We start from the raw sequence: 144,179 nt of genomic DNA, 5'->3' as shown, positions 1-144,179 counted from the left end.
TAAGAAATATGTACAAAATTAATATGTTGATGGTATGGAGAATGAAACTTAAGGTAAATAAAATACAGATGTGTACATTGTACTAGACAAAATAAAATGTACATAAAACAAACATTGTACATAAACGAACAAAGAGAGATAGTTCTTGAAATAATTCAGATGCAGTAATTTCCACAAGAAAATCAATTTTAATGAAATCCTGAGAATGCCAGGATTGTTCCTTTGTATTCAATCAACAAGAAATATGTTGAATTTTCAAGTAAAAGATGCAATAATTGGGACCACGATACGAGTAAAAATGTGTATTTCTATAATTTAGACTTCATTTGAACCACGTAAGTTTATTAAGATTTCTAGTTTAAGTATTTACATATTAAATTATGTCTGAAATCTGTCTATATTTATTTCTGATTTATTCTTCAGTTTACACCAAACATGCTTTCATTCAGATTTTTATTCCTTATTTTTTTTTTAATCAGCTTTCATGTTTTTCATGTGACGTCATTACAATACGGTGTGATAGACATAATGACAAACAAAAGAAGATTTCGCATAGTCCTTTGAAAGCAAAGACGCCTTAATCTTATTGTTCTTTACTATTTTCCGAGCGTTTTCATTGATATCTAGTTGTTCGATATCTCTTTCAGTACAGTTTCTAAGTTTTCTTTTGACTAAACTGGTCTGAAAGTTTGACTCTGCTGAAATTAGATAGCTAGGTGGAATATAATGAAATATTATTTTCTTAAAATTAATAGAAGGATTTTTGATATTTCAAACTGACAATAGAGAAAAATTGAATTATTTTTTCGGTGGGTAAGATATTTATAGTTTCAAAATTGTGTTAAAAATATATATGAAACTTCTTAATAATCTGTCTATAATCATGATGGTAAAAAAACGGAATACACCAATATATTGCCCTTTTAGTTCTCCACGGTTACACCCGCGTCCCGACGAAACAACTTCCCGCACCCGAGTAATAGGAAGCCTATGTATTTTTAGGCACTAAACTATCTGTGTAAAAAAATTGTACTTAACCATTACATAAAATGTAAGCACACACACAAAAATAATGAATTTCTTCCCAGCACTACATTGTATTATGTAAAAACTTTGGCACATAAACGTGAATGGCTAAGCCCCTACTAACGCAAAGTGCACCTGTTTTGCGAGACTCAGTAAAGTGTAAAACTCTTCAGCTGTAGTACTCAGTCTGAAACCTGTGATCCGCGCCTGAAAACTTTTGGCGGATCTCACGCTAGAACATATTTACTTACTATCTGTTATAAACAAATTGAAAATATGCCTTAGTCTGTAAAGTAGTAAGACATGAATTATTGAGAGGAAATACAGTATCATCATCCTCCAAGCCTTTTCCCAACTATATTGAGGTGGGCTTCGATATTAATGAGAAGAAATAGAGTAAAAGCTACATAACTTATCAGACAAGAATCGTAATCCTTAATTCAATGTTTTAAGTATCTGTGTATGAAGTAAATAGGATGAATCGAAAGCATTACAGGTATACAGTGTCTATATATTATCCTTAGATAAAATGTGAACAGTTCAGGGCTCATAGCAAACAGTTGATTATCCAAAAAAAAAACTGGCTATTTTGGATTTATTTGTGTACCGTTATTTCATTTTAAGTTTTTGCCATTTTTGTAGCTAGAAGATCTAATGCAGAAACCACTACAAAATTACAACAAAAAAACATGCAACTCCGACTCCGAGTACAAGGTTACTCACAGCGGTACATACGCGTACAAAATGCGGAATCCAATGCAGGCATCCAATAATGTGATTGATATGAATCACGAGCTACGATGCGATATTAAACAAATCCCCTTGAGTTTATCGTACGGACCATGGAGTAAGAAAACATGAGAGGAGATGCCATAATGCAGGTAGGTCAGACGCCTCCTTTTAGTAGTTAGTAGGGTAGTCAGAAGCCAGTAAGTCTGACACCAGTCTAAACAAGGGGTATCGCGTTGCCCGGGTAACTGGGCTGAGGGGGTCAGATAGGGCAGTCGCTCCTTGTAAAGCACTGGTACTCAGCTATATCCGGTTAGACTGGAAGCCGACCCCAACATAGTGGGGAAAAAGGCTCGGAGGAAGAGAGCCAGACGCCTTCTTCTAGGTCAAGTTCGCACGGTGGGTATGACCAAAACGATCAGTTACGAGTGAACTAGCGAGGCTTTCGGGTTCTTTGGGACATCTGTCAATGTTTTTTAGCATTACATAAAATTGACGGGTCCAAAGAAGGCGTGTAATTGCGAAAACAGTAACGTTCCTCGTCCCCCGCACACCAGCATTTTGGCGCGCTATTTTCTTAGACGATTTTCCGTTATGACACCTCCACTAGTTATTTTGTTCTCTATCGTACGGACGTATTGGAAAATATATTTCACTTGTTGCGCGACTGTGCGAACGATGAGAGCATAAAATTATGTTAATGCTGACTTGTGCTGTGTGCTGCTTAAAAGTGTAGGATGTTGTTTATGTTTCATTTGGTTTTTGGCCAATTGTGGTTAAGCGGTTTTGAAAATCACTGCAATTTTGGTATGTGGAGTACTTGATTTATTGTCGCGGTTCCACATTTTTAAATGTGAAAGCAAAGCGTAATAAATAAGTTTGCAGTGTCTTATTTTCTTCATTTACATTGAAAATTATTAAAAGTAACATCAGAATCTTCTAGGCTGACACAGATAGCGGTTTAGCCCCAAGATAAGCTATACTAGCTGGTTATATTCGAACACAAATTAAAAACTACATTTACATATTCAGTGATATCACACCCAGACCAGTGACTACTGTCAACAAACATGCTCATTACACAAAATTATAAATGTTGACGACGAATCCGGTACCCCCAGTTCGGCAGACCAGGATTGAGTCAACAAGCATTCGACTTATAATCTGTCCATACCTCGGAAAATTGGTCCGGGGACGCTGTCAATAAGAGCTATTGTTTGTGCTTTCTGAAATATGATCCTGTTTCCTTGTTCCGATGGTGGGATGGAGTATCGGATTATGTTGGTAGCCATGGCAACTTTGGTTGCTAGAATTACATTTTGCATTTTTTGAACAGGCATAAAAAACCTGGAATATATATTGTAATTAAGAAGGATTGTTATATATATCCTTGATGATTTCTCAGAAATATGAGATGATTTCTCAGGTTTGAGAACCTCACATAATAAGGCAAGTCTTAGACTTAACGTGGACTTTACATAAGGATTATTTTGGCAAGCACGAACTTGGAGATGTAACAGAAGATGTCTTTTTGTTAAGTCAATGATGATGAATTAAGTCATGTAAAAGATCCAAATCAGCTTCTTAAACTTAGAGAATCCCTTACATCAATAAAAACGAGAACAGAAAAACTATTTCCAATCCCAACTGAAGCTATAGCAGTCACTTTAAAAACAAAAGGCTTGTTGAAAATATTCATCGGTCGGCAGGCACGTTGAGCCACTCATGCCCTGCTCGCCGATCGCGAGCGTGATCCGACTGACAACTGACATTGTTCTGTGGGTGCAGTAGAACAAATCTGATCAGGCTTTTTTTTCTTGGGAGGGAGAAATTGGTGCATTTGTGTATAATGGATTGAATTTATTAAAGTTGTAAAGATGAAGATGTGAATCGAGCTCAAGTCGCATATATTTTTACTTGTGACGTCAACTTTAACTTTCTTAATGCAACGTCGTCTTCGTCATCGTATGGTGCATCAGGTACACCTACAAATGTGTAAAAGGATGTTTTATACATTTTTTGCACAACATTAAATGACAATATCAGAGGCATAAAAAAACTGGAATACAATGTCTACTAATTAGGATTCTTTAATCATAAGACTCTTCAAGTCTGATGAAGAAACAGAGAAAATTATTACCGATGTTCTAACAATTGGATTGGATTATCTTCTACACATTCTGCTGGATTTAGTGTAGGTTTGTCCTACACTTAACCTATCCTCCTATCCTACCTATCCTACAGACTTGATCTACTGTAACAACACTGCACTGTTCCAATAGACCCAGTTTCCACGGCTCTCACAACTTGATGACGACCTTCTGTCCTCATCATACATTATTACTGTTACGTTTTATTTGTATTCTGACATTCTGTCACTAGGCTCTGACGATGTTCAGGGGAAATTGTTAGAACAAGCTTTTCCTTGTTCGGTAGGTTTTAGGTCAGTTTTTTTGGGCATAAACATTGTAGATTAAAAAGAAGTTGGCATAATGTTTGATTTGTAAAATGATATGAAATATGTGTAGGTTTAGCTCGCGGCTATGTAACATGTAATGTAATAGGCCCTACAGTGTTCTGAGAAAATGTATTTTACTACTGATCAATATATTTTCGAAAAGTTTTACATGCTAGCCCTAACATTAAAAAACTGTTATGTTTCTACAACTTCCTAAACATGTAATAGTTTTCCTAACTACATAACTGCAAAAACGATAACTACGTTTAAAACCCTGCTATTCAATACATAGAATTTTCGATACAAGGTAACAGCCCAGCCAAACCAAACAATTCAACAAATTCTATCAATACTGCTAACTCGATCAGCCTCACACTAGCTCCCACAGCCCACAACTTACCACTAATTTAATAAAACAAACCGAAACATAATTACTGCAACCGCTCCAACCATACCCCTCAAACAAAGCATTCATTGTTGTTTCCTTCGATAAAATAAGTCATATGTCAAAATGTCGAACACACACGGAACATGGAGGAAGGAAAGATAGCGGAGATGCTATAAGGAAGGTAAGTCAGGCGCCTTCTTGTAGGTCAAGCAACGTACGGTAGGGGTTGATGCTTGATTAATTGGTGATATCATTTTGAAAATAATAGGCGAGTTCCATAAAAGGCGTGAAAGGGGAACGTTCTCGCCCCAACACCCGCATTTTGGCGCGATAATTTCTTAGGTTACGTTATGACATCTCCGATAGTCACTTCATTCTCCATGACACGGACCCATGTTACGATTCTGTCAATAACATATTCGATTGTACAATGCATTTATTGTCTGAAACGGCCTTATGGCTTCATTGTTCTGCAGTATTAAGGTCAATAGGTCTTTTCGATTTGCCTACCGATTTTTTATCGAATAATTTTCGGGTTGTTGGATACGGGTTATAGGGGTGTATCGACGAATTTATTATTGTGAGGACAGCTTAATTTTCGTCTGTTTTGTTTTAAAATCATGTGCGATAGAAATATAGTACAGTAAATTACTGTTAGATAAGGTTTCACGGTGTTATAGTTGTGTAATTCTCAAACAAAATATTGGCATCTATATTTAAAAAAAAAAAAAAAACAGAAAAATAAAATAAATAGTAAAAGTAATATTTAATTTAGCTTTGTGAGATAGGTAATGACATAAAAAAACCTTTGTGGTTATTTAGATATCCATTCTATTTAAAACCCAACCAGCGTTACCCAGAAACGGTTTGTTATTTACGGTCTAAACATCAGTAAATCCGGTATTTTCGTGCAAGAATATCATACCAAAACTATATTTTACGATGTTTTTTTATGAGTAAATAAAAATGGCACCTGTGAACGCTTCTGTTTCAAATCTTTGTTTGTTACGATAATGTCTGCGATTTACTTCCAGGTTGATGTCGTGATATTTTTACATTTTACGATTTACGAGGAATAGGTTAGAAGAAAATCAAGAAAAATATGATACAGGACAATCCTTCCTGAAAATGTTTACAATCTGCAGGATTTAAAATACTACAAAATACTGTTTTAATATAGTATAAAAAGGAAGACGCTCTTTTCTAAGCGAAATATTTACACGGGTTTTCCTACCGCAACAGTAATTAAAAAACCTTTCTGTCTACTTTTCTTATCAATAAACTTATTTTATTATTTATTTTAAGCTATTCAAGGCAGATCAAATTATTAAATAAATTGTACAAAAATAATGACATTAAAATTGCCAAAAACAAAACCGACAATACTTCAAAGCTGGCCTCATAATTTAAGCCCACAATTTTATTGCCCAGTGGTTAAAATTATGGGCATATTTTTCAAAATTGACACACGTCATGGTAGGTACATTATCAGAGATAAAATTTATCAGTATCGGTGGGTAATGTCCACTCTCATGAAAACCGGTTTCCCGGGAGACCGATACCGTGAATGATTTCGGTAGATAAAACCGTAGGTAATCAGGACGGTTGGTCCGATTGCCGATTGCGGAATGAGACCACGAGACCACACCGGTCGTAATTGTGCGTCTGAAATTACAATAGGAGTGCGCGATTAAAAATGTATTGTGTTTGATTTAGTTGTTTTATAAAATACTCTAATAAGCATTCTTCACACATGTACATTTAAAAAAATCGATTATTCCTTGAAAATCTGCTTAAAGTTCACGTCAAATAAAGATACCTTCTTGACATCCACAGAAACTACATGATGCGTTTTTTTTTATTAAAAATATTTCCTAAATATTTGTGGCTCACCAGGTTAAGATGCAACATGATGGGTTTTAGTAACTACGAGTCTGACACCCACAGCGGGAGGGTTCATTTGATAATTTCTTATAAAAAAGGTACCAAAGCACCAAAAACATATAACTATCTACTAACTAACCTAACCTAACCTAACTACATTCTAATACGGCCTATCTATACATATAATAAAGAGCATAATACCCACGTGTTCGTTTGATATGTCGGAGCTTAGTATGGCCGTATAAAACGTGGCGCCGGGTGGCGTGACACGCTTCGTTAGTACTTCTTTCTCTATGGCTCGTGTTAACTCTGTGGTACATAGTGCTTTGTTTAGTGGCCAACTATTGGATGAACAAAAAACTTGGCGAAAAAAATATCTATATACTAATATAATAAACAGGAAAATAATGTTTGTTTTTTTTTTGTACTCTAAAGGCTCCAAAACTACTGAATTGATTTTTAAAATTATTTTATTCTTAGAATGCTAGACCCAAAAGTGACATCAGCTTTATTTTGCCGGGTGCGGTAAGAAGTTCTCGATTCACTTGTGAAACTGTGGAAAACAGCTAATGTTATACAAAAAAGAATACCTCATGATTGAGAAAAGATAAAGGAAAACATTTTGAAGAAATGTGGACTTTTTATAGTCTGAAATCGCCAATCCGCATTGAGCAAACCTAGTGATTAGCAGTAATTCCTTGTCCACATGAGAAGAGACCCGTGTTCTGCAGTCGAAGATAAAATTAGCTAGTTTTAATGATTTATCGCCGGGAATCCGCTTCGCACAGAAAAGTTATTTGAGGTACCTAACCTGTTGACCAAACTTAACTTCAGTGTGTCACAAAAATATATACTTCACTACGAACCATGTAAAAGATATTTGGCTTGGTATTCATTATGTCGCTCAGACACTTTTTTGTCCGAGAAATAAATCCACTAGCTTCATATTTCTTACAACTGGAGACAGAGAGTTTTTTGGCTCAAAATGGTCATATCCGCTTAAAATAAAGTTGTTCTTTGAAGAAAATTCTAGAATTGTGAAAGTATTTTTGTCATAAGGTTGATGAATCATAAAATGTGACATTTGCAGTGTGTTAGTGTGAGCTCACACAAAGGGCAACCTATATTTGCTGTAGTTGTTATTTACAGAAACCTAGAGCACTCTGTTAAAGTGATATACATAATATAAGCTAGATTCATGAAGTGACCTTTTTATAAAATATAAAACATTTAGTGAAGAACATTGAGATTACCGTTATATAAAACATATACGCAAGGCAATCCTACGTTTTCAATCATTGTCAAGTATGAGACAAATCATTTAGTGGTTTTTTGTAATGTTTTATTTGTAACGAACTCATGAAATAATTGATTTGAGACTCACTCAAAAGACTCATTTTTTCCAATTTATTTACATAGAAATAACAACAGAAAAGATAGCAATCTTTGGTCAACGATAATGGAATAAAATTCAATCAGAGAAGCTTTGACTTGTTATAAAAACTTCAAATACCGCAGCTTAGTAATGTAATTGGAAGGAGACAAAAAGGAAAATTCTGGAACAAATTCATAAAATACGTCCCCTAGAGATAGAGCCATGAGCCACGAACCACGAGCCACTTAATTAATTCGTAGTAAATATTGAGACTTCTACATCGTGAATCTGTATTTGCGGACCGGACTTAGATACAGTGTAAATAATGGTGGAATAAATCTTTTAAGAGAATTTTTAGCTGTTTTACATTATGATAATATATTATGATATTATGATTTTCGTTCCATCCAGCTACAGAGGGGGATATAAAGCGTTCAATTTTGTCAATTTCCTCAAAAGCAGTAGGAGATGATGGGCTTCATCTTCGAATGCTTCTTCCTATCCTTGCTGTACTAATTCCGGTGATTTTACATCTTGTCAACTTCTCCTTATTTACCAGTTCCTTTCCTTCAGCATGGAAAAAAGCCCATGTATTGCCTTTGCCCAAGGTACCCAATCCCTCCTCCGTTGCCCAGTTCCGTCCAATATCCATACTTCCAATCCTCTCCAAAGTCCTTGAGAGTGTTGTCAATAATCAACTGTCTCACTTTCTTTCCTCTAACAGCCTGCTGAGTCCATACCAGTCTGGTTTTCGTCCGGGCCATAGCACAGTCTCCGCTCTGGTGAAAATCACAGATGACATTCGCCTAGCCATGGAGCACCGGCGCTTAACTGTATTGGTATTACTGGATTTCAGTAGTGCTTTTAACTCAGTTGATTTTGATATCCTCCTAGGTATCCTCTCTTCTCTTAATATATCTCCGTCTGTAATTGCGTGGTTTAGTTCCTATCTTCGAGGTCGCTCGCAGTCGGTTCGCTCTGACGAGGGTTCCTCTGAGTGGTGTGATCTTGCTGCGGGTGTTCCTCAGGGCGGCGTTCTCTCTCCTCTACTTTTCTCAGTTTTTATTAACGCTATCACAAAGTCACTTACTTCACATTACCATCTCTATGCAGACGATTTGCAGCTTTATCAACATTGTAACCTTGAGGAGCTTCCTAGGACAATTGATGCCATCAATAATGATCTTGACACCATAAGTCAGTGGGCTAAGAGCTTTGGACTTTTAGTCAACCCCTCTAAATCTCAAGCTATCATTGTTGGTGGCAGATATTTTCTAAATAGGTTGCAATCTCCTCCGCCACTCTTGTACGATAATGTCATTATAAATTATTCTTCGCACGTCAAAAACCTGGGTGTGCTAATGGATTGTAACTTGTCTTGGGGTAAACACATTGCGGAAGTAAGCAGGAGAGTATTTTGCACGTTTCAGTCTCTTAAACGGCTCCAAAAGTTCCTGCCTTTTTCAACCAAAATTACTCTCGCTCAGTCGCTTCTTCTTCCACTACTAGATTATGCTGATGTCTGTTTCCTTGATGCGACTGAGGAACTTCTAGACAAGCTCGAACGTCTGCAGAATCTGTGCATCCGCTTCATTTTCGGACTCAGGAAGTACGACCACGTGTCGGAATTTCGAAGTCAGTTGAAGTGGTTGCCTATTCGGCGGCGTCGAGATGCTCACATTCTTTCCTTTCTCTTCTCTCTTCTCTATAATCCCCTCTCACCAAGATATCTTCGGGAACGTTTTGAGTTTCTTGTCCCGAGAGGCAAACCTTGTCGCACTTCCTCATCTCTCCTTCTTCGTGTCCCTTCCCACACTACGAGCCGCTATGATGGATCGTTCACTGTTCGTGCTGTGGGACTGTGGAATTCCCTTCCACACTCGATACGCGAAAGCCCATCGTTGGGTGTATTCAAGAGACGAGTAAAGGAATACTATTTATCGACATGAATGATATATATATTGATATATATGTATATGATTCGTATGTATATATATAATATATATTTTTTTGTTTGGTTATTAATGTTTGTTGTGCACTTTTTTTGAATCTACCCTACCACTATCGAATCTCTCTATGGCTTTAAGGTTGGCTGTAAGAGAACCCAATTCTGGGTTAAGCTCGCCATTGTACATAAACTGTCTGTATTCTTTTTATGTATTTATTGTTAAGTGTGCAATAAAGAATAATATGTTGTCGGTCTCACGGGGTCTCATAAAACACAAGCAGTTTCCCTTGGTTTCAGACGCGTCCCGTGGAAACTACTTCCTATACTTGGATTTAATACACCCTAAGTCCCTCGAGGATAGTAGACCTTCCTAGTAGTGAAAAAAAAAATCTAATCAATTCAATAGCTTAGGAGTCTTTAGGCAAACAAAAAAAAAACATAAAAAATCAACGTAATGTTATGTGTTGGTTGGTTTTATTTTTATAGTAATAGCTAGTTTTACACTATACAGGGAACTGATATCAGCTACGCAATATTAGCAGATTCACGCGGCATAGCAGTCACTCAGTGATGCGGACATCGCTATCGCCATTGTTGCGTTTCAAATATCCGCGGAACCTATTGACGTATTTTAGTAGTGGGTTGACAAACTTGCTGCAATGTGTCGGCTTTTGTTTGGGTAGCTAATTCATTAGTGATATCGCTCGCTTCGGGTCACTAGACCGGTAAAAAAATTACATTAAAAAACCGCACGGAAAAACTATTTTAAAAATCCGCCTATGTGAAAAGGTTGTTAGTATTGCTTTTATTTATAGAGTTTAGTGTCTCGTTGTTAATACTGGTATGTAAATAGTAAACAAATATATTTAAATAGATAGTACATTGATCAGAATACTGCAAAACAACAGTAAAGGATAATATAATAAAAAGCTTTTAATATAAGTGTAGCATTTTTTGCTTGGTCAAAAAATATAACGCTATACAGATCATGAAAAACCGGGGACGAAACACAGAAACGTTTTGACTCAAACACATTACAGGCAGTTGTGAGGATGTGGTCATATTTAGCTAACAACCAGAACAAACACAACGGTATTATCTAAATAAAGTGGAACATTTTTTTATATAATTTATGGTGCTGCAACACAGTTAAACAGACGTTAGACACGTGTTTAAAAATTAAAAATGATATGATTTTTAAACACATGCTAAACGTCTTTTTAACTTTTTACTGATCATACCATTTGTGTCTATATATTTTTGCACATCAAAATGAATATAGAAAGTAAAAGTGAACAAATCAAATGCAAGAACACCGACTAACACACCACAACAAAATAGAGTATCCCCTATATTGTGCGTACACTTGAAGCCACAAAAAGAAGGCTCCGTTATGATTTATTTCAGACTGTTGCCTGATACGTACCATCACTGTACACTGTAAGATTTATAAGGAAGCCCGACGTTGAGGAAAAAATATGTACAATCCGAGGAAAATTGCTTACACGGAGTAATTTTGTCTCAGAATCTAGAGATTGGGAAAAAAATTGTGTATGAATGTTTGCTTGCTTTCTTTTAAATGTTTTGACTGTCACTCTGATTGACAGCAATTGAATATTTTGAATGCAGCCATTGAATAAGTATGAATTAATTTTTGAATATTTATTTTGTGTTTTCAGTTAAACATGTTTATTCAAAAATGCCTGTTTATTTGTTATTCAGAAGCGTGAAATTGTGTAAAGTAGCCCAAATATTTTTTATTTAAATTCAATACTGAATTGGATCGTGTATTTTACGGTAAATGATATGCAATAATAATCCAGTTTGTTATTTGAAACTGGTTATAGTGACGGTTTTAAAACTATATCAAACAGCTGTGGGATTAAAAATCATTTATATACTATAAATGTTTCAATAATAGTTTTAACGTTAACAAACTGTCGTTTTTTGTTGAAACATGAAAAGATTTAACAAATAATATTTACATTTATTTGAGAAAAAAATAAAATAAGAAGATACTATTGTTTTCTGTTTCAAACTACAAACCGTACCTAGTTATTTCAGCTTATTGATGTTATTAATGTAACAGTAAGTAACTCTGTTTTCTGTCTGTCCGGCTCTACTGAACAAATTTAAATAAAAGGTATACAGGTAGTGTAAAGACTGAAAAAAACAGAATAATAATCATTCAAATAAAGGTTTAATACAGAAAGATTTTAAAAAATCAATAATCATATTTTTCCAATTAAAACATTCTTCACATTCATATTGGCGTTCCCTCTCATTACAATGTAGTATACAATGACAATGACGTTATTCATGGATAACAATTTTAATGATACTTATCTATCACATGATTGAGTGGCGGTGTAGTATTGCAGTATTTTCGATCATAAGCCAGAAATGAGGTTTTAACCAAACAAATACCACCATTTGGTGGGTTAAGCCACGTTTGGTGCGGTCAGTCCATCTTGTCATAACGAGAAGACACGATATACTTACCTTTGACAGTCGTTACGGGTAGTCAGGAGCACAAGTCTGATAACCAGTCGTACCGTGGTGTACCTAATAAGTTGCCCAAGTCACTAGTTTGAGGAAGTCGGATAGGCAGTCGCTCCTTGTAAAACACTGGTACTCAGCTGCGTCAAGTTTGACTAGAAGCCGACCCCGACATAATTGGGAAAAGGGCTATGCAGATGATGATTATATTGAAGTTCCCTCTCATTCAATGGTATACAGTGACAATCACGTTATACATAGGCTACAATTTTAATGATACCCATCCATTACATGATGGAGTGGCGGTGTAGTGTTGCTGTATTTTCGCTCATAAGCGGCAGCAATTGGTTGGTTAAAACCTCGTTTTTGACAAACTGTGGAAATTTTGTTAGTGTGATTATTTTGGGTTATGTAGTTATTGACATTGTGGAGATGTGAGAGGTTGTTACCTGACTTTAAAAGAAGGAAATTCTTAGGTTTTTAGGTATTTTTTTTTTTCTTTTTCATTACTTTCCTTTCTTACTGCTAATAATTATTATCGGCTTTGCTAGTTCCTATAATGATTTATGTAGTAGTAGCCTTGATAATAAATTCAAGGAAACAACTCTGTTATAATTAACATAATTGAAGAAGTACTCCAAAAATATAATAAGATATCAAAAGATTCTTAAAAGTTTGAATCAAAGAAATCCTTAAACAAATAACGATGACTTTTTAATACTTTACAAAAGTCGCGAAAATAAAACATTTGCTTCAGAATTAATCCCATAGCAAAAGCTAAACTCTCAACTGAACTCTCAACTGAACTTCAATACTGAGTCAATAAAAAAACATAAATTCTAAAACGTAAAGGTAGAATTTTAGTCACAAAGGGCTTTCCAAATAGTTTATAAGTGCCCAACACTAGCAGCAATTCGATAGTCGATAGTCGATAAAATTGAGCTATCCACACTAGAGACTTCAATAAAAATAGAACAAAAAAATACTGGGTTTTCGCTTTATTAGATTTTCAGTATTTCATTTCGGCACATTGTTTTTTTATTGGCACAAGCTGTGATATGCGTTGGTACGTTATTTATTCTGAAAGGCGATACAAATTCTGTCAACAGCTTTGATTACATTTTACGGGTAGTGTACACTTGGTAAAGTCATTTTGAAGGATCTCATTTTGTTAGGGAATCAGCGATGATTCAATAAAGTTGATAGTAAATAAGACTTGTCGCGAAAAATATTTTTTCTTTCTTGTACTGATAGATAATAATCTAAATCACGTTATGGAATAAAATTTGTTATGTGCTTTAAAAAAAAAGAAAACTCAAAGTAAATAGTAGAGCCCTACTTATTTAGTACCTACACTGGCATAATCAACATTTGTTATTACAATTGTCCTAAAAAAAATATGTAAAAAAATTATTATGTACCACACAAATTCTACATCCTTTTATATAATTTTCTAGTTATTGCTTCCAATACCTAATAAGTTTATGGTACTTAGCCAATACTTATGTCCAGTACCCAAGTTACCCGACCACGTGTAACCTATACAAGAAGAAAACCGAAAACAAAATGGAGTTATATAGTCTGTTTTCTAGAACATTAACGTTTTGGAACCTGTGGCTCAAGTCAAAGTCAAATAACTGTATTTAATGTAGGCCTTTACAAGCACTTATTCTAGTTGCCCATTCCAAAAGTAAGCTAAATAACGGCCGCCCCATCGACCTATCATAAGGTTAAACAACGGTTGGCTCGGTTGGCCCGTGGACGTGCGAGGTGATGATGTTGTCATGAGTTCCTCAGTGTGTCGAATGACAAGTTAAATTGAGACGCAAAAGAAGTCAACTATGGAAAAGTCTAGGCGGATGATGAAACTTTTTTTCATAATCACGCTATCTAAAATGTAAGTAACTCCTTCACACCAAAACTATTGGGTGGATTTTGATAAAACTTTGCAATAATATTGCTTGAAAAGTACTAACATTATATACTGGGAAGTGTGTGTGTTTATTACTTCTTCACGCGCATACGATTTTACAGAGTAAACTTATTTTATAATAATAACGGTACAAAGTGTTTGGTCGAAGTTTCCCCACTAATGTTTCTTATGAAGTTAGCTACTTTGTTGTTTTAATTGTGTGTTTATTGTACCAATGCACCAAGTTTATGTTTTCTTATCGCAATTTGTCTAAGTTTTTGTTTTATCGTATTTAAAGTTACAACTAAATGGAAAGTATATTGGTTAACTGGGCGGTATGTTGCTATGACGGTTTAAAGAAGCTAATATTTTTTTAATTATTATATATTCCAGATTTTACGAAATATCCTTAGCTATTCAAAACCAAAAATCTCAGTGGCGTGCACTTGGAGAGGCCTATGTCCAGCAGTGGACTGCGATATGCTGATGATGATGATGATTCAAAACCTGCTTTCCTTTTCCACTCATCTTTATCTCTTATGTTCATAAACGGGTCCATCTTTGGTCTAGCTTTCTCTTGTCTTCAGAGTTTTGGTCTTCTCAAAGAAGTTTGGCTTGATCTCTCTCGCATCTCTATCGGGATGCAAAGAGGCTTAAGGAATTTTCTATATATATAAATATTTGACCTGCAACCCAATTAATTATTAATTAGGATGACACTATGTACAAAAGTCATCATAAAACAAATCAGGTAAGAGCTTATTAATTTACTTAAAAACAATTTCACGACTTTCATTCAACACAATATTTATGATGAATATTCTGTACGAAGCCATCGTCCTTTTATTTATTACTTCGATATTTATTCAAGTGCGCAAAGAGAGGAATGAAAAATTTGATTAATGATGTTCCATCGTAATACTTACTTTGGACTCTCGTATCGTTTGAAAAATGTACTCGTTATTCCCTGAAAACTGTATCAAGTGTCTTTATTTATGAAAGTAAGAGATAATTAATATTGATGCCATTAAAGTTCGTAATTTATTATTATTTATGAATTGTTGTTATAGAAATTAATGATAGACTTTTTGGATAGAAGTTTTATTTTGTAAGAATTTTAGTTATGACTTTGTGTATTGAATGTTACCTAAATGTTAAATTAACTCGGTCTGTCTGTCCAACTCTTTGCCTAAACTACTAAATCGTTTAAAATAATGATATACTATTGGAGACCAATTTCTATTTTGTAGATGTTTTTAGAGACTTGCGTTTTTAAGATTTCTTTTTACCACGATCTATGGACGAAGCTCACTTTAGGACTTTGTGTACCTAGTATCTCTGACTGTCCGACTTTTAAGCCAAAACTACTGAACCGATTGTAGTGAAAACTCGGATGGAACTACGGGGAGGTAGTTGACCATTTATTTTATACAAATAAAAACAATAACTAAATCGTTACCCACAAAACTATCCAAGCAATTTTGACGCAACCAACTAAACGGTAGCCTAAGGCGAATAACGTATTGCACAAGCAATCTCCCACCGTGACGCACAAGACCGCTCTGATTGGACAACCGCAATTGTAATGGCGCTAGGACACGAGAAATCCTTGTTCTATACCGAATGCTTACGTTGAGTTCTGGGTACTGTGAAGCAGTGCTATGTATGACCATGCTTTGATCCTAGAAGATTAATCTAGGTTTTGTTTGCCTATTTGTCGTGGTAAACGACCACATAAAAAAGTAGATTCTCAGTTTGTCCTGTATGTTTTCGCTCGAGTATCTCACGTTTGTCTGAACCGATTTTGGTGCAATTTTCTCCGTGTGAGAGGAGGCCTGTGCCCAGCAGTGGGACGATAAAAAGGCTGTAACGTAAAAAAAAGGCTGTAGCATACCTACAAAACTTTCCAAGCAATTTTGACGCAACCAACTAAACGGTAGCCTAAGGCGAATAACGTATTGCACAAGCAATCTCCCACCGTGACGCACAAGACCGCTCTGATTGGACAACCGCAATAGGCATGATGACAGTAATCAAAAATCATTAAAATAATATATTTATTAAATTAAACTTGAAGCTTGGAATATAAAACGCGCATTGTTTTCTTTATTAATAATGTGATTAATATGTATTTTTATAAAATAAAATTACGAAATAAGGCAATCCGCCATGATATCTTGAACACCAATCAGAGCTCGTGACGTCATTTCTCAAAACAACTCGCGCGAAAGCGCGCGAACGTCACATTTCGTTATTGTGAACTTCCACTGCGATCTTTGTTTTTAATTAATTAATTGTTTATAACACGAGTTATGGAGCCCGGATTTATCAAGGCAAACAGCGCTAATTTGCCTAGAATTGATATCATAATGCTGGGAAAGTTTTTGGCATCAAATAAAGATTTTTGTTCAGCTGAATTTAGAAATGTTAAAACTTCCATGTAAGTATCCTAGTTTAATTAAAAAACAATGAGAGATGAAACCTAACCTCGAAATAGTTATTTACATTATAAACTATGCTAGAATCTAGAGAACTATGTAATAACTTACATCAAAGTGATCTTCACAAAAATAAAGTTGTACCCTGGGCAATATTGCTTTTGAATCTCGCCTTGCAAGTTTAAGCCACTTGTTTCGTATTTTTTTATTGTGAGGAACGTACACAAATAACTCATCAGGAGTTGTTTTGGATGTGTTCTTACACTGGGGGACCCCACAACACCTATGCCCTTTCGAATTCATATTTAATAACACAAAAAACTTAATTATTGCACGAGCGTTGTTTACCTACTTGCGTCTTGTAATTTCAGTTGTGACGTCACAAGTGACGACATGACACTGACAAGCGTTTTCGCGCCGGATTCAAAGTGGACAGAGAAAAATGCAATTATTTGATAAAAAAACTTCGCATTTTCTTAAAATTAATGATTTTTCATATAAAATAGACGTATACCTACATCATACAAAGGAATTTAAAAATTTGTCATCATGCCTATTGTAATGGCGCTAGGACACGAGAAATCCTTGTTCTATACCGAATGCTTACGTTGAGTTCTGGGTACTGTGAAGCAATGATATGTATGACCATGCTTTGATCCTAGAAGATTGAGGCGATTATCACACTGCCCCGCATGATGCAGCGTAGTGCGTGGATGCGTTTTTTTCCGTTGTATGGAAATATCTCCGTTTGTATGGAAAACACGCATAGTCCAACACACTGAAAATGCATCCACGCGCGTTCATGCGGATCACGCACATACATGCGGAGAAACACGCACCCCCGCGCGTAGGTGCGGGGCGAGACGCAAGGTATGGCACACTGAATCCCGCAATGCCGCGCGTGATTTTGAATGGGCGTGACGTGTATATTTGAAAATGGAACGCGCGTGAGTGCGTGAAAAACCCGCACGATGATGCAGATCTGCACTCCCGCAGGAACGCGCGTAGGTGCGTCGACACGCAAGATGCAGCGTGATGCGGGGCAGTGTGAAGATCACCTAATCTAGGTAGTTTAACTACATATCTATTTTTACGTAGAGAAGTTGTTTGGCATGCAAAGGGGGTATGTAGATTTCTGCCGGGGCTGCGGGATTATTCGAAAGAGTTACCGCGGCCCTGGTACATAAAAGGCCCACAACGGAACACGACGGTTTTTAGTCAGTAAGAGTCTGACACCCCCTCACCGCTGCTAACCCACAGCGGGAGGAGTCATTTGATGGTTTTTGATGTCGTTAAAAACAAAAGACTACATACCTCCCCTGTATGTAGTCTTTTGTTTTGTTACATATGAGTATTGGTATGATGGGTATGTCCATAAGTACTATAGTTAAATTAATTTGATGATAGAGATTTATATGTGGTTAAACGATTATGATGTTATTTGGGAACTGTCGATAACCGCAACCCAAAATAGTTTATTGCTGAATTATAGGTACGTAGAATTCTATTTAGATTAGACACCTCAATAGAAATCAAATATTATTGGAACAACAATATACACTCACTACCTTCCCTGTAGACTCAATTGAAACGTCGACTAACACTATTAATATCCTAAAATACTGTCGAAATTTCAGAAATTATCCAAAGTAAGTACAGAATATTCGCTGCACAGCGTCCAATTAAAGTTGAGCTCTAAAAAACTCGAGCACTTGGTTTTTATTGGCAATTTGGAGCACTAGGAAGAGGGCTGGGGGTCTCGTTGCATTGGTAAGTGCATAGTGCATACGGTGACAGTGGTGGAACACACTGTTATTTAAATTGTCAAACAGATTCTTAATTTGTTAATATTAAACATGTTTTTTTTTTTAATTTTCGCGATTTGTACACATATTTATTAATAATCGAGACTTCAGCGCGACACTTTTTTATACGATACCTTTTTATTTTCCCGATGATTCGTCCGAATTGAACCGGCCATGGTCACGGATGAACTCATGACAGTTAGCGGCGTCCCTATGAAGCACAGGGTTAACAATTTTTACAAATTAGAATCGCACTGTCGATTACCCTACACCTAAAACTGTTTCTTTTAATAGAAGAACAAAATAATAATCTAGACACGTTCTTGCATTATTAAGGCATCTTTTTCGGAATGCAGATAGTGCATCTATTCTATTCAGATAGACCTGATTTTAATTTGTGCTCATGTCTCGGGGAGCAAGATCATTGCGCGAGTTGTTCCCTGACACCAAAGGTATTAGCGGACGGTGGACGTGGGGCGTACGGGCCATAAGCGCATACCTAGGTACCTACTTGTGCTCGAAATTAAGTTACGATTGGTAAGAACTGTAACTACATTAAGCCCATCATGTCGCATTTATCATCGGACTATGAGAGTGAGAGAAAGGAGAATGCACTTGTGTCTTGAGCACAGCTGGCTGATCTCCTTAAAGAACAGCTGCCGTGACAGAAAATTGAACTAAACGTCATTATTCTTAATTAGAATTTCATTACATAACCCACTTACTACCTAAAAGTTTCATGAAAAAAAGGGAAAATGAGTTCCACACTACCTTTCCGTGTAACACAAACTTCTAGCATAAATGTTAGTTTTAATCGCCCACCTCGAGGCACCTCGGCCATATGAAAACACGTCCCGTTGGGCTTATTGCTTTGTCATATTACTATTTAAACCGTCTGTGCTTGTAAACTGAGTAATTTTAATGTAAGTTGTTGAATTATGCTCTAATTTTGTTGTTGGTGAATGTTTAATTGTTTTAGATAGAGTAAGATTCTGTGTTGGAGCCTTTTATTTGAGTTTCTATATTTGCGTTTAGATAGAGTGAGTGAATGTCCATTCTATCCTTAACTACTGAGTTATTCAAGAGAGAAAAACGAGGGAATGCAGTGCGTCTTTACCCATATAAGGAAGGAAGGAAGAAATAAGGAGTGTCTTTGTACTAGATTATTATAAGAAGTAGTTCCTTTGTACTAGATTTTTCAATTTTTCTCCTTGTGTCATTAACTGTGTACATAAACTATTTTATGGGAAAAATGCTTCGAAGAAATGTTTTTATTCTATCTCTAGATCTTTGTCAGTTTCGATTAATAAATGTAGGTAGAAAGTAATCATTCTATTTCTACATTAATTTCCTCGACTAACATCATTACTGGAATCATAAATAGAACAAATATCAAGTTGACATTAAACAAAGGTCAAGAAAGCTCTCACGAAAGATTCTCATTAATTACAAAAATAAAACACATTAAGAGCTTAAAGAAAACACTTATCCAAAGTTAATTATTATTTATTTAAGTACACAAGCATCTTAAACAAATTAATGAATACTAGTGTTAACATGTGACTTTGATCTTTGATATTAAAAATGTTTTTCGCGCTAATTCTGAGCTACAATATTCTTTCTTCTTTTCTTTCTTTCTTTCTCCTGCCCTGTTCCCAAATATTACTTGGGGTCGGCGCAATATGTCATTTTCTTCCATTTTCCCCTGTCACTCGTCATACTGACACTCACTCCCTTCCTATTCATATCATCTTTCAGGCAATCCATCCATCTTTTCTTAGGTCTTCCTCTTCCTCTCCATCCATCTACATTCATACTTAGCACACACTTTGTTGCATGCGTATCATCCCTCCTCATTACATGTCCATACCACGACAATCTTCTACTTCTCATCTTTTCTGTAACTGGCGCTACTTTCAGACTTCCTCTAATGTAATCATTCCTCATTCTTTCTTCTTTTAATCTATGTATTGGCTTACTAAACTGCACATAAATGCAATCAGTAGTTTCAAGTTGTGTGAAACAGTAATTTACAAATGTTTTTACCTACATAATCATTGTCAGCAAAAAAGGTTGTGTTAAAGGACTAATATTGTTGCTAATCGTACAAACTTTAATATTTAGGTATTTTAAGATTGTACAACTATCAATTAGATTCATTAGTTATAATAATAATAAATTTCTTTATTCGAGTAACCACGACTCAATAATGTTAGTATTACTTAGAACTATGTTAGTAACATTTCAAAAAATTATCTAATTAGGTTTAACATTATTTTTACTGGAACCACTCACACGGGTCACCGTTGCTTCATCCCATGCGAGACGGCACAACAATGATTGACGTATGAGCAGTCCAGACGCCCAGCAATCATATTTAGGACACTGTTGGAGCTGGCCCGCACCCTGCGCACCAGGGAAGCACATCTCTTTCGCATGGTCGCATAAAAGCAATCTACGTGTGCGTCAGCAAACATCCCTGATGCGCTACAAAAACGAGGCAGCCCCACCAGTATCAGTATGTTATAGGTCACAGCTAAGTAAAATCAAATAAAGAAATATTCGTTCATTAATTCTGGCAATTACTTTATGCTTCACCAAACGCTTAAGTAATGACGCTAAACGTATAAATTAACGTAAAAATATTATTATTTTTACTCTCCAAATGACAATAAAAGAAAGCATTTAATTAATACACCTACTTGATATTTACAAATGGTTTTGTTAACGATATAAACCTCATTATGTTTGCAAAAGTAAAAATCCAGAAAAAAAAAAAAAGATAATTTGAGACATTCGTCTCTTTCATGAATAATGTAAAATAAAAATAGGTAATACGTTATTATCTTAGCTGAACATCAGTACTTTGGCTCAATGATATTCAGTTTTTTTTTACCTACCTATTGTTTATCATCTACATCATTTCTACTAGCTTCCGCTCGTGGGAACTTGCATAAAATTAGAATACCCAATATGTTTTCTTGATAAATGGGCTATGTAACATTCAATTATTTTTTTAAATCGCACCAGTACGCACTGAGACCAGAGCTGTAAACGAACTAATTCTTCAACTCTACAGTACAAAAACAATGACACCATTCACACCGAAAAAGAACAGCTTTTAATTCATTCATAAAATAAAATCTTCCCTAATGAATTTCATAAAAAAACGGAACTCGACTCAGTTATTGGCTAGATTGCGTCCCCAAAACATTCCGAAAGTCCAAGGTTAGGAAGGACTCTTTTTGTTCAACACGGCAATAATCATGAACCTTCACAAAAGCTTATAAAAGTCCAAAGAATCTATTCTTAAGGTTTGTTAAAAATGGAGCAAACTCTTTTCAGGGTCGGCCTTTTGTGGCGTTACAATGAGACACGCGATGGAGTTTTTTTTTTGGTTGAAAATTAACTTTGAGTAATATGATATGATGTTTTTTTTTTATCATATGGTAATTAGAGTATACCGGTCTTTTTAATGGAAAATTCTACTGTTTAACATAACACATTAAACTAACTTTACAGTATCACATTGAAAGACCGTCTGTTGTACTCATAAATAAATATTTTTGTGTTGTCCTGTATATTTTTTTCATAATGGTATCTTTAAGGGATAGTCTATTCTATGGAGATAACTTGATGATAAACAAAGATTTTAAGTATTACTTAGTTACAATTTATTTGGCTGCATGAACTGCTAAGTTCTTACCTTCATTGAAGTCTTGTGAAGCAGCTGATATACTAAAATTAAGGAATGAGAACAAAATTATAAACATGAAGAGAATGGACGAAAATTAAATTTGTCACTTTTGACATTGACAAATGGCGATCTTAGCCTGCCCAAGGGACGAGTTTGAAGATAAATAAGCAAACGGCATAAATTAAATTCGTCTTAGTACATAAAAATATTACGTATTTCCCAAAAGGGCCATAAAATGAAACAGGGTTTGTGAATTATGTTTCAGTGCTAGTCTGAAGTCTGAAAGCTGTCTTGAAGACACGAAATGTGTAGGTTTTCTTACACAAATGTATAGTACAAGATAGATCATATTGTAACTAGCTACTAACCGCGGTTGCACCTTGTCCCAGTATAAGTACTTCATATATCCGGATGAAAATTAGCCTGTGTTCTTTCTCAGACTCAGGAGTATTTTTTTAACAAGGAACTTTTTAATCGATTCAATAGTTTTGGCGTGAAAAGGCGACAGACATACCTACAGAGCTACTTTTGCATTTATAATATTCGTAAGGATTATCTATTTCATTATTTATTAGTTACTAGCCGTTCCCCGCGGTTTTACCCGCGTCCCGGAGTATTTTTTGCCGCCCTGGTACATGATGAGCAGTAGCGTCTACACTTGGTATTTGTATACTCATATAAGTTATGCTACCCTGGTACATGGTGAGTAGTTGCATCGAAATTTCGTTATTGGTATACTAATACTCCGGTGAATTATGCTGTCCTAGTACTTTACTTTTGTGGTTCTGCGGCATTCCGTAAGTTGCTTTTTGTCTAATCACTCCCGTCCCGGGAATCTTACTCGCAATTTTTCCTTATTTGCTCACCGTTTAGACCTACCCTGGACTACGACAAACATTTTAAAATCAAAATCAGCTCAATCGGCCCAGCCGTTCTCGAGTTTTAATCAGACTAACGAACAACAATTCATTTTTATTTATATAGATAGATAACAATGGAAACAGCGGTAATAATTTTCACGTTAACTTTTTACCATAAGCGCATTTTACACATAAATAAAACAAAACAATATTAAAAGATTTGCCAATGAGTTGAAAGAAAAGTATTTTTCATGCTCATTTCATTCCCGTTACTAGCTTGTTTTCTCTTTAGTATTACAAAGTATTTTGTTTTTCAATTTATTTTTCTGTTCACCTTATTTAATATAATATTATTATGTAATTTCGCGGTAAAGGTACGACGAGTAAATATTTTAAGTCGCTGATCCAAAATAAACTTTACATAAACACATATAAGGTTGTATTTTGATAGATTGTTATTTTCATTCTGATTTGTTTGTTATAAAATTTAATTTGACACTTCAGTATGGCTGAATCTGGTAAGTCACCTAAATACAAACACTATATTCAAAATAATGCCCTTGTCTACTTTATCAAAATACGATTCATGCACAGAAATAAATATTTGTAATATAATTGATACGCAACATCGTTATACCAAAGCGGAAAAAAACATCCTACTTACTTGGCATTAAGTAACAACAATATATTCCCCCAAAGAATTATTTAAAAAAATGCAAATAAGAAAAAAAAAAAACATTCTTCCCCCAGATCATTTTCCCCCGCTTTTCTGATTTAAAGACGTGTTCAATTTATTTTTACGCTCATTTTCGCGTCCCAATAACCTGCCAACCCTATGGGACAAACAGCAAAAAATTCACACATTCACATTGCACGTCATTTTTAGTTTACGAATTCAATAACGTTTGTTATGTTGCGTAACATTTCCTGACTTGTATTCTGTAACATATCTACGTCTTTTCGCAGAGGAAAGAAAGATAGAGAGGTCGGTGGCCTTCTTGTAGGTCAAGCAACGTAGGGTATGGGAATGATTAGTTGCTAGAACTTTTGAGATGTTCGGGTTCCTTATCAAATCGAAATCAATCTGTCATACCGTCAGTTGCAGTAAGCTCCATTAAAGCTTCATTAAATCTATTGCTGACCCTTTCATTGTTAACAAAATAAAAAAGTGTTAGCCATAGATTTAATGAAATTTTAATTTTAATGGATCTTTCTACAACTGACAGAAAGATTGGTCTTGAGTAATCGGTTGGTTCCATAGAAAGCGTGCAAGAAGCTAGCAATGTTTTCGTCAATCGAACACCCGCATATTTGGGGCGCTACTTACTTATAAGATTTTGCGATATGGCATCTCTGTTAGTCCTTTTGTTCTCCGTGGAAATTCTAGAGTTGGAGACAAAGTTTGTCTTGCTGGTGTTACTTGTGAAATGTTTGGATATTTACGGGGGAAGTCGGGAGACAGTTGGTAGGCGTAGTTTGTGGGTTTTCTGGTTACTGGGACGGGTATTTCTTCGAGAAATTGTTCGGCTTAGATGTCTTGTGTCTCTTGTGCTCTTTTGCCGTACAGAGATTAAATTGTTTCTACGTTTCTAAGGCGAAAGTAAAAGTTTAATGTCAGCGGAATAAAAAATAATATTACAAGTATAACGAGAAATAAAATTTATTGCCCAATTGCCCAAAAGCTCCAACATGCAGTCAAAGAACATTGCAATGACGAATTCAATTAACTCCACATTCCCACATATTACAGACTAGCTTCTGCCAGCGGTTTCACCCGCATCCCGTGGGAACTACTTCGCGTACCGGGATAAAAAGTAGCCTATAGCCTTCCTCGATAAATGGGCTATCTAACACTGAAAGAAATTTTCAAATCGGACCAGTAGTTCCTGAGATTAGCGCGTTCAAACAAACAAACAAACAAACTCTTCAGCTTTATAATATTAGTATAGATTTCTCATTGTTCTGATAACTAGCCCTTAATCGTTCCCTCCCGAGTTCCCTTCTATTGTTCGCTCTGTTACCCCCACTTGGCCTTCTTTGTAGTAGAGGAAAGAGTACAGTACTATCAATATGCTAATAGAGCGTACTGTTTTACATGGATATGATGACAAGTAGAGCACTTGTAAATATGAGTATCAATGTTTGAATGTCACACTATTCACTTTGGCTGCAAATAAGCCGGGTTTTTTCACTTGGTTTTGTCTTGTTAATGTAATTAGTTTTTAAACCATTTTAACATAATAATTAAATAAATATATTGATTTCTGACACTTACGCGAATATTAGACATTTAAATAAAACATCGCCGATGTCAAACACCGCCGTTCCAGACAGTCAGCAGTTTGTGAACACACACTAGACAAGGCCCAGCATTACATCAGATTTGATAAACCACAAGTCCTTGCAAGAGAAAACCGATTCCTACCTAGGATGATTCGCGAGGCTATTAAAATTAAAAAACATCCAAATTTCAATAGAGAAGATGGCTGGTGCATACCACCTGCTTGGAATCCCATCATAGAAACTATTAAATCAAAATCCAAGCCTACAACTGCTCGACCTAAGGATACAGTGAGCTCGTTTTGCGTGAATCGGATTGTCAATAATAATCAACAAAATGTAGGGTAGCTGTTTGTAACTAATATATCAAGACGACCAACACCTTAGTCTGCCCGTGACCATGGATGCTGTAAAGGATCCGAAACGTCGGGATTAAATAATATTAATATAACGCGATAAAATCCGTAAAAGTAGTTTTATTTAAATTAAATAAATAATAAATAAATGGCGTTTCCAGTATTTTTTTAAACTTTACAATACACAAATCTTGAGTCGTACAATTTTATGCAACGCTTTCTTCTGTGTAAAAATGATATCCACAATAACAACGCCAATTAAACTTATCAGCGAGTTGAAACTTTTTTAATGATAATTTTTTTGCCGCACTTGCTCTCCCATTAAGTGATTCAACCACCTTTGACGAGTGTTAATATCTCCATGACTTTAACATCCCCTAGAACCGGGGTCTCAGTTTGTGTTACCTTCAAGGGTCCTACACTATTTGAACATCAAGTTAAGGGCTGTTCTGTGTATTTTACAACTAACTATCATTATATTAGAGACAAGATCCCTTTATGTAAGGAAGGCATCGTGTATCGTCAAGTAAGTTATGTAAGGAAACTGCTGATGCGGTTTTCTGAGTGGGTTTTGCTAGCTCATCAAGTGAAACAAGGTAAATGTAAAACTTAGTTTGGCTATTTAAAGATACACTACCGACACAAACGAAGATACGCCCGGGGCGATTGTGGCTTGCGGCTCACAATACTGCGTTATTTGTATAGCTCGTTTAAGCTGAAATATGTACCTATATTATGGAAATGTATAGACTAGCTCTGATATCGGCCGTTCTCGTGTGTTGCGAGAGAGCTGGCTGTCGAATACCTCGGAAAATTCTTACATTCTTATAGGTACTGTGGTATCGGTTGCGTGCGTGTGTCGCGAGTCGCCTATATCCAAAGTGCACCTTATGATGAAAAGGTGGCATAAGGACTCTTTGAAAGTTTGAAAAACTGTCATAGCTGATTAATCATCACTTAAAGGCTAAATTATCCCAATAGCCATAATATTTTAGCAAAATTATAGTTATTTTTATTAAGACTATCTTGTGTATATTGATCCGCTACAAACGAAAGTGAAAGTTTGAAAGTGATTTCTAAAAATTTCGCGAAACAAAAGATTAATAAGAACCCCAAACATTAACAAATTGTAGGTAAAAGTTTTAATTGTATTATTGTTTCATAAAAGTGAGCTGAAAGTATTTATTTGAAGAAACATTTTCGCTGTTCTGAACAGACAACTCCCAGTGGACTTGTGCCCTAGTTCAGGTTCATTTGGAGGTGCTTCAAGTTTATTTACGTTTTTATACTTTTTTACAAGATGGAATATCATAAAAATGTTTGTAAAACTTATCTTAGCAACGGTTCTATATTATTTTGTTTGTGTTGTTTAAGTTTTGTTTCCTCTTAAAAGGCGACTGAAAACTGACCATTTCTGCAACTACTCATTTTCCGTTGCGCCTTTTAAAATTCATAATCGGTCATTCACTCAGTTCCATATTCAAAAACAAAAGCATTTCACTCACTACAATGCACAAGAATGAACGAGATCCAATTCGAAATACGAATAATATGAAAGCAGATATTACGAAGGCAAGAAAGATAGCGGAGATGACGTCATAAGGAAGGTAGGTCAGACGCGTTCTTGTAGGTCGATGTAACGTATGATAGGTGTGATCAGTTACTAGAACTTACGAAGCGATCGGGTTCCTTGTAAAATCAAAACCAGTCTGTCAAAGATTGGTCTTGATTGATTAGTGAATTTATTTTGAAAATAATGGGCGGGTTTTATAAACGGCGTGTAAGGTAGCGTTCCTCGAACATCCGAAGTTTGGAGCGCTTTCTTAGGAGATTCTGTGTTATGACATCTCCGCAAGTCATTATATTCTCCGTGAAAAGCACCTACCCACTTGTGGAACGAACGTTCTTTATTTAAACTTTACCTTTTAGGTTTTACTGGCTGGATTTCTGGAAGCTATCTGGGTTATCCGCAACTCTTGGAATTGAATTTCTTAGTAACCAGATGCGCTTGAATATTAGTTTATTCTTATTGTAATAGGTAAGCATGTTTGTCTGTCTGTACACGGGTAATCCCGGAAGTGTAGTTCGTAGTTTGAGAATAATTTTGCTGGTTGAAAATTGAATTGCATTTGAATGGTAAAGGTAGAAATATTTTACGTCTGCAGCCGGCAACTTTTTGTAGAACAAAATTATTTTATAAAAACTCTTAGACTGAAGGTTATCTAGGTACGGAAATATCCATTTATCTATATTAATTTTTGAAGAATCGATAGACTTGAACTTTACACAACTATCAAAACCCAACTAAAAGCCTCCTTGTATAATTTCTACGTATTGGAATTCTACCCTAGATATCAACGCCCACGAATCTAAATACAATTATAGTTAACCGAAATTGTAAACTACGTGGTAAGTCAGTAGAAGTTCTACCTGAAACTAGGTTCTATATCTAGAATTGTAGATGTGACTTGTAGGCACAATATTCAGATTTGTAAGCAAAATGGTATAGCATAACTCTAGATTAAATCTAACGGCCCAGTTTTGACTGTTCGTTATTATGATTGAATGTGGTGCGGGTGTGCCAAATGTGTGTTATTTTAAGTTAATACTAGCTACCACTAATGTGCCCGTTACCAACTCATAGCTAAGTAACAGGCATACGGAACGATCGGTCAAAGTAAAGCTATGATTTGTACGGTTAGTCAGTGGATGGGTAATCATCTAGTCCGTGTTTCGGAAGACACGGAAAAGGTCAGGTTGAAGATGCACTAACGCTTTGTTCGTTTGGTTTAAATACCGTCGTCAAAGCCGAAAAACGTTCACTGCCGCCCATATACATCATGTTGCGTTTTGGTAAGCGAACTCACATACAATTCTTCAAATATTCACAGACTGAATCTCAAAGTTTTTTGTATAGTATGTTTTTTCTTTTTATTGAAGCGACCACATCTGGTCATGCACGTACATAGCTTGCACGTACCATACGTAGAACTTTGATAGACAGAACAAAATAAGTTCAATGTACACGCGTAGGTACATTGAAAGATGTCAATCCAGGGTCAATTTAAAGTCAAGAAACTTACAATTTAAGTAAAAATAAAATAAGACTCTTTCAGTCCAAAATTATGGGTAGACTCCTAAACTTTTATCGGATCACCACGCTTCGCGCCAAAATGCGCAGCAATTCCGTAAAACGTCTTGCAGTTTACGTGTTTTATATACAAACTTAAGTACTCATAATAAACTTAGAATAACTTGCAACTATTTGGAGTAGGAGGAAGGAATATCTTACTATGTTTTATCTTACTTACTACGCACCACTCTTGTATTATCTCATGTGTAGCCTTTTGCCAACTATACTGGTATTGGCTTTCAGTCTAACAAGATGTAAGTAGCAGTATTATACATAGAGCGGATGCTTATACATTTTTGGCAGCTAAAAAGCCGCCACATGTTTCAAAAATCTTTAAATCACAGCTCAGATCCAGGGTTTTCTTCTTTCATACCTTTCTATATGACATCATCTCACAGGTAATGCTCCTTGTAGCCATATCTTCTTTCACGCAATCCATCCCCATTCATTCCAGCTGCTCTATGTACCTAAAAGAACCTCAAGATATAGCACAATACTACTACATAACGCAATCTTCTATCCACTGAAAAGTGTACGTGATAATATTTTTCACAGCAGCATACACTCTTGAAAATTTAATCAAGTCTAAAGTGATGATGCGGCGACGGTTCATGCTACGTGCACTATTAAAGTGTTCACTTAGTTCCTAACCAAGGTTGGGTACTGCATACTGCAAACTTTTAATCGGCCGATAGTTTGCTTGGGCTCAAAAATGTATACTTATATAAAGAGTATAAGAAAGAGATTTTTTTTAGGGTTCCGTACCCAAAGGGTAAAACGAGACCCTATTGTTTTCGCTCCTCTGTCCGTCCGTCCGCCCGTCTGTCACCAGGCTGTATCTCATGAACCGTGATAGCTAGAGAGCTGAAATTTTCTCAGATTTTTCGTTGCTCAGATTTTTTGTTGCTGCTATAACAACAAATACTGAAAACCAGAATTAAATAAATATTTTGGGGGGCTCTCATACAACAAACGTGATTTTTTTGTCCGTTTCATAAATAATGGTACGGAACCCTTCGTGCGCGAGTTTTTATATCTTGTTTGCTTGTCTGTTTGCTTGTAAGGGATAAACTCAACAACTACTCGACCGATTTTAAAAATTCTTTCACTGTTGGAAAGCCACACTCTTCCCAAGAAACAGGTTATATTTCATCCCGATACGGGCAGTAGTTCTCACGGGACGCGGGTGAAACTACGGGAAAACGAAACGAACAGAAAGAACATGAATGGTAGAACGCATATTACAAAGATCAGGTATTTTGTCCGATATCAGATCGGCTGAGAACTTTGATTGGAATCGAGAGATTCTTAATAAAAAAGTTGCCAACCGTAGTGTCAACAGTGTGTCTGCAGTGTGCTCCTCTTAGTTCTTAACCAAGGGTATGGATAACATTTTATAAAGAAAAACTGTCATTTTTGTTATACTTATCTTGTTTTAGTAGTAGCGGGTTTATGAAGCTACTTTATGTTCTAGGATAAAAATTATCTCTCGTGGCCTTGGAGACTGGATCTAGAAAAGTGCGGTTTTTTGCTTTTTAAGTCTTATGAAAAGTGGTTTTGAATAGTTTAGTAGTCTTATTTGTTACCTCATTTTAAAAATGTGGACTTGGTGGTACTTATGAATTAGGTACCAAAAATAAGCATTGAAAAGAAGATTAAATTTGAAGTTAAAATATAGGATTGTTTGAGGTTTTTTTAACACGGTTTTACTAGGTCGACCTATATATAACTATGTTATGGAATCTAAGGTAACCAATTTAAACATATTTCGAAAATGACTAGCTGTATGCAGTTCTGGTAACAGTACAATAATTATGGTACTGTCAAACTATCAAATATGTAATTATATGAACTGATACTTGATAATGGATGTATTTTTCTAGCGTTTTTTTAAACTATTGATTTATACAAAGTATTTTTATACTCCATCAATACCCCACTTAAAATCCCAGTTGATATGATCCATACAATTACGTAATTATCTTTGTGTAACTGAAGTGCACTGAAAACGCTCAGTAATTAATTATTGTATTCGAAACAGTTATTGTCCGGACCCTCGATTCGTTGAATTATGAGTACTTGTGTATGAAAACATAATGACGTTACAAACGTTCGCCAACCAGATTTTTTAATTGTTCTTTTTTATTGTATCAGTATGTCAATTATATTATTTTAATTAGCGTGTTTGCTGTGTTGATTTTGCTTGTGTATGACGGAAACTATATCATTTTTTAAATAATAAATTATTTTGAGTTTTTGGCCATATTGTCTACCTACTTTAAAAGCTGACAAGTCCCTCAAAGTTGTTTGTTCAATTGCATATTTTGAAATGTTTATCAATACCAGAGAAAATAAAAAAGCAAGCTTGAACGATGAAGTAATCTATATATACAAAAATGAAACCCGCTTTCCGTTGTCACGACATAATATGAAAACGGCTTGACCGATTTGGCTGAAAATTAGAGGGGAGGTAACTTAGACCCGGGAGAAGTTTTTGGTTTTCATCCGGCTACGGGACGTCGGTAAAACCGCGGGCGAGAGCTAGTTTTTAATCAAAAGTGTAAAAAAAAAATCAAGATCTAACTTTAAAGTTCAAAAAATTATGAACCCGTCATAAAAACGTCTCTCAGTTTTTGGAAAATCAATCGTCAAACTTACTTTAATAAGTGAGTTAATAACTTAATTTCCTCCATAATTGATCACGTCAGTGATTGATTATAATTGAAGGGCTATTTACTTGGGTGATTGATCACGTTCCAATCGATTGATGTTGGTACAGTTGCTACACTATTATATCTTGGATACTCAGTATTTGTACACTAAATTGTGAGATTATTTACAGATCTTAGTAATGTTGTAGTAGAGCCTACCTACGTGCTTTAAAAGTACTTAAAACATGATTAAGAACTAAAACACAAACGGCTTCGGACTGCGTGCCTGAACTTTAAAAGCAAATTAATAATTTTACACACATGCTTACTTTTGTTAAGTATAACAGTTTAGAAAACTAAACGGAAAACTGTTAAGGCGATCACTTGCAACAAGAAATTCACGTAAAACGGAGAGTTTAAAAACACCAGCAAACTGTAACACTAAAGACTTTCTTATTCCCCACCTAAAAACGTCCCCTTAACCTAACCTGATATAATACTATACCACATCAGTTCTCTCAAAAATATTGCTTGGAAATTTCATTTAGGTCGGAGTAGACCGAGCTATTGTGTGAAAATGGGCGCTCAATTTACGCGTCACCTATTTCTAGTGTACTATGATCTAGTGAAACACCGCCCTGCCACATTGGTTACCCGGTTACCAGTGGGCAGTGGGAGACAGAAGGTCAAATTGACTGCCAATAGGCAGATGTCTAGAGTTGTGGTTTCTCTCTGTGAGTTCTCTTTCACGCAAAAGTTTCATATCGAATTTATATGTAGACTGTAACTAAAATGTATTTTTGGACTACAGGTAAAGCAAAAAACTCAATATTTGTATTCGTAAGTTCACCGTCCTATTCTTATAATGGCTTATCAAAAGTCCTGTGATGGTCAAGCAGCTGAATTTAAGTTGAAACTGAAGACTGGCAAAGGTATTTACTATAATGGTGACCCAATAAGACAGATGCCTGATAAAAGTGACATTATGTATAGAACACAATTTTATGGTAAGTAACACAGAATGGACGAACATTTCGAACATATCTGCGGCAAGCTAATTAGATAATCGAAGACACGACTTTTGCTGAGCTAAAAAATCTATTTTAACATAGTTTTCCGGCAACAATATCCTTCTAAAACAGTTTAAAACGAACCAAAAGCATACACTACATGTAACCTAATAAAATTATCTACCATAATAGCACACTCCTTCTTTGTTGCTTACACAATGACTGCCCCCTACATCCTCCCCCGTTCTCTTCAGACTAGATACTGTTAATCCTGTCCCGTATAGTGTGGACATGAAACAAATTGCTTCATTAATGTTTTTCATTCTTCTTTTGTTCTTCTCTGCTGTTGTTTTTTTTTTTAGTTGGCTGTGAACTGTGGCATCGGTTACTGGTGTTTAGATAGATTTTTGTATTTGTATTTGTGGATGTTGATTAGCTTTTGTTTGTGTTGTGATTACGAAGATGAAGAGATAGATGTGGTGGGAAAGGATTAGTGTTCGTTATTTGAATATTTTGCTGGCATAAATCTTTGTTGTGTAAAATAAATGAGAATAAAGCGTAGCTGGCAATTGTTTTTATGTGAGATTGACCATTACACTCTTCTATGATTCTACTGCAGTTGGAAGTCAGCTTTTCTTTACAAATAGGATAATAATGAGTAAATATTATCACATCAATTTTAAAACATAAGTTCTAGGCATTCCTTATAATTAATACCATGCAGCAAAAATAAAAAATAGATGACACAAAATTCTTTCGCAAACATCTTACAAAATTATGGAACCGTGTCAAATAAACACGAGTCTTAATAACACCGTCTTGCTTACATTTTAATTTGCTAAAAAAGCTGTGAAGTCGTATATAATAACAAATATAATTAACATGGTAATTCTGAAGAAATTTATACTGGCTACGTTGTCCTTAAGGCGTAATAAGAGATCATTAAAATTCACGGCTGAGGCGTAAGAGCTGGGATGCAAACGTCGGCACTTCGTTTCTTTTAAATCGGCTATTCTGTAACATTTTTATATTAAAAATACCTATAGTTTTAATTATATTTAGGGTAGACATGTTTTAGAAGTAGAGAAAGGTATGCTTTATTTAATGCCTAAGATATTGGGTGAAAAAAACTGATGTGCGTCATCAATATAATATTGATCGACATGACTATCTAGAACAAAAAAACTATACTTCTAAATCCTACTTAGATCTTTTCATTTAGAAGGCAAGCACAAGCAATACATGGTTGGTTTGTCATAAATCTTTACAAAAAGAACATAAATATAAACACCTCCTATAGTGTAGGAAACTTCTAGAAACACTACCTCCGTGTACCTAAAGCAAACCAACTAAAGACCCCCATCATAATGAAGAACTGACCATAAAATCAACGCCTCCCAATTAAGCTTACTACGTCATCAAGATAAAACAAAATACCAGTACATAACAAGTAGTAAATTGGACAAAAAAATCCTCTTAGTTGAGGCCTTGGGGATGAAATTTTCTTGAGGACCTACTTGGCTCCCAAAAAAGCGTAATAGCGAAATAATCTTAGACCTTCCATAACAAGGGTGACATACGGCCGAGAAAGGTATCGAGCCGTAAAAAGTGGTCAGTAAAATAAGAAAATTATCACTTATGTAGGTATGCCTGCTTTTTTTGGTTCAGTGTTTATTTTGTGGGACGGCCAATACTAGGGACTTGTGTTGTGGATTTGCACAGCTATTAATGTTTCATCGCTCTGTACTATACAACGACGATTTTGTTCTTGGTAGCCTCAACATTTTATTCAATGAAAAATTTGAAACAACTTTCATTTTTTGGGGGTCAAAGCTTACTGTTGTAACATTACTCAATGATTTCATGTATTGCATAATTGCTAAATTGAATAATTCATGGTCAGTTACTGATAAAGCTCATCTGACAGATAAGCTACAACTTTTGGTTTCATACAGCAAAATTTGAAATTATCTGTCTGATAGAATTAACTATCGGATAACTAATTGAGACTTTATCGGTAACCGTAAAACCGGATCTCACTGTTGCAAAACTGTTGTTGTTTCTTATTTTTGTCCGTATGTATGTTTCCTTCTACGACATAAGCGCCCTGTCATGGTGATTTTCACTAAATCTGGCGACGGAATCGGCTGATAGTGGGTGTTCGGCGTCTAATCCGCGTTAATACCCGCAGCGCGGCGTCTCAAGTGCGTTCCCTTGCACGCTACAGATTAGCCTTTTATACGAATTGAGTACCTCGGTTTTATTTTTAGAACTTTTGTAGCCGTAATGGGCAATCCTTTTCTGTGTGAGAGGAGGCCTGTGCCCAGCAGTGGTACGATTCATCATCCTCCGAGCCTTTTCCCAATCATGTTGGGGTCGGCTTCCAGTAGTGGTACGATTACAAGGCTGATAATGATGATGTATACATACGCAGTTAGTAAAGTTATGCGACAGAATTTTAACTGGATAAAAATTAATTTGAGAAGATTGACGAAGACTTGATTTCAGCACATGTGAACATAATGTAATTACTTAATAAGTAAACACATACATACTCTTTGGTAGACTCATTACTGGTGTTTTTGTAATATTCCATAACAGATTATTAGCAAAAAACCCTACACCTACAAATATTGTATACAGAAAATGAATACATTTTATTAATAACAGTCATAGCTTTTGTAATCTTACATCGTAAATCGCATTCTTCTCCAAGAAATAAAGCGTTGATACAATCAAAAGTTGGAAACAGTGAATAACAAAACATCCCATTATTACGAGAAACGACCTTCGAAGTAATTTGGTAAACAATTTGGGTAACCGCAAAACATTTACAATAACGAATTTATAAGAGGAATCCTCTGTGGTATTATTATTCTTGTATTGTATAGAATTCATACAATTCTAGGTTTGGAAATGAGGTAAAAGAGGTAAGGGCTGTTTGTAGGTTAATAAATAAATAATATGCCTGGGAATAATATGCCTATGAAATTTGTCTTACTTTCGCAGGTTGGTAGGAAATTTTCCACACGTTCCCTACATATCATCATCAGCATCATCATCTCAGCCATAGGACGTCCACTGCTGAACATAGGCCTCCCCCTTAGATCTTCACGGATACCTGTTGGAGGCGACCTTCTTATCTATAGGTACCAAATTATTATTAAAGCTGAAGAGTTTTTTGTTTGAAAGCGCTAAGGAGTTAGATAGACAAATTATTAATGAATTTGCTTTGTACCCAAAGCAGTTCCAAAAATCTCTAATATCTAGCTAAACAAAAACAGTAATAGTGTAGAAAACTACCAACTACATTTCAAATTCCTGAATTCACAATCATACGTTTACCTTCCTAATTGGTTAAAGAAACCTTTTATTTGTTCCCAAAACATATAACCTACAAAAACTGAAAGGTACGTTTCCAATCAAATAACATGAAAGACAAAGATACCAAAGAAACTTTTGTATAATCAACAAATTACCTTCAACTTGAGGAAAAAGTCAAATTAGTTGAAAAAGAACGGGATATTTCAGAAGCTTAGATCAGGATCAATCAACTTTCTATGAAGACTTTCAAGTTTTTGTATTATGATCAATTTGGTTTGTAAATTAAAATGGCTGGTTTAGTGGTTGTAAAGCGTTATTACTGCCTACGGTCGAACCTGGTCAAACCAAAATCGTTTGGTAAGCTTAAAGTCAATCTCAAAAACGTTTACTTTTTGACTAATAAACAGGCACTTTCTGAGTGTCAAATACAAAGGACATTCCCCAAAACGCCCACCATTCCCCACTCCTTTTGTGTTTTTTCTGGGAAAAAAACATCCAGGTAAGTCACTTAAACAAAGCAATCCGGAGTTTGGAATTCGGCTTGCTTATTTTATAATAGACATTCGAATATAGGCTTCTATTTATAGTCTTCTCCGAATTCATTAAGCATTTAGAATCAATACCAGACTCCATGTATCATATGCAGGCTCTAACAAAGTTTTAATACTGGCCGACAAGTTTACCGAACTATAGTCTATGCAAAACCACTTAAGTCTGACCTCCACAGCTTTTGAACTTCAATCTTAGCTTGCTATAAATAGGGTTGCTTTTTGAATGGATGTTAGGTTACGTTATAATAGACGTGATGATGACACCCGACCAAGTTGGCAGGGCTGTTCACTTGTATTACTCCCACTGTCCTGAACAACTCCTTTAATTAGGTCAAGTAATGTTAGGAACTAAGATATTTTCCTATAGGGAAACACTCTTATTAGTTACTTGGTACTAACTACGGTGAACGAAAAGATTAGGTCAAGATGTTTTAGCTAAATGGTGTGTAAAAATTTCGTCGGAAAATAAAAGAAAGCTGCTACATATTCTACTTTATACAAGACTCGTCGTACTAGTTAGGTAATTACATCGCTACAGCAGACTAGAAATTGGTGTTTCGAGGTTAAAACTATGTTTATTTTGCCACTGACATCTATAGCATATATTTTTCTATTATGTCACTAGATGGACAGACGACGTTTCTCCGGGAAGTATTGGATACAAGTTGCTGAAGATCAAGCAAAGTGATGAACCTTGGGGGAGGCCTTTTTCCATCAGAGGACGTCTTTCAGCAAAAACGACGAAGACAGTAATTTTTTCTATAAGAAAAAGAAATACATATTCCTGCACATTATGTAGAATTGCTGACTTAACGCCTTAGGCGTTCTCTGGCAGTCTACCTTTGGGTGGTGGAGAGAAAACAGAGGTGCAAAGAAAAATACGTACACACACATAAAAATATCCGAAAATTCAAATTTTCATTTTAATGTTAGTAGGATTTCTTCTCCATAATTTTTATTCTAAAATCCATCTCCATAAACAGCCACATCTTACGTTGATGTCGACACTTCATTCACGTTTTATTGCTGGCTGAAACTTAAACAGCAGTAAAGGGTTGCTTTTATTACTCTTCAGTCCACCAGTCATTTTGAGACAAACTTGAAGAGTTTGTGGACAAAATATTATTACGTGGTGAGAGTAAATTATTGTGATTTATTGATACTTTTGTATTATATCGAACTAAGTAACAGCTACGTGAGTTGATCGAAGATTCTAAGGGTAAGAGTAACAGTACCCGTACACTGCCGACTTTTTGTTGTCCGATAGTTTGTTTGGGTTCACAAATCAGTATGAAAGTGAAAAGTAGTACGCACATCACAAAGACACACAAAACATTGAATGGAATTAAAATTATCTTTAAAAAGATAATAATAATACTCTTGGCTTGCCTTCATCGGCCGGTCAGAGTGGAGTCGCTAGAGCAAGGTTAGTCCTGCTCGGAGGGTAGGTGCCTCGTGGTAAGTGGCGAGTGGGCCGGTGATGCTGGACCCACAGGGAGCGCGTGATCTGCGTTTAAAGTCCGCCGAGGTATCCTCACCCTTCTCAGCCGCTCATGTCCCTGTTGCCCTCTTGTTGCTTTTCAGTGACTGATTCCCGGGGGCCCAGTAAGTGAGTTGGCGAGTCTCCACCTGCCATTTTAACATGTATTTAATACATTGTCATCGGCAGGTGCCATAGTTCCCGTAGTTTCCCCATTCCTAGTCCATTAGCATCCCATCACAATAGCCTAAGTAGTTTTCATCCATAGTTAGCAATAGTTTAGCACAGAACCGGGGATTGTCCTTGGGTACATTTCTATAGTGTATACAGGGATAATCGTCGGTTTTGTGTCACCATTTCATTAAAGTTGTCTCAAAAGGGCTTCAGCGTGTTGGCTTCGGCCCCACGTTCGCCTCCCAAAAATCCGGGACTCTGTAGTCCCGAGGTCTGGAAGAGACATACATTTTTAATAATAATAATAATCTTTGCCTCCGACTAGGTGCTCCATGCTGCTCTCCTCATCGCTGCCACTGCGGGGAAGCTGTCAACAGCCTCGGTCACCACGGCCTGTCGTGCAGCCGGAGTGCCGGCCGCATACCACGACATGCCAACATAAACGACGTGATCCGTCGCGCTCTTGTTGCCGTCGGCGTGCCAGCCGTACTCGAACCAAATGGCTTGGCACGTGACGATGGCAAGAGACCAGACGGCATGTCGCTATTTCCGTGGAAGGTGGGTAGGACTTTAGTGTGGGACGCGACATGCGTCGACACTCTTGCGCCATCTCACCTTCCCGGAACTGCATGTTGTGCTGGCTCCGCCGCTGCACAAGCAGAGAACCTCAAGCGGCGCAAATATAGTAACCTTATAGGCAATTACATGTTTGAGCCGTTTGGGGTTGAAACTCTGGGGCCGTGGGGTCCGAGGGCGCACCTTCTTGCCAGGGATATTTCCCAGCGCCTGGTTGACACTTCCCGGGACCCAAAGGCTGGCTTTTATTTCGCACAGAGGTTGAGCATTGCCATCCAACGTGGCAATGCTGCCAGTCTTTTGGGTACATTACCCAGTGACAGCGATGAGGAGCAATTTTTTGATGCACTGTATTAGTTTTAAGTTGTATATATATATATATAAGTTTATTTTATTTTATTTTCAATTAATGTAAATATGTATATTGTGAATAAATAAAATGTCTTTAAAAAAAAACATCACTGGGTCAAGATTTAGTCGCTCGTATGCCGTAATTATAAGACTAAAGAAAATTAATGTGTCTCGGGCATATCCAGGGTTATGTACTTTGTGCCATATAACGAGCTATATAGGTCGATTTTAAAGTTAAGCAACGCATAATGCAGTACGTCTCTGGATGGATAACCATCTTGTAATTCTGTATTTGTCCCGGCAGCCCTTTTTACATCTGTGGCAGTCTTTACGCGTAATGAGACCTAATTTGACCTAAGTTTCCAGAAATTTCTAGGTCACACATTGAGAACATTGTAGACTGTTCTAAGTAGTTGGTAGCAACTACTAACTGCCTTGAGAATTATTTACTGTAACAATATTATGTCTTATCAACCTACGTAACTATTCTTACAATGAACTCAACTTACCCTATTGTGTATTATAATATTATAATAATGTGATTTTCTTTTATAATGGCTGCTAGTACTTTTCCACATTATCCGTTATAAAAACTTGAGTATGGTATTCGTTCCAAGAATGAATTATTTTTACTTTTGAATAACTTTGCAGCAATGAATTTTCTTTTTATTTTGGGTTAGAGCAACTTAAAAAAAAAAATATTTTAAATAATCTTTAAAATTACATTAACATTTTTGCTTTCACATGGATCGATTAGATGTTGTTATAAAACATGTTTAATTGTGTCAGCATTTTGTATCAGGATTACATAGTAAATGATAACTTACGCAATTTTGAAACACTGATATCAAAATATTGACAATAACCCCAAATACACAAACAATCAAACCACATTTCGCAAATACTCCAAATAAAAATTGCCAAATTAAATTGACACATAGCACTATTTGCCCACGACTCGCCTACAAATAGCCGACAGTGGCCAACTTAAATATTAAAGCTAGCCCAACAGTGGGCATTGACACGCTCGGTGGCAGGATGCCAAACCATACGCTGATAAGTTCAAATAAACGCCTTCGTAACTATGAGCATTAAACACGGAGTATGTTAAAATGGATTATTTTCTGTATTTTTTTGGTATGCAGATCGTATGAAGCAGTGTTTGTGTGTGTGACTCTGTTTGGAGAGCACCATTAATTAAAATATTGTAATACATTTTTGATCTCTTAATTTATGGGTGAGTATAAGTTTTTTGCTGTTGACGCTCTAGAAATCAAAATCAAATCTAAAAATACAGTATGCTACAAATTATGATGTGATAAAATTACATTGAAAATAAATATTGCAGTGCATTATGATCATGACATATTCCAACGACAAAAATGTTTGGGGTTGTAGGTTTTCTCGAAAAAGTTACCGTAGCATGGGTTTACAGAAGGTTTAAAAAAACATAATTAATTAAGTTTCAGGAGGTAAGTCATTTATTTTCAATGATTTCACGAATATGAAAAATTAAAGGCATGCAAGTAGATAAATAACGACCTCCGTGGCGCAAAGGTCACCAAGCCGGACTGCCGAACCTGAGGTCCCGGGTTCGATTCCCGGTTCGGTCGATATTTGTGTGATGAGCATGCTTGTTGGCCGTGGTCTGGGTGTTACTATATGTATTTATAAATATGTATATATGTAGCTATATGTAGTTTATCAGTTGTGTTAGCACCCATAACACAAGTTAATAAATAACTTACCATGGGGCTAACCGACCGTGTGTGAAAAGGTGTCGCGACATTATTTATAAAAAAAAAAAAATAAGGAGTTTTAACAAGTTTCTAAAACAGGAAAGACATTTTTTTAGACAATTCTCGTGTTCGAAACCCTTTGTCCAAAGAACTAGGCACTCCATTTTGACATATTCTGAGTCCCTCAGCATTAACAGCCCGAGGCTAATGTGCCACTAGCAACTTTAATTGCCAGTTAATAACATCGTTGTCTTTAGTAGAATTCAGACTATTAAGCTGATGAGAAAAATAAGAAATTAGTGTCTGTAACAGCAATAAAGCTAATGAGATAAAGTCATATAAACAGGCTGCCAAGTCATAAATGGTTGCGGTTCCAGAATGTCGTGTGTCGTGTAGTTATTTGATAAACAAGTAAAAAAATGTAGTGGCAAGTTGTGAACTTGTGTAAAATGACATATATTTAAAATATATGAATTTAAAAATAGTTTACCTATTGTATCAGTAAGTATGTAGATATGTATGCCCGGATAGACATCCGATGATTGGAGTTCGTATTATATGTAATAATTAGGTATATAATAGTTATTTAATTTACAGTAACACTTTAAACTGTGTTTAAAATTTTTGATAACTTGACTTTACGTATTGATTTCTGACACTTACGCGAATATTAGACATAATAAAACTATTACCGATTTTACCGCAATTTTACCGATTTTTCCAAGTACGGTGGTACGTTGACTTCACGTTAACAAATTCATTATAACGATAACAAAGTCTTGACAATAAAACATTTAATTAATACTTCTCAGTATAAGAAGAAAGCATCACCCTTCATTTCGTAACTTCATCCATCCCACCACTTTATATACCAAAGAAAAACAAATGAGGACCCACATTTGATTTTGTTCTACTTGACCTTTGAAGTGGGGTCACGACCAGGGTCAAAAGCTGTTCACTCCCACGACTTGTGAGATAAATAGCACTCGATAAAATGCTTCTATACCATCCGGCAATTTATTGGAGATACATAATGTAATTTGTATTGCTAGCTGATGTATTAGTAGAAGTCTATGAAGGATGGGCGGTGATTTTTTTGTGTGAAATGTGCTGAATTTTAAAGAAGATCGACCATAATATAATATTTATGTAAAGTTATTATGTATCTGAACCTGTGTATATTTGCAATAAAAATGTCAAAAAACAACAACAAAAGTCAACCTTGTAAAGGGCGTCGCAAATTGGTCCTAGTTACGGTCACCCGATAGGAACCAAAAAAGGAGGCTGGCAGCATGGCTTCGTTGAATGACAGTGCAATATTATGTGAATAAAATAAACTTTTATTTATCTTGTTTTACCAGAGACAATGATTTGCTAAACTATGAAGTCTAGCTGTAGCCCTGTACACAAAAAGAAGCTGGAAAATACCCTTAGAAAAAACTTTTCGCAACAATCAACAGTGCGTGTGAAACAACAGCCACGAAACGAACATTCTTCTCTAACAAACCATGACGGAACAAAACTAATACCCATAACATTGACCAATACCATTACTTACACCGTTACCAAGAAATATTACCTTCATATACCCAATCAAAAACAAAAGGGGAATTCTCACAATTTCTTACAAGATCCGAAGTATCGGATAACAATGACTATAATTCAAGTTTACGCGTGATGTCCACGAGCCAGGCTTTCGGCCCTCGGCTTTCGGCTTTCGTCATGATTTATAGCCGGTCAGAAGATTGTGGGCAGAGAAATAAATCTAGAGATATTAATACCCTTCGGCCGATAGAGGTTATATGAAGGGAAATTATGAATCGTCTGATGTCGCCTTTGATTTTTCTGGGCTGATATTGATGTGATTGTGATTGGTATCTTGTATTTTTTGGTTATATATTGTATTAGGTTCTTAGTGTTATTGGTAGGCCAAATCAATTGTAACTTTTACTTTAAAAGTTCATAGAAGAAAGTTTAGTAAGCTAACAACGGTAGGTTTACGATTTGCTGGGTAAAAAGTGCATCATACCAAAGACCAGCATACCAAACTATATTGAACAATTTATTCAATACCTAAGCCTACTGTTTCTACACTATTGAAACCATAGCTTCAGCCAAACGTTTATAGTTCAGATTAATGTGAACGTATGCACATACTAATGTTTATCTTGCGGTCAGTTATCGCAAATATTATTGACCTGGTTAAACTGTGACCGTAATTTAGATTTAACTTGACATTAACTGGTTCAAATATTATGGGCTTTTGTGGTAAAGTCAATGTGCCATAAATGTTAAGTATAGCTTAACCTTTCATTGGTTGAAGCTTACAGTGTTATTTAACAGGATTTCGTCCTACGATCTTTCTACGCCTACATTGATATCTAATATTATAAAGGTGAAGACTTTGTTTGCTTGAACGCATTAATCAGGAATCACTGGGCCGATTAAAATAATTATTTCAGTATATAATACATTATCAGTTGTTCCTACTGAACGGAAGCTAGTACGTTATAATTAGTTCGAACACACAAAGAACAATAATCGAAGGTCCCCAACCAAATGAAATTCTTCCCCAATAAATAGATTACTTCTCCGCCCTAACATAAGTGTCCCCCATGAGATATCGCCTGAAGATATATCACGGCCCCCATTTTCAATTGGACCCGAAAAAGATCTGACCTCATTAACTCGGGTACCATATGTGCGGAATTCGGGGGGAATAAAAAAGTTTCGATTGACCGGCTGCTCGTAAAAACATGACGTCTAAATGTGGTGGAAATTAGGGGGGATCGGGGGAAATTGGGGGAAATCGAGTGTCTTGTTTTTGTTTTGGGGGATTATGTTTTTAAGATGTGTGTGATGGTGCCATAAAATGTCAGTGTCATTGTATGGAATAACTTGTTTATTTAGTGAATTAGAAGCAAGGGAAACATTGACTGGCATATTATCTCAAAGTCGTCTGCCTCGTTTCTCCCAATTGCACAGATTCTTTTAAAGGGTTTCAACAGTACGGTGATTTATGCGAGAGGTGAGTATAGGCCGCTAGTTAATAATATTAGGCAAAGTTCAATCAAGTTTCTTGATTAAAATGTCATACATATTTTGCAAACGTAGCATAAGTAGTAGTACCTAGTACTGAAATGGAAAAAAGGGTGATAAAGTCATAATCACAAACATTTAAAATCAAATTGCCGTTCCAAATTCTACATTTAGAACAACATTTACGATAAAATGTTCCTACCCTTCTTGACCCTTATAAACGCAATGACACTATCACCACTATATTCAGTAATTTCATTAACTCTAATGAGTTTTTGACCACAGCAATTAATACCGATCAGTATAGAATATAAAACAAGGAAGGGACTCCAATTTATTTTATACATGACCTGCTGAATACTAAATTGATTCATTTTAAGTCATTCGCATTTAATAGAATTGGTAATCGATTAAGGAATAATTTAGTCAGCAAATTGCATTAATAGATGAATTTTGTTTAGACTTCTGAAGTAAAAAAATAATAATAATTTATCAGAGAAACCATTTTATGGAACCATTCAGAAATAGTGTTATTGAGAACTCGCCACTTAATTCATACTGATTTTCTGAGACAGTCAAAAATTCGACAGTATGGAAAGGCCTCTACAGGAGCCCCCATACTAGGTATATATGTCTTCTTGTGAATGTGCTTGACGACAGTGTGTCGAATTAGAATATAATAACTGCCTATTTTATGAACTAGCAAAAAGTTTACAGTATTCAGTAAAAACTAAAATATTCTAGTGCAACAGCTGTTTCCAGCCTGCGTCATAATCGATACAATATTTGAACGCTTTGATCGTAAAAGTGTTATAAATTCTACATCATAACGTCAACTTCATGTTTTTTTTTATATATTTTTATTGAAACGTTGTGACCGGGCTGTGTATAAATATGACAAAAACTGATTTTTATATCAGAAAAAAAATGCTGATGAAAAATATGATACACCACCACATCTAAACCGACTTACGGAATACCGTAAGTAGTACGAGATTTCACAACTATTCTATTGAATAGCATTTATATGCTACGAAATCTCGTAGCAGTGTAGCAACAACCGTAGCAGCAGCGTAGCGGAAACTACAAAACGTACGGGACGATGACGGACATTTAATTACTTATTATTGATGCTACTAAATATAAAACAAACTATTTAGGCATTCCACTAAGTCTTGCTGTGCATTCGAAATAACATTTTAAACGACTTATATTTTTTACAAATCTTGATACTTGCTTTTTTCTTAGCCACACAGACTTCCAATCAACTAATTACTCATATACGCCCTTTATACGTCTACAGAACCATGAGAAACCATGTTTTCAGTACAAGAGAACACAAACAGGAAAACCAAGTTAGTTGGTCTTCAAACTTGAGAAGTTTGTATGTGTAGACGCCACAATATTGCAGAATATCGGCCCACGGAGGAAGGAAAGATAGCGGAGATGCCATAAGGAAGGTAGGTCAGGCGCCTTCTTGTAGGTCAAGTGGGCGTGATCAGTTAGTAGAACTAACGAACGAACTTACTAACCAATCTGTCAAAGATTGGTCTTGATTGTATGGTGATTTAATTTTGAAAATAACACACGGGTTTCATAGAAGGCGTATATAGTAACGTGCCTCGTCCCCCGAAGACCAGTATTTTAGTGACGCTTCTTTCTAAGGAGATTTTGCGTTATGACATCTCTGCTAGTCATTTTTCCTCCGTGTTTTAGCTCCAGTTGATCCCAGAATTAAAAGACAACAAACTAAGCTTAACTTGGCTCGAAAACTTGTAAAAGTGCAACGTTGACTCGGAATTCGAAATGTATGGGATTTGAATTGAATTAGATTCTTGGAATTCTTTCTTGAATTCAGTTTAGTTTCAATGCTGTGGATGTGCCAAGTTCTTGTTTGTGAAGTCGGATTATTGGCTGCTTTTGTGCTGCGATTTTTAAGTTTATGCTGGTATGCAAATAAGCTGATACTTTTTGGTGTCTAGCTTTTTGATTTTACGAGGTTTTCGTGTTTCGGTCTAGCTAGGTCGTTCTTTATAATCTCTGAAAATGTAGCTTTTTCTTTAATTCTTTGTAACATAAAATATCTACAGAAGTCGTGGTGGCCTAGTGGGTAAAGGACCAACCTCTCAAGTATGAGGGCGCGGATTCGATCCCAGGTCAGGCAAGTACCAATGCAACTTTTCTAACTTTGTATGTACTTTCTAAGAATATCTAAGACACCATTGGCTGTGTTTCGGATGGCACGTAAAACTATAGGTCCCGGCTGTCATTAAACATCCTTGGCAGTCGTTACGGGTAGTCAGAAGCCAGTAAGTCTGACACCAGTCTAACCAAGGGGTATCGGGTTGCCCGGGTAACTAACGGGTTGAGGAGGTCAGATAGGTAGTCGCTTCTTGTATGTACTCAGCTGAATCCGGTTAAACTGGAAGCTGACCCCAACATGATTGGAAAAAGGCTCGGAGGATGATGATGACATAATATATCTGCAGGTGGACAAGTCTTGTAAATCTAGTTTCTGATCGTTATTATTTTCTTAGATAGTTTTTGCTCCGATATTGTATTATGTACCTACGTACATAAATCTTCTTATAACCGCAAACCGTTAACTTGATAGATCATTGTGTCTGTTACATCCCTTAGATATATCACTAGTTAGTATTAATTGGGGTCAATTGTGGGTATTTAAGGAATGTTTCCAGAAAACCGAGGAAAAAGTTTTATTTTCCTCAAACGGGTGAAGCCCTGAAAAAACGGTAAAAGTACAGCGGGACATTAGATTCGTGATGAACTAAAAAGTATCTTTTTGATCACTCAACACAAAAATACATTAAATTAAGTGGTACAAATATTTTCTCAAATTAAAATTGACCCATAAAATAAGTGATGTATAGAAAAGATATGGTCATTAAAAATATAAAAAAACCATTTGCAAAATGTTTATACCTAAACAAAAAAAGTTTTTACCAACAAAAACAAAACGACCAGTAACTTCTAAAAGCGACGTTTCATAAAAGCATGCAACGCGTTATGTTGGCAGTGAAATATGACGTCATTTCCGTGTACCGAACGCCCCCTATTTCCGGTTACAAGTGCAGCCTTAGTTGACGTTGCATGGCCGATTGAAAGCAGGCTTTTTTGTTTACCTCGCTGTGGTAGAAAAATATAGTCGGGATAAGGGGTAAGTTATTTGTAGAAAATATGAAGTAAATATTTTCCTATTCTTAAAGCCTTTCGCGATAAACTTTCTGTTAAGTCGAAATGTTACAAGAGGTTAATGAAAATAAGTATTTTTAAACTATAATTATATAATTTCAAAAAGATAATTGTTTTAATAGAAATATTGATTGATTGACAGACAAAGTTTTCACTCTTTCTGATATCACCTAAATACGTGATGTTTTTAATGTGTGCGTAAGCATTAACACTGATTTATGAACCCAAACAAACTTTCGTGCGGATACTCTAAAGGTTAAAAAGAGACATAACCTTGATTAATTTTCTTCAATTACGCTGATCAACTCAAGACTTGAGGAAAGAAAATACAGATATTTAAAAATAAAACATAAAAAACAAATCGGTACTAAAGTAAAAGATGGGCCCCTAAAAACATTAATTAAACGAAAATGAGTCCAATAATTAAACAATTAAGCACGACTTTTAAGGTAAGAGCTCTATTTTTAGAAATAAACTCTCTGAGTAAACATAAACGCCAGTTTATAGGTAAAAGAAAAACATTAAAAAACGATTCGAGGAAGTTCAATTTTTAGAGGTCGTAACATTGTTTATAATCCTTTGTAATTAAGTTAGAAATAAAAAGAGTATCGTTTTTGTAGAGTATTTTTAACAAGAAATACAATGTTTTTCAGTAAAGGCTGTGAGTTTCAACTTTATTCACTACACAACTGCTTTATACTTCCTACCTAATGAATATTTTCCTTTTATTATTTTATATTATTTTACTTTTAATTTCAGACAGTTTCACCCGCATTGTAATAGCAATACAACATACAAGGATAAACTATAAGTTAGATTTCTTTCCGTGTCCAGACATAATTTTTAATATATTTTGCCACCCCGGTATAGTATAGCTTTCAAACAGCAACAATGTCTTACATCGGTTCAGTTATTTCAGAGCCTTTGAAAACAAAGAAACAATACCTTTAACTCCAACCATATACGATTAACATAATCTCATCATTACTTATAGCCAAAAAACCGAAGAACTAACAAAGCTTCAGTTTTTTGGCTATAAGCATTAAGCATTCCCTTTTATGTTTATATTACACTGTTGTGCTTTCTACAGAACAAAGGCGAGAATAGTTAGTAACAACAAGAGGCTAAACTTAAATATTTGGTCCGGTCCATCCAGTGAGCAACTTACAGCCATGTTTACTGGAACTTGAGTGATTACATCCTAGTCTAGTATCAGTATCGGAGAAGGAATGTGGAGTAGTTGAAGACATTGTACAAAGCTAAAAGTTAATAGACGTAACCTTTTATCAAACTGCGCCTTTATCATTCTTTTATTGTCAAAAGGGTCATCACCATCAACGCGAATAACTATGAGGGCCACTAGTTAAGCAAAAATCTCTATCTAATTAGCTTTATCCGTTACACTGCATTCGATTTATCCATTTACGAGTTACGTGGTCACAGACACACATAGCAGTCAAACTTATAACAACCCTATTTTTGAGTCGAGTTAACATCCAGAGAATTGTGGTTCGACAGTTGGACTCGTAAAACCAGCGATTAGTCAAATATGTATTACACAGCAGCAGTGGTTACAATTTATATTAGAGGCTGTCAGGCAGATTTGAGAAAGCTCTGACACTAGTGCTTGATAGGTGATAAAAACAAAATATCAACCTAGACTTCAACAGTGTTTTCCTTCACCATAACTCTAGTGAACATATGAATATAATTCTCTCGACAATACGCTGGTATCACTGCGTAACAGTCGGGCTGGCGCCGCGCCACGTGTTCGCATGTAGCGCGAACTATCAGCCGTAGTCATGCGGTTTGTGCGCCTAGTTGCTACTTGTGTTTGAGGGACATTCTTTGTGTTAAGTTAATTGTTAAGTTAAGTTAAGTGTTAAGTTAATGTTAGAAGATGATGTGTATTCTGGAAAATTCTATGGAAAGCTTTTTTAAAACTTTAACCAAAATAGAAGACCATTAAAGTAAAAAAATAACTTAAGATACACATTTCTCTTTAAGGCAGATTGGTAACATCAAAAAGTAAATTTTTATTCATGTTTTGTTTATGTCCGTGTGGTTTTTAAGTTAATGATGTGTGTGTAAATTTTTAGGTATCTTCGTTGTTTTGAGAAAATAAAATTTCATCTCCGCTATATACATTATGGGAAAGTGACGTACACAAACAAATACTCTGAGAAATACCTGACAACAATCATATTGGACTCCAACTATTGTTGATTCCGAGATCAGTATTGGAATCCTTTCAGACGCTGTCCTTATGGAATGCATTTGAAAATACCTGGCGTAATAGGTCAACCGAAGTAAAATCGGATGGAGAATCCTTAACTTCTAATGCAAGAAAGATATCACAGGTTAGATGGTTCTATAGCAAAATATTGACAGAAAAGGTTCTTGTAATGATATCTGTTGTTTTTTATGCGAATGAATATAAGATAGGCTGATGAGAATCGTGGCTAAATGGTGTTATAAAGTGTAAATAATTATCGAATGGAAAATTAATTAAAAAAATAGAAAAATGAAAGTTTATTTGGAATGGGATGATGTATCTCAAAATCATATCCATAATACAATCAAGCGGCAGTTACCATCAAATACATATGTTATTTAACTCAACTATAACATAACCATTATAAAAGATGAATACAACAATTACACTATTCGTCAATAATCACATCTACATTCATTAAAACTGAATGATTCAATCATCCGTTCAGAAACTGTCCATTTGTTTGTCACAGCAAATTAACGAAATGCCACAAAACAAAATGATAAATCAAATGGAATGAGATATCAAGCATGTGTCGAATTCCACATTTTATGCTTGGCATAAAACACTGGCACCGTGCCAGACGGTTTGGCATACCATTTTGTTACAAACTAGCTTTTGCCAGCGACTTTTGCCGCGTGAAATAGCTAGTTTGGGTAGGTTTACGCTAATTTCTTGTATACGATCTCTGTTTTCCACAGTTTCGCCATCGTCGTGAGAGAGCTACATCCCGCATTCGGACAAAAAGTAGGCTTTAAGTGCTGCCAGGGTCCCATAATAGTATTATATAATTGGGCTACGGAATCGTTCCCAAGAGTTACCGCGTCCCTGGTACATATAGGGCTTAAGATGGAATATAGTGGGTTTTAGTCAGAAAGAGTCTGACACTCCCTCATGCTGCATCCACAACGGGAGACGTCATTTGATGATTCCCAATAAAAAAGGCTCCATTTATTGTTAGGTAAAGATTGAACCATTGTATTATATCAAGTCATACATTGACCAACTCACTCTTTAATTTTTTTGTTAAAGATTGGCATTAGGTTATTGAGATGATTGCTTAACTTTGTGCCATATCCTATCTTGTATGAAGCAATAAAACGGGTCTTCTAGACCACCTGTGTGCAGTGGCGTGGTTTGAAGACTTTATTGAGCATTTTCTGCGAACATAGGTATCATAAGTTGGGATGGTTGTTCTAGCTGGAAAGTTTATACCAGACTTTTACGTGTTTCTGAGTGCTTGCTCAATTTGAATCGTACCTATTTTTTGTGATTGCATTATTTGCAGCTTCTGAATCTTTTTGTTTTTTTTTTTTTTTTTTTTAATAAATAGATTTACGAATATATGAGACTGTCATAATTGTGATAAAACCTTAAATAAGCCACAAAAAGGTTAAGGTTTATTTAGGTGTATATAGGTATGTTCTTTTTCATGAACGACTTTCACTGATTTATTCACATAATTTTAAAATCTATGGTAGGTCTGTGGTAGGAGTTAGATACGACACAATTTCTATTGCAAAAATATTATTTTGAAATAAACACGAAATTGAGATTTTCCTATCAAATACTCTCCGTCAAAAGCTAATAAAGTTTTGAATAACAAAGGCGTCAAATAAAAACATGAAACACAATACTACGGAGTGAAGCTAAGCGACTCGTAAAACTTTCATCGCAGTTGCAATTCTGAAGTGCCACAGAATAGTAACACTACAGAGGTTGTACTATCTACATATACAAGTAATATTATACTGCTAAAAAAATTGTTTGTGTGATTGCTTGTCTGTTTGCTTGAACGCGCTTATCTCTAAACCTGATGATGATGATGATGATGTCCTCCTAGCCGATTATCGGCTACGGCGGCTGTTCTCATGTAAGGAGATTAGCCAACTACGCAGGACATATTATAGTGCACGAGCATTTGCGCAGACACAGGTGCACTCACTATTCCTAACTCTCTTAACTCTCATAGCCCGATGGGACGGTAATCCGACACGACCGGAGAGAGATCAGGCGCAGGACCGACATTTACGTGCTCTCCGATACACGGGTGTATCAATCACCAGCTTCCAGGCTCCGGGCTGCTTTGTGAAAGTCTTCTAAAACCTACAAAGCGATTTCGGCCCGACTCGGGAATCGAACCCGAGACCTCGTGCTCAGCAGCCGCACTAGCGACAGCTAGACCAACGAGGCAGTCTCTAAACCTACTGAGCCAATTTGAAAAATTCTTTCACTGTTGGAAAGCTAGACTCTTCTCGAGTAACATGGTTATATTTGATCCCGGTACGGGCAGTAGATCTCACGGGGCGCGGGTGAAACTGCGGAAAACGGTTAGTAATATTATAAAATTGAAGAGTTTGTTTGTTTGCGTGAAAGTACTAATTAATCTTTGGAACTACAGGTCTAATTATAAAAAATATTTCAGTGTTAGATAACCCATTTATAGAGGAAGGCTATAGGCTATTTTTTATCCTCATCGTGCAGCAGTGCCCCCTGGATCCGGGTGAAACCGCAGGCGAAAGCTACTGACATAAGTGCAGATTTAATCTCCTCGCGTTGGAAAGACATGAATATTTATGAAATATTAACGCTATAGCTTCTGTTCAAGCTTTTTAAACTTGCGTGGGATGCATAAAAGTGAAGAACTTTATTACAGTCACTTTTCAAATTAACATAATGGCGTTTGGTATTTCATTAGGATGGTCTCACTGTTCTGTGAAGTTTATCATTTAAAAGTCTGTTTTTTACTGTGTCTAGTTAGGGTGGAAATGTCATCTTTTCTGGATTATATTCGGAACTAGCTTTTGCCCGCGACTTGGTTCGCGTGGAATAGTGGCGTCCGGCAGATTTTTGGTTTGATCAATAGATGGCGCTATATGTCCGGAATAAATTGTATTTTTTTTGTAATAAAAACTATCCTATGTCCTTCTCCTGGCTCTAAACTACCTCCCTGCCCGTTTTCAGCTAAATCGGTTCAGCCGTTCTTGAGTTATAAGTGGTGTAACTAACACGACTTTCTTTTATATATATAGATAGAAGACTTGGATGTGCTATGTATCAAAAGGGTGATTATTGCTCACGATTGGGGAGGCATATTTCAAACACTGGGTCATTGAACTTGATAGATTAAATGGAGATTTAGTAGGTATTTAAGGGTCATATACAAAGCACAGGGTGACCACAAAATCCATATTCAAATAGCGATAGAATGAAGCAATAACTTTAATTTCCCAACGAAATAAACACCAAAACAGATGAATATTTAAATAGCAACACTAAATAATAATGTAGCAGAATTGTGAATTAGTGCATACCACAACCCTCTGCGCTAGTCTGTATTTAGATTTAATTTAACAACAATTTAACTGCGATTGCAAACTGCGAGCAAAACGGGATGGGTTTGACGCGCAATTACCTCCATGATAGTTGAGAAATCTCGTGTAGTAGCGAAATAACCGAGTGTTTGACTGTTGGTTTGTTCTTTACTTCCGCCCGCGGCTTCGAACGCGTGGTGTGTTAATAAAAATGCGTGTGTATTAGGCCGCGTTTCCATTGACGCGGAGCGGGGCGGAGAGGAGCTAAGCGGTGCACAAATTGACCAATGACTATGCTTGAAATCTCCGCTCCGCTTCAATGGAAACAGTACGAGTGGGGTGGAGCAGAGCTGAGCGAATATTCATACATCGAGGCGGTGCAGTGCGGAGGACAGCGAGCATTGGGGTGCAGAGCGGAGGACAGCGGGGCGGCACGGAGCGGTGCGGAGCGGGGCGGTGCGTGACTCGCGTGCAGTGTGTCAGTTGTCTTCGTTACGTCACTAGGTGCATTCAAAATCTTCATCGCTCTTCTCCGCCCAGCTACGCTCCTCTCCGCCCCTCTCCGCCCAGCTCCGCTTCAGTGGAAACACTGACCACTTTTCACCGCTCTTCTCCGCCCCTCTCCGCCCAGCTCCGCGTCAATGGAAACGCGGCCTTAATCTAGGGTATCATTTATCTACCTACCAAATTTAAATGAAATCGGTCCAGCCGTTCTTGCGTGAAAGAATAACAAACATACATCCATAAATTTTCACAAACTTCCACATTTATAATATTAGTAGGATAGCAGGACTAGTAGGGTATTAGTAGGATTATTAATTATATTAGAATAGTTCGTGGTTAAGTTAAGCTGTTATAGCTGCACGAGTCGATCGGTCATAAGCAACGCTTGGCGGTTGGTCCGTGACTATATTATTTTAATGGTCTGTGCAAAGCTAATCTGGGACCTAAGAAAGGACTTTTTTCTTTTTGTTTTTTTTTTCCGACGTCAAAAATCATCAAATGACCCCTCCCGCTGTGGGTTAGCAGCGGTGAGGGAGTGTCAGACTCTTACTGACTAAAAACCGTCGTGTTCCGTCATAAGCCTTTTATGTACCAGGGCCGCGGTATCTCTTTCGAACAACCCGCAGCCCCGGCAGGCCTTGGCCCTGCTGGGCCCCGCTGGGGACCTAAGAAAGGACTCAGGACTACTTTTTATTCGGCTGTTGTGATTCTCCCGAGACGCGGGTTAAATTGCGGGAACAAGCTAATTTAATAGGTGTACATGAGTTTCATCACTTATGGTCTTTATATAATATGATGTTGTAAATTATGTAAACGAAAAATGACTCCTGTGGCTAAACCACTGCATGGATTAGCTGATTTTTTTACAATTCGCCATAGAATATCATAAAGTATATATGTATGTGATAGGATTAAATATGATTATAATAGGTACGACACACCTGATTTTTTTTTTCATAAATCCTTTTCATAAAATATTTTATTCAAAACCCCAGTTAAATAAATAAAGAATTAAACGGCAAACGATAGATTGCACAGGTTAAATTATATGTTGCGGTTAAAATAAACCGTTATGTTACTGATAGCAGTTAATACTGTATGCTGACAAAATATTGCATTTGTTATTCATGATGTTTGTTTGTTCGTTTATTATTGATGGGCCAGTTTAATGGTTTAGGTGTGAAATTATTAAAATGATTGCAATGTTACGGGTTTGCCGTTCAATAATACCTATTAAATTGCATGGTAATTGCATCTCGTGCAATTAATTGCGTAGGTGGCTTAAACTTAGCATCCACTACATTGACTCCTGGACTGATGCACTATTTTCATAGAATTATTTATTTAAAAAAAAAACTAATAGGTAGGTAACTAATAGGTAGGTATTCTTTGCTGCCAAAACTGTTTGTACCTTTTTTTTCCTCTTGATAATATCATTGTATTTATTTGTGCTAGTTTATATTTTATCTACCTTTACTATGTACCTGTCTGTTTGTGTGTATCTTAACAAAACCTTTTACGGAAAAGTAAATATCTATCTAATAGTTTAGCTTAAAGTTGAAGTAACTTACCTTTAAACAGTCTGTTAAACCAAATTGATGAGGGTTGCATATTTTAACCCACATCATTTCTTAATAAAAGTTTTGATCAATATTTACAGTGATTCATGTAGGTATACTAGACATAAATAAGGTGATAATAATCATCATCTGCCTAGCCTTTTCCAAATTACTGGGGTCGGCTTCCAGCCTAACTGCATGCAGCTGAGCACCAGGGTTTTACAAAGAGCGATTGACTATCTCACCTCCTGAAAGCCGGGCAACCCAATATATCTAAAAACCCCTAGGTAACACTGGTTGTCATACTTACTGGCTTCTGACTACCCAAAACGACTGCCAAATATGTTGAAATGACAGCCATACAAACAAAAAAGTTGATAATAATAAATTATAATATTTATGACCAATAAAAAATGTTAATTACTTCCAAAAAAGCAATTTTGGCGGGCAAGACAATATATATTTAATAAGGGACCACAAGTGTTTCGAAGAACAAACTCGTTAAGTACATTCATTAAAACTTTCTTACTATTCAAGTAGCAGTTGTTGTGACCACACTTTTGGTTAGTGTAAGAACACAAGTAATATTTACTTAAAGTATTATGTACTTTTGGAAACTTTTGGATTTATTTATTCACATACTTATTTACATACAGAAATACTATATACAACCTTACATTTAGCACAACTACTAATAACTAGAAACAATAAATATTTATAAATTGGAAAAATTATTACTTTTTTATTATTAATTCAGACTATCTAGGTAAAAACAAATTTTATGTAAATTACAGGAATTATAAGTAAAAATAAGTCACAAAAACAATAGGGTATATTGATTATTTTTTATTATTGGAAAACATCCAAAATGAACCACGCAAAACAATACAGGACTGTCCGAATTTAATCCTGATCCATGGCCACCCTAGCATTGCTCACTGTTTGCGGACACTTTTGCTTAGTAATCATGATTCTATGACACGGAGAAAATTAACTTGACTAAACTATTTAGCCTTATTATAGCAGTGAGTAGGCCGTTAATTGCGAATTCTGTCAACATTGATTTAACCCCAGGAAGGTTTAATTAATTAGGAAGATAGTACGCTATATCATCATCGGATTATTTACTTTTCTATTATTAGTTAAAGGCCTCTCCGCCAGAGAAGAGTAGGAATATTAATCAAACGGCTAGTTTAAGAGTTACATAAAGGGACGCAGGAAGATGGCAGGTTTGAGTCAGTAAGAGTCTGACATTCTCTCACGCTGCACCCACAGCGTGATTCATTTGTTGATTTCCCACCAAAAAAAAAGACGTTGCCGTTGGTACGGCGGTTTCAACTAAGTCGATATTTTTTTGAAAATTATTACAAGAATATTAGTTAAGATGGAGATGAATGTTAATGGCGTCCACGGTTGATTTCGGCCACGGCGGCTGTTCTCATCTAAGGAGATCAGCCAGCTGCGCAGGACATATTATAGTGCACGAGCATTTGCGCAGACACAGGTGCACTCCCTATTCCTTTACTCTCATAACCCGATGGGACGGCAATCCGACACGACCGGAGAGAGATCAGGCGCAGGAGCGACATTTACTTGCTCTCCGATGCACGGGTGAATCAATCACCAACTTCCAGACTACGGGCTGCTTTGTGAAAGTTTTTAAGAAAACCCACAAAGCGATTTCGGCCCGACCCGGGAATCGAACTCGAGACCTCTGGCACAGCAGCCGCGCTTGCGACCACTAGACCAACGATGAATGAATGAGGAATGGAGATGAATGTAAGTGCGCACATTACAACATTGGTATCCAGCCGGTATCAGACAGCTTAAAAGTTCCTGGTAAGCATCGAGTTAGTTATCGGCTTGAAGTAGTATACAATTTAGTCTCCATTATGCCGTCTCTAAGAGAAAGCCCAACAAGCAACATCAGATTTTATCAGGAAAAATTAAGATCACAGTAACATGACCCAGTTCTCATTGTGTACAAGCTGACAATCGCCACCGGCTAAACAGGGAACTAATCTTATAACAGCATAATACGTGTAGATAAACCACAATAGGTATTGTCAAGACTCGACGCTTTTGTTCGTCGAAAGATATAGAATTACATCGGTACTACAACGGTATTGTTATTGGAAATATTTTCTGAATGGTGTATTTTATTGGGGAGGAATTATGCAGTGGATTTTGTCTAGTAGCTTTGCGTTTTCTTAGGTAAGACTTTCTTCTCAGTGGCGTGCACTTGGAGAGGCCTATGTCCAGCAGTGGACCGCGATAGGCTGATGATGATGATGAGGTAAAACTTTTAGTTTTTTTTCTTCTTTGTCCTAGCCATTTCTTATAATTAAGGTCTGCTTTCTCCATCATGCACATTACTAAGGTATAGCACAATAAGTTTTCTAATTATGGACATTCATAACCTGTTAATAAATAAAAACCTGACGAACAGACTTTTTGTTTTTCACAAACTTTTTCAGCCATAGCCAACTACAGAGGCCGAACTATTATTTTTTTACTGATTATACTTTTACATTTTCTGGATCAAAAGTTGAAGCAACTTCAGCTTTTTACATGGCTTTCGACTCTGTTTTCAGAACTTTACAGTTTTGTTTATTTTTGTTTCTGACCACGATGCGGTCGGCTTTCAAACTTCGTCTTTTGTTTTGTACTGAACCAATTAATCTGTATCTTTTCGTTCATATTTCGAAGGCTTATTTTTAGTAGTGTGTAGAAATGGAAAATGATTTGTTTTGTTTTTTTCGAACGAAGTTTCTATTTCAGTGAGGCAGAAGCAGAGTAGCTTGAAGTTTAAGGAAGAAATATACCTAATTTTATGTGCCTGCTAGCTTTACAATTATAAAGTTTCTAGTGAGTGTCTGATAGAGTTTTGGATCCTTTCAGGAAATTTTCTACTTATTGTCAATTTTATTTTCATTCAAAAGAAAAATTACAATCCCATTATTTATAGAGTTCTTGTCAAATAATTCTGTTGCTCTAAAGTTAGTCTTTTATCGCCTCGCGCATGCAGTGTACATAGTATTTTGATCTTATCATGTGATCTATCCTGAAATCAGTGAAGGCCTACTTAATTGGAAACGGCAAAACAATTAAATTTGATGTCCAATACAACATATATATATAACTTTACGACCATTAGACAGACCAATGTAATTATTTATAGTGTCGGTACACAAAACTTTAGTTTAAAAGTAAACAAGTTACTTTAAACTGTAAACAGGAGTGTAAGTAAATTGTTTGACTTGCTAGTTTCCAATTGTTACGGAAGTCCAACAAAGCCTTTATTCTGTGAACTCATCGATTCGTTTGTAATAAATTGAACTAAAACATCATAAATTCATAATCTGTTTTTATTTGATTCATAGCATATCATGGCATTAATTCCTAAATAATCGGGAGTTAAACGTCGGGTAAATAAAAATCTATCTTACCTTTATCTGCAATATCGCGTTTAACTCCTGATTACCTATGAGTATGTGTACAAATCGCGAAAGTTTTAAAATCTTCATAGCATAGTATACTTACTGAGATGTTACGGCTATCGCATAATTCCTTTAACTATTTTCACGCATTAAATCTCCATACTTACTCAATTTACGAGCATTAAAAACAGTTAACTCATTAATTACCATTAATACGTACCAATCCACATTATAAGTGTAAACAACGATTCAAAATCAAAGTAGTCTTATTTACATAACACAAAAATAATACTTATCTGACATTGAACCAAACTTGAACCAATGTCCTAAGAATATAAGAACACTTCCTATCAATATCTTTATATATTTTGACCTAAAACCTTCTAGCCTGACCAAAGTCTTAACTGCGGAGCAAATCTGCAGACAACACGTTTCCGTCGTAAATACGAAAACTCAGATTTATTAGGCCTTCATCGCGGAATGTATAGAAAATCCAATAATAAAATATTAGCGGGGAGAAATTGTTCGTGCGATCATAAGAAACGAAATCGCTGGAAGTGGTATTTGTCTTTGTTTGTTGTTTACTGGTTGTATCCAGGTGGTTTACTCGTGTTTCAATTATTTATAACCTCATACGAAGTTTTCAAGTCAATATACCGATTAGGTATACTGTTATTCATATTAAGTTATCAAGTCAATATAAATATTATACTGTTATCATGTTTGATATTTTTTTAAGAATGTTAACAGAATCACTAACTTTAAAATAGGTATACAAACGTAACTTAACTTTTAGTTCTACTTAAAGAAGAATGAAAAAATGAAAGAAATCCAAGAAATGATGTGCTTATTGTGAGGTCAAAGGTGCACTAAATGTTAGAGCAGTCCTTAAAATTAAGCGGCGTTTCAGTATTTAGGCGATATATGAAAATACATAATACTATTATTTTGGTATTTTCAAATTGGATCTTTATGTACTTCCATATTGCATAACAGTTCAAATAACTTGCATCACAATCAAAATACAGTAACATCACTCAGAAATCAACAATCAGATCACAAATTGGTACAAACATTTCAAAGCCACTTTCGATCACAATTACCCTACTGCAGCAAAGGCGATTAATTTCCGTGAAACAAAGCTTTATACTACCAGAGCCTGTTATATAATCTTCTGTTCTAAACAATGTCTAACTGAATTAACTTGGCTAATGTCAATTTCTAGTTGTTAGTGCCTTCTGTAAAGGTAACTGCATATAATGTGTAAACGCGCGTCAACGCACATTCAACGTAATGAAGAACCCGAAAGAACTGAGAAAGATTAGGTATGGAAAAGAAATAATAATTCAATGGGCCTGTAAAACTGGGTGCAGGATTTTTTTTGGCAGTAATCATGCTGATGGGTTGACAATTACAATTACCATCACTGTCAGTCAATTGTGTCCGAAACATACCTAGAAATTGCGATATATAACATTGAAACGATGCATTGACACTTACCTGGACTCACACACTCGTACATGACAGGCAAGCGTTGTAACCACTACGATATTTCAGGCCTTATATTATAATATTGGTAGTAGACGAGAGATGTAAGCGACTCTCAAAACCTTACCAGACTTGCGTTTACTTGATCAAGTAACTTGTTAGGCACCTAAGGTACCTACGTAGAGGTACCAAGATGTCACCGTGAAAACCTTCCTTCGAAATACGCTGATCTGTACTTAGCCTAAATAGGTTGTCGTCTGTATCGTCTGTATTCCTATCACGGCCGCTCCCATCGTAATTGGAATTCCCTAGAAGATTGTGATCTTATGAGAGTAGATCTGCGTCAAATAAATCACGTTGGCTGTATGCTTTTAAAATTTCTAATGACAGCTTTACTTGATTTTGCACTTTGGATATTTACCTAATGTCTTTGTATTTAATATTACATAACTGTGAATATTGATTTTACTATGCCTATATTTTGAAAACATAGGTTTCCATAGGTACAAGAAAAATATGAGGTAGTTACCTATGATTTTAAGAATCTAAGTATATAGCACATATTGTCTGATTCGATCCCACATCCATTCAAAAATTCAACAGCCAAATGATCCATCAATTTCTAATGTAATCGACCTTTCTGAATTCCTCTATATTTGTGTAGATATTTTGTAATCTTTAGCAGATACTTACGTTTCATTTTAATCTTACTTACGAAACTTCGTTGTTCCTCTAGATAATTCATTATATTTACGAGTTTTTGCCACAATCCTCTGAAGTGCTTGCTAATGTTATTGCTTGCTTGGAATTATACCCGCTTTTAACATAAATATCTCTTGCTTTATTTTTCTCTCTGATCTTATTTTTTTTTTTTGGATAACGTTTAAGAGCCCTCACATACATTCTTTTTTTTAGGGAAATCATCAAATGAGTCCCGCTGTGTGTGCTACGTGAGGGAGTGTCAGACTCTTACCGACTAAAACCCACCATGCCACTGATTATAGTAGACAGACTTCATATAATAGTTTGCCTGATAATCTAAACATGTTATTGATACCTGCCTCGTCTATGGGTTAATATGGGATAATCTTTGGAACCGCTAGTCGGATTTCCAAACTTTCACTGATAGCTATGATGTTTCTGAGTGCCATATTCTATCCCGGTGCAGGCAATAGTTCCACGGGACGCGGGTTAAATCACGGTAAAACGGCTAATTTTAAAATAATATTCATATACCCAAACAGTTTTGATCGTAATATTAAAACTCTTTAATTATTTTAATAAGCATAGTCATCTTCAGTCAGGTCTAAGTTCAGAACTATGATATTATTAGATCTGCTTCCGTGGTCTTTAGATTAAAGCTGGGATAAAACTTCATCTTTGAGGAAAATCTATTTTTCAACTCTTGATGAAGATTTTTTTTATGAAGCTGAATGAGTTTATTTTTCAAAGCTATCGGATAAAATCTTCATAGGTATTTCATTTTAGATTTTTAATCTCTTAATTTTCTTAATTGTTTACAGTAAATAATATGTCGCTGAAAACCAGCGCTGGGACTCTGTCTCGTTTTGGGTCGCAGCATTATGCTGAGCGAGCGCCGTATTGCGCGCTTTAAGACGCATATTTTCCCCTTCTATCATTATTTCTGTATAATGTGCCTAATTTTAAGTGTGTGTATGCATCTATTGTTGCACAATAAAAAATATTTTCTTTCTTTCTATATGTCTAGGGTAAGTGTGAAAATACAACTGTAATACTAAATCGTCTTAGTTCTGACTGACATACAGATATAACAAGGAATGTCAAGTAAGCCAAGACCATTTGGTTCCAGGATCTGAAATGTAATCCATTATTACCTACGTACACTAAGTCCAACGTTGTATGTAATTCAGTACAAATTCTAGGAGGCTTTTAGTGCTTAATACTCAGTAGGTATACTAGGAATGCCATCCAACCAGAAACTTGTTGGACTTAACATGTCATGAGGTGAATCATGTATACTCTGTGTAGATATTAGCTACTACATCTCGTCGAATAGGCATGCAAACGCAATATCTAGGTATATCAATATAACATGCGTTTTAAGAGAAAAATAATCCAATAAAAGGTAACGCACATTTTCTTCAATTTAATTCAGAATGAAGGTCCTTTATTATATTTTCTTTCAAAAAAGAAAATTCATATTTCATGTTAAATGAGAACTTTAATTTGGACAAGGAATTACATTAATAATTCAAACAGCATACATGTATAATCTTCTTTATTTCATTATCCAAGAGAAATATTAAACAGTTCCTTTTTATATCAATACATAATATAAATAAATGGGATCTTCAACTTGACTTATTGAAATAATAAAATAATTTCTAAATAAATTATACAAAAAATCCTAACATTATTTATTACAATTATTGAAAGTCACTATCAAAGAATTTATTTACAACTTTTAGGCCAGCTAATGTAAGAAACGCTAGTATCTCAAATGCTATAATACTCTTCTATTACAATTATATTGATTTTTATATTATATCGTGTCATATAAACTTATATATAAATGTATAACAAATAATTACATTAAAATACTTATATGACTAAAATAAATTATTTCATCTTCGTAAAGTAATCACGAAAAACATTAAGCGAGAAATAAATCAATTTTAAATTATAGTTTTATTTTTACAATTCAATTATGAATGTCAAGATATAATAAATTAAGTTTTGAACATTTTTCACTGCACAGAAAGCTCAGAAAACCCAAATGCGATTTCGATAAACTAAAAAATAAAATACATTTATTATTTAATGGTTTCGTATATATTAGCAGTTTACGTTATCTATTTAGTCTATACAGCATTATGGTCCTAATTTATACATTACTTTACCAATATTTATTGAGCTTACAATATTATTGATTGTTCGTTACATTCAAAAATTAGGTACTTTTCAAAACGATGCTCTTTTTAATGAAAAAAGAGAAATTATTCATATGAGGTGCTTAAAGCAACGGCCGTACACCTATCATAAAATTAAAACGGTAAATTTTAATAAGGACACCGTTGATAAACGCACGGTGAATGAATGTTGCAATACTGGGGGCCGTTACCATAAATTTTGCGTACATGAGCGCGGCTATGGGACCGACCCTTATTCTGTTTGACGTTTTTTATTGTTTGTATCAGGTACTTTTAAAAAAGGTTCATCATTTGTGTTCATGAACAATTCTTTATGCTGCATATACAGAGTGCAAGTATCTTGCGATGTTGAGGCACATGAGCAGGTTACATGCATTTTCAAAACGTGTGAGTCCAGTGACTGGCGCATGTACCAAAGCGAAATACCCACCCGCGTGCTCTTGTCACTTGTCAATTGTCACTTGCACCGTGTAGATGCACCCTTAGCATGAAAAACACAACAAAAATTATGTAATTTTACCTTCGTTTCAACGTTTTACAATCGTCCTTTCGTACATACAATCTTACTTGGCTACGTTGCTCCAAATTTGACGGTGATATAATCTTCTAAATCCCAGTTACGTTTCGTGTGTTGTGACATAAGGTGTGGAGATGCCAGCCACTTGGCTGGAACACTGATTCTGAGCTTGGCCGGCTTTTGGCACCAACACCAGCTGTTCGAGATCGCCCTGTCAGCAGTATACTAGTGTTATAATCGGATAAGGCATGCGAAACGGGTGAAAGACTTTATGTAACGTTTTGTTATGAGCATTCTGTTGTTTGTTGGGAATGATAACGTGGTAACTAGCTTTTATGTATATAGAAAATATTAAGATTATTTATTTATGTTTTTATATTCAGCAATAATAACAATTTATTGAGCTTTTGTAAATTATAATAACAAAAGTAACCATTTTAGCTAGAGGTAAATAATGTTACCCCTTCAAAGAGATTTTGGGTAGACGTTTTTACCTTTTACCTAACTACAAAGAACGTCAAAATTACTGAGATTTAATTTAAAAATAGCTTTCTGTTAGACACAAAGGGGATCGAAATAGGTGCAACAAATATTTTAGTTGGACCGAAATAATGTCTTTATAAAAAATATATGAGAAGCCCGTATTTAAATATGATATTATGATAGCTATCGACAAAAAATTTTGAACATAAAACCTTGTAAATTTTATTTTATATTTTTATAGGCTCTATTGTTAAACAAAATGTGGTATTTTTCAGCAATATTTAGGTTTATCAAAAGTAATTTAGAAAAGACATTCAAAATTAATTACGCTGTTACAATAATATAAATAAATATCTGCCTCCCAGTCTATATTATATCTGTAAATAGATCTGCTATCTATTAGGGAAAGTCTAACAGTAAGGCACACTTCAGTAAATAGTTATGTACAAAACCCTTACAGATTACTCTACCAATTAACATCAAAAGAAGACCTAATTAACTTAACCACACAATTTATCTCCAACTATTTACCTAATCCTAAGCAAACGAATCATGACGTCTCTCGTTCCGTATTTTTTTTTAATATAATACTGTTGGGACACCTTTTCACACGCGGTCTGTTAGCTCCGTGTAAGTTATTAATTCACTTATGTTATGGGTCCTAACAAAATTTTTACACTACCCATAGCTACATTTTATACATATTTATAAATACCTATTATAACACCCAGACCACTGCCAACAAGCATGCTCATCACACAAATGTCGACCGAGCCGGGAATCGAACCCGCTTCGGCAGTCCGCCACCATTGCGCCATCGAGGTCGTCTATTATTTAATGAAATAATCCTCATACTCACTGAGAAGAGATATCCTATAATGAGGTCAGCATCCCTCGGTGTGTCGAGAGCATCTTTCTCGAGAACATCAGTTCTAAGCCAGCGACAGTCGACATACGCACGTACTGTGTTGTCATCGTGAACACTGTGGACAAAGGTGACGTGAGTTTTTAATGTTGGTTGCCGTATCCTAGCTGTTATGAGTCATTATTTGTGGGATAATAATTATTTTTGTTTTTATTTACAGGAATATATTGTGTCAATTATTATACTGTTTTTTTTTTGTTGAAAAGGGAATACATCTATACTACATAAATACGTAAAGTCGCCGAAGCTGCTGAACCGATTTAAAAAATCTTTATTTGTTGGAAAGGTACTCTCTTCCCAAGTACATTTACCACACATTAACAACATAAGCTGTATATTTTTATCTCGGTACGGGCAGATAGTTAGTACGAGACGCGGGTGAAACCGTAGGAAAATGGTAAGTAATAATCGGCTAATATCCAATAATATAAAGTGTGTTAAAAGAACAAGTAGAAAATTTCGAGACCATGAACCTTTCGAAAAGACCTTCAACATCTTCCCCAAACTAAAACATTAACCATTTATAACGTATTTTCTTACACAACAAACTAAGTTATTTCATTTCTCTGTAACCCTTATCGAAGTATTCCTTTTACGTTATAGCTGATAGGGTTATATCTCCGTAGAGGCTGGTAGCTCGACTATTCAGTTCCCTATAGTGTGATTCTATCTTCCATCCAGTGTGATTCCGGCCTTTTTTTATAGAAACAAGATACTCCAAGTTCGGATTGACATTAAAACTATCTTGGTTTCTCTTGGGAAGGAAAGTATGTGAATAAATGCGTGTTCAGGGCCTTATTTTTTGGTCTGCGATAAGAATTTGGACCATATTTCTAGCTCTATAGAGTACATTATCATTTAAAATATTAAATCCAAATTTATGATGGGAAAAGTTGTGAATATTTTCAGTAGGTGTAATTTTTAACAAAAAATAATTAAGCAGGTAATTTAAAATTAACGTTTGGAAAATTAAATGAGAAAATAATTGCAACGAACAAATATTTATCGTAATTCTCCAATTAGTATAGCGGATTTTAAAGAACCGTCATGTCTGCCCAGCATTCCATTTAACCGTATTTACAAAAGAGGATTACAGATATTTCACGACTGAATTGAAATTTCATTCGTGTCAAAGATTACATGAAATGTATTGAGAGTTAAATCATTTTTGTACGATTCATTTTGATGTTAAAAGTGTTTCATTTAAATAAAATTTCATATTGATTTTCAACCACATTCATAAGTATTTGGATTAATTAAGAGATTTAAAAAATTAAGTTGAGTATACTAATAACTATTTTAATTATACAAGGTGTTGATTTGCATTTGTGCCATACGTCAGGAGGAGGACCAGAAATACGTAAATAATCGATTGGAATTACAGTAGACGGGAAATAGCTAATATGCACTGCTTTTTTTGTCATTGTAATGTCGTAGTATTTCAGAAGTAATCTAATTTTATGAATGAAATTTATGGATAATCGATGCGTTTGCGTTTGTGTGAGGGCGCAGCACGGTTCTAAGGCCAGTAACACACGCGCCAAGTTTAATTACGGCTAGATGACATAGACGGAATTCCGAAAAAAAAAAATTACGTACCAATTTTTTTGTTGATTTGGGTCCAGAATCATGAGCATAATTACGTCCTTGAATATGGCACGGATGCAAATCAACAGCTTGTATAGTAGTATTCAGTTTTGTTTTTCATTACATGGTTTCTCATAATATACATGACATTCATAGCATATTATGTATTTATTTAGATTAGACAGGCTGTACTTATGACTAAATACATACAAATTAATATCTATACGTAAATCATTTTGCAATCACACTTATTCATATAAAGAAATATGTACAAAAATGTTTAATTAAACGTCTGAAACACTAACATTTCCTTGAAGTTTTCATTTCGCTTCACACAAAATTAAATAAGTGTCATGGCCGCTACGTAATGGGATAACGAGATTTTCTAACTGGGTCCTTGTTTATTTAAACTATGTCAGTGTTTGCTGTTTGTGTTTCTTTGAGATAACTAATTTTGTTAAGTTACGGACATTTTGCCTTTAAAGTTAGGTCAACTAATATACTTATAGTGTTCATTTATTGCCAAAATGGCAGGTTTCTTCGTCAACAACGGCCCATTCATCACAAGCAAAATATATATACACACATATTTTTCTACGATTTTATACTAATGTCTTATGTAGTATAATTTACTTTATTATGTAGTATTCGTGGTGCTTTTAAGTCTATAAACTTTATTTGTTATACAAAATTTTTCAATATGTTTCGGGCTTCAATTCGTGATAAACACTGATCTTTGCGAAACACTGTCTCCCAAGATATAGGATAACCTAGTTTCAGAGGCAGAGTTTGAACTCATTGTGTACAGATTAATATAGCATACCGAATGTTTGCGTTTTGTGTAAATGTTTCTGTTTTTTGGGAAATAAAGATATATTATTATTATTATAAAGAAAAATTGGTAAAATAAAAACTAGTGGCATTCACTTATTGTTATTTTACATTGTACAGTCTATCACAAAAAAATAAAACCACTTTTTGAATTTCAAAATCAAATTACTAAAAAAAAATCTCGAAAATGAATAATATTCACAAAAATAGTATATCTGATTTCTGTGAATACATTTGATGTGTTTAAAGTTACCATATGTTACAGCTGCAATTAATATTTCAATTGAAAAACGTTTTTGAAGTTCACAATATATTTTTATGGGTGACTGTACTCGTGTAGTTCTGTGAAAGTTAATTACTTTTAACGCGTGTGAAATATACACCAAGTAATTATTTTTGACCGCAGTGTGTAAAGTGCTGGCTTCGATTCGTGGACGTGTTTGGTCGTTCAGTTACTTATCATGGTTTTTCGTATTTGATTTTATTACAAACAAAACAAATACCTATCTAGTGTGTTCTTCGTCATGAACCCACTCTTTGGACCTCTTCAACTGGTTTGACGTTTCAAAAGGTATTTATATAAGGTCAATAAGATTTTTTTAAAATGCCTACTTTGAGAGTCCGAGTTTCATATGATTTGATTACATAAACACAAGGAAACATTCTTCCATAAAACAAACAAAGTGTAAAAATCTTTAGATTTTTGGGTTCCGAACTAAACATAAGCCAAAACAATCAAGTCTCATTTCGAAGACTAAAAGCATACATACCTGATAGCAATATGATGCCAGCGAAAGTCATACAACGGTACGGCTAAGTAAATAGATCGGGATGTGCCCGACCCGGCGTGGACCAGTCGTGCCGCCCCTCGGCCAGCCAGCTCCAAAGATAGGAAGGAGCCCGTGCGTCTCCGAGACCGAAGGGAGAAGAGGGTCCCTTGCCCGTAACCTCCACTCTGTCAGAAATAAGGAAAATTTGAACTTTTGTCAACTAAGCTCATCAAAGGCCACCGCGGTAAATTTCGAAAATGGCGGCAGTTGGCAGAACTTGCTCAATGTTTAAAAATAATTAAGATTTGTATATTTGTTTTTCGTAATTTGGCTTGATCATCGGTTACAATGTTTTTAACCAAAGTTTTTTTTTAAGTCGAGATGGTTTCGTAGCATTTTAAATTTTTATCAACTAGACTAGTTTTGGTAACTAAATATAACATTATTACATTCAATAACATTTTTCAGTGAACTAATGCCTTTTTGCATTATAAAAAACTTTCATGGAAAAACAGTTTGATTCCGCAAAGTCTTCAATTTAATGAAAGCTTTTGTTTCGTGAGATTTTATAATTGTAAGTTCTGATTTACAATAGAAACCAAGAATACAAATCGTAATTTCATAAAGCAATAATGAGGGGCAATACCATTCCGAAATCGCTTAGCAAAACATGTTTTGTTGAATCAAACGTAAACAAACAAAACAAACACTTTTGAAGAACTGGTGGTGCAGTGTTGTTACACCACCATACCCGTATGGTGGGCTGTATCGAAGGACCGTAGCGGGTGCGGGAAAATAGCTTGGTCGGTGATTAGGCGAACCGAGACACAGTATGAGTGAAGCTAAAGGGGTTTGGTGAAAGGAAAAAGGACTTACTTGCGCTGGATGGTGGACGAGCACGTTGTCGCAGGCCTGCGATGCTGTTTCCTCTACGCGTAGGTTAAATACACTGTCACTCACGATTAGTTCTTGTGTGCCGGCTACACTAACACTGATTTTAAGCGGTTTGAGATGAAGCGGTGCGGTTATTTAATTTATTTTTACATAAAATGCGGAGCGGTGTCGCGGTGATTCGAAAAGTTTTCGGAATACAACGGCGGGAGCGTTGCGGCGCTAGTCGCGCCGAGAGTTGGTGCGCGCGGCGCATCTTCCTTCTCTTTCTGGTGTATTGTAGCGGGATAGGAGGGAAAGGGAAGGATAGCCAACTCATACTTTGCGGTTGCGGAAGTATAAAATGTTCGAAAAGATGCGTTCAGAAATTGCATTAGAAACAATATAGTTAATGAAATTAAAAATGTAAAACTTGCGCGAGCATTCTCCCCGGCTTTGAGGATATGTAATATTCTCAAAAGGAAATTAAAGAAATTGAAAGTAAGTATACTGAGTAAAGTAAAGCTAATATTAAGTTTGGATTACGCGGTAATATTATTGAGATGGTAAAGGACATAGTTTGACAACAGGTCTCTTAAAAGAGCCACTGCATGTCTTCACCATGGCTACGCGGGTTGTCCCATCCTTGCCGGGAAAAACTTCGGTTATTACACCCATTGGCCAACGTAAAGGAGGAAGATCATCTTGATGTATGAGAACCACTGTACCAATTTTAATATTGTCTACAGCATTCAACCATTTTTGTCTAACTTGAAGATTATGTAAATATTCTATACGCCAGCGTTTCCAGTAGCTACAAATCATTTGGTCAAGTAATTTCTTGCGGCAAGTTAGAGACTTCGTTGTGTCGGGAACATCCACGACAGGCAAGGAAGTTAATGGAGAAGCCATTATAAAATGCGCGGGGGTAAGCGGTTCTGGATACGGATCCTCATTCAGGACACAAAGCGGTCTCGAGTTTAGAACTGCCTCAATCTCGGTGAGAACAGTCGAAAGCTCCTCATAGGTAAGAAGTTGGGAACCAATAACGCGGTATAAATGAGTTTTTATAGATTTTATATTAGATTCCCACAACCCTCCAAAGTGGGGAGCGCGGGGTGGAATCATTTTCCAGTCTATGCGGTAGCGGTCAGCAAATAATTCTTGCAATTGAGCCTTGGCTCCTACGAAATTTGTTCCGTTGTCTGAATATAGACAAGAAACTGGTCCTCTGCGGGAAATAAATCTTTTAAAAGCGGAGATAAATGTATCAGATGATAAGTCTGTGACTAATTCAATATGAACTGCCTTGGTAACAAAACAAATGAATAGGCATATGTAAGCCTTTTGACTTTTTTGACCGCGGCGTCTACATAAAGTTATTTTGATGGGACCAGCATAGTCCACACCCGTATGAACAAAAGCTTTAGTCTCTTGTACGCGACAAGCGGGTAAATCAGCCATTTTTGGGCTGGAGTGACAAGGAGAAAGTTTAAAACAGAAGTTACAAGCATGTAATCTCTTTCTTATAACACCTCTAGAAGAGAGGATCCAATATTTTTGTCGCAAAAGAGAAGTCAAAACATTTGCGCCAGTGTGGCAATGAACGCGGTGATAATAATCTATTAGAATATGTGTAAATTTATCGCCTTTTGGCAAGAGTGCGGGATGCTGAGCCTCATAGGGAAGATCAGCATTGGAAAGCCTGCCTCCGATTCTAATTATACCCTGCTCGTCTATAAAAAGGTCGAGTTTTTTAAATTGTGTGGAAAGTTTTTTATTGTTAATTTCATCGTAGATATGTTTAAAGTGATGTCGTTGAACGCAACGAATCAAATAAGTCTCAGCGGCAGCTAACTCGCGTACCGTAATAACCTTTTGTAATTTGTCATAAGGAATGAGGCGCAAAAATCTCAGAATGTATACTATTATGTGTAATATTTTATTTAGCGAGGAAATTTTTTGAGAAAGGTTATATATTAAATTGATTTCAGAAGCGGTAGTAACTAACGTTAAAGTTTTACTATTAAATTCAGGTAATTGTTCGTTGCATGAAGACACAAAAGGAGTGATAGGCCACTCAGCGGTTGGGAGCATAAGCCACTCAGGGCCATGCCACCATAAATCGTGATTTAAAATCTGTTCAGGTAGAAGACCTCGAGACAGACAATCACTAGGATTTTCTTTACCGTTAATGTGATAAAAATATTTAGGATCAAGATTTTCTTGACATTTAGCGACGCGGTTACTGACAAAAGTGTTCCATTTGTGCGGTGAGGAATGAATCCATGAAAGCGTAATAGTAGAATCAGAAAAGGCAAATATATTATTAATAGCGGTACGGGAGCGGTAAGTGTCATAAACTAGTTTAATTAATTTTGACAAAAGAAGAGCGGCACATAGCTCTAGACGAGCCAGAGATACGACCTTAACAGGTGCGACTTTGGATTTAGCACACACCAAAGATACGTGTGTGTTACCATTTGTATCAGTGACATGTAAGTATATGACGCAGCCATATGCCTTCATACTGGCGTCAGCAAAACCTACTATATTAATCACGCAACCCATAGAAACGGCTACGTGACGCGGTATCTTTAGCGTAGAAAGTAAAGGCAATTGCTCACTAAATTGCTGGAAGAGATGCACGATAGAATCGGGCGGAGTCTCATCCCAATCCGTATTTAATTTCCATAATTCTTTAATAAGTAGCTTCGCGAATAAAACTACAGGAGCAACAAAACCTAGAACATCCCACAGACGAGCAACCGTGGAAAGTATGGAACGTTTAGTGCAACGTTTATCTAAGTCAGATGTGGTAAAAGTGAAACAATCTTCAGAAGGAATCCATTTGAGTCCGAGAATTTTTATATTGTCCCCATCAGAGAAGTTAATGGAAGAGCGGTTAGAATGTGGAACGGCATCAAGTAGTTCCGGAGAGTTACTTGCCCACTTCACAAGGTCAAAGCCCCCGGCCTTAAATAAGTCGATGAGTTCAGCGGAAAGAACCTTGGCTTCCTCCAGTGAAGGAATAGAATAAGCCAGGTCATCCATGTAAAGATCATGCGAAGCAACGATGGACGCGCGAGGGAAACGATGTTTTTCATCCTCTGATAGCTGGCGCACAGTGCGCATGGCTAGAAAGGGACTGGACTTCAGACCAAATGCGACGCGATTAAATTGAAACTCGCGAATAGGTTCTGCGGTATTAAAGCGAAATAATATTTTTTGGTATTTTCTATGCTCATCAATAACAGCCACTTGAAGATACATTTGTTTTAAATCAGATGTAACTGCTATAGGAAACAATCGGAAATCTAAAAGTAATAAAAATATATCAGCCTGTAAATTCGGCCCTGTATGCAACAGATCATTCAATGACACGCCATTGTGAGACTTAGCACTTGCGTCAAGGACAATGCGGACTTTTGTGGTTTGTTTATCATCTCTAATAACAGGGTGATGCGGTATATAATAACCTACTGATTTATCAGAGGAACTAGACGTAATTTCTGTTAAATAATTTTGATCGAGATATTCTTTAATTATTTTGTTATAACTATCGCGCAAAGCAGGGTCGCGAAGTTTAGTATTTTCTAAATGAATAAAACGTCGATAAGCGACAGCATAAGAATTTCCAAGTGAATCTGGATTTTTACAAAAAGGTAACGCGGTACAATACCTACCACTAGCGTCGCGTGACACAGAAGAAGCGTACAACTGCTCACACTCAAGTTCGGCAGGGCTCATGAAAGATTTTGAAGGTACTTCTTCGATGTTCCAAAATTTATGTAAAGATTCTTCTAAAGTAAGAAAACAATGAGTATTATCGATGTTTAATGCGGTAGAAAAATATGAGGCAGTATTTAATTCACTGGATGCGGGACTATAATTTTTGTTAGATAAACTAGCGGGTACCTCACCCATAAGAATGTAACCAAACACGGTTTCAATAGCGGACGGCGCGGTAGGTGAGATAATTTTGTTATTTAATAATAAATACGGGAACAGCTTTGCCCCTAGTAGCAATTCCACCTCACCAGGTATATGCCATAGTGGGTCAGCGAGCGGTAAATCGAACAAATGTTGCACTGTAGAAGTGTCAACAAAGTGAGATGGTAAGTTATCTGTTATGCAATCGACAACAAGCGCGGTAATTTTGAAAGAAACTGTTTTATCTTTCGCGGAAACAGTTATATCAACGTAACCTAAGATAGGACGCGATGAGGTTCCAACGCCCTTTATAAATGAATTTGAAAGCGGGTTAATATCTAATTGCAGTTTTTTACAACAAGCGGACGTAATTATATTATTTTGAGAAGCATTATCTATTAAACATCTGACAGAAATGTATTTATTATGTTTAGTGTCCACGTATACTTGCGCAGTCGAAAGAAGTATTGTAGAACGCGGTGTTTTACCTACGCTAGCGCATGCACATAACGCCACCTGTTGCGAGGTCGCGGAACTAGCGACAGCGGCGGCCGACTCAACCGTGGGCGCGCGAGAAGGCTGCGTTTGCGAGTTATTATTATCAAGATGTAAAAGTGAATGATGCTTCTTATTACACTGTTTACAAGTATGTATAGATTTACACTGTGAAGCAGTGTGCGTAGCACTAAGACAGTTTACACATCCCCGTTTGGTTTTAATAAAATCCAAACGCGAATTGGGTGAAAGCGATTGAAAAGATGGACAAATATAAAGTTTAAAATGATCATGTTTACTGCAATACAAACAAGACTGGTTATTATTGTCACAAGTAACGAAAGTATGTACCGTGCTAGTATCACGTAACTGAGTACGCGGCGCGGGAGAAATACTTTTATTAGGGTGATTACTCACTAGAGCGTATCGAGATGATGTTGTGCGATCTAATATTTTAACTTGCGATTTTATACATTCAACGAAATCCGTGTAAGTAGGAATCTCCTCATCTCTCATATGCATTTCAAATAATTGTACTGTAGCAGGATCTAATTTTTTCAAAGCTAAATTTAATAAAATAAAATCTTTTAGGTCTTTGATCTGTAATTGTTCTAAAGCTGAAACTGACGCGTGAAAACTTTCTATGAAATTATTCAATGAAATAGAATTGTTAATGGCGGGTTTAATATTGAAAATATTAGAAAGATAATGCGAACCAAGTGCCCGTTTATCTTGGTATTTTTTTACTAAACTGTCCCAAATAGCTGAGTAATTTTCTCCGCACGGAATAATTCCGGCGGTAATTTGTAAAGCGTTGCCTTTGAGACTACCTACTAAATATTGAACTCGTTGGGAATCTGTAAGATTAGAGTTATTGTGGATATTTGATTTAAATGATTCATAGAAAACCGGCCAGTTATTTATTTTACCATCAAAGGAAGGAATGTGAATCGGTGGTAGTTTGACTACACCTTTATTTTGCGCGGCGCTCTCGTGCGACGTTGAGCTTGTCGACGATTTTGAACGATAAGTAATGATAAGAGAACGAACTCGTTCTACCCGAGTGTAAACACCGTCGAATGAGATGAGGCTACCATATTCGACTGTATGATCAGGATTTAATTGTAAAAGGTATGCGTTTAGTTTATCAAGGTTGGAACTAAATTCCTGGCGGATTACAGAAAGAATCTCCGTGTCTGCCATGAATGTCTCCGCAGAACGAAGCTCCATATTAGTTATATTTATTTTCTTAGAAGATTCATACAATGAAGTTAAGCGTTCGTAAATAGCATTGTTTTTAGCTTGCAGTATTTTAACTTTTATTTTGATATCCTCCATGTTGGTAGGTAGGAAGGAATAGTAAGAAAAGATGGCGTGTAAAATAGGTATTTAGCTGTTGACTAAACAAAAGAATGCGGTTGAAATATAAGTTTGTACTTATGTTAACTGAAGGAATTTACTAATATTAGTGGTATTTACCTATGCTATTACAATGCAGTAGGTATTAAGTTGATACAGTAGTTCTCAGTCAAACAAGTAGGTAAGTACCTAGCGGGAATGTTCGAGAATGCACGCGTACAATATGACGATTTTACGAAATTAGGTATTTAGACCTAAAGCCCAGGTAAAAGACCTATAGAATGCGGGAAAATAATGAGAAAAGATCACTGATTCTTGGGATCCGGGTCGATTTGGACCAGAAAAAATGGTGGTGCAGTGTTGTTACACCACCATACCCGTATGGTGGGCTGTATCGAAGGACCGTAGCGGGTGCGGGAAAATAGCTTGGTCGGTGATTAGGCGAACCGAGACACAGTATGAGTGAAGCTAAAGGGGTTTGGTGAAAGGAAAAAGGACTTACTTGCGCTGGATGGTGGACGAGCACGTTGTCGCAGGCCTGCGATGCTGTTTCCTCTACGCGTAGGTTAAATACACTGTCACTCACGATTAGTTCTTGTGTGCCGGCTACACTAACACTGATTTTAAGCGGTTTGAGATGAAGCGGTGCGGTTATTTAATTTATTTTTACATAAAATGCGGAGCGGTGTCGCGGTGATTCGAAAAGTTTTCGGAATACAACGGCGGGAGCGTTGCGGCGCTAGTCGCGCCGAGAGTTGGTGCGCGCGGCGCATCTTCCTTCTCTTTCTGGTGTATTGTAGCGGGATAGGAGGGAAAGGGAAGGATAGCCAACTCATACTTTGCGGTTGCGGAAGTATAAAATGTTCGAAAAGATGCGTTCAGAAATTGCATTAGAAACAATATAGTTAATGAAATTAAAAATGTAAAACTTGCGCGAGCAAGAACCATTTCGTTCGCAAACGCTTCTAGATAACGTTATTAATGTTTTATAAAGTTATCATATCAATTCTTTGAGCAATTTACTTGGAAGTCAGCAAAGCAATTTATTATAGAGTATTTGCCTCGCCAAAGGAATAGCTTTATTTCTGCGAAAGCAACGCTGGTTTATTTTGTTTCACCTTGCTGGCTTCAAAGAGGATTTATTTTAAATTTGTGACGGCCTTCGGAAGCCGAACAATCGAAATATAATTAACTCCATCAATGCAAACGTGCCATTAAAATCGGAAAGCAGTGTATTGTTTGATATGAATATGAAAATTAAAATTAACGAACAGACGAAGGTAATTTATGTATAACTAGCTTCTGCCAGCGGTTTCACCCGCATCCCGTAGGAACCTCTGCACGAACCCGGATAAAAAGTAGCCTATAGCCTTTCTCGATAAATGGGCTATCTAACACTGAAAGAATTTTTCAAATCGGACCAGTAGTTCCTGAGATTAGCGCGTTCAAACAAACAAACAAACTCTTCAGCTTTATAATATTAGTATAGATTAAATTTATGCGCGTTAACTTACTTCTGGCCGTAATCTGAGGGAGATGAATAGTGTGAATTCTCTAGGAAACGTCTTCCCCGCAGAGAACAGTTCTGATGACGCAATCCAGATGTAAGAATTGGGTCTAAGACTGAAGGCATGCGGTCGATCCGACACGGGGCCCCACCGAGCCTGGGCTGGGTGGAAATTCCTCCTAGCGCCCGGCGCCAGAGGATTTATTGTACCTGAGAAGAATTAAATTATAATGCATGTTGACGTTATTGCTGCACGGCTGCAGCTTAATTTAAAATTGTTTGATTAGTTTTTGTTGATTAAAATAGTGCTATTATTGCTTGTAAATTAATTTTTAGTTAGTAATGAAGGACGTTTTAATCAAGGTTTTGAATTTAAGTAAGTTTCAATACAATATACTGTGTTCGACTGAAAAAATAATTCAATTACTTTAACATGACGCTGATTGATAAATTAGAAAATGGCACCTGAAAAAATCTCTCACGTGTCTTTACCTAAACCAAATACCAATTACTCAATATCCTCATTAACCCTTTCAATCAAACTGACACATAACGTCGAAAGTCTATTAAAAAATAATTCAGCAACAAGCTGTTTTGAAGGTAAAATCGCTTTATCAAAATGTCACCCACATCATGCATGGTTGATCGAAGTAGTTGGGTAACTTCCAGTCGAGCTATCGATTTCATGCTGTTACGATGTCAGCTAACGAGCTAGTCTAGAAATAATTTAAAATCCAATATTCGTTTACGTTTAGACGGGGAACAGTTTTCTAGTGATGTGGAACGTTTACCAAAATGTTTGCTTTTAAGGTTTCCGATGAAGTGGTTCGGTTGGAGCTTAAATTGAAATTGCTTTTTAGTTACTTGTATGGTTTTGATAAACCTTTCAGGTGTAGAGGCTTTTATGCAAATTTTAATGCAATTGTAGACTAAGTAAAGTATCTTATATAAAATATCATTTGAGGCATTGATTGGTTCAGAATAGAACTTTCCATTACTATTGGCGAAACCAGTTTATGTTTAAATATGATTTGTAAAGTTGCTCAGCCAAGGTTTTTCAATCTCAACCAAGTTAGAGGCTACTAATGCACACTAATTCTCTGTCACGCACAAAATTAAACAACAAACGCTCAAATCTAATCAAACCAAATTGTCGCTACTTTAATTACTACATGTTACCTTCACAGTTGAAAGAGTTACAGGCCCTTCCTTGTTCCCCGTAGCCCTCACAGGTGGGCTTGGCGCAGTATCTCCTGCGGGTCTGCCGACCCCCACCACAGGTCCTACTGCAAGCCCCCCATTCGCCCCACCCGGCCCAACCTGCAATATTGATACATAAACTCTCCGCTTGAAGTTGAATAAATACAAAATGAAAATTAAAAAAAAAACAAACATTTTTTCAGTTTTCATCTCCTGCGGGTCTGGCGCCCCCCTCCGCAGGTTCTACTGCAAGCCCCCTATTTGCCCCACCCAGCCCAACCGGCAATATTGATAGATGAACTCTTCACTTGAAGTTGAAAAGTTTCTTTCAAATTATTATTATCCTTTTTTTTGTTACATAATTTACTCTTTTGTACCTAATTATTATCTCCCATTAACCCGATGGTTGACTGGTGGAGAAAGCCTTGTGGCACTAAGTCCGCCAACGTAATATTTTTGTACATAAAGTATTAATAAATAAAATGAAAAATATCATGTTTAATCTCCTGCGGGTCGAGCGCCCCCCTCCGCAGGTCCTTGCAAGCCCCCCATTCGCCCCACCCGGCCCAACCTGCAATATTGATAGATGAACTCCCCCTGGAAGTTATTGCAATAGTTTTGTTTGCGGGGAACTTTTAGAACGGGTGCTGTGAAATTTCGTTTGTAAACCTTTTGGCTTTCTGTTTTGGTTTGAGTTTGTTTTAGTATTGGAGTTTATTAAATTACTTTGTTGATGGTATTAAAGAATAAATAGTGGAATATTAGCTAATAATTACGGGTCCATGTTTCCTACCGGAAAAAATGTGATATCAATTTAGCTTGTTCAAAAATAGCATATAGGTCTTTAGACCTGCCTAATACATGGTGCTTGGTGCATTAATACTACTTAAATCTTCATAGAAAATATGATGCATTCTTTTATCTTTTCATAACAAACCAAAGGCACGTAAATCAATGCTATAAATGGCAACTCCAAATCTGGGAACACAAGCTCATTTCTCTTACTTCTCTTCAAACTTCAGCACTTAATTGCGAAGTTCGCTCATCTATTTCTTTAGCTTCACAGGTAATTAACAGGTAAATTTCAGTATTCATTAACGAAATTCCTTTAATGGCGTTTTGTCTCCGGTTTCGTTTGAATTAGTGCCTTGCTTAATTAGACTTTTATTGTGGAGATAAAATGGAATATACTATACACGTACTGTGCGAGAATTTTATTTTTAGCTCTAATGGTCAGTAGCTGGGGTGTTATAAAATCCAAGATGAAGTACAAAATATTATGATTGGAGAAGCACGTGTACTTTATATTTTATGATATTTACTGTGTTCTCTTAATTGGCTTTAATTTGTCTTAAAAACTTATTTTATTTTGTGTTAATTTTTGAGAATTTACAACATTAAAATTAAGCTGTACTTTAGCAAAATTGTTAATTAGAACACCTCTTAAAAGTTAACAAGCAAATCAATATTTTTATTTAAGTTTTTAATTTTAAAACAATAGTCATAAATATTTTGAAGTATTGTCAAGAACAAGAGCTACAGTTACAAATACTGTATTCCACCCAATGCAGAATCATGAAGTTTCTTCTTATTTATCTCTGGAGCCTTTAATTATAACCTTATAAGTACTCACCGACAGCGTTCCATATAGCTATATCAACGCCTAAACTCCAGGGTACGGCAGCTGACGTAGCTTCCAGCCACGGCCCGTCAGGCGGCGTGGTCTCCAAGTCTACTGCGGGGTCACTGATCCTCGCGAAGACCACCAGCTCACTCTGTGATGGCGCCATGCTCCAATTGAAGCAGTCACCCAGTTGTGGACTGATTTTGAGGTTTACTTGTCTGTTGACAAAAGGGAGCATTATTTTTGATGGTCTACTGGTGTATGAAGTGAGGCTTGTCATTTAAAATCATGGCCGAATTCAGTCTTCTTCTATTCAGTAATTTTACCCATAATACAAGCTAATGAATAGGTCACTTTAAGGCTAGTCGATCGTGTGAAAGTCGTTCCCTAGAGAGAAGTTGATTTTGAATACGATAGCTGAAGGTAACGCTTAAAGAGATAGGTTATATCTAAGATACTATGAAACTTGTATTTGATTAGTTTGATCGGTCTAAGAGAACGTATCTATTCGGAATCCCACATGAAGTACTAAATATTTGATCGTCATGAAGCAAGTGCTAGTAGACAACGGTACAGAATAGACAGAATTATTAAACGATTGAGTCGTATCTAGTATACCCACTGAATCTCTTATTATTAAGTCTAGTCCGGTATGATAACACTATGAGTTACGTCACGACCATGACGCGAGATCTTATAATATTAAAAGTCAATATCTAAAAGGAAACACAAACATTGCATCTCTTATTAATATAAAATGCGAAAGTAACTTTGTATAGATTCTGTCGCACATTAACAGCAAAACTACTGAAACGAATTAGGTAAAATTCGGCAAATGGATATTACCTATACTTACAGCCTGATAAAGGATACACGCTACTTTGTATACTGGTGCGGGAAGTAGTTTTCTCAGGATATGGTATCATCATCCTCCGAGCCTTTTCCCAACTATGTTGGGGTCGGCTTCCAGTCTAACCGGATTCAGCTGAGTACCAGAGCTTTACAAGAAGCGACTGCCTATCTGACCTCCTCAACCCAGTTACCCAGGCAACCCGATACCCCTTGATTAGACTGGTGTCAGACTTACTGGCTACTGACTACCCGTAACGACTGCGAAGGATGTTCAATGACAGCGGGGACCTACAGTTTAACGTGCCATCCGAAACACAGTCTTTTGGTGTCTAAGCTATACTTAGAAAGTACATACAAACTTAGAAAAGTTGCATTGGTACTTGCCTGACTTGGAATCGAACCCGCGCCCTCATACTCGAGAGGTTGGTTCTTTGCCCACTAGGCCACCACGACTTCTCAGGATATGGTATATAGTAATAATAAACGAAATCTATTTTTTGAAAAAAGCATTAGATATCCGGTAAGATCAACGACACAGTATCTATCATATACTACTGTTAATGTACAGTAATGTAACCTCTCAGTCTCCACTATCAAAGGAAACACAAACAAACATTGTATGTAAGTAATAGGTTTACATACAAACTCTCAACTAATTAGGTCAAATGAACTACGATACTTTGAATTTTACATAAGGATTAGATTAAACCAATATATTTTCTATGTGGTACGGATCTCTTTGATGTTTTAAGTACTACGGATAGAGAATATATATTTTAAATAAATAATAAATAAATAATGTCGGGACACCTTTTTCACACACGGTCGGTTAGCCCCATGGTAAGTTATTAATTAACTTGTGTTATGGGTGCTAACACAACTGATAAACTACATATAGCTACATATATACATATTTATAAATACATATCATAACACCCAGACCACGGCCAACAAGCATGCTCATCACACAAATGTCGACCGAACCGGGAATCGAACCCGGGACCTCAGGTTCGGCGGTCCGGCATGATGACCATTGCGCCATCGAGGTCGTCGAAAATTTGTAAATTACATTGGGATAGATGTTGATTTATCTGATAATTTATTTATTTGCCTACGCAAATATAGTAGGGTTTCAGTATGTAATGAGTTTGGTACGCATGTTAGGTAAATTAGTTTCTAGGCAAAGTTGCTTACTATGTTGCTTGGGTTATTTAGTTGCTATGTATGTTTTTTAACCTGAACTCTAACCCTCTTGCCAACAGCTTGTAATCACGGATCAAAGTTACTCCATGTAATGAGAAAGGAATGACCATACATTATAATCGATTTTTACTTGGATTCTAAAGAGAGTGGTACTAAGGGCTTTGGAAGAAACAGGTGTAGGATTTAGTCACTCAATGCCTGACATTTGCTTCCATGTTGCACCCTCAGCGGGCGAAGTCTTCTGATGATTTCCCACTAAAAAATTACATTATAATGTATAACACATATTTTTTAGACTGTAATTCTAATTTTGCTAGTCAACTTGTTTATAAAAGCACGACCACGAATCTATAAAGGCTTTTTTATTAACAGTATTCAATTGTTTTGATCTCTTTTGTACCTGGCTGACCCATTTGCAATTAGTACTGGGCAAAAATAGGTTAAAGAGATCTATATAACTAGAGACTCGACAATGCTTGTAGTAGAAAGGAAGTTCAAGAATTATCTTAGAACGTTCTAGTTCTAGGTATATCTAGCGTAGTCTAGAGAGGGAAAGTTTAATTGAGTCGGCAATGTTAATTAGAAAAAAATATACTTAAATCGAAGCTGAAAATCGATCTCAGTGGCGTGCACTTGGAGAGGCCTATGTCCAGCAGTGGACTGCGATAGGCTGATGATGATGATGATACTTAAATCAAGTATTTCCCCCTGTTGAACTTAAAACATAATAAACAAAGTTTTAAAGATATCCATTTATAATAATGTACTCGTCGTGTCATTTTTTTTTTTAAACGACAAAATGTCTACTGAACGGGTATTGATGAAACTTAGCATTCATACCTATAAACTAACGTAAAGAGTAAATAGGCTAATTTTTATTTTTATATCTGAGCGCCAGAAGTATTTCCCTCGAGATGTGGGTAAAAGTCGCTAGAAAGACATAAGAGCTAGATTTCACAATATAATTTATCTTGAATAAAAATTATAAAAGCAGGGAAAAAACGCGTCAAACGAATATATTATTCATGGCTTTTGTATGGAAGAAAACCTTTATTTGTTAGTAAAATAATAAATAATGGATCCATAAATAATGTATTAGAACATATTATAGCTATTTCAAATAATGTACAAAGTTTAGTTAAAAACTTTGTTTGTCTTGTAATTAAAATTTAACAAGTTGTTATTACTTGTACATTAAACTTGAAGTTCTGTATTTGTGCCTAATAAAAGTCATTTGCAAGGACTCTGTAGGTTATTGATTCCATCTCGCAAGTTTTCTTTGTACACAAAATATAAATATTGGAAAGAAAACGATCTAAAGTAGAATGCACGTTTTATTGCAGCTAAATACGTTGAAGAAATTCTACTATACACATTTTTACCTGTCGTATACATACAACTTCAATCAATCAAGTGAAAATGTCAAATTAATCTTTCTACATGATATGCAAAACTAACGAAAAGATTACAAAGCATAAAATCAGGTTTAAAATATACATTTTCGTTCTTAAATCGTCATGGCAGTCTACAGGGATTCACGAACGATTAGGCTACAAAGAAATATTTTTGTACAACAAAATATTTTAGAAATGTGCGTAGGTATATCAAAATAGTTATGTGGTTTCTCCCAAAGGCATTGAATGTTAGTAAAATATATTTACTTGTGTTACGTATAAAACAGCGAACACGGTTTGGGAGTGCCAAAACGGTTTGGCAAAACTTGCTTTTACAATTTATTCTGATTCGCTCTCTACGCCTTTGAGCAAACCTTTTCTAAGTTTAGCTTTAGACATGAAATAAATGTGAAATGTAGATTGTATTCTATTTTAATCTGTTGAGTGCATTTTAAGTATCTGTGAATGCAAAAATGTGTGACCAATTTTGATAACACTTGAAAAGAGATATAATAAAAATGGTCATTACGGCAGGATACATTGTAATGAGCGCACAATATTCGTCTTCGTAATGATTTATGAGCCTGATTAAACTATCGGCAGACAGGCAGGTTGAACTATCTAGTTGAATAGTTTAACCTGCTAATAAAGTCAGCTGAACCATTTTCAGTAATCAAATCGACGATTTGATCAAGCATACAAGTAAACGGCTGGTTATGGTTTGGTTATCGTTATAATTAAATGGTGCAACTCACCGTGAGAATTTGCGGTGTGCCTAAAAATATATACTGAAAACAATTGCAAGCGACCAAAACGTCATGTTTTTCCATACACAATTTGAGTTGAGTATTAAAATGTCTACTGTATTTCACAACTCGTTAACATAAAACTACTAGCTATATAGCTTTGCCGCTAAATTAAATAACTTTTTCACAAATAAAACTGCTACATATTTTCACAAAATTTCGTGAAAATTGTGAAAATAGTGAGAGTGAGAGTTAATATTATAAATGTGAATGTTTTTAGTGTCCATGATATTAAATGCAAAATAGAGTTTTATGCTTTGTTATGACTAAATGGGGGTTTAAAGTGCTGGCAATATTTTATAAAATTGTATCTCGCAATGTCATGGCCTCGATCATAAGGTTAAGCAACTCTTGGCTCGGTCGGTCCGTAGATGATGAGTAACCATCTTGTCATAATGTGTTCTTCCGTGATTCTAATGGCACGATATACTGTAGTTCCCGGCTGTCATTGGACATCTACGTCAGTCGTCACGGGTAGTCAGGAGCCAGTAAGCCTGACAACCAGCCTTACCTAGGTTTGCCCGGATAACTGGCTTCATACTTGATAACTGGGAGGAGGTCAGATAGGCAGACGCACCTTATAAAACATTACTACTCAGCTGCATCCGATTAGACGAGAATACGGCGCCTTTACACACAAACATAATTGGAAAAAGGCTAGGGAGATGATGATGAAAGTTTTTTTGTGTCCAATGTGTCCATGATATTAAATGCAAATATTTTATGTTTTGTAATATTACTGTCAAACTATATCTCACAATGTTATATTGTTACAATCTATTTTTATTCGAGCACAGAGGTTTTAATATATAATTTGAGTGGGAAACAAGCGGTTCGCTTGATGTCAAGAGGTCCGGTCCGAGAGGCTCTATATGCAAGGGCTCTTGAAATATTTCCTTTAATTATAGAGGTTTTTATTTCATGATGTTGGGCTTTATTTTGCTTTGAGTTATGGTAGTAATAAGAGACATAGGTGTAGGTATTAGGTATATGCGGGGTCAAAGGAGCCTTTCAGAACGAAAATTTATGATCGAAAATCTAGGACACAGAAAAAAAAGTGCGTTGTTCTTGGCGTTGACATAGTCTATGTATTTTGTATGTCTTGCGCCTGTGTTTTTTTTTAATATGTTGTTTGTAAATGCCTGTCTTAAACATAACACATTACCTATTGTTGTTTTATGAACTGCTTAACTATACTTACAATTCACAAACAGTTTTAAAAACAAAACACAAACGCTGCGTACCGTACAAAGTTGCCTTTTTTGTGTCAACTACTTATTTCTTCACTAACACATAGTTACGTTACTTTTAATAGAACTGAAAGTTATCCGCAACGCGAATCCAAAAAGGAAGGTAGTTCGCAAAAAGTTTTTTACGACAAGCTTACGTGACTCCTTTCTTGATACGAAGCCAAATATGTACTAAATTGAGTGGGAATCCGACTAAACGCCTTGTCAGAGCAGCTTAGGCATAAACCGTCTTAAATTGATTCTATACTCGCATTGGTGTTAAATAAAATATTTTTATAAGTATTCTAATGTTTATTTAGTTTTGCCCGTTGTCAAAGTTTTGCCTGTTCATATAGCTTTCATTGAAAAAAAAATTGTTTATTTTTTATCATATTTTATTCAGGATTTTTTCTTCTGATGGGAAATCATCAAATGACCCCTCATGCTGCACCCACAGCGGGTGTCAGACTCTTAATGACTAAAACCCATCATGTTCCTTCTTAAGCCTTTTATGTGCTACCAGGGGCGTGGATTTAGAAAAAAAAAAAAAACTAAAAAAATATGACATAGTGTAATGATTCTAAGTAATTAACAGTCTAGGTACAGGACTTACTCGTAAATATTTTTCCAATTAAATCGCTTTCCATTCATTAAATTAAGACTAAAGAATCCTTTTACTCTCAAGTAAACAATCTCTGAAGCAAAACAGATCGCTTACAAAAGCCGGCAAAAAACAAACTTCATTCAATCGATTCACCTCAAAGCATTTGAACACTAATGGTGATTGCACACCTGTCGGAATCGAATTTAATTGGAATGTAATATGACACACTTATCGGAACAAAATGCACGGAAAAACATCTGTCACATAGAACATCTGTCATAATTTCTGTGATTCTTCCAGATTAGACCTAGGGCTGCTTTTGTTTAACAAAAGCACATTAGAGGAAATGAGGAGAAGAAAAGTATGAAATTATAATCATTATTATTTGTTTCTCCATGTATATTTTTTTGCTGCCATGAAAGTGGTTCTTTCTGAAATACTCCGTGTATGACAGCTGTCAAAAATATGATGTCCTCCTAGCCGATTATCGGCTGCGGCGGCTGTACTCATGTAAGGAGATGTCAAAAATATAATATACATATAGTAGTACAATCAACCGAAATATAGTACGATGCTATATTTTATAGCAAGGGTGGCAACCCATTTAGAAAAATGCGAAGTGTCATGCAACTATGAACTCGTGAGTAGGTACAAAATTGTAATATTCACTTCGTTTGCACTCCGCGGGCGATTCTGTCAGGTGTGCGCTCACCATAAGAAACGTTCCATTACACTGTATCTTCATTCTTCAACGTTATTTCAATAAAGCTGAGTTTGCCACCGATAAACATCGACGCCTGCATCCGAAGTACATTCCGATCACGCAGCACTTTTGCCGAGAAAATTTAATTATACGGATCGCGATCTCTCAGAAACTTCGTTGCTTTAATTGAGTTCCGCACTAATCTTTAACTTGCTTCCTTCGCGGGCTAAGAAACAAGCGATAAGCGATTATCGGAGCGAAGTTTTAAAGATGCTTTCTGGAAGCTTCGATAGTTAATGCTTCTAAGTTTGTAAATTACAAGTAAAGTCCTTTGTATCTGTTTTAAAGTTGGTTCTTTGAAGATTTTGTATTAAACGTTTTAGTTTTGTTGTTCTTAAGAAATTCTGTGGAGTATAAAATATTCTCTTTACTTTTAAAAGGTACTTAGTGTTTTATTTTTGGGTACAAGATTGGGACTACGTAAATGTTTTGCAGTTTACTTATCTAAATGCAACCGTTTAAAAATTTACGAAATATTTAATGAAGGACGACTTTTACTAGCTTTTTATTGTTATTTTTAAATACTTTTAACTCACGATTTTTTCTTCAGCTGTAGTTTATGTAACATTCAAGCAATACACAACGATTTTAAATCCTCTTTTACAGCAAATAACAAAACAAAATTCATGCAGTCGGTTTCCAGGAAACTGGTGAAGTTTAATAATCTTGTTTTTACAATTTACTTTTGAATAAATTAGTCTTCAACGTAGTGTACCTACTTATATATAGCCATTTTTTTGAAAATAATTACGTACACATAAAGACTTTGTATTCACTTTCTTTTTAAACAACGCGAAAATTCACATGTATAATCCCCGCTATTACTTATAATTTGTGGCACACAACGCAACTTGTGCGTGTTTGCCCCGGTCTTCTTGGGCAAACTTCAGCACTTTCAATACCACGGCGGTAGCTTTTACTAAGTTTGTTGTGTTAACCGTTTCATTACGCTACACGGTAGAATTGAGGTCTAAGGCTGGCCATATACGGGCACCATGTAGAATTCATGATTGAAATAGGCATATTAGGCATGGCGAATGAAAAAAAGTAATTAGTCCGTCTTTAGATAATCCTAAAATAATGGTCAAGTATTAAGTTAAATTACAAATTGTACATAAACGTGACGTCATGCGTTCGATCTTTCTTGCGTTATATCTTAGTAAATACGTGTTCAATATTTGTTTCTTTACTTAGAATTACTATTTTTTCAATCCTGTTGTCACGTCTATTAACCATCTGCTCCAGTGTAACAGTCAGTCAATGAATTTAGCTTAGAATTCAAACTCATTAATAATGATCGACTCGAAGTCTAGACTAATCAATTGACAGTCGATAGATGGCCAGAATCGACGGTAGAATGGATAAATCAACAATGATCAATCGTTTCTTCCATACTGTCTGCGTCAATTAATCCATGGCATGGATTGACGGTCGATCGATCCAGTAACGGCTGTAGGTACCTACAATGTACGAAAAGGTGACTGCGTCTGAGTAAACACAAACGAGTATTTTACTTGTCGACGATCTTCTTCAGGATGGTTTCCAGATATTATATTCTTCGAAGAGACTGGTCCCCAGAGCTTCTGACTTCATACCTCATAGTTTTCTGCTAGTGTTTTATATGAAGTGACTGCCTCTGACCTCCTCAACCCTGTTACCTGGTCTACCCAATACCTTAAGTAAGACTGGTAAGGCTTTAGTCCTCCTAAAGATTTTAAGGGATAGACTTTCATCAATAGGTAAGAGTTGCTCAGGCAGTTGTTATTTAGCTACAAGTCATCCCCTAGTCCTACATTCGATGATGGCATATGGTAGTGTGACCCAAGCCTTATGTAGAGTCCTTCAATGTAAGCAAGATGATTTGTCATGCTCCGTGGTTCAACCAGATTTGTGTAAGGAAACATTTGGATAAAGTTTCTGATTAAATATTTGAAGCGGAATTGTTCGTAAGTTGTTCGCAAATAGCGTAGCCTTTTTGAGTTTGATAGAAGCCGTTTGAGATAAATAGATGAAATAGTTAGTCTTTATTACTTACGTTTTGAGAGAGGTGGGTAAATGGCTGAAGTGCTTAGCAGCTGGTTTGATTACGCTTTGTCGCTTCTTAATTGGTTCTGAAACTGGCTTTTGTGTGTAGTGTATGTAATTTAATTACATGCAGGAGAGATTGAAATTACGAAAAACAAAAACAAAAGACAACTATTAAACAACAAAAAAACACTCCTACTTTTATTCAATCAAAATGTCATCAAAATATTTAAAAAAAATACTCCTAGAATTATTTCAATAAAAATATTATAAAAAGGTAAGATGCTTGATCTTTACCTAAAGACGAAATTTAAAATCACGTTGTTATTTAAGCGTGTCGCCAACTATAAAAATCCTTGAATCTTAATACAACATCTCTAACAATTCTCCCTAACTAAAAAAATTATAAGACAGTATATCATTAGTGATGATCAAAAGGCTTCATCAAACACACATATTATTATTATTATTCCCATTCCCATTTCAAAGAACCTCGTTATCACACGTCGGTAAAATTGCCGTAATGTAGTAGCACAAATAACAATTATGAACGGCTATGAAGGCGGAGACGGGAGGCTCATGTTAGCAAGTAATATGTGTCGCGGTAATGAGACAATCATAATTAAATCCACTATGAAGGCTGACAAGTTTCCTTGTTATATAAGAAGGAAGTAATAGGAATAATTTTCGTTTAAAATGTCTTTGTAGAAGGAACCAGTTTTATTTGAGTACTAGCTTCTGCCAAATTTCTTAGAGAACTACTTCAGACACATAGATAAAAAGTACCGTTTATGGTAAGCTGGTGTTTAAGCTATATTATTGCCAAGCTTCATCAAAATCCATCAAGTAGTTTTTGCGTTAAAGACGAACAAACATCCATACATAATACAAACTTTCACGTTTTAAAACTAAAGGCTAGCCAGTGAGAAAAAGGGTTGTTTTTGTAAACACTAGAAAATATTTTGTATAAGAAAAAAATTACATTTTATTCAAAAATGTTCTAAGCTATGTCTGAAAAAGTTCTAGACTCTTAAAATAGTTTGAAAAAGGTTAGCAAGATAATGAAAAATACAAGACTAGAGAATTTTCTCTGTGATTTGAATTCGAATTTGGAATACGTAATTGGAAAGCGAATTAGTAAAAGCCTTTAACAAATTAGATCCAATAGCGGATGAAACCTTTTTGGAAAAACTTATTTTTTCTCAATAATGTAGGTTTTATTCTTGAGGAACCCGTGGCTAAGTCAAAGCCGTTCGATCGATCATATAGTTAAGCAACGCTTGGCGCGGTTGGTTCTTGGATGGGTGACCGAGTACAACGAGTTCTTCCCTGTTTCTAATGGCACGATAAACTGTTGGTCCCGGCTGTCATATGACCATCATTGGCAGTTGTTACTGGTTGTCAGAAGCCAGAAAGTCTGACAACCAGATTTACCTAGGGGTATATTTCCAGACGACCTTATAAAGGTCGCCGGAAGACGCTGGATGCAGGTCGCTTCCAACAGGTATCTGTGGAGATCAAAGGGGGAGGCCTATGTTCAGCAGTGGACGTCCTATGGCTGAGATGATGATGATGATGATGATATTTCCAGGTTAACCGGGTAACTGGATTGGGGAGGTCAGATAGGCAATCGCTTCTTGTAAAACACTGGTACTCAGCTGCATTCAGTTAGACTGTAAGCTGACCCCATAATTTGGAAAAGGCTAGGCAGATGATGAATGTAAGTAAGTAGGTTTTATTCTTAAATTCGTGCAGGCGTTTTCTAAGAACATATTCCTACTCGTTTCCGTATAGAAAATCAATTTCATTGGTTACCCACCTACAATGGTTTGGTAAGGGCAAAAATATTATATTTCATAAGTTAATGTTGGTTTGTTAAGGAAATTGTAAACAATAATTGTGAAAGAAAAATAATATGGTAATTCGAGAGGATGAATTTATGCAATTTTTTTAAAATTATTAAAACATTTTTACCAATTTTATAAGCAACCTTTGATCTTACATTCAAATCCAAGTAAATAATTTCAATTCTGAATTAAAGTTATATTAGTTTTTAATTAAACCATGAATTTTCAAAACCCTTTAGAAATGTTCTAGCTCAGAATTTAAAATAATAACAAACCTACCTCAAATATTATAATATTACTTTCCTAAAATAAATTGTACACAAAAGAAATGTTTATTTAGGTATCCTTGTACCTAATTTTATTTTCGTCCGTGAACTAATTATGTTCCTGTCATTCTTTGTCGGTAAACGAAATTGAAATTGTTTGTGTCCCTTTAGCCTATATTTTTGGTTTACGGTTAAGGTTACCTTCCATAATTAGTTTTATAGAAACGAATGCCTATGTAATTTAAGAAGAATTTCTATAATATTTTTACTGTAGCAAACCTAATGTGCCCAGAGCGATTAAATAAAACCAATCATTGCTATGTGTGCAAACCAATAATTGGTTACGGTAACTCATTCTTAAGATTGTGCCAGACAGGCATCAGACAAATGGATCGTATAGCATGGAAAATTTTAAAGGACTCACTACCCCCGGAGACCAGTACTAACAAAGAAGTCATAAGTGCGTTGCCGGCGCTTTAGAAAGGACGCTTTTTCTGAAAGTTCGAAGTTCGTATTGGTTTGGTTATATCGTACAACAATTTATTCCGCAGTTATATGAAAAGTCTTTACCTCTATGTATAGTATCATTAGGACCACTTACCTATCTGTAGTATTATATGGTGAACCTGCGTACTGACTAATGGAAGCCAACTCCACTCCCCCTCTGTATATTGACACTAGCGCCAAGTCTAGTGTTTTTCTCTGAAACAAATAATAAATGTTAATAAAATTATGGGACGAATTATGGGACGGCAATCCGACAAGATCGGGGAGAGATCAGGCGCAGGACCAAGATTTACGTGCTCTCCGATGCACGGGTGTATCAATCATCAACTTCCAGGCTCCGGGCTGCTTTGTGAAAGTTTCTAAAACCCACAAAGCGATTTCAACCTAGCCTAAAGGAAGCCTATATTAGGTTAGGTAAACCCGCAAAAAGCAGCTGGTAATTTACAAACCCCAATCAAATAATTTTCTCTTCGATAGAAATAAATTAAGGATAAAAGGGAATGCCTATTTACGCATCTTTGTAATTTGGTACGGACGCCCTTGAAATATATTATTTATTCTGTTCAAATACTTTTTGTAGGCTCATGAAATTGTAATTTTGAGCTTATGAATAAATTCTTTATTGGTGTGTTTTATTTATTGCTTTGTTAATATCAAGAGAAACTGCAACTATTGAATAGTCTAGAGTTCTATTACAGCATTTTTTTATCAAATAAAATTAATTGTCTTTACAAAACAATAATTCGTATTAAAAACTACAGAAGAATTATTTCTCACCAAAAGGCTAAAAATATTCTCCGGAACTTTTCTAAAACATCAAAATGTTGAAAACAAGAAAAAACTAACAGTCAGAAGCAATTTAAGAAATAACTTCTTGCTTCATATAATATTAATTACAAAGTCTAGGTAATACCGGTAGCAAAATTTCTAGAACATTTTAGAAAAAAAAAGCAATCAGAATACCTTTCCTTAAATATTTAATCCGAAAATCTGCGAAACAGAAAAAAATACTGTTTCACTTCACGTAGACAAAAGAAACGCCACTGAAATAATAAATTACTTCGTCTTGTTAAACCACCTCAACATTTTGTAAGTAACTTCTGAGAAAATTATAATTTTACAAGAAAATTAAATTACGCACATCCCAGTGAAAAATACACATGCCTTCGCTTATTTGTCTTTGTGGGATAAAGAAACAAAATACGGATTTACCAAAAATGACTGCGACATATCCATAAAACGTGAGGATAATCGCCCTGTATGTAATAAAAGGTGCTCAAACAAAAACCTACCTTAGGCCGAAGAAATAAAGTTCACTTTTCGTTGTAGTGAACGAAGGTTTAGTTACTTAGGTATATCTGTCCTTTCTCATACGTTTGTGGTGGTTGGTCGAGAAATATTAATATTTTTACTTGTCCCCGGTATATTTCTTTGGCGTACGTTACAAAGTAGTCTAGTTTCTAGTTCGGGGCGTAAGGACTGGCCTTTGGGATGCACTTGCAGCCAGAATTTATGAATTTAAGAGTACATGTTTATGGACCTTAGTGGGAGATATTTTTGTGACAATAAATTGGAGAGGTTTTCTTACTCGGGTCGCTCTGTAAATGGAAGTAGTGACTAGAACTTTCTACCGCATCATCTATATGTTTTGTATGTTTTACCTTTATGAAGTAATGAATTGTACGATATGCACCTGCCTTAACCCCAGTTTATCTTTAGATTAGTTTGGCTAAGTCAATGATATTATCACTCAAATCAGAACCACTGTACCTAGACTTTATTTTAAGTAGGTTTATCTCTCAAACTCGAACTTCGGAGATGGTGTCAAAATTAGGGGCGGTATTCTCCATAGGTGCAATCTCAAACATATACAATATTATTTACTGTAGGTACTCAATTTTACCTACTCTCCAACAAGGACTCTCTAAAATTTATAAAAAATTTAACACTTGACCTGTTGTTCCATTTGTCTGTACACTTAAAAACATTATCAAAAGTTAAGGTTAAGTTCCTACTATGGTAACATAACAACATGTCGCTACTAAGGAGTTCTGAGAGAATACAAACTTTGTGTATGGAAAAGTTTACAGCAAGTCTCCATGTGCGAAGTTTTATAGCAAGTTGTCTTATTAATATCTTTTAAAGAAACAGATGCATGTGTTTCATTAAAAGTTTAGATGTCTTTGGAGTTATAGAATTCTGTAGTTAATGGTAGGCTTTCAACGTTTTTCAGTATATATGCTGAAATTTTTACGTATTTATGTTATTTAGGTTTACATATTATTTTTGATTGAGTTAGCGTATGATGGAACGCAAATTCAAAAAAAGGAATTAACAATCAGAAGAGATCTTCTCAAAAAATCAAAAAATAGGATGTTACATTACAAGATACTCCTTATGTTAATATCATATTATTTCTGAACATAAATAGGAGGTCATTTTAAAAAATCGTGGTGGCCTAGTGGGTAAAGGACCAACCTCTCAAGTATGAGGGCGCGGGTTCGATCCCAGGTCAGGCAAGTACCAATGCAACTTTTCTAAGTTTGTATGTACTTTCTAAGTATATCTTAGACACCATGGACTGTGTTTCGGATGGCACGTTAAACTGTAGGTCCCGGCTGTCATTGAACATCCTTGGCAGTCGTTACGGGTAGTCAGAAGCCAGTAAGTCTGACACCAGTCTAACCAAGGGGTATCGGGTTGCCCGGGTAACTGGGTTGATGAGGTCAGATAGGCAGTCGCTTCTTGTAAAGCACTGGTACTCAGCTGAATCCGGTTAGACTGGAAGCCGACCCCAACATGATTGGGAAAAGGCTCGGAGGATGATGATAAATAGGAGGTCATTTTATGAAATTATTAGGAGTTTACACATTCGCTTGCAAACTTACAAACCAGTATGACGTAAAAGACTATTGTTTAGAAACATAATGTCCATTTCATCCCCAAGACCTTTACCCCCTACAAAATTACAATGGATCATAACATCATAACCTCGATAACGCAAGATTACCCATAACTCCATATCTTAGATCCAATACCCACCTTTATTGAACTTAGAATAATAAGAACGTACACCCCCATAAACTTATATGGCACGTTATCTCGGCAAGGCAATTTGCACCTTATGATCTTTATCATAAGGTTGCAATCTGATATTTGTAGACGATATATGAGGAAAATTAGGTGAGAATGTGTTTTATCAAGTTTGCGTGGCAATCTGATTGAAAATATACTTTGTGTGTTATTAGGAAAGTTAATGTACATTAGGCACTGGCTCTCTTAAAGTTTTTGTTGAAAATATCATTTACAATTCTTAAAATTTATTTACATAAGGTTTATTTTTATAATCTATTTCTACAATGTACACACTATACATATATACAAACTTAAACTACTTATCTTTATACAAAACTAAAAATAAAATACTATATACAAAATATATATAAACATAAAATATAAAAGAGCATCGATCAGGCGTCGAAGTATTCCTCCGCATCACTGTCCTCCGGAAACGTGCCCAGAAGACTGGCTGCATTGCCACGTTGAATGGCAATGCTAATTCTTTGTCCGAAGAATAAGCCAGCCCTCTGGTCACGCGAAGCGTCGACAAGCCTTTTCGCGATGTCCTTATAAAGTAACCGCGTACTCGGGCCCCATGGTCCGAGCGTTTCGACCCCAAATGGCTCAAAAGTATAGTTCCCAATAAGGTTACTATACTTGCGCCGCTTGGTGGTCTCTGCAGAAGCAGCAGCCGCACCAGCATGACCTGCCGTGCAGGGAAGATGCGATGGCGCCAGGGTGTCGACGCACGTTGCATCCCACACCAAGGGCCTACCCAACTTCCATGGCAACAACGTCATACCATCTGGCCTCTTTCCATCGTCACGTACCAGTCCATTAGGCTCTAACACGGCTGGCACGCCGGCGGTGGAAAGAGCACGACGGATAATGTCGTTAATGCTGGCATGCCGTGCAATACGACCAGCACTTCTGCAGCACGACAGACCATGGTGCCCGAGGCTGTCGACGGCTTCACCGCAATGGCAGCGATGCGGAGCAACACAGGGAGCGCCTAACCGTAAGCATGTAGCGATGCGGAACGTTGTGTCATCCAGCATAGTGCCTATGCTAGATGACGGGATCGCCTGTAACCAGAGGCCCGACTCCCACTCTCCCACAGCCAACAAACGGGCACGCTCAGCAGCACTATTACACGTATTTAATAGATTATTCCGTATAGTGCTACAGAGCGGCCCGTCCCATTGTCTCTGAGAGCAGCGGTTGCCGGGCAAATCCGTATTGGGAGTAGCCATTTTCCAGGCATCCAGCGCGTCGGTCAAACACGGTACTTCAACATCAACCAGTGCAGAAGACGACAATATCTTTCTGGTTAATGTATCAGTACTGTGAACCGAGGAGAGGAATGCCGGTAAACTAACACTTGAAATTTTGCGGACGCCGAGACCTCCCATGCGTATTGGGAGTGCAGCTTGCTGCCAGGCTCGATCGTCCAAGGCCACATTGAGGATGGAGGTGAGGGTGCTTCTGATAATTTGGTCAACTTTGTCCAAAACTTGTGGGTGCTTCCATATATGTGAGGAGCGAAGAATATAAGTAAATTTTGGTCCAAAACAACAATACCGAATCAAAGTGAAGGCCGAATGTATACTGATTTTGTATAATCTCTCTGAAACATCATTAAAATTTTGAATTTTCTCGTTAATATAACTGGTGAAGGACTCATCGAGAATAGGTGATCCCAGGAGGCGAAGGGAACTTTTTTCTAGTACTGTCAAATTTGGAGCTATGGATTGGAATTTCGAAAAGACTTGTTGGTTGTTATCAGGGATGAAGATTTCACATTTTGATAAATTTAGTTGTAAGCCAATCGAGTCGAATTTTTGTATTATATAATAATCTAAAGTCGTCAGCTACAGTATCTGCGTCGCCTCCTAGGATCCCATCATCGAGGTACCACACATTAAATTTAGAATTTAGCTGTCGAATGATAGGGTTAATAGCCAAGCTGAAAATGGCAGGCCCCAGAGGATCACCTTGTTGACATCCGACGGCCGAATCTAGAACTTTGTCTTTATAGAGTAATTTAGTTGAATGTCTATAACACTGCCAAAGAAATTTATATAATTTTGGAATTTCATTTTTAACTTCCGTCAACAAGGTATCTCTATTTACGGAGTTAAAGGCGTTCCTAATGTCAACCTTAAGGATGACCTCGCCTTTCCCGCTATTTACATACGTGGAAAGGGCGTGTACCGCAGCCTCACAACCCCCTTTCGAGCCAAAACCTAGTTGTAAGGGCTGAAATTTGGCGGCCAGGGTTTCTTTGTAGTAGGCACAGCCAAACTTGGCTGCGATACGGCGATATGTGCATCCCACGGCAATGGGACGGATGCCGCCATCTTTTTTACGCAGGGCACATAAATTGGCACCATACAAAACGTCGATGACGGCTCCGTTCACATTGCCGGAGAGCATTAGGTTAATAAGGGCTGTCAGCTCCTTCAAAAGCGACTCACCAGCTTCCCCGGCGCTTGAGCACGTCAGATCCTTAAGGTGCTGCGGCGTCAAGCCGTCGAGGCCACCGGCAGAGCCGCTCCGGAAGGAGCCGACAGCAGCGCACAATTGGTTGGCTGTAATTGATAGATTATCTGAGTCTGGGGCAGGAGGGTCGGGGAAGGAGAGGTCATCCGATGCTGCCGGGTGTTTACTCTCCAGAGCTGCAACAGTCTCTGGGGAGCACGGCGCAACCACATCACTACTGAAAAGAATTCTAGCGGCACCCCTTATGTCACCTTCCCCTAATTTTGACTCTACATGATGCAAGAGTCCTTTGTGGGAAAACTGTGCTGTAAATTTTGGGTCAAACGAAGTAGAAGGACTATTACAGTTCTCTTTAACTTGGGCTGTTAGGGTTTTTTTGGAGGCCAAATTTTTTTGGACATGTAGTATCTTATAGGGAAAGGTAAGTAACCGCTCCCAAGCACGTTCAGAGTTCTCTCGGACGACGAGAGAGACGCATCGTGCCAAACACGCTGCCACGGATGGTCTCGCGCCTCGAGGAACTCTTTTTAAAACGGGTATGGAATTTTTCAATTTACATAGCTGTTGCCAAATGGGGGTGGGATCAGGATTAGATGGGGTACTAGGTAAGGATATGGGGGCCGAAGGCACACCGTGAGGTTTATGAACCTTGCCGCAGTGCACCTTCAAACCCCGTTCACCTTTAAAAAAACGTGCTTGTGGGCAGTGGGGGCATCTCACTGATCCTTCCAGCGATGTGGCAGGCTGACTTCCACCATCACTACATGCGTCACTACATAACATGTAAAAAAAACAGTAAACTTACTCGATTAAATTAGAAATAAACATAAATTAATAAAACACAGAAAAACTGAAAGAGTCATTTTTGACACCTGGTGTCACTGGTGACGCATCAGGACGCCACCGGAGGCGCCGCCGCGCTGCGCCGTGCATCGTGGCGCAGCTGTTGAATATTTTTAGAGATCCGTGGATATAAATATGAATAACTGGATGAAATTGAAATTTTTTTATGCAAAATTAATTGCAGATGACAGGAATGACAGGTTGGAGCACTATGCCGTTATTCTTGTAATCACCTTGTTCTTGGTGATTTATTTATTTACATTTCACTTTTGTGTTCTCATTGCTGAGCTTTCCTGCAGCAATTTGCGGCATAAGTCTAGGTTTTGCGGTTCAAATTAATATTTATTTATTATATATATTGATGTCCTTGACAGCTCCTTGACAGCCGTGTTATTCTTAAAATATTTTATTTGTTACGGCTATGCCAACAATTGCTGAATAAATTGAAATGTGAAAATTCATAGGCCCGTCTTTATTCGGGTGCACTAAGTTAACGAAGAAACTCGAGATGGTAGTAAGAATTTAGTGTAATAATGAATCCTAGATACCTACCACGTACTTGCCATGTTCTTGCAAGAAGAAGTTACAATGCGAATAAAGCCTACACCACATACACAGATACAAGGCAGTTGAGCAGTATGAATATGGAAAGTGATGGTGAAACAACCCCATGCCATTTGCCGTTACCATAATACCTTAAAGCTAAAGTACGCTATAGATGAATCCCATCAAAATAGATCTACCTTATCTACTTGATATCTACTACTGGTGCACAGGCATATACTCGGATGAGGAATAACTCGTTTAGACATTTTTTCTTGGATCCTATAAATTCAAATATAAATAAATGAATTTGATAAGTAGTTATAATGTTCTAGCATAGCTTTCCACTGTACTAGCCTGTGTCTTTGGAATTATTGTGTTCTAAATAAATTCTCCTACGTAGGTAGATAAATATTATGCAGACTCTTTTACAGACTTTTTTTATGTTCTGAACAATATTACTATGTAAATGAATACTATGCACATAAATATTTTATCAGTCAAGAGTAATTACAAATAAAAAAAATATTAACATTATACCTACTTATCCGAAGACAGTACGCAGCTGTAAGAAATGTCACAAAGTTCAGGCAAGACCATAAATTCTATCATATAAACATAAAACAGACGCATCGTACGCGTAAAGCAATTTGCTAAAATTAACAATAAAACGTTACTCTCGCAAATTGTTGGTCTGACTCTTGGTTTGGGTTAAAGTTAATATTTTGTGTTGGTAATATTATTTTGTTTGGGTTTTTAAATGAAGTTTTTATCTTATATTAGGTTTCATCTCCCTATTTTAGTATCTATCTAACTAGATCGTCCTATCTTACCTTGAGCTTAACTCGACATATTCAAATATATACTCGTATTACTTATCTTGAAGTCTTACTTGGTCTTTCTCTTGCAGCAATTTATATTATAAGTTATTAAAGGGATAGAATAGATTTTGACCCATAGGTATCGAAAATTTTGTGGCAAAAAAAAAAATTGAATTCTTTATGTTTTTAGTGGGTTGTTACAATTACTAAATTATAAAATGAGTTCCTTTGAAACACAGTTTTGTTACTGAAAAGCTAGACTGACTATAATATTTAATTCAGAATCCTGAAATCACCTAAACCAATGACATCCAAAACTACGTGCGGTAAACCTAAATAACCGCACGACGTATCCTTGCATCGGCGCCAAATAGTGAACATCGTAACAGTGTCATTCACACAAATCTGGAATAACATTGACTTGGCAGAGTCCGGCTATTACTCTACACTACGTTACAATGTTTGGTCGTATTATTTTAAATTGGAGTGGGCACTTTGTATGATCATCATATTTATCGTCATTTGTTAGTTTATTTGGTTCTGTTGAATTCGTTAGAGGAAGTATAGGTAGACCATGCATCTTTCGTTTTCTTAAATTCCCTTCTAGAGTCCTCGCTGACGGTATATTTAGTCTGCTATTAATTTAGCTCGATTGTTAATTTGTATGTTTGGTAGTGTGCATATTACAAGAATGAGGTATCAGTCAATTTGTGTTACGATATTCGTTCGTATCGGCCAACTACAGGCTGATACTTTCTAAATACATAATTAACTGCTTTTTGTCAGGTTTATTTTTTGTATTATAAAAAAGAATAATAAAAGGTCAATTCCAAAAAAAGGTTGTTAACACACTGCAATTAAAATAAATGTACGTTGTCAGCCACAGATCGACGCGTTTATTTTTGTAATCAATTTGAACGAGTAAATAACGAAGCTTTAAATATTTATTTTGTATGCTTTTGACCATTAAAAAATATGTGTAAACATTCAAATATTATTATTCCGTTATAACGAGAGAGAATTTTAGTTAACCAGCAACGTAGTGGGTATTTAAAAACAGGATTATAACCGTAATTCCCCAAAAAAACAATTTCAAATAACAATTACCCAAAAACAAACAATATGAAAAAGTGATCCCGCCAAAATTTTAAATATCCTACACAATTAAAAGGGTTGAAAAGGTTGAAAATGAAGTCCAAATTACCACAACCCTTTACTTTGTAACGGGCTAGGAAATTGTGCTTATTATTGTTTTCCACATGGAACTTTCTAGACAAAAACAAAGTTTTTGCACAAACTAGGGGTATGTAGGATTGCAGATTTAATTTGTCTGATCATAGATTGCAGTAGTGATATGTTATAATATTGGAAGGAATAAATTTAACTCAATCGGGTAAGTGTAGGCCAGACACACATGAAGGGTTCCATACGATCTATCTATACTTTGAAATACTAATGGCGTCCACGGCCGATTTTGGCCACGGCGGCTGCTCTCACTTAAGGAGATCAGCCAGCTACGCAGGACATATTATAGTGCACGAGCATTTGCGCAGACACAGGTGCACTCCCTATTCCTTCCCTCTCATAACCCGATGGGACTTCAATCCGAGTCGACCGGAAAGAGATCAGGCGCAGGACCGACATTTACGTGCTCTCTCATCTACGGGTGAATCAATCACCAACTTCCAGACTACGGGCTACTTTGTGAAAGTTTAAGAAAACCCACAAAGCGATTTCGGCCCGACCCGGGAATCGAACCCGAGACCTCGAGCGCAGCAGCCGCGCTTGCGACCACTAGGCCAACGAGGCAGATAATAAAGAGGAAACATCTTATTGTTTGTCCTCTAAAGGCTCCGAAACTATAGGACCGATTTCAAAAATTCTGTTGGAAGCCATATTATCTCTTCGTAACATAGGTCATATTTTATCCGGGTATAGGCAGTTGTTCACATGAATGTGTTCAAAACACATGTTCAAAAAATCGAAAGCACACGAAAATAGTAAATTCACAGGTACAGTATATCGATTGTCAAACCTTTACTTTCATAGACATTTATAAATTAACAAATCAAATTCTCCCAGAACAAAGGTAGGTACCTATCTTTCTCCTTTCATTGGTTTGCTTTCATTTCCAATCCTATTAGCAGATCGTTTTCAAAAGCTAAGCTTTAAAATACCTACAATATAATTATTATTTATTGTTCGTATTGTATCGTTGGAAATTATCTTGTCGTCTTAACGGTTGTCGGCAATTTATTGTGGCTGGCATCCATTTTGAATGCTAATGTAAAATATTGCTTATGGAGAACGCCGATAAATAATTGTTGAAGCTACCTTGTAAATGCGCGGTGGTTGTCGATTTAAAAGAATTCAGTGGTTTTATATCAAATAAATTATTTATTTAGACTAAAAAGCAAAAAAAAAAACTATTTTTAGGTGCATCGGCCTAGAAGTCGGTGTCTAATGGATGTTACTAAGTTAATTTTGCCACCGACTTCTAGGCCGATGCACCTAAAAATAGTTTTTTTTTTTGCTTTTTAGTGTTTTGAGAAGTCGGTTTATTTTTTTGTAAAAAAGTTTTTTATTTAAAGCTTTTCAGTGATACGAATAGTTGTCACTATCCATACAAGTGAGAAGTTCTCATCAATACAAAGAATATAAGTCCAAATACGAGGTATTTTACATATTCAGTTGTCGAGTTCCCTCGACTTTCTCTGGTCTCCATCATCAGGTCAGCTCCAAACCTTCACTGTTGCAAAGGTCTTGTCAATACAAATAATTTAAGCCCAAACACGAGGTAGTTTACATATTCAGTTGTCGAGTTCCCTCGACCTTCTCTGGTTTCCATCATCAGATCAGCTCCAAATCTTCACTGTTGAATAGTGCTTTTAGGCGTACACCTGAGTGTCAAGTTTTTACCCTATGTATGCCTCTAACTTTCGAAGGTTGCCCTCGATTTCTCAGGGTTTCCATCATCAGATCCTGACCTGATGACTATGGGACCAACTGGCAGCTATTCCGAGTCGAACAAAAAAAGAATCACGTAAATCGGTCTATAAACCTCGGAGTAATCGATGTACATACATAGAAAAAAAAAAAAAAAACATACCGGCCGAATTGATAACCTCCTCCTTTTTGGGAAGTCGGTTAAAAAAGTGATCACACTGATATATTTTAGAAAAGATATCGATTTTAAAAAGACACGCAATTGTTATTGTTCCATATGGCGTTTGAAAGTTGTTTATAACTATATCTATGATCCGGATTTAGTACCTAAAGAGCGATTCGATCAAGAGGCACAAAAAATAATAAAAACCAGGACAAAAACATCATCATTCAGTACTGAAATCTGAACTTACTACAACCGGTCTCACTAAATCGTTCAACCCAGCGCCAAGTTTATGTTTTAAAACTTTCTGAACTGATTTCAGATCTCTTTAAAACTTTAAATAGATTTTCAATAAACCTTGATTTCTATTTCATTATTTTTCATTGAAGTTCTATCAAATCCCACGTTTTAACTACTACATAATATAAAAGCATTTAATACTAAGAGATTCTTATCGTTCTAAGAAATCCAATATTCATTTTATACTAATTAGTGTATTAAGTCTTGAAGGTTCTCGTTACGGTAAGGTTTGGTACAACGTAAATCCTTTGTATAATAAGTGTTCAAAAGTTTACTCAGATACGTAGTACGCCTACGTTGCGCATTTTACAAGTAATTACGTACAAATTAATGTATGTATATGTAATATTCTTTCGCCTAGCCTTTTCTCCGCCATCGGGTGCAGGAGCCGTAAAAGCGTTATTAATTCAATTAATTGCTTTGTGGCAGGGTATGGTGCTAAACGACGATTACAGTTTCTTTTCTTGTTTTACGATGGTGGTACTTCTGATTGGAGAATATTATAGGTTTAAAGAATTGCGGTCAGAGTGTTGCCTTGTAAAAAACAGTCTTTGTATGCACCTATCAATATGATACACGAAGTGGTTAAGTGAACTGTTTAGCTTTTGAAATCCTGATTTAATGGAATCCTACGATCAAGATCATCAACCAGCAGAATGTACAAATGAGTATGAGGCGTAACCTAGCAGTAGGAATTAAATTAGCTGACGATGATAATGACAAATTACCACCGACCCCTTAAGAAGATTTAAGTTGCATGTCTGCCAATCTCTTCGGGGAATATAGACTCCGTGTTATAATTTGTTGTTTATAATTCCACATATATCCGAAGCCTCTAACTTTGGGAATGCCGTACCGTCTTCATAATCCGTCGGTTGATTATATCCCAGGCATTATTACGTGAAATCCTCTGTTTGATGTACATATATCAAGGTTCTTAACCGTTCTATATTTGGCATAAAGGATCCTACGAAGGCAATAAGGCATATCTACGAAGCAAATTAAATATGTATTTGGAGCATGTATTAAATTACTAATTAACATTTCGTAGTATCTTTTTGGGAGACGAAATTATATCTCGACTTTTATACATTCGATACCTTTTAATAGGAGTTACTTTTAAAACTGTTCATTTTGTAATTATGTTCTTGAAACTCCAAAATACATTGGTGCTTTGTGATATAAATAGGTATTCAGAGAGACCTTTACAAAGACCTCTAAAACAGTAACAACACCTGTTTTATCAGTAATTAAAATAGTCGAAAGGCTGGATTTCCCTTTCAAAATATACAATAACAGTGTTAATATTATCTTTGATGACATTAAAGATCAACTCGCGAAAGGAAGGACCATTGTGCCAAAAGATAAGTAAATACAGCTTGATCTCAATGGTACTAAGAATATCTGAATAGGGTCTTTGAGACCTCTGCTTTGATAGAGGTCTGTGGTAGTAAAATTTGACGCTATGCTTTAGATGATTCACATCGTAAAAGCTGAAGGATTTGAAGAATTTCTGCTTTTGGAGTTTAGTGTTTGAATTAAGACAGGCTTTGGAATTACATGTCCTTGTTGTGTGTTTCTTGAGAAGATTCTTTATAATGTTATTTATGCTTTACAACTGTGTCAAAAAACTTGTTATAATTACAGACGCAAAATTGTATAATATCGTGATAATGATGACAAAATTACGTCTGGCAGACTATTTTCTTAGTTTTAAGATTGCCAAATAAAATGGGAACTTTCTTTATTTCAAAATTAAAAATTCGATCTCAGTTCGAACATAGGTAAATACCTCTTACCTACCCATAAATAACAGATTTTTGAAAAAAGTATTAAAAATTTCAAATAGTTACAGACATTTTCTGGCAGTAAATAATTATTCTGAGAATTCTACCGTTCGACCGATTCGGAGAAGATCGTTAGTAGTACAATATTTTTTTACATGGAAAAAGCTCTCTGGCAATGAATTGCAGACGTTCATATTTTTCATCTTTTAAGTATCTATCATATATTAAATAGTTGCCAGAAAAAACGCTAAAGATATTTTCCAGCATTTTTTATGGTGTAATGATTTCTTTATCAAAAACCGATGATGCCAAAGGATCGAATAAAGGAATCATTCCATTAGTGTACATATACAACATGTAACGTAATTAACGCACACCCTCAAACACCCTAATTAGAATATTATGTTATAATAATAATACATACACTGAATTTTTAATTTAACATGTATATGCATACCAATTTTTGGATAACTTTTTGGTCCTACTACTACGCACGCAAATATCGTGCCGTGCGCCGCTCGACTCGACCCAACATAACGAAACTACGGACAATTATTATGACAAAAGGTTAAAAACGCTAAACCCTATAAAAAGCAAAAAATAACTTTTAACACTACGTAAGTACCAACTAAAGCATGTCAGACTAAACTAAATTTTGTCGTGTCGGGGGACCGCTCTAATTATCTAATTAAGATTCGTGTTTTTTTATATACGAATGTTGTAATTAGGTAGGTACCTATCATTTGATTTATGTAAGTATTTTTGAAGGTAAAAAGCGGTTCCCCGACACGTCAAAATTTAGTTTAGTCTGACATGCTTTAGTTGGTACTTACGTAGTGTTAAAAGTTATTTTTTGCTTTTTATAGGGTTTAGCGTTTTTAACCTTTTGTCATAATAATTGCGTACTTTTTTGGGTCGGGGTTTTTTTTAAATTTATAATTTAATTTTATTTCATGCTTTTTGAAGGAGCTACTTAATTTTTCCTTCATTTAATTTATTTTATTTTAAGATGGGGTAGCTATATGCGATCTCGGTCAAAGGAAGCTGTTTAAAAATCCTCATGGCAAACTGGCTCTGGGAGAATTGCACAGATTGAGAAACAATAAAGATTAACCTTTGGTGATCCAGGGTTATATACCATTCTAGGGTTTCATCCGCCACATCCCATTTCCAGCATCAGGTTCTCGTCAATTAGAAACATGAAGAGAACCAGTCAAGACAAATTCAACGAGCCCAAACTCGATGGGTTTACTAAAAGGCAGTTCAGGGTTACGTCTCCTATAATAATGTCGCGACAAAATGATAGAAATCGATTCAGTAAACGATTCTGAACAAATTAATTTCAGGATGTGCGTTAATTAAGTTACATGTTGTATATTTACAGCCTTACTTATAAAAATCAACTAATCATCTTCTAATCATTGTTTTAACTAATTACTACTTAAAGCCTTAAGTAGTGATTAAATTATTTTGACCTATAAACTTTGCTTAAGCATGTCTTAAGTAATGAACAGATAATGACATAAAAACATACTAATTTCTCAACACTACCGGAATGTTGGTAGCTTAAAAAAATATTTGTCATGAAAACGTTGTATAATGGCAACAAAGGCATCCGTAAAATATAAAATTAAAAAGTTGAGCTGTCAATAAACCGGAATGAAAAATCAGCTGGTAAGAATCCAGCCATTTTGCTAATTAGCGGGTTAAACAAGGGTGTGAGGCTACTTAATTTGACAGCTCATTTAAGACATTGCTAAGAAAATGATTTATTTCAGCCACGTTTATAAGTAAGATTGTTTCTTAAACACCCCTTAAGTATAACTTATTATTTAATTCACGTTTATAAGTAAGACTGTTATTTCTTTATCGAAAAAAGTTCAAAACCTAATTTGACACAACTTTGCAGTGATGTAGTTTACATATCCTAACCCACTTTATGAAATATGGAAAGCTGGAAATACCTATGTATTTGGTCTGGTTATAAAGAGACTGGAAGTCCAGTTCTCCTTTTTTTTTTTTTTTTTTTTTTTTTTTTTTTTTTTTTTTTTTTAACAGGGGGAAAATCCTCATGGACTACCCTCCACCTGGGGTCGGTGGAGGGGGTGTGTAAAAACCCACCCAGTGTTGCCACCAATTACCTTGTGTCGAGGGCACGGGTATCGCCTAAGCATTCTTCCGCACCCCCGACAGGTATTGGCCCGCCAGATGTTTGAAGGCGGGCCCCGTCACCGTAAGTGGCCATCAGCCAGCGGCCACAGTGAACTCAACTAGGAAAGTCGCGCGCAACACTACGCCACCGTCTCGAGGCCTGTTTCTGTTCGGACGACAGACGCCCCTAGTCTGTCGCCCGCAGGCCGCGCCCTATGGTGGCCGGAGATCGGCCACCCTGCGACGCCCACTACGTCTACTGCGGGCGGGGAGAGTGGTACTAGTTTCCCTCTCCCTTTCCGCCGTCTCCTTTGCGACCATCACATCCTCGCAAAAGGAGGCGACGGCGTTCCACCCTTCTTCGCTGCCGACCATGCAGGACACGACAGCCGGCAGCGAAAGACTACCCGCAGCATCTACTGCTGCTGCCAGGTCACGGCGCTGCGTTGCCCATGCTGGGCACTCCACCAACGTGTGCAGCGAGGAGTCCTCGCTGCAGATGCCACAGTGGTGGCATTCGGGCGTAGGCTCCCGGCCTATGCGACACAGGAACTTTCCGAAACACCCGTGTCCGGTAAGAACCTGCGTCAGCCGGAAGCTGAGGGCGCCGTGGCGTCTCTCCAGCCACTCCTTTAGGATGGGCCTTACCGCTGCGATAGTGGCGTGCCCTGCCGTGGGTTGCGCAAGTCGCTGCTCCCATTCCGCAATTACCTCTTGCCGGAGCTCTGCCCTGCGCGCCTCAACTTGCCGAGGCGCGAGGCGCTCACCCCGCCCCACCGCTTCCTCGCGCCATGTATAGAGTGACGCGAGGGCTTTCCCGTCCAAGTCCAGTTCTCCCTTAGGTTTTTTCTCTAATTTAACGCATTTATGTTATTGACTCTACTCTTACAACGTTTTACATTTTTTTTTTCTACATTATTAATTAATAAACTTGCATACATTTTTACCAGCAAAACATAATTAAACTTCTTTCTATCCCCATTTTATTTACAGTCCTTGTTTTAAAAAACACTTACAAAACTGCACCGGATTAATTTCTCCCTAGATAGACAGCTGCATTACACTGCGCTGCAAAAGAAATTACCCACCGTGGCTCTATTTACAGTTCTAGCAAAAAAAGGAACTAGAATTCTGTTGTTCTTTCATTCTAGATAAGAATGAGGAGAAAAGAGGGAGCGAAAATACAAACAGTTTTTTAAACTTTTCTCTGGAAGGTGTTTTTTTTTTCGTGATTATACTAAACTGAGAAGGAAATGGGTTTCTAGAATTACTCGTGTATTATTAGAAACTTTAAAAGGGCTGTCAGTAAAAATAAAAAGTTATTTAAAAGTTGAAGAGAAAATATTGTAAATAATCGATTTTTTTTAATTTAAAGATTTAGATAAAAAGTAATTAATGCAAATATCACTTCCTATGTATTTTTGCTGAGAAGAAAAAATGCTTGAACAAACTCCCCAGCAACACAGTTCTGTATAAATTTATGTTTTGAAACAATTTGGTTTTATGGTTTGAAGAACTGGTTCTATACAAAATATTAAACACATTTTAATACAAAATGATATACAAAAAACTCTTTTCAAAGGCCTGTCTGAACTGTATTGTAATAACACTGCCTAGCCTTAAACAGAACTTTAATATGAGTTAAACGGTATTGAAACGGTAAAGACTAGAAAATTACAGCATTTAACAAACGTGTATAATTAACAACCTATGCCATGTATACCCTATCGATTCCAAGAAATGTAACAATTCTTGGTAAGTGCATTATGCGCTATTTCTAGGCATCTTTAACTATATATATAGGTTTAAACGCTCCCTGCGCTGTTTAATCATAAAAAGGTAAATCATATTTTACCTAAAGACAAAGTAAGATTTTCGTTTATCCGTACTTGATCTTTTCTTTCGTGTCGATGACATTTGACACGAAATGATGACACTTTACACCCAATAGAAAGATTAATAAAATAAAAATACGTGTGGCACTCGGGGACTGCCGCGGTAAAGCTATTGCATAGCATTCTGTATCAACTAACAATGATATCAAAACACTTTATACACAAATTTTACAAGTACAGCCGTTCACTGTTGTAGATAAATACTTATACACCTATATACTTTCTCACAAACAGCTGATTATGTATTCGTCCGATTTCGGAGCAGCTCGTCTCGATTCGGGCGAGTTCCGTAAAGTCGTACAATACGTCTAATCGCACGACACACAGCGCCGTGTCGAAGACTGCCGAACTGACACGACGTTAGACGATGCACGGCCTTCAAGCCACACCTCCGAGCGTGAAGTTTTTTCGTTACGGAATTTCTGGATTTGGTCCCCGGGCTCGAGGCCTGCGATAGAAGCTATGCAATACCTTAAAAAGATTTTGTTTTTTTGCAGCTAAACATTCCGATTTGTTTTTGCTTGCATGGAAAGTATGATCTATCATCTATTCAACATTATATTTCACATACACAAAATGATCCAAAGTCAAACTAAAATAACAAAAAAACTCACCTGATAATGTGTTTGCACGACCACCGCCCTAAAAACGATAGTCGCATCTTGAACTCTGGTCTCGAGTGGCTTTTCCGCAAACTTTGGACACTGGCTGTCACAAACTATTGTCCTGCACAAGAACAAAACTACCACCAGCAAATCTCTGTTCGTAAATCTACCCATTGTTGGCCAAAAACCCATTTTGAACTGTATTTTCTCTACTATAAGTTACATTTTTCTATGGCACGTCCATCTCACGACACTAATCCTCTTCACTCGCCTTTTCCTCTGACGTTTCCTGGCTTGCATTTTTTATCTGGAACAAGGAAATGTTTTGGAATTTCAGCTTTCGTGTTTCATTTGTTTAATGAGAATATTCATAATTTATTGAGGGAAATTAGAGTGGTCCCAAATTGCGTCTGGTAGCTTGTTAATTGCGTATAATGTATTCATTATTGTTTAATTGAACTGAATTGCTTTTTCTTTCATTAAGCACAATTTTCATTCTATTTCAACAAAAAAATAATAAGGGTAAATTGAAAAGACCTTGAAATAAATACCGAGACTTAAGTATACCTACAGAATTTTGTAAACCTTTTTGATTCCATACTTTAGACGACGTAAAACAATAATAACAAAAATATGAATTACACTAAACTCCAACAAAACCGGTGCTACGTTTCAAGTAATTATGTAGCCATAAAACTTAAATCCAAATCCTATAATTATGTTTCACGAAGACGGCTATTCAAAGTTTATTTTAATTTCGTGTTCGCTCCAACTTCCCTATTAATGCTTAATAATTAACTTTCTATTAGAAGTCACCCCTTAATTAAGAATACTTGATGAAATTTTGATTGGCTATGACAACAATGGAGCTTTCCGTGCCTTATTAATATAAAGACTTTCAAGGTCATAGGGTTAATAATCAGATATACTTTAAACGGTATAAATAAAGTTCAAAATACTGGGTAACTATATCATTATCATAAAGTATACATAAACTAGCGTTAAGTGGTCCCATGGATTTGGGCTCGGTTTTCAGTCGACCTTGATAACATTTTGAATGGAACAATAAAAAACTTCGTTCACTTGTTTTTATTTGGAAACTACTTTGTACTTGTACTACCAAAGATATTACGTTCTGAACGTTTATAATCTCCTTTGTCATAAAGATTTTCACCTTTCCATTATATTTTGTAATTTAATTCAGTATTATTTATGTAGCAACTATTCAAAGACAGAGTTACTTTAGGCTTATTTTTTTACGAAACACAAAATAAAGCATTTTTATTATTACACAAATCTAGATGGACAGTTGTAGCGGTGAAGGATATGAATGAGAGCCAGGTGTCCGAGAGTGATGTCGTAAATAGAGCGAAGTGGAGAAGAAAAATCAGGAAAGCTGATCCCACCACCATGTGAGATACATAGCAAGAACAGAGAGGGAGAGGAACTCGTCATAACATAGATGGTCAATAGTCAACCATTAACGAATCAACCGCGTCCTGTGTTACTTAGCCTTATAATCAATCGACCTGTGCGGTTGTAACTTAGCCACAAATTCCTCTTCTATTTATTCAGCCTCAATACCAACAATTCTAATACAAGGTCAGAATTAGAATTCAACATACCCTCCTACACACAATTACAAGTTTGTTCTTGTATCGAAACAAAAGGGGTTACAAAAAAGATGGCCGCCGATGTTCGTAACCACAGAGGAAAGAATGATAGTGATGATGCCATAAGGAAGGTAGGTCAGGCGCCTTCTTGTAGGTCAAGCAACGTATGGTAGGCGTGATCAGTTTCTAGAACTAATGAGACGGATTCCTTGTCAAATCCAAACCAATCTGTCAAAGATTAGTCTTGATTGATTGATCATTTTATTTTGAAAGTAATGGGCGGGTTCCCTAGAAGCTGTGTAAGGGCGGAGCTAATAACGCTCCTCATACCCCGAACACCCGCATTTTGGCGACACTACTTTCTTAGGACATTTTTGCGTTCTAAAATCTCCGCTAGTTATTCTGTTCTCCGTGTTCCTAACACTTTCCTGTCAAACTTGAATAGGGTGTTAATTATATTTCTGTGTTACAGTTTATAATTATAATGTAATTATTAAACGGTTTAATGGAAAGGGGTCAGAGCATGCTTAGAGGTTTTTGAGTTCATTATTTTGTGTTCCTGTTTATGAGCAAAAAGTGAAGAGTGTAGTTTTTGCTACGTACTTTTCAGATAACATTACAATTATAATAAAATATTATGTATGTGTAGTTTACAAACATAAACATAACACTACCCAATGTGTTCGTGCGCACATACAAATAAACATTAAAACTGCATTAGAATCTCATCAATAAGCATAAAAGCAGATAGCAACAGTAATTGTCATCAAAAATCCTTATTCCAAATTACAGCAACCTGGAAATGGAATTCTAAATTATACCCTCAACATTACACACACAGAACTCACACATACAAACTGATAATTGAAACCCTTTGAATAGTTACAGTTCAACACGAAATCGATGTAACTACAGAAACTAACATCCAAAATACATGTTCGTACTTACAATCTACTAAGCCCCAACAACTAAATTTGTTGACAAAGATATTAGAGCCGATCATTAAATAGCAGGAACTTGATCTGCGAAGGAGGCTTATAATCCTTCAAACACGGCCTACTGAAGCTTAGCACACAGTACGCGTTTGTACGCGTAGTCAGTGTCGCGTACAATCACGTGCGAAACTGACTCCGACGTGCAATAATAATATGTACTCAGTAAAATTTTCAAGCGATTTTTTCGTGAACTGTTAGCATAGCTTTGAGAAAGACCTAGGTATTTGTATTGTAGGATATATTGTGGCTGGAAGTCATTAAAAATAACGAAAATAAGAAACTAAAATGTAATTAAAGTATGTTTTTGAAAACGTTGAACGTTAATCTTCAAAACAGAAGAAAATCGCAATTGAATTATGCTATGCATATTCATATTATTGCTCGTGACTGTACACAGGAATTATAAGTTCAGTTCCTAGACATTCCACGTTTTTGAACACGCGTGCCGACTCAAGACTAGAATCTGCCGGTGATTTCACCTATGTCCTTCTTACTATTCCATGCACCCAGACAAAAAATACCTTATATCCTTCCTCGATAAATGACTTAATACTTAAAATCGATAAATGGTTAGCCTATTATTACCTAACACTGAAATAATTTTTCAAATCGTATCAGTATTTCCTAAGGATTAGCGCGATCCTACAAAGAAACTTTTTAGCTTTATAATATTAGTATAGATGTATCTACTTAGGCCTTGTCTGTAGGAAGCTTTAAGAGGTCCGTATCCTGTTATGCGAACCCTTAATCTTCGAGGATACTCATATTCGGGTATTATTAACGAAAGCTCACAGCTGTGCTAATAAACCTACTTGAGGTTTTGTGTTACAAGATGCGGAGGATCTATGTCAAGTAGGCTTGATATGGCTAATGTGTTTAAACAAGGTTTTTATGATAATATCCTAATTTCACTAAGTATGGTGCTGTGTGCGTTGATTTTTTGAGAAGGAAACGTTCGAATTCTGTTTCAAGAAAAAATATGTTACAAACTTTTTGAAAACTAGCTATTTTCTTGCGGGTTTACTCGCATCCCTGGGAAACAACTTCCCGTATCCTGATAAAGCATAACCCTTGTTCAACGCAGATAGCATACCTTCTTATCATTGAAATAAATATTCAATTTGGTTTAGTAGTTCCGCAGCCTATACAATTCAAATAAACAAACAGTCAAATCTTTCCTATAGATTAAATCAATCAATCTTCTATTCTTGTTTTATTTATTTGGACAAAATGACACGTGTCGATAAACGGTTTTACCTTGAACATGCCCAAGTTTCCTTGAAAACTAACTAATAATAGGTAAGGTTATAAAGGTACCATAAAGTTTCCTCTCTCGTCCTTAAACCCTCATAAAAACAAAGAAAAAAAATACCTAAAGATTGAGAAAATTGATTTCCAATCCAGTCGTTCGACTCGTACAAAATCAAAGGATCAAAATACATTGTTCAATATATCAACATTATTACTTTAACAAAAGGTTCAAGAGCGTCATTTACCGATTCTGTTTCATTGGTCAAGGAAAATTGATTTATTGCCCGATAAGGGTGGCTTGTGGTATCTAGAAATACCTTTTCAAGTGTTAGACGAGTCGCACACTGCAAACTTTTAGTCGCCCGATTGTTCGTTTGAGCTCATGAATCAGTATGAAGATGAATGGTAGTACGCACATTACAAAGATCAGGTATTAGACTGTATCAAAACGATTGAAACTACATATATGTAAAACGAATGAAAAAAAATCTTGACCCAGTCTTACCAAGGGGTATTGGGTAACTCGGTTGAGGAGATCAGATAGGCTGTCGCTCCTTCTTAAACACTGGTACTCAGCTGCATCAGTTTAGGCAGGTAGCCGACCCCAACATAAATGGGAAAAGGCTCGAAATATGATGATGAGAACGACTGAAAACTTTGAATTGGAATCAAGATTTTTTTTTTACCGTACATTAGGTCAACTGTCGGTCGACTGTTTAGTCTGCAGATTGTGGGTACTGTGGTAACTAGAAATACGGACCTTTTCGAGAGTATGTTTAGACTTTATCTTTTGAAGACTTGAAAGTGATAAAGCGGTGTCCAAGTGGGGTTGTTGACCGTACATTTTAGTTGGAAAAATAAGTTATGATACGATTTTTTTTATTTTTATTTGGGAATTTATTCTGTATGTTTTTTTTTTTTTTTTTTGAGTTTATTGCGAATGGAATGTGAAGGAAGTAATTTTATCTATGAAGTGTAGGAAAGTTTAAAGATTAACTGTTTATTAAATTAATAATCAAATTAGCAATACCACCACATAAGCACACCTTTTTAATATTTATATAAAAATGGTTTATATAAATAAAATATTTTCACGTTTCAACAATTTTTTGCATAATAATTATGGCCTTCAGAGCAGCATTTCTTGAATGAGTTAAGTAGGAATTAGATGTAATAAAGCGCAAGCGTTTCCACAGACATGGTACAATAGATAGGTGTCATGAACTTCGTTGCAGGTAGTAGGTATGCCAAAGTAAAATACTATTCAAACTACAAGGAAACGAGAAAAATATTAATACGATCAATACCTGTTTTTTCCTCGATTTCTCACTTTCGAAACAATCCAAAACCAGCTCAAATGAAATTTATTTTTGTTTACTTAGAATAATAACGAAACCTGATATTACCATGCTTTCATATTTAAATAGCGGCAATTCTACCTATTCAATGGTGAAGCCTAAAAAATGTGAGCGAATTTCGTATATTACGCATGTTGTACTATACCAGAGGTTTTAGAAAGCCGTATAAAATACTAAATGTTCTATTTTCGGTGAATTGTTTGATTGATATGTTCCTAACTGGATGAAATTGTTTTTTTTTTTTTTTACTGTGGGAATAAAATGCGAAGGTTTTCTTCTGGCTTTTGTAAATAGCACGGTTTTAGGCACGTGTATAATTTATCGCGCGTCTGTTGTATCTATTGAATTTCCTTTATTTTTTATTTATTTTGTAAGCGATCTATCCGATATCTATTTCGACTAAAATACCGGTCAGCACGACACAATAATGTTAAACATTTACAGAAATCTTTTTAATTGAGGCAAAAATGAAACAGATAAAAGTTCTGAAACACATCTGCTGCCGGTTACATTACAACTCAGCACAATTCTCAGTACATTAGGCACTTGAGTTATACCCTAACAAAGGTTCTGACAGGCATATGTGAGGAAATTATACTAACATTTTTCAATATTACGAAGAGTTTAAATGTTTGCATTTTATGGGGATTCATCTGTATTACTGGTAACACAAATTCAAAATTTAACCAAATGCAGAGATGAGAATGTTAAGAGGTATGTGTGGCGTTACGCGAGTGGATAGAGTGAGGAATGAGCATATAAGAGGAAGTTCGAAAGTAGCGCCGGTATCAGAAAAACTGCGTGGAAACCGGCTGTCATGGTATGGGCATGTGATGCGGAGGTATGAGAATCATGTAGTGAGGAGGATGATGAGTATGAATGTAGATGGATATAGTGGAAGAGGAAGACCAAAGAAACGATGGATGGATTGTGGGAAAGTAGATATGGTAAGAAAGAACGTTACTTGTGAGATGACGGCAGATAGAAGAGTATGGAAGGAGAAAACATGCTACGCCGACCCCAAATAAAATTGGGATAAGGGCAGGAGGATGATGATGGCCGAGCCATTAAATACGTGTTAGGTGACCGACCACTGATATTAAAATTGTTGATTCAACTGGCAAATTGCGGAACATAAATTATTAAGCCATATCTATCTGGACTAAGCTTAATTCTAAAGCCATTCAAAACATCGCAACACAAAAAATCTCACGTTACACAAAGAAAAAAAATACACTTTTAAACAAACGCAAGTGTCTTAGTGTGCCACTCAAAACACACTTCGCTTTTATCCCTCGTCATCCAACTCCTGCTTAAAAAACGGCGCGTCGAGTAGTATACGGGAAATTAAGCCCGCTAATTCCGAAACGCTGACTTAACGCATGTGAACACACCGTTATAAATGGAGTGATTTAGCTGGATAACAGACCTTTTCAGTGCAAATGTGAAAAGGGTTTTTGAGTTGGCAGTTCTGGCGAGCACCGCATGGTTTTTGCGCAAAAAACGATGCGAAATTAGTTCAAATTACTCGGAGAAAAGTTATTTCGTTGTGGATTCTTTTTAGCTGTGTGATGAGAACGATATTAATTCAACGTGGGTAGAATAATGTTTTATATAAAGATCCCTGAGTCGATTGAGTCTATTTTTAGGTGATTAGATATTAAAGGAAACAATGGAAGTCATTGTTAATAACAGGATTTCTTTCTCAGAAAGACTCAAGGTTAAGTGATTTTATCTTTAAATGTTACTCAAATAAACTCCAACTCTTGAATTATATTTTTCCGTGATGGCAACTAGTAAAACGGTAACATGTAGGTACAGTCTCATACCAACGCTCGTTGCAGCCTACATTAAGAGCTGGCATAAAATAAATTCGCAGTATAACCCTAAAATAACCCGCCAGAAATAAAAATAAAATACCCAAGTACCAGTAAAAAATACAGGCCATAAATAAACACTTTTTGGGTTAACCCCAAAATGATAGAAGAAGTCAATGCTTCATTGAAATTGAATACAAACATGACTCAAAATCTCGCATGCGAAGATACCCTTCAAACCTACGATCATGACTTGGGATTCGAAACAGGACCTCTTTGTAATAAGAAAAAGGTTTTCGATGAGTTATGGAATAATCTATGAAGTGAGGATAGCTTGGATATTGATATAGGGTCGGATGAATAACTGAGCCTAGGATTTCTTAGACTACTTTTTGTTTTCCGAACAAAAATAAAAACTGGATAGATGTTGTGGCATGTTTTGTTGCCGCATTGAGACCTTATTTTGAAACTTCAAAAAACCTAGGTAAGTACATGAATGGTAGCGGTGGACTAGTAACTTAACTGCGTCATTATAAACCATAATTTCGTCTCTATATGAGAAGAGGTCTGAGCATAGTAGTGGAATAATGAAAAAGCTGGTGATAATAATGACGAAACAGAAGCTTTAATAGCCCATTAGTAATACGTCGACCTGGTCATTGAGAGGTTGTAAATTCAGTATTTTCTAATAAAAATACAAAAAGTACCTAAGCTTTATAACACTAGTTCTTTTTGACGATACCTTATACACTGAAAATAATAATCGTTTATTTTCCAACCACAAAATGGTTTGCAAAAAAATCCTCTTTCGGAACCCTGATGAAACAGTCTTTAGCACAACTCATGTTACGTAGAATATGTTAATACTAGCGACAGGTGGTACCGCGTCTACCGTTCTCACAGCTACACATTCAAAATGTATATTTCAACGTGAGGCTTTTCTTAGGCTCCCTCTGTAATTAATGTTACATTTTAATGAGGTATTTACGACCGTAAGTTCATTCGTTTGAATAAAAATTAAATGCTTTGCACCGGTAAGCGCATTAGTTGCAAGTGAAAATGTTTTAAGTTCTGCAAAAGGATTTGGTTTGATTTGGAAATGTAGTGAACATTTTGGACACTTTGTTAGATTTTTGCATAAAGATATTTTGAAAAAGCTTTCATTAGTAAATATTATTGTCAGTAGGTATGTTTACATTTCTGATGTGATTGAGTGGGATTGAAACAGGAATAAGACACAAAATACATACAGTTTTTCAATAGTTAAAAATACACAATGAATTTGACTAGTACGATGATAATTTTAGCACCAAATTCTGTTTAACTCGTCAACAATCAAACAGCCTTTCACCTGTCTTTCCAAGCTACAAAAGACTGTGATGCCATCAAAGACCAATTCATTTCTAAATCAGTGTTTCCACTACGCATGCGTCAAACCCTTGTTACCCTAATCAAAATCAACGCCAACAAACATTGTACCTGTACTAATTGGCGTAATCTTCGCAAGTGCTCTTATCGCATTAATAGTTCCCAAGTCTGCGTTTATCAGATTGTGAATAAGTGATCATCAGCCATTATAGGTCTATTAGAGGAGCAATATCTGATGCTTATAGATTAGGGCCGTTTATGGAAACTTTTGTTAGGTAATGGAGTGTAGATTTTTGAAGTTTGAAGAAAACAAAGGAGTTTTGAGGCTGTTGGTGTTCGATCGATCTTTGGTGGGTCTTAACTTATGCTAATATTAGTGCTATCTGTAATCTAGACTCTGAATCTTAGCCAATATACTAATCAAATATTCTAGTAATGAATACAAGAATTATGCAAGTCATTTGAGGATATAGAAGAAGTCGCCATGGCTAGTAAGAATGTTACTTGTGACGACAGAAAGAATAGTATAAAGGAGGGATAATGATGATGTGTGTGCGAGTCAATTGTAGATTACCTCCCGATACACAAAGGACTCCACCAGGAACTTAAGCGGGTTTTTGTTAGTAAGAGTCTGACTCCCTTCTCTTCATTTGAAGATTTCCCCACTCAAAAAAGAAATTAGAATAGTATAACAAATCGATTGATCACCATAGTTTTTAAGGCTCTGCTACGTGTCCAATCGTGCATTCATAAAAACCCGACATAAAATTCTAAATCATAAAACAAACGTTTTAGTAACATGAAAACGGCCCGGTTTTGCATTTTATTTTCGAAAAAAATATATTTTCGTATTTCCGTAACTGACATTTTTATTCATATGCACGCATGAATATTTGTGATTGCTATTACTGCGCTGAAATGTTTTAACTAAGCTATAAAACGCGAATATAAATGACGGATGTTTCAAACGATGTGCTCCATATAAATTATTGCTTAAAAAAAATATGTGCAATTTTATTGCTTCAGTTTATTTTTAACCGACTTCCCAAAAAGGAGGAGGTTATCAATTCGGCCGGTATGTTTTTTTTTTTTTCTATGTATGTACCTACATCGATTACGCCGAGGTTTATAGACTGATTTACGTGATTCTTTTTTTGTTCGACTCGATATAGCTGCCAGTTGGTCCCATATTCATCAGGTCAGGATCTGATGATGGAAACCCTGAGAAATTGAGGGCAACCTTCGAAAGTTGTAGGCATACATAGAGTAAAAACTTGACACTGAGCTGTATGCCTGAAAGTACTATTCAACAGTGAAGATTTGAAGCTGACCTGATGATGGAGACCAGAGAGGGTCGAGGGAACTCGACAACTGAATACGTAAACTACCTCGTGTTTGGGCTAATATTATTTGTATTGACAAGATCTTTGCAACAGTGAAGGTTTGCAGCTGACCTGATGATGAAGACCATCAGAGAAGGTCGAGGGAACTCGACAACTGAATATGTAAAATACCTTGTATTTGGGCTTAAATTATTTGTATTGATGAGAACTTTCTACTTATGCGGATAATGACAGCTATTCGTATCACTGAAAAGCTGTAAATAAAAAACTTTTTTACAAAAAAATTTAACCGACTTCCAAAAACACTAAAAAGCCAAAAAAAAAAACTAATTTTAGGTGCATCTGCCTAGAAGTCGGTGGCAAAATTAACTTATGGACATCCATTAGACAGCGACTTCTAGGCAAATGCACCTAAAATTAGTTTTTTTTTTGGCTTTTTAGTGTTTTTGGAAGTCGGTTAAATTTTTTTGTAAAAAAGTTTTTTTTGGTAGGTTTAAATTCGTCACCATTTTTTTTTTACAAAATCACAATTTTAAATAATCCAAATGAATAATTGACAATATTGCAACAGATATTTCGTGTTCGCAGTATTTATTTATAGAAAAATTGTGTATAAAAATTATTGCACCAATCAGTTAATGGCTTAAACCACGGGAAAATGTAGTAAAGATTATTATAACATCAATTTTATCTGCGGATGTGAATATTTTTAAAACAAAAATTTTATATAAAAACAGCTTGTACCTAAGTTCAATAATTTTTACCTAAATAAATATTGGTAAAAAAATAACAAACTTAGTTTTACTGTATTCATTGGCCATTACATTTTCAGTGTTTAACTCGAAGCTCATTTACGTTTATTGTTAATAAATAAACTTTAATTGCATACATAACGATCCCTTTTTTGTTTAAATTGCTTAATCAATATCTATTACAGCTGCGGCTTTTAATTTATAAGCGGTATGTTGTTGTGTGAATTTGTTTTCATTTAATACGTTTTTTTGCATTCTAAGTGAAAAACATCATCTAAAATTCGCACTAAAAGTATTTTTCTGTCTTTTTTAAATTTCTTTGTTACATTTTTGCGTGGTTCCGTTTTTGCGTTAAACCTTTCTTGACAGCCGGATAACAAGTGGCAAAAGACTTAAGTAAAGCAGAAGTATGAAATAAGTTATTGAATAATGTATCGTTTAAACAAATATAACAAAAAATGTCGGCTCAATTCATATTCAACGAGCACCAAAATAATCGATTGCCTCAATCAAAATCAAATGGTGCGTAAAATCTTAGTTACACCACCTTTTTCTGTCAAGAGAAAACAAAAATTAAAATGCCATCCAAACATTTTTATTAAACGGTTTTATTTAGCTCACCCCGTTTGTTTTATTATTTATTCATTCTTGGGTCAAATTTAGAAATTGAAATTTCAGTGCCTTCCGTCAGTTGTTGTCAGATTGATCTGAAATTTGGTACACACCTTTAATTCCGATGACAATACAATATAGTAATATCAATAACATTGTAAATCCAAGATGGCCGCCGGTACAAAATGGCGGATTACATATTTTTCCACAACCCCCTCAATATGGGTATCAAATGAAAGGGCTACTCAAGTAGAATACTGTCAGCAACCCCAACGGGGCCCAACAGGGCCAAGGCCTGCCTGGGCTGCGGGATTGTCCTAAAGAGTTACCGTGGTCGTGGTACATATTTTTTTTTTTTTATTTATTCCTTTAATTCAGGCAACTAGGGCCCATAAAAAAGGCCTACGACGAAAAAGAACGGTTTTTAGTCAGTAAGAGTCTGGCACTCCCTCACCGCTGCTGACCCATGTATAGAACGAAGAATATTCGGTAGGCATTTTCATTAAATACTAAAAACTAGATAATAAAAAATCGGTAAAAAAACTTTTAAGTTAAACGGTTTTATATCTTATGTGCACTGAAAAATAAAAAAAACAGTTACTTACCTATAAACCTACGTAGGTGGTCCCGGTCATATTACACTAAAATAAAAACGTGGGGCCCTCTGAAATCCTACTTATGGCAAAGCATATCTTTATACTTTGGTAGATCGTGAGCTCGGCGTTCGCTGATGAAGCCGCTACGGCTGATTATTGATTGTCAAAATCTCCAGTTATGATTATAGTAAGTCGATGCAATCCACACCTATTATACCTCTAGCTAGAAGAAAGTATTACAGCAATAGTTACGGAATGGGCCCCACGTTTTTATTTTAGTCTAATATGACCGGGACCACCTACGTAGGTTTATAGGTAAGTAACTGTTTTTTTATTTTTTATTTTTCAGTGCACATAAGATATAAAACCGTTTACTAAAAAGTTTTTTGGAACCGTCATCAAACCTCATTCAGAATGCGTAGAAAATTGAAATTTATGACACGAAGTGTGGAATAAATAATACGCATAAAACCTTTTAGGGTTATTCAATAACTTTTCCAATTATTAGTAAGCATCACGCTAACTTCACAATGGCATACGTATAAAACGTTTTGTGCCCATAATACGAGCTCCGAATCAGTTTTTGTTTTGCAAATCCCGCTTTGGGGGACAAAGGAAGTTGAATTTTGATTATAATAAAGTGTTTAGCCCTAGATTGTTGATGCTTTCACCAAGTTATTTGATGTTTTCGAACGAATTGCGATAATCGCTTTTGGAAATGCGAGCGATGTTTTCTTTGTTGTGCTTATGAATTGTTTTGTCATATTGTTTTGATAATTTCGATAATGAAGCGTCATTTGTTTTAACGTCAAAGGCGCCATGTTGGATTGAGTTGACAATGACAGTTCTGACAGTATTAATGGCGCGAAAAAGCTTAAGCACAGTCAGACATAATTTTCATAAATATTTAATTAAGCGAGCAATATTTCCTAGTACAAGTATAAACCTTCCAGTATAGTTTACTAATAAAAAATACCCAAAAAATATTACCTATGGGTTTATCAATTTTCATACAGCAAAAAACTAACCAACATTAATAGTCTTCGTGGAATTTGTTCCACTTGTAATAATAACACAATCATAATACAGCTTTTACAAAAGCAAACCACATTTCGTTCGAATATTTTGAATTTGCTGTTTATGTAGGAGTAGGTGTATGAATACACTTTTTTGTATTAATTTGGGAAAAAATCAGTACTCAAAAAATATGTATAATTATTTTCATATTTCACAGTCGTGGTGGCCTAGTGGGTAAAGGACCAACCTCTTAAGTATGAGGACGCGGGTTCGATCCCAGGTCAGGCAAGTACCAATGCAACTTTTCTAAGTTTGTATGTACTTTCTAAGTATATCTTAGACACCATGGACTGTGTTTCGGATGGCACGTTAAACTGTAGGTCCCGTAGGTACGGGTAGTCAGAAGCTAGTAAGTCTGACACCAGTCTAACCAAGGGGTATCGGGTTGCCCGGGTAACTGGGTTGAGGAGGACAGATAGGCAGTCGCTTCTTGTAAAGCACTGGTACTCAGCTGAATCCGGTTAGACTGGAAGCCGACCCCAACATGATTGGGAAAAAGGCTCGGAGGATGATGATTTTCAAATTTCACAAAACGTTACATTTCTTCACAATCTTACGAACCAATGACAAAAGTCTCAACTTACACCATAGAGTCCGACCCTCACACCGACGCGAACTTTCATATTACAGATTGCGACTCGAAAACCCGATCTGTTCTACCCAAGTTATATAAACTTTGATGGAAAAGGTGCTGCAATAAAAAAATCATAAAACCCTTTCTGCTAACTCCGTAGATTACGCCAGTACTAAACTTCAGTGGAAATACGAGAGCTATAATCAGTTTACAGATCAGAAGTATTGAGAATTTCACCCGCCATTTTTATTTATATCTTGATTCGGTTGTGTTTTGAAAAGTCATAAACCGAACGCTATTTGAAATTCGAATCGCTAAGCGTGTTCTGTGTTCAAAAGTCTGAATGGCATGAACGAAACAAAATAGAAACTGATTTATGGAGAAAGAAATATAAATCCAGTATCTGGGTATATACCACGTGAGAAATTGGAAACGAAAATAAAATAATATAGAAAGAAACAGGTATTTATTTTATCGAAGATAAGAAATGTTTCATTACTTGCGTGTTTATTACTTTGCAAAAACGATACATGCTGATTGCTGAAAACCGAAAGAAAAAATATTAATTTCACTCTTAATCACGTCTTAATGTAACAGGACACGCACTATTCATTAAACATATTATTTAATCATGATACATTCAGACATCAAAATATATATTTAAATATCGATATAGTAGTTAAAGTTGAGGTACGTTTTGAATACTAGCTACCGAATGCAACTTCCGATCGCACATGCCACGACTGCATGAAAACAATTGATATCTGAGGGCGATTGCTCGTGCTGCTGCCGCTTCAATCCGAAACGGTTTCATGTAAATACATACAAACCAGTAGTGCTGCTGCGGCCGGTTGCTGTGGGCAGGTAGCATTCAAAACGTAGCTGTACCTTTTATAATAGAAACCTAAAAAGAAAGGAAAAAAAACCGGCCAAGTGCGAGTCGGTCTCGCGCACGAAGGGATCCGTACCAGAGCACATTGAGCAAAAAAATCACGTTTGTTGTTTGGGAGCCCCCCAAAATATTTATTTTATTCTAGTTTTCAGTATTTTTTGTTATAGCGCCAACAGAAATACATCATCTGTGAAAATTTCAGCTTTCTAACTATCATGGTTCATGAGGTACAGCCTGGTGACAGACGGACAGACGGACAGAGGAGCGAAAACAATAGGATCCCGTTTTACCCTTTGGGTACGGAACCCTAAAAAGACCTAAGAAATATTAAAACAATCCAAAACTCCCAATACGGTAGGTATAACTACAGTCCAACAGATTAATGAATTAGACATTGTTGCAACAATAGAGGGGTACGCCAACATAACCAATGAAAGTTATTACGACTACTATTCAGAATACCAATTTATTATACGGAAAGCACTCTCGACTATTGTTTCGGAACGGAGTTGAATCAGATGGAACAATGTCTGGATTTCTGTAAGTTCTTCAACGAGCTTAATATTCGTTACTTGGTAGCTATTAGCGATAAGAGAAAGTTTTTTTTGGTATAAGTATTACCTAGTAGAACGTTAAACTGTAGGTCCCGGCTATCATTGAATATCCTTGGCAGTCTTTACGTGTAGTCGTAAGCCAGTAAGTCTGACACCAGTCTAACCAAGGTTTATTGGGTTGCCGGGGTAGCTGGGTTGAGGGGGTCAGATAGGACAGTCGCTCCTTGTAAAGCACTGGTACTCAGCTACATCCGGTTAGACTGAAAGCCGACCCCAATATAGTTGGGAAAAAAAGGCTCGGGGGATGATACTACCTAGTAGATGTTTTTTCTTTTTTGTTTTGTTGGTCTGTTTTTGGGTGAGTTTGTGGCTAAATAACTTTCTCACTGGTAGATCCATTGTGCCAAGTCAGGCATTTCTTATTGACCTCATGATCATCCGATAGTCGTTTCGAAAGATAGGTGACCATCAACAGCATAAACCGATCCTTCCTGTTTCGGAAGGCACGTAGTATTATGGGTCCCGGCTGTTATTTCAAGTTATCTAGTTGTAACGGGTACGGTACTTTCAGAAAGTCTGTCAACCAGTCTTACCGAGGTGTATGGGGTTGCCCAGGTCACTGGGTTAAGCTATTATTACTGAGTTCTGAAATCATAGACAAACAAATACCTAGACAGACTGTTAATGCCCTAGTGAAAGTAAGAAAATATTCCATTTAGTAAAATACACCCGTTATATCAATATCATTTGTCATTGAATAATGGAAAATGGAAAATTTATACGAGTTATACAATAACAGGTAAAATAAACGTCTATTATATTTACGTAGGTGTATTATATAAGGATTCCCAAGTACAATGTTACGTTCAGAATAATACCTATGTATTTTATTCAGAATAAGGTCGGTCAAGAAACCTCATGAGGTATATAATATAATAGGAACAAAAAGCCTTAAGCAATATTTGCTAATCGTACAGGAACAATTTGCACTATTATGGCTTCATAGTTTTCCTTTCTTTAGATAAGACCCTTTGATATAATTGTTCTGAATATCAGATGTATTGTATTGTAATAAACGTAACATTTGCGTGTTTACTAAATCTAACGAAGTATAGACGACGGCACATCAACCTGCCTAAATCTAGCAATTTCTTCAATGGATTTTCAACCTTATGACAATAGTGGAAGGTTAACATTCGATTTTTAGAATTTGACAGATTCGGGTAGGTTGACATGTAGGAGTCTTTATTTTTGCTCCGAACGATCCGTAAATGGGTGCCCTAAGTTTTTTCTTGAATATCTAACTTTATAATATCATTCATAGGATAAATTACGAAACCAAATCCGGATATGTAACAGAAAACTACTATACATTTTCATGAACTATAAACAGAATAAATAAAGAGGTCAAGATATGCAAACAAGAAACACGAGTAACAATACTACTTAAAAATTACATTCAACAACAAAACAAGATCGAGAACAACCAACAAAACTCTAATACCAGTAATACATTTCAATATTTAACAAAGCCAGCCGATTTCCTACAAATTGTGTACGAATGTAAAGCCAAGTTTTGGTTTCGATAATAATCGCCTGGTTATTATTTGATTTACTGATGAATAACAATTTTGTTCCTGACAAAATTTGGAAATTCGATTCTGTTTTAGAATGAGGTTTTAGTCCTGTTTATCTTTTAATTGTTTGTTTTAAAGTGCCAATTATTTATTTTATTTGAGTCGCTTATAACATGTTGCAGAAAATGAAAAAAATTACGGTGACTAACATTTTCCATAGCCTCATTTTGTATCTTCTAGAAAACTAAATTATTGGAACGATTTCACGCCACAGATAGATAACTGATAGCTTGTCAATTGTTTGCTGTTGCCTGTAAAATACGCGCGGTGAATCTGCTAGTATGAAAGGTATAAATTCCAAGCAAAAATTTAGTCAATGATTAAATCTTTTTCCTTAATATTGTTTTAAGTTTTAAAGCTGAAGAAAGTATTAGTAGAGGAAGTGAAGCATATTTGGAATACCAGTTTGTTTTTTGAAAATAAATTGAAGGAGAAACGGGATAGCTCAATAAAAAATACATTAAATTATTGTCAAAATATTAAACTTTAATAATGAGAACAATCAAATATAAAAAATACCAGATATATTATCAAAATGCCTATCAAACTAAAAATACTCCAAAAACGTGATTTGACTTAGGGTGCAGATAATTTGGAATATAGTATTCCAAATTATATTCATTTTTTTTTCTTTGAAAATTGCTGACACTTTTTCTTAGAAACTAATAGAATTCTAAATGTTTTATAGTCATTGGCTCTTTACAAAAAAAGAAACTTTTACAAAAAAATAAAACCGACTCCCAAAAAACTGAAAAGCAAAAAAAACACGGTATTCCAAATTAACAACACGCCAACTTAACTTAAAGTTGCATGTCAAATTTTTAATTCTAGAAATATTCACAAAATCATAGTAATATCTTAAACTAACAAGGTCACTCCGCAATTAAAATAATTACAATAAAGATTTAGAGTATTACAGCAAATGATTACCACTGATTGCATTCTTACCGAAAAAGTTTTCAAATCAGGCTTCTCGTTCGCTGGGGGCTGGTAGCCGAAATGTCAAGATAGCGTCCTGTTTTTAATGCTGTATGGCTTTGTGTATCGTTTGACGTTATGTTTACGGCATAAAAACTCAGATGGCGTTTATATATATTTAGATATCGAAGTATTCCAAGTTACCTGCAGTATTCCAAATATGCTGCAGTTCCTCTATTTACCTTTGTGTCTTTTTTGTGGTACATATAAATGTCTGTAAATGTTTATAGTAAATATTACACATTACTTTACCCTATTATACTTTACTTATCGACATTTATTACTACAAGACCAATAATTCAAGTCTAAAATCACATATATCAATTCTACGATAACCTTACTGATGACCAGATCGCATGTCTAGTAAAATAACAGCCATCAAAACATTTCAGTACAAAACATATAGTTTTTGAAACATTTTTCAGCTTCAAATACTTACCTAGTAGTTTTATTTGTAATTATCGTTAACCTTTAAACCTTTGTAGAAATGGGACGAATATTATATTATTATATATTATATTATTTTTGTTTTCAATACAACTTTTTTCATAATACTTCGATACATTTGTGTAAAATTATAAATAACTAGCTTTCGCCCGCGGTTTCACCCGCGTCCCGTAGCCGGATGGTGGCAAAAACTATCCTAATACCTTCTCCCGGGTCTAAGTCTTTTTTTTTTCCGACGTCAAAAATCATCAAATGACCCCTCCCGCTGTGGGTTAGCAGCGTTGAGGGAGTGTCAGACTCTTACTGACTAAAAACCGTCGTGTTCCGTCATAGGCCTTTTATGTACCAGGGCCGCGGTATCTCTTTCGAACAACCCGCAGCCCCGGACAACCCGCAGCCCCGGGGGTCCAAGTTACCTCCCCTCTAATTTTCAGCCGAATCGGTCAAGCCGTTTTCATGTTATGTCGTGACAACGGAAAGCGGGATTCATTTTTTTATGTATAGATATCTGAAATGGACATTAATATAAACACAATATAAATTATAAACTCAATATAAAGGAGCTAAAATAATAGAAGCACAGTTAATACTACTGCAAAGAAAAATATAACCCAAACAAAAAAAAAAACACATTTTTCTGCATTTCTCTCACTCCAAAATTTATACTAATTTACAATTTGGTTTCGGTTAAAACCATGAAGGTACAAACACAAGAAGGTTAAAATAAAACGAATAACGTGTCTAAACACTGAGGTCTATGGTTAGCCACCTGACACCTCTGATGAAAATGTACATTTCTCATTTATGTCGCCATTTTGTTTGAGATAAAATAGAAAGCAATTTTGAATATTTTGATGTTTAATTCGCATAATTTTTTGGTACAAGCGGTACAGGACAAGAAATAAAGACAGAAATATCTATACTGTATTTATACAGTATCTAGTAGTAGTAGTAGTAATTTTATATCTATTTACAGTATAGACATTTTAATAAAGACGATACGATTTGGTTTGTTTGTACCCTAAAGACTCGAAACTAGTGAACTCGAGCAACATACATAGGTTATATTTTGTCCCGCTACGAGAACGAGTGAACGGGATGCGGATGAAACCACGGGAAAACCGTTACAATAAAGATCGAAGGCAATATTCAACCATACAGAAAGTTTACACTGTAAACATATCCATATACCATATTATTATGATCCTAAATAACATAATAAATGTGAAAGAAACTCTGTCTGTCTGTCTTTCTGTCTGACTGTCTTTTCTTCACACCTAGGGCTGCCATCTCGAATTTCGCCAAACCCGGACAAACATTTAAAAAATCCGGACATTTGGCGTAAATCACATTTTTTCCCCGAACGAGTACGATTTTTTTAAACAAAACAATACCTAATTTGTAATCCATTTACTATTAACATATACTTAAATTTAATGAGGTGCTTCCTTACATGAAAAGTGTCCGGGTTTTCCCCGGACACTTCTTGAAACCCCGTCCGGACAGCCCCCGGACGGCTTCCAAACGAGGACAAATCCGGGGAAACCCGGACGGATGGCAGCCCTATTCACACCTAAACTACTGAACCGATTTGTCTGAAATTTGGTACAGACATAGGTTGGAACTTGAGAAAGGTCATAGGATAGATTTTATTACAAAAAAAATATAAAAATAATAAATACAATTTATTCCGGACATAAATAGTGCCATCTATTGGTCAAACCAAAAATCTGCCGGAAGTCACTATTCTACGCAAACGAAGTTGCGGGCAAAAGCTAGTCTTAAATGTAACATAAAGCAGTATGTAGTAAGAAAAAATATAGGTACATATAAAGGAAATAACATCGATCGATAAATTAAGCATTTCAAAATGACCATTGATTACAGTATTCAATGATGGATGAACCGATGCCGCTGGATATTAATGAATTGGAATTCCTAGAAACCTTCCATTTACCCTCATTTCAACTAGCCACACACTGCTGATTAAACAGTCGGCCGAAAGTTGGTCCGATATGATTGGAAATAAATGTTTTAACTAGCTTTCGCTCAATCCTTCTCCGTGTGAGAGGAGGCCTGTGCCCAGCAGTGGGGCGATAAAAAGGTTGTAACAGTCAGATAGGTTTCGCTCGCGACTTCGTCCGCGTGTTGTGTGGATAAAAAGTAGCCTATGTGTTAATCCAGGGTATCACCGAACTAACCAAATCGGTCAAGCTGTTTTTGCGTGAAATAATAACAAACATACATCCATACATTCTCACAAACTTTCAAATCCTACTTATATCCTACTTCCTACTTATATTATAAATGTGAAAGTTTGTGAGAATGTATGGATGTATGTTTCTTATTCAATCACGCAAAAACGGCTGGACAGATTTGGTAGGAAATTTGGTATGTAGATAAGTGATATCCTGGATTAACTCATAGGCTACTTTTTATCAACAAGGCGAAGCCGCTGGCGGAAGCTAATTTATAATGTTAGTAGGATTTAAACAAAGTTTTTAATCGACCTGATACTGGCCAAATACCTGATCGTTGTTATGTGCGTCTCCAATACAATTCCGTACTTATCAAGCGCCCGCTCCAACTGTAGGCCGACTAAAAGTCTACAGTATGTGGGTACTCTAAGTATTGATTTAGTACCAAACCATTTGAAATATTCTTGTGGTATTGTCATAGAAATATGTGCTGTACGTACAAATTGAATGAAACATTTTGGTTTTCATAATTGATTGATACGAATTGACATTTCAATTAGAATGTGATATTTCGAAATTGGGAAATGGAGTGCGATTTACTAAGGAGAATGGGCTTGTTTTAATACATTATATGACTGGGCTTATACAAAAACTTTAAACTCTGTTTTACACTTGTCTAATAAAATTTTGGCTGCAAAATGAACCATATGTCAACGTCATAATTTGACATTTTTTTAGACAAGGCATAAACTGACGTTTAAAAGTTTTTGTGGTAAGACGGTAAAAGTTCTGATTATAAGACACCATACTTGTATTAGTTGACATAGGTTTCCAGCAACCATAACAAATATGAATTGTTTTAGCTGAAAAAAACTAGGATTCCATGATTGCCAAGAGCCATTTGCGTTTTCGTGAATGAGCAAGTAAAAATATGTTTTCACTAGAGTGAACTGTAGTTCTTAAATAATCCACAAAATTCATAAAAAAATAAATTTTAAATTGGGTACTTAGATCTGGTTTGGAGGTATTTTTGAAGCTTAAACAAAACTGGTTCATTATAAATGAGTTTCAGCGAAGCTCTCGTCTATTATTTTCTGTGATACCGAGGAAATGCACGAACGTAGGGAAAATATTTTGACGTTGAAAAAGTCTACTCGTACGAAAACCACGCATGATGGAAAATATGCACTCGCTTGCACTTGAAAAGTTCATGTCGCTTCTGGTTTTGATCTATATTTTTTTTGTTTTTCACAAAAATATTGGACCTTTACCTAGAAAAAGTGCAGATTTTTTGTGGCCAAAAATATTCGTTTGAAACTTACTCAATCGTAACTTTTGAACTAAAATACACCGTAGTATCCTTTACTGAAAAAATACTGTTTAGGTCAAACTTTTTTCAAATTGTGAACTATAAAAGGAATGCAATGTTTTTTCAATACTGATACTTGCAAACATTACAAAGAGGTAATCTTAAGAAATCCTGAGACACAAAGCGCTCTTTGCTAGGTACCTAATATAAAAGCCATTCCAATCTCCACGAAGGCAGTTAGAAACCAATATATCGCAAGACAACAGACTGGAGCTCAGACCAAGAATCTGCATACCAAAGAAGATAAAGCGAGCAACTTCGCTAAACTCCGGACTCTGTAAAACCACACGGACTAAAAGCACTACTTTCATATTCACATCTTATAAACTAGTTTCCCTAAAACATCCACAACAAAATGTGTGTGGGCTACATTATGCATAATATCAAAAGGAGCTTAAGCAAGAACTATGAACTTCATTAAAGCAAGTAACTGAGGAAAGTACACCTGGTCTGATTTACATAGTTACCTTAATTAAAATTGTTGGATTTAAGAATGCAAGTCTTCGTACTAAGACTCTCAAGGATAGGCTTAGGGCTCTCAAGTACAAATGTAACTTTTCAAAGTTCCTTTCGTAGTGAACTTTGGATGTCATCATCATTGACAGAAGGGAAAGGAAAAGGCATAACAAAAACTGTTCTCAAATATGAAATCGCCCGTACATAAAGAAAACCTTAGAGACGAAGAAGAAGAAGTCTGTATCCTGAAGTACAATGATGAAAAAGCTGACGATGATCATGATGATGATGTCAAAGATTTTAAAATTCATATGGAAAATCTGTATGTGTAAGTTAATGTTTCAAATAAGGTAATCAAACTTAGTAGGGTTGATCATCCATCATATAATTTTGGGATTAAGGCTGTTAGCATAGTTGTTGTTGAGGGTAAAATTGATGAATTCATTAGAGGGCGTGTGATTATGTGTTGTTGAATTATGGGATAATCTTTTGGAGGGGTTGGGATTGCGGTTCGAGAGAGCTTCAAAGTTTCTGGATGTAATTCTGAGTACAGTAGGTGTTTTGCATATCTACTTTTTCCTCTCAATTTTTTTATGGGGACCAGTGATTACTTTTGTTAAAATATAATAAAGCAATGAACACAACGTTGTTTAAAGAAATGTTTCTAAACTTGAAGTATTAAGTACTCTCAAACGTGATGGCTATCCACTTAAAATTCGTATAAAGGTCCTCAATGATCATTATTATCGTCGCTTTTTTTATCAGTCGTTGCAAAAAAACTTTCTTGAGCGTTGCATCCCAACCAAATTTCCAGTTATAATACTTCTAATAATATTTCATAATTGCTTGTCACAAAATCATTTAAATCCAAAACAAACGCTCCACCATCCATTTCACAACCAACTAATTTCCCTGTAGTTAGAATATGAAAATTCCTATTTCTGCACTATTTCTGTAACGAGTTCCTCAATCAGCAGTTTCCTATTATTTGACTTTAGTAATTGGCTTCGGTATTAGTTGTTCTCGATTTCTTTCAGTCTTAAATCAGCAGAAATTCCGGAATCCGGTACTTGGAGTTACGAGTTCCTAATTGTATACCTTCCTAATTGGGGTGATTAGTAACCTCAGCTAGGTGTATTAGTAGATAGAAGTTGTTTGATTTGAAATTGAAGACGTGATTTGGTAGATCGTACTGATTGATCTGTTTACAATTTTGATTATCATTATCAGCCTGTTTAGTGTTAGGAGACTGATTTTGCAAATGCGTATTTTATATACGAGTTTTTTCTCACCGTCATCAGGCGGTGCTATGGAACTTGATACATCAACAACTTCCTAGTCTTCTTTTAACTATGTTGAAATCGGTTTCTATTCTAACGGTATGTAGCTAAGTATTTTATCAGATCCTGAACTCAGCATCTCGAGCAACCCTCGGGTAAAATTGGTTATCAGACTTTCTATCTTCTGATTACATGTAACAACTGTACAAATGAGAGTGTTCACAATTTCCTGTACCTTCAAAAGGCTGAACATTATGTCATGATCAACCATACCTCCAGATAAAAACTACCCTACACGGTTTTCAGGAACGACTTATCTTCATACCCATCTCAATCGGTACAGACCCGATAAAGCAAAAGAAACAAACTCACTTTTCTATTCACAATATCATAGAAAAGATTTTTCAACTGAAAGGTAACGTCCATTTTTCATACGAACGCGGCACGAGCATTGATCACCACTGTTCCTAAAAATAGGTTTCCGAACTAAGATTGACGATCGTCAAGTTTTTATCCTGGTTTCCTAATCATGTTTTCCTTCCCTCTTAGTAAAGTGGCCAATTTAGAAGTTGGTGGAAGTCAAATTGGACCCGCATGGGAGTAATACTGAAGAAGTCCAACTTTTTAGTTCATTGTAAACCTATAATGAGGTTTACAAGGTGAACTTCAAGCTACTACTAACATGAACAAAGATACATTATGGAATCAGGCGTTACTTTGCGGAATCATGGCATAAAATGTTAGGAAAAGTATATAGCATTAACTCCGCTAGACAATACAAATAGAAATGAACAAATCCCAAATAGCTAAAAAGGCTACCAAAAACTGATTGCCCCTACTTTACAAAACCATTTCGATAAAAATTTTCAATTGCTATCAGAAAAGTAACCTGCCAATTTCGTTCCATTTGCCGCCCGAAAATCATAAAGATAAATCAAAATTACTGTTGCAGGCCAATCTAAATAGGCATTCGGAACGAAAATGCTGAAATATGGCTGAAAAATATTGGTTGTATGTGAACGTGGGCTCGATTCGCATAAAATTTGTTATTCCTACCTATGAATATTTTATTTCTTATCATTTTATCGGAAAGTTCTAGATGAACGAGTTTTCATTTCATTTTTTTTTATATTTATTTTTATTTACAAACTGCTACCTTAAATTCTTAAATGATTATATATAAAGCCGATTTAGCTATTGTTAGTTCTACTAGTAACCGATTACACAAAGGCCTAATATTAGACGTAAAATTACGTTCAAATAATGACCGTCTTTGTTTCACAAAACCTAAAGGTACCTGTAGTGAATTATATAATACATTTTGTTAATCAAGAAAGGTCTAAGATACTAAACTTACAGTCATAAAATGGGTGAGTAATAAAAGTATTCTAATTAAGGAAAATAAAGGCAAACATAGACACAAAGTGGAAAATTACCTCATCGACCAAATTGCTGTTTGCAATTAAGTCCTGTTTTAGACTGAAAATTTGGAAGCACAAAATAATTATCTCATCAAAATATGCGTAAAATTAACTTCTATTTTCCAGACACAATTTCCCACACATTTAAAATAAACGTCCGGTACAAAATAGCGGGTAATTTGAAAAATCACTACTTACATGTAAGGTAAAGTTTATAGAATCCCCTTTTTATCACAAACACAGAAAAGTTAGAACACCGATTTTTCATTCACAGTGGCACGTTCCCGTTGAAGTTAATAAAGAAAAGGCGGGTGCTCGCTCCGGACGTGCTACCTCGGCGACGCTCGGGCCACGACTGGCGCTCCGACACTATAATTTAAATACGAAAGGGTGTGAAGTAACGTTCTATCAACCCCTACATTGCAGGGACATTAGTGACTCCCAGATCAGTTAATTAACGAAACTTTATAGTAACGATAATTTTGTAGGAAATTAACTTATCGAAATTTGAGTTCAATGCCAGATTTTAGAGTGAAAGCTAATTTATTGGGGAAAGGATTTCCTGCTTCGTTGAAATATGAGGTGGGCTTTGATGTTACTTTCTGAATTAAGTTTCTGAGAATGGTTTTTTAATAAATCTTGAAGACTGGCTGCTGAATGAAAGCTTTAACATTTATGTTTAAAAAGCCTCATGTATAATAGGAGCCACTTACGCAATATGTGTTTACCTGGACAATAACGCGAAGAATCAAGGAGGGTATCCTAAAATATTATTTAAAGATAATCCATAATCTCCCAAAATACCTACTAATATATTTTCTTTGAAGAAAAACAGGAATACAAAATTTTGCATCGTCAATCACCTGGTTATCAAGATTGGTTTGAAAATTTTATCTAAGAGCAGCATTTTACGACTTCTTATATTTTTCTAAGCTACTGGCTTTGTCATAAAAACCCTTCAGGTGAGAGCAAGTCGTTTTGTAAAATTCAGACTTGAATTTTTGAGCTCACCCGTTTTATTTGCTCGTAATATTTTTACGTGACATGTTCCAATTTTCGTCAGTTTTCCTGAATCTCGGGATAAAAACATTTCTGGACTTACATACTTATTTTTTACAACTAATTTTAAATAAATGTAAAACTTCTTCAGCGGCTCATGTTCATGTTATTTGCATTTAAAAAATTAAGTATATTGTTTTTTTTTGGGCCAATTTTACAAGTTTTTTTTTTGTAAATTTTACAGAAATATTTAAATAAACTATTGTCTTACTAGTATAATGTGTACATTTTCATTTTTCATGATTTTCACCATCAACATTATTTTTTTTTTATAATTTGGTAGCTGTGACCAAAGTGAAAATGTTATCTGGCAGAATTTATTATTTCGTTAATTTTCGATTATCTTTTAATATCATAATCCTATTCCACATGGATTGAATTAAATTCGAATTGGTAAGCAAAGTAATTTTGTTGATAGCTTTAATCGTTTCACATTGAATTGATGAGCACAAATCGTTTTGATAATTATCGAATTTTAATAAGTAAAGCTTTTCAAAATTTTGTTTCGTTTGAGTTTTATTTGGTTTCAGTGCTTTTGATGAATTGATTGGATTTGTTAATATAAGTACTTATTCGGTTTTGTTTTCTATAGAGCTTATTGGAATTAGATAGTCCAAAACCTAGTGAAGAAAGTCAAGCAAGAATGTGGTTGGATTAGAGAGAGGGGACGAACAAAAAAAATGATGCACGGATTATATGAAGTACAATATGTATGTATTAGAGTTATTTTCCTTGTGAAATGAGCATGAAAGATGTGCTAAAGGCGGATAATGCTGATAATAATGGGTTTTGATTTAAGGGGAATGTTTTTTTTTATTGTTTGAACTTTTATATAAAATCCCTACTAATATTATAAATGCGAAAGTAACTCTGTCTGTCTGTCTGTTAGGCTTTACGCGACATAGCCGAACTTAACGCGGGCGAAGCCGCGGGTGGAAGCTAGTTATTACTATATTGTAATGGCTTTACTACAAAAACTTAAAACCCTGTTTTACACTTGTCTAAAAAAATGTTGGCTGCAAAATGAACCATATGTCAACGTCATAATTTGTCATTTTTTTAGACAAGGCTTAAACTGACGTTAAAAAGTTTTGTGGTAAGAATTTAACAAAACTCTAAAAAAACACGTTTCAGTGGAATCGTTCCATTTATCCATTCTCAATACACAGAATGTATTATGGTATACACCTTAATTTTCCTGGAAAATTCTTTCAGATATTCTTGTAACCTAATCCCAGTATAATACAAGCTTATACGATATCTGTATTTTTTCCAGCCTACATACCATGAAGATGAACGATGAAATGAAACAGAAACACATTGATGAGGAAAAGTATGGCATTTTGGTCTCTGGTGTAAAACTGTAAGGAGATAAGGTGTTATTAACACGGGTATTATATAGTTGACCTACTAAATATGTAGTAATATTATGATACTATAAATGCTAGGGTGAATTTATTAACGAGTGAAGTAGCTGGACCTATTTGGCTGAAGAGAAATTAAAATTGACTTAATCAGCAATATTTTTTTATAAAAACATTCGAATTGAGAGCCTTCTTGGGAAGTCGGTTAAAATGGAATGAAGAGGTATTTTATGTTGTTTCTGCTTGAGAGTATTAAAAAGCATGTATCGTGTGAATTCCGATTTTTAATCTGAAATCTGACTACTGTAACAGTAAAACTCTTAACTTTTTAATACTAATATTTTTTCAGTTTTCATTGTAAAATGAAATTAAGAATTTAATATTCTGGGGTTCATATTTTTATCTTTAGATTAAATCGGTGTAGCGTGTTCATTTCTGAAGATTTGAACTGATTTTATTCATAAGAATAAATTTACGTGAATAAATAAAATGAATACATCCAAAAAACAAGCAGCCTATTTTTTATTTTGTATGTGCCTATTGTTTTTGAGATTCAACGTTATTTACATTATTCTATTTTTCATGTACTTTGCACTTTTCATTCTGGGTCGTCATTAGTCACTAAGCAGCATCAACCTTCCTGGGGTTACATGAAAGAAAAGTTTTTATTGTGCCTACATTATCACCGGTTGAATGGTTAAAGGTAGCGGAAAATATTTTGAAGGGAAGGAAAAAATCTTTGAACTTTTCCTTCTAAACGTATAAAAAATATTCTGCTTAAAAAGGAGATTTAAATGTAGGTCAAATTTTTTTATCGGTTGTTTACAACTTCCACCCATTGAAAACGTAATATACCTACCGAAATCCCAAAACGAAGATACATAATCACTTAAATTACTATTTGTGGTATCTGACGATTTGACTTATACTTTTGGGCTGAGTAAGTCAAACGTCAAATGAAAAGTTTGCAGCAATGCATCGCCAAATAAGTATGGGGCTCGCTATTGCAAAAAGTCTTGTATTAAAATTAGGTGTTCTTACACTACACACATTCGATATAATTAGTATCAACCTAAACTCCAACCTTTTGAAGGCTTCCAACAACTCATGCAATATATACTGTTTCGACCAGCGTGACTTGGATCTGCCTATGAAAGCTACAGATAGTCCGCCGCGAGTCTTAGATGCCTGACGTAGCCAATTCTTACATATATGCGTCCACATTCACTGAACACAGTCTATCCTGGTATTCAACGAACTCACATTTTACCAGATCTATGTTTAAATCCCGTGTCACGTTACCAACTGTATGTAAATTCGGAGTCCGCACTCCCATAACAGTGCTCCGATTTCGCACAGTTTGCACTATCCGCACATTTGAAGTGAACCCATGACCTCATGCAGCAGACGAATATTTAACACTGAATAACATGATCCGTCTAGTCTTTTTCCAGCTAGTTTGGGAATGGATTCGTTTGGGAACGGATCTTGAATTGCAGTGAATTTTAATAATTAAGAAAATATGTGTTTGACTTTCGCGATCCTGTTACTGATTGAACCAACTGATTGTTCTTTCATATATAGCATTTGAGGATCAAAGACAGTCAAAGATGTAAAAATTACCCGTGAAACTCGCTGTGACATGGCAGTCACTCAGCATTGGGTCATCAACGCTTATCCAGAATAATCTTTGTTTAGTCAGCCCGTATGACGTACTTCACAATGCTAACAACAGTTCCACTATTAAAATCAATACAAAAATCTAAGCAAACCCTACTTGATAAAATACCCACTCTATTTCCACCAAAAATCCGTGCAGAAGAATGGTAACTACAAAAAAGAGACAAGTCTATAAATATGTGGGGCACATTTCAGGGGTCCGTGGCACCGTCATTATGCGGTAATCACGCGTTCGGTCTTCATCCGAACTTGTTGGGTGATTGATCGGACCCAGTCGGTATTGTACGATTCCGTTCTTTTATTAACTTTCGGATCGAACCGTCGCCTTTTTTATTCTACCAAACCTAGTGTTTGGTTAAGCTTTGTTTTATTAGTACGGATTGTTTTTATTTCTGTGGCTATAGGCTCTGTATTTTTTACGGATTACTCCGAATATTCGAGAAATGAAATGATTGGGTAAGCGGGTCCGGTACGTTGAATTGGGTGAGGGAATATCGTACGGGTCTCTTGAGTATTGGTTAATTAGGTTACATTCCTTTCTCGGTAATATAGGTCGATGAGTTATTCCATGTTACTCTGAAAAACTATTTCAAATTAACTCTATTTTTCACTTTAACGTTCCAATAAAATTATGACTCATAAAGACCTAAAATTTTGAAAGTCCTTTCAACTTAATTAGTGCGAATAAAGGTTTCAAGTAATGCTTCTTTGCATCATAGAACTTTAAATTTTATAACTTTATCATTGTTTAATTTAAGTTTAATCATAAATTTTATTTGAAGATTAATTGATAGATTAATTGCTCGAAATGTCAGCCTCGGCCATTATTATAAATTGAATCAACTTAATTTTAACATTTATTACGTTTAATAAGTGCTCGCTAATGTAAGTAAATCGGTTTCTCTGAGCGTGCATACCTTCTTAATGTATTCGAAAAATCAGAACTTATTGAGAGGATTTGATTCTGTATACTATACATACTATAATATCCAGTTTTTGCGTAACAAAAGAATGTTGCTTATAAGTCTGATGTTACAACTACAAATGCAAGCGAAATATTTAAAAGAAAATCTCAAAAGACTGACACATCGAGCCTAACTTAAAGCTGACCTATCCCACAAAGAAGGGTGCCACCATTTCTATAAACCAGAGGTTACAAACCACGGTTCCGAGTGGAGCACAAAAGCCGCACCGGTATTGGCTATCTATCTCAACTCCGTGATTGGCGCTGAACCGCTCAGCGGAATTTACCGGCGACAGTTTCAACGACCACGCGATTGAACAATCAGTTTATGAGGTGTGTTATCCTTGCTGGTTTACCTCTAGGAGGTTTACTTTTATCTGGTTTTGTGGTTTTGTAAATTCGGGGAGTGTCATTTTCTATGTTTTTTTTTTGCGTACAGCGAAGAGAATTTGCTGCCAGCTGGATAGTTTCCCTAAATTTAGTTTTATTTTTGGAAGAAGAGGATGTACGCAGAAGAAAAACTTACTACTACTGAAAAGTGAAGACAAAAACCGCACTATTGCGCTCTATCGTATACACTGAAAGCGTGCCTAAAATCAGCTAATGTAAAATAATTTTAACATGTTTTTAACTCGGAGTTTGCAATTATTCTTTGATTGCACAAATTAGTAGTAAGATAAGAATGACACTCTTTAGTTAAATAATATACTTTAGAAGTTAATTCAATTAATGTTGCTTTGATCTTAAACTAACGCCTCTCACTAACCTTAGTTCAGCTTCAAAGGGAAAGATAAACTTGACATCTTGCCATTAACAGTTATAGTAAGTTCAACTCAGTCTTGCGCGCGGCCTTATGTGTGGGTAACCCTTGTACATACACAGTGACTTTGTGTGCGTGACAAGAGGTACAGTCGGGTACAAATACAGTTATTTAGGGGTTACGGCTGTTTAAAGAAAAACAGTTATTACGTAATTTAATGTTTATTTATTTATAATGATTCTGAATCGCTACTTGAAAAATCAAATGATGAATTTTCAGATTCGCTACTCTCACCGAGGTAAATTATAAATTTTGACTCCATGTCAAAATGTCTATAGTATTTTTCTTTTTTCTTTTGTACATGTCGACAAGTATTACCCAACATCCCTTCATCAATATGACTTAAACGTTCATTTATGAGTTTCATTATTTCCGTCTTATTTTGGTCGACATTATGCGAAGCAATATTATTTTTTAAAATTCCCCACACATTTTGTTTACATTATTATACTAGATTATACGTCTTTTTACATTCTTAGTCCACACTTTTATTTATTGTCCGCGTACCCCGAGATCTAGAAAATATGTAAGGAGTATTTAATTCATCTTAGATATTTCACCTCATTTATTTCTTAGATACTGTCAACGTCAATTTGAAAAAACTTATGAGAAAATAATGAAAAACTGTAAAATGTAATAATAAAAAGCTTTGAATGTTGTTTCATTTTTTGAAACGCTACCTGACTCCTTAAACATTTTCTCCGTGAAGAACTAGACATTTTCGTAAACGACTGTACCCATAACAAAAAGCGATAAGAACACGTCATGCTCGGACGACGTCACTGTCACACGAATGAAAGTTGTATATTTACAAGCCGACGCACACATAGGGCCGCGCGCAAATCTGAGTTGAACTATCTATACTAAACTTAACTAAGTGACGTTTGCTTATCTTTTCTCTTTACTAAATGGTGTTAAGAAGCCTTTTCAGGTCTGTGAAATATAGTAGATTACCTCTTTTTTAAGCTGTCTAATCTTTTAATAAGCTGTGTTTTTTTTCCCCAAACCGAAGCTGGTTTAAAATATAGTAGTAATAAGTGCATATTTTCGGCTTCGAAGCCGAAAATAGATCTCAGTGGCGTGCACTTGGAGAGGCCTATGTCCAGCAGTGGACTGCGATAGGCTGATGATGGAAGTGCATATTTTTCTAATTGTTTTAGCAATATTGCAGAATTAGCTTTTCCTCGCGATTAGGTTAGGTTATGTTATGCTCTTCTTTCTCAGACTATCTGTGTATGAAGTTTAATTTAAACCGGTTCAGTAATTTTGCTGAAAAGCTGGAAAAACGGACAGACAGCCAAATCACTTTCGCATTTACAACATTAGTAAAGATTTTGTATCATATAAGTAGATAGATAGATAAAACATTTATTCAGACAAACGACAAGACACCATAAAGATACACATTAAGAAATAAAACAAAACAAGAAGTGGGTAGAAAGACAAACATAAAATACAAAAATTAACTCCGTGGTGCAGTGTCTTACGCTTGCACCGAATGGGAGTCCAGCTCAGCATGTCTCAGCATGTGGCAGGTACCTGACGCTGGTATTCTGCTGGATCTCGAAAATGACGCACGGACGTCGAGTAGATAATTGGTGTGTGCTGTGTGTATTTGAAAAAAGTGTTTTATGTTCTGTGTATGTATGACATTTTATGACTATGTGTGATTAATAATGAAGTGCAAAAATGTGTTATTATGCAATCTGCTAGTGCTAGTTTTGTCAGACTACAAGTGAACCGGAACACGGTAACGAAACAGCATCACGGCAGGTACCTGCTATGGCTAGATTATGGACGTATTGAAATCGTCATACCTAGTTTTTTTTGAGATGTAATAAGAAACTTTCGTAAGTGTGTTCTAAAGGTACCAAGTGTACGTAAGTACCTACTTACTACTTTTAAGTTCCTGTTTCCATTGTTATCTCAAGTTCCAAACATCATAAAAATCAAATAGAAAACAGACTAAGGCTGAAAGGCTATACTTCCCTCGGCATCTCGACTAAGACTTCTCATTGTATTGTTAGTAATGCCATTCAGAATTCCTGCATCGTCAGAGGTTTGTGGCTTATTAACTGCGTATGGGAACTCTTTGGGAGATTTCAAGTGATCATGATGATCCCTTTTGAAATAACCCCCTTATAAAAGGAATGTTGTATGATGCGGTTTAGATTGCGATATGAAGTTGGGAAGAGGGTTTTGTGATTGCAATCTGAGCTTTTATAATCTGTTTATGGCTATCCTTGGCAGACGTTACGGGTAGTCAGAAGCCAGTAAGTCTGACACCAGTGTAACCAAGGAGTATTGGGTTGCCTGGGCCCTGGGCAACTGGGTTGAGGGGGTCAGATAGGGCAGTCGCTCCTTGTAAAGCACTGGTACTCAGCTACATCCGGTTAGACTGGAAGCTGACCCCTACATAGTTGGGAAATGGGTTCGGAGGATGAATCTAGGCTTTTATAATAGCATCTTCCTTGAGACTCAAAATAAGGCTAGACACTCAAAATTCGGAATTTAGTAAGAAGTTGGAAACAAGGTAACAGGAATATCAAAAGCAGAAGTAGGTATATCAGTACACCAAATCTTCGAAAGACCAAAATACCGAAAATCATGAAAATAAATTCTATTGAAACTCTTTCACCTTATAAACATTTTCCTAGTTTCGGGTACTCGGTTTCGGAGAATCCTTAAATCATACAAAATAGGAGGAAAATTAAAATAAATTTGGAATTTAAACATTCCGGGTTGTTTGTTTAATTTTAAAATTCTTGCAATACAATTTGTAATATTTATTCGACCAAACCAACGTCTATTAATTTATTTACACAGGCTCAGGTGTTCCACATATCGAAACGGAATTTTTAAAATGTTGTCTTATTTTGGAGTTGAATTTAATACCTGCATTTACGTATGCATGCATACAGTAAAATATATCGCTACATTTTGTATGAACCTAAAGCCATTGACTGTGAGTTGGAGCTCATTGGGGAAGGTTTACGTTCTGATATGGACGTCAATAGGCTGATAATGATGATGATTGACTTTAGCCAAGCTTTAAAAGCTTTTTTTTTGCTCATAGCTCGGAAATTAAATTTTGCACATGCATCTTAATTTGAGTCTTATTTAACTTCTGATAAGACTCTCAATAGTCGTTTTTTTTTAATAAGTTCATTCTGTTTTTCTTTCAATAAAAGACGTATTGGTTGTGTCACAAGTAATATATATTTTCCTTTAGTTAATACTATAATAATTTCCCTAGAAACTACTTACTTCCCCATTTACATAACAAACACATTGTCAGTAACAAATAGGTAAGAACATCAGACGTCGGAACAAACACACATCAGACTCGTTTCTAATTAGTGTTCGCCCTGATTCCTCGCCGCGTCTTAGTGGTGAATTCCACGTGGATGTTTATGTGTGTACATACTTACATTTATGGAATAGTCGGTTGGTATTGAGGTAATATTTGGATGGTACTAAGGTAGGTACTGTAGAGATGTAGTACTTAGTTAGATACTCTTTGGTGTTTTATATTTGATACCTGGCCGGACAATAATGTAAATAAGTATATTCGATTTGAAATAGAATAGTTTTTATATTGAAGTGTGTCACTTCACCTCCGAGTCATAAAATAAACGCAAAGTTAAAGTTCCTTTTAATGTTTTAATTGAATATCCTGAAGATCCCCGGTCCCTAGCGCGCCACGCGCTACAGTAGGTAAATGGGGTTGAGGCTTTTCTGCTAAAATCCTGTAAGAAATGTATACGGGAATGAGTTAAAATAAGGTCGTTAGCAACGACGTTGATGAAAAAGTACATTATATATTTAAGCACCTACTGCTGTATTGATATCTACTTTTTTTTCTAAAGCACATAGGGCTGACTGTTACCTTTATAACAAAATCACGTAATCGATTACATACATAGATATATACATGAAATATGGAAATTTATAGTTACCGGTTATACATCATCATCCCTCGAGCCTTTTTCTCAACTATTTTGGGGTCAGCTTCCAGTCTAACAAACATAAGTTTTTTATCTGAGCGTGTCAAAAAGCTCCTCATTCAAGAGGTAAGAAACAGTTAGTTATTTTTAATATCGCAATATAGTTACCGTAGTAATATCGCATATACCTAGCAATATCGCAGTATAGTACCGTAATCAAGGCCTTTAAATCTGCTGTATTCAAGGAAAAAGAAACCTCCCAGTACCACTTGTCCATAACATCCATAACGGAACGCCATCACAAAACGAACATCTAATTTGTTGGACTAATTCCAATCTGTTACGTCAGCTTTTCTTATTAAGATAAATTAGCTATTTCGTTCCTTATATAAATGGTATCATCTTTCTTCCTTGTAGTTGATAAGTGCTGAAATCGTCCTTCGGGAGTAAGGACCAGTAATGATGGTCTTTCGGGATTTTATGAGTATTTGGTCTTAATCTGCTAAGGGGATTGTAATGGGAATCTTTGTATGGTAGAGGTATGATTTTGTAAGCATAATGAAACAGTTAGTGGCCATATGGAATATTCCTTACTCACCAAAATTTATGATATTTAAAGTTAAATACATAAAAAATACGTGCCAATTTTTAGCGCAAAATATCTCAAAATCAAAAACATATCTAAAATAAAAATAACAGTTATTCTAATCAGGATCAAAACTAGTAATTTTACGCTTTTTCTGAAAATAAGTGGCGCAACAAACTTCCGAGCAATTAACTTCTAGTCTTTTTGTATTTTTAATTAAAACGACATATGTATTTACTGTCCTCTATATAGGACATACAATAAAACTCTCAACTGTCATGTATCCAAGACAGATGGTCCCGATAATTCCTTCTCAACTCAAACTATTAACCCAATTAGAAACTCGACATATTAAACTGAAACATCGATAGATCATCTCTGCTCTAGACCTGACCCGAGACAGTAAGAAACCCTAATAAATAATACTTATATGTCATCTGGGTAATTAATCAAATATGTAACTATCGACTGTTTGTGGTGCTTCGTTTAGATTAAGCGAGTTGATAGAATAGTTGTGTTGATGCTAGTAATTTTGGCAAGTACTTAATATGTAGACAGTAAAAAAGATTTTTTTCTCTGTGTGGTTTGACTCGTGATAAACGAAATGTTGTTTTTCGTTGTGTGGTTTTAACTGTACTTTCTAAGTATATCTTAGACACCATTGGCTGTGTTTCGGATGGCACGTTAAACTGTAGGTCCCGGCTGTCATTGAACGTCCTTGGCAGTCGTTACGGGTAGTCAGAAGCCAGTAAGTCTGACACCAGTCTAACCAAGGGGTATCGGGTTGCCCGGGTAACTGGGTTGAGGAGGTCAGATAGGCAGTCGCTTCTTGTAAAGCACTGGTACTCAGCTGAATCCGGTTAGACTGGAAGCCGACCCCAACATGATTGGGGAAAAGGCTCGGAGGATGATGGTTTTAACTGGTTTGTTAAGACATTTAATATCACGAGGATGCAGTAAGATATGCAACAGCGTAAGGATTCAGTAACTTAATTAAAATAAACCTACGATATTTTATAACAGAAAAAAATGAAGTTGTAATTGTATTCTTCGTAAAAAAATTGCTCAAGAAATTAAAATCTGAATTTCAAGTACTACTGTGCTAGGAACGAAACACACGTTTCTTTTGTAGAAAAAGTCTCAAAAATCAACCTAAAGTCTCCACAATAAGACCTATTTTCCCTTGCACTTACAGTTTACTAGGCGAGTCTATTCACATTGACACGCATGACCGCTGCTGCCCATTGCACTAGCATAATCCTTTACTAGCCTTTTATGATGTCCAAGTGGAACCACACGGAAAATATTTCCTTTAAAGTGTGACATAAAATACATAAAGTATATGGAAGTGGTTCAATAAAAACATTAATTTGTGTTAGAGTTGACTCAATTCTTGTAATTTTATAACTTCTATTCTCCTCGCTGTTCGTCTACAAATCAATGGAACTAAGTTTGTAAAAATGTAGTCTTTAACTACAGAACACCCGAATATGTAATTAATTAAATTAATTAATTTTTCCAGCTATTAAAGATCGTAAAAACGTAACAAACAAGCTCATTTTCGCAAAGT

General features: G+C 35.8%; 1 protein-coding gene across 1 annotated transcript; it reads right to left on the bottom strand.

The window, feature by feature from the left end:
* Nucleotides 1–61,721: 61,721 nt before the first annotated feature.
* Nucleotides 61,722–132,525, bottom strand: LOC124633714. Its single transcript, XM_047169024.1, has 9 exons — nt 132,388–132,525; nt 107,611–107,908; nt 90,080–90,180; nt 78,499–78,707; nt 76,845–76,985; nt 75,673–75,875; nt 67,502–67,686; nt 64,248–64,371; nt 61,722–63,116 (listed from the first exon to the last, which is right to left on the bottom strand). Exons 2-9 carry the CDS (start codon nt 107,791–107,793, stop codon nt 63,006–63,008), a joined length of 1,257 nt encoding a protein of 418 aa, XP_047024980.1. The 5' UTR covers nt 107,794–107,908; nt 132,388–132,525; the 3' UTR covers nt 61,722–63,005.
* Nucleotides 132,526–144,179: the final 11,654 nt, after the last annotated feature.

The sequence above is a fragment of the Helicoverpa zea genome, chromosome 10 (assembly GCF_022581195.2).
Source record: "Helicoverpa zea isolate HzStark_Cry1AcR chromosome 10, ilHelZeax1.1, whole genome shotgun sequence".
Lineage (NCBI taxonomy): Eukaryota > Metazoa > Arthropoda > Insecta > Lepidoptera > Noctuidae > Helicoverpa > Helicoverpa zea.
The sequence above is the reverse complement of the archived record's forward strand: the minus strand, read 5'-3'. Positions and strand labels throughout refer to the sequence as shown.

Coding starts and splice junctions, on each gene's coding strand:
- LOC124633714 (XM_047169024.1), bottom strand. CDS start 107,793: ATGGGTTTTTGGCCAACAATGGGTAGATTTACGAACAGAGATTTGCTG. Junction 76,986..78,498: donor AGCTATATGGAACGCTGTCG/GTGAGTACTTAT, acceptor TCAATATTGCAG/GTTGGGCCGGGTGGGGCGAA. Junction 67,687..75,672: donor CCCTCAGATTACGGCCAGAA/GTAAGTTAACGC, acceptor TATTTCTGACAG/AGTGGAGGTTACGGGCAAGG.